General features: G+C 31.5%; 8 protein-coding genes, 2 long non-coding RNA genes and 1 pseudogene across 22 annotated transcripts; 4 read left to right on the forward strand and 7 right to left on the reverse strand.

The window, feature by feature from the left end:
- Window positions 1-29813: 29813 nt before the first annotated feature.
- On the reverse strand, window positions 29814-35460 carry LOC129305324 (uncharacterized protein At1g10890). Of its 8 annotated transcripts, none has more exons than XM_054945375.1 (6): window positions 35092-35460; window positions 34802-34921; window positions 34293-34503; window positions 32854-33072; window positions 30682-30901; window positions 29814-30444 (listed from the first exon to the last, which is right to left on the reverse strand). In XM_054945375.1, the coding sequence occupies exons 3-6, from the start codon at window positions 34427-34429 to the stop codon at window positions 30178-30180; spliced, it is 843 nt and encodes a 280-aa protein (XP_054801350.1). In that variant the 5' UTR covers window positions 34430-34503; window positions 34802-34921; window positions 35092-35460; the 3' UTR covers window positions 29814-30177. The 8 variants fall into 8 exon arrangements, with proteins under 8 accessions (XP_054801350.1, XP_054801351.1, XP_054801356.1 ...); XM_054945376.1 differs by having other exon boundaries at window positions 34293-34526; XM_054945381.1 differs by lacking the exon at window positions 34802-34921 and having other exon boundaries at window positions 35256-35460.
- A 5152-nt stretch (window positions 35461-40612) lies between these two features.
- Window positions 40613-42962, forward strand: LOC129306845 (transmembrane emp24 domain-containing protein p24delta4-like). The gene is made up of 4 exons (XM_054947607.1): window positions 40613-40953; window positions 41934-42146; window positions 42434-42510; window positions 42662-42962. The coding sequence occupies exons 1-4, from the start codon at window positions 40753-40755 to the stop codon at window positions 42804-42806; spliced, it is 636 nt and encodes a 211-aa protein (XP_054803582.1). The 5' UTR covers window positions 40613-40752; the 3' UTR covers window positions 42807-42962.
- Window positions 42963-46002: 3040 nt separating this feature from the next.
- On the forward strand, window positions 46003-46587 carry LOC129305709 (uncharacterized). The gene is made up of 3 exons (XR_008592015.1): window positions 46003-46075; window positions 46204-46262; window positions 46523-46587. It is a non-coding gene; the product is annotated as an uncharacterized LOC129305709 (long non-coding RNA).
- Window positions 46588-47862: 1275 nt separating this feature from the next.
- LOC129305049 (B3 domain-containing protein At2g32645-like) lies at window positions 47863-48548 on the forward strand. Its single transcript, XM_054944954.1, has one exon. The coding sequence runs from the start codon at window positions 47929-47931 to the stop codon at window positions 48439-48441; it is 513 nt and encodes a 170-aa protein (XP_054800929.1). The 5' UTR covers window positions 47863-47928; the 3' UTR covers window positions 48442-48548.
- Window positions 48549-49279: 731 nt separating this feature from the next.
- LOC129306850 (F-box protein At1g10780) lies at window positions 49280-52518 on the reverse strand. Its single transcript, XM_054947613.1, is given in 5 exon segments — window positions 49280-49708; window positions 49938-50218; window positions 50354-50428; window positions 50431-51096; window positions 52283-52518. Coding segments are annotated over 4 exon segments (1257 nt in total). The 5' UTR covers window positions 51095-51096; window positions 52283-52518; the 3' UTR covers window positions 49280-49471.
- On the reverse strand, window positions 52093-74563 carry LOC129305326 (uncharacterized). The gene is made up of 6 exons (XM_054945387.1): window positions 74547-74563; window positions 70580-70841; window positions 70423-70497; window positions 69242-69355; window positions 67941-68314; window positions 52093-52282 (listed from the first exon to the last, which is right to left on the reverse strand). The coding sequence occupies exons 1-6, from the start codon at window positions 74561-74563 to the stop codon at window positions 52093-52095; spliced, it is 1032 nt and encodes a 343-aa protein (XP_054801362.1).
- Window positions 74564-76237: 1674 nt separating this feature from the next.
- Window positions 76238-102481, reverse strand: LOC129305329 (RHOMBOID-like protein 10, chloroplastic; annotated as a pseudogene).
- A 2121-nt stretch (window positions 102482-104602) lies between these two features.
- Window positions 104603-109459, reverse strand: LOC129304658 (RHOMBOID-like protein 10, chloroplastic). 2 transcript variants are annotated; one of them, XM_054944387.1, is made up of 9 exons: window positions 109189-109458; window positions 108019-108275; window positions 107734-107788; window positions 107556-107636; window positions 107371-107467; window positions 107208-107275; window positions 106126-106224; window positions 105687-105728; window positions 104603-104950 (listed from the first exon to the last, which is right to left on the reverse strand). In XM_054944387.1, the coding sequence occupies exons 1-9, from the start codon at window positions 109354-109356 to the stop codon at window positions 104795-104797; spliced, it is 1023 nt and encodes a 340-aa protein (XP_054800362.1). In that variant the 5' UTR covers window positions 109357-109458; the 3' UTR covers window positions 104603-104794. The 2 variants fall into 2 exon arrangements, with proteins under 2 accessions (XP_054800362.1, XP_054800363.1); XM_054944388.1 differs by having other exon boundaries at window positions 104697-104946; window positions 109189-109459.
- A 1244-nt stretch (window positions 109460-110703) lies between these two features.
- Window positions 110704-111830, forward strand: LOC129307335 (elongation of fatty acids protein 3-like). Its single transcript, XM_054948267.1, has one exon. It carries the CDS (start codon window positions 110906-110908, stop codon window positions 111722-111724), a length of 819 nt encoding a protein of 272 aa, XP_054804242.1. The 5' UTR covers window positions 110704-110905; the 3' UTR covers window positions 111725-111830.
- Window positions 111831-112072: 242 nt separating this feature from the next.
- LOC129307336 (uncharacterized) lies at window positions 112073-116765 on the reverse strand. Of its 2 annotated transcripts, none has more exons than XR_008592339.1 (3): window positions 116627-116765; window positions 115966-116026; window positions 112073-112473 (listed from the first exon to the last, which is right to left on the reverse strand). It is a non-coding gene; the product is annotated as an uncharacterized LOC129307336 (long non-coding RNA). The 2 variants fall into 2 exon arrangements; XR_008592340.1 differs by having other exon boundaries at window positions 116594-116742.
- Window positions 116766-123004: 6239 nt separating this feature from the next.
- Window positions 123005-129830, reverse strand: LOC129307442 (uncharacterized). 4 transcript variants are annotated; one of them, XM_054948405.1, is made up of 10 exons: window positions 129677-129830; window positions 128185-128255; window positions 127927-128081; window positions 126708-126995; window positions 126348-126474; window positions 125643-125750; window positions 125424-125526; window positions 125216-125341; window positions 123573-123760; window positions 123005-123455 (listed from the first exon to the last, which is right to left on the reverse strand). In XM_054948405.1, exons 2-10 carry the CDS (start codon window positions 128235-128237, stop codon window positions 123359-123361), a joined length of 1245 nt encoding a protein of 414 aa, XP_054804380.1. In that variant the 5' UTR covers window positions 128238-128255; window positions 129677-129830; the 3' UTR covers window positions 123005-123358. The 4 variants fall into 4 exon arrangements, with proteins under 4 accessions (XP_054804380.1, XP_054804377.1, XP_054804378.1 ...); XM_054948402.1 differs by having other exon boundaries at window positions 126348-126477; XM_054948403.1 differs by having other exon boundaries at window positions 126348-126477; window positions 129598-129817.
- Window positions 129831-136700: the final 6870 nt, after the last annotated feature.

The raw sequence follows: 136700 nt of genomic DNA on the forward strand, positions 1-136700 counted from the left end.
TCGTTCACAATTAAAATTTCATAAATTTATTATTAACCTTCCTAAAATTTACAAGTGACTATTCTTAAATTCATAAATGATGATACATAAACTCATAAAACTATATATTCATTCATAATTGACATTTCATTAATTCACAAGTAACATTGCTTAAATTCACAACTAATTTTACTTAAATTCATGAGTCACAAATAGAGGCTCTAGTCTTCCCCTGACATTTCAATAATTTGAGGTCTTTTATTGTCATTAATGGCCCCCTGTATGTAGTAGACTATTTACTCCTTTCTACTTAATTTATAAGATACTTTTAGATAAAATCATACATACCAATAAAACTCATTAATACACTTTACAACCTTACAAAAGTATAAACTTATAAAAATGAACTTCATTTAATACTCAATTTGTAAAAGAATATTAAAGAGAGAGAATATAACATGAAGGGTAATATTGAAAAAATATTATTAATAAAAGGAGAAACATATTAAGGGCCCTAAAAGCAAGAAATTTGCATATAAGACCCAATATAATATGAAATTATTTTGAGAGTCCAAAGGTTTCATTTGTAAATATATTTTTCAGTGAAATGACCCATTTGCCCCTTCCATAATGAGCTCTTCTTTGATAACTCTCTTCTTCCTCCTCACTTTTCCCTCTCTCTCTTCCCTTTTAGACACATTAACTAAACTTTTTTTTCCTTCCCATCATGTTTCTCTCTTCATTGGCTTCTTCTTCCTCCCTCTTACTTCATATTTGAGGGTCACAAATGTTAAAATATGTGTCATTAATTGTCAATATTAGTTTTATCAATGCTTATGTGACAATTAACAAGTGTTGAATAAAATATTGTTGAAAATAGTATTATCGACAATAAGTGGCCATGAATAAAAGTTTTATGTTTTTTTTTTACAATCATTAGCTGTCAAAAATTCTCATACCAAATCAACAAACAATTTTCGACAGCCTTAAATGACTATTATAAAATATTTTTGACTTCTATAAATGAATACTTTTAACAACTATGACCATCAAAATACGTAAATAGTAAATTTAATCTTTTCTGCCAATTGTAATATTTAATCCGAATATATTTAATATTATTATGTATATCAATAGTTTCTTGATTAATGAAATTATATTATGAGTTAGCAAGTATTCATTTGAAGAAAGAATATATCTAATTTAGTTCATTGTTTATATTTGTATAAACTTGAATCAATAGATAATAAATATATAAATAATAATTGTTCCAAGTATCACAATATTGTAATGTATCATTAAAAACATAAAACATTAAACTATAACATAGTCAAACGTCTGCAAAATATTATCTAAAGTTAAGAGATTCTCCATGCATAGGATCTCAATCTCTTCATGTATTTTCATAAAGCTCAACCACTTGCTATCTGCAAAATAATATACATAAAAATTTTTAAAACGCAATGAAAATTGAACCCGATGTCACAAAAACAAGAAGGAAAATAATTGAACATTACATCATATTTTTTCAAATCATAACAATATACTAAGATCTATAAGTCTTTTAAATGAGGCATATTTAAAATAAACATGTTAATTTTGAAAAGTAATGCAATAATTATAGAAATCTTACCATATTTACTAAAGCCATTGTATTACTATGATCAGCTTTGAGCTCTATTTGCAATACTCTTTGCAAGAAAGTGTGTTAGTATATCCTCCATTTGATTAATTTTGTCCTCTAACAAGCTAATTTTGACATCAGATGCTTCATGACATTTTTCAAATTCATGAAGTTGTTTTTAAAGTTTTGAAACTTGAAAAGATAGAGGTGCAAACATTTGAGTTAGGCTAATACCAGCTCCTTGGCCAACTTTTCCATGATGCTCTAGCCCAAAAACTTTTACAAATATTTCATTTTCATTGATGTCCTCAGATCTTATTTGTTTCTCAAATACAATGCTTTTAAGTTGTTTCTATAATATCATAATAAGATATTAATGTACAAGACTTAAGAATTAATGTCATCACATATCATATGCACAAACATATTTTAATTGGTATAGTTTACTAGTTTATCTTGTGATTCAAAGTTAACAGTATTGCCATTAGCATTAATATGTATAATTTTCCACAAGCGAATGTGACCAATTTCTTCCCCCATCTTCTCCTTTTATAATTGAATATACAACAACATATTAAATAAATTAAATTTGAATAAGATATATCATTAAAATTACTACCTCTTCTTCAGCATATTATTGGGCATTTTTTTAATCCAATTGTGTGCACAATTTTGTTAGTTGCTCAGATTCATTTTATTTTTCTCACTCATTTGCTAGAAATAAGATAAAAGACAAGAATTTAATTATCATTATTCACAATATAAAAATAAATTAATATTCAATTTGCTTACCTTCCAAGTAGGGGAATTCCATAAGCTTACAAGGTATGTCCAATCTTCCTCTCTAACATTTGGTGGCATATTAACAAGAGCCTCTTCAAGATCTTCAAAACAACCATAATACTTCTTCTTTAATGCATGATGATGGTTCTTGTATAATGTAGTCATTTAAGCCCATATAAGTTGTTGACAGTCCTCCACTTTAAAATGAATCTTAATTTTCACAAATCACTGGTAAGTCAAAATAAAGTATAAATATTTAACAAAAATAATAAAAAATTTTGTAGTGTTAAAGTAACAATCAAAATTTGATCCAACATTTTGTTCTTTTTTTTCATAGAAATTTTAGCCCATTCACTGACATTTAATGGTGCATTTTGCACATCCCTAACCAATATTGTGCACCTCGACTTAAATAACCTTGCATTTGGACCAATAGAACGATTGTTTCTTCATTTGATGTTAAGTCTTTGCCCATAGAGTAATTTAGATAGTTCAAGGTTATGTGTGGCTTCTCGACCTTTTCTTTTATAATTGCTTTGACCTATTCAACGATATCAATTCCACAAAGTAATATATAAAAACTTAAAAAAAATTATAAAAAATTAGTAGCGTTAATTTAAAGCATACCTCCGTTGTCTCTTATTATAGTATTGATGTCAACCATAGTGATAATTCTCTGTAAATCAAAATTATAAATTATATAAAAAGAAATAGAGGGAACAACTAAGAAAACCACGTGAAACAAAATAAAAGAGCCATTAGTACAATTCACCAAAAAGACAAAAGATAATCCACATAAATTGTTCATTATATACAACTCAATAAAAAGCATCAAACATTTTATTAAGAAAAAATCAAAATTCTAAGACCTATTACATTTATATTTACATTAAGAGCATCATTTGGAACCTTCCTACCCCACAAATCTTTCATTATTAGATAGAGTAAGGGTCAACAACATGATGAGACATATGTTGTTAATAAGGTTTTGAAATAGCCCCATCCAATTCTTCATCATCTTCAAGAATAGGCATATTAGAAAAGTCCCTAGGTGCAACCTTCACTACACATAGCCAATTAGCATTAGTAATATTCTCCAAATATGACAGCTCAATAATATCCTCAATGACACCATAGTATTCTTTATTAGAGTCCCTATTCACCATAACTCTGCTACTTTGTGTTTTCCTAGTGTTGTCACATTCTTTTGAGTGACATATGAAGCCATTCACAATAAAACCTTTGTAAGATATGGCTTCTCTTGATGGAGCACGAGCCAAATGGAAGAGCTGTTGTGTTACTAGATCACTTCCTTCATTATAAAGTTGTGTAACCTATATAAAAGTATGGAATAAATTATACTTATATACAAATAAGTGAAATTAAAAAAAATATAAACTGCACGAATGACTTTCAAACCATTGTGAAAATTTTTTATTGTGCCTTTTTTCAACACCTATAAGATTTTCTCTTTCGATCTCCAACTTATGCTTCCTAAAACATGTATAATCATTATACTTAGAGTTATGAATATAGAATAAATAATGTCATAGGTTGAAAGTAAATATACTTACTTAATAAATGGAATAATTTCATCACAGTTTTTCAAAAGATATATATGAGCTTGATTCACTTCTTATGTGCTTAATTTTCTTGTTATTTTAGTGACTTTAGTAGGGCGATTATATTGCATAAAAATAGATATTCCAGACAATTCATAAGGAACACCATCTCAATTTCTCCCAACATGATTGAATTTAGTTTCAATTCTATGAAAGTATCTTGAGCAAAACATCAAGCATTCATTTGCGATATATCCCTCAACAATGGAACCTTTTGGATATGCTCGATTAAGCACATATTCCCTCAAAGTTCGTAAGTACCTATATAAGATGAACATGTGCATTATTATTAGTCACATGGATAGACACATTTAGAATTTTATATACTTGTTTGGTGGAGTGAATTTTAACTACCTTTTAATAGATACATTCAGCGATATTGAACAGGCCCTGCAATCTTAGCTTCTTCTGCTAAATGTATTGGTAAGTGGACCATGACATCAAAAAATAAAGGAGGAAATCCAGCTTGCAAAGTGTATAAGCAAGTTGATCTTCAATTTGATCTAACTTTTTTGTAGTAAGAACCTTACAACATAACTCTTTTAAGAACGAGCAAAACTCAATCAATGGATTTCAAATATCTTCATCTACTAACAACCCTCAAAGTGCAAGGGGAAGAAAGCACTCCATTAGAACATGGCAATCATAACTTTTTAATCCAAAAATCTTTCGCTCATTTGTTTTCACACATCTAGCAATATTAGAAGAATACCCATATGGAATTTTGACATGTTTTAAAAAATCACACAAAATACTTTTTTAATCATTAGTCTAAATGTAAGGACAAGGAATATCTAGCATTGAAACCTTGTCACCATGTTGTATAGGATGTAAATTGCCTCTAACACCTAAAGCTTGCAAATCTAGTTAAGCATTTAAATTATCTTTTGTTTTTTCCAAAACATTCATCAATGTCCCCATTATATTGTCATAAATATTCTTTTCACTATGCATAACATCTAAATTATGTCGTAGCAATAAAATACTCCAATTTGAAAGAAAATACTTTTCTTAAGCTAGCCAATTTGACACCCTATTTTATTTTTCTACCTCTTCTTGGTATATTTCCCTAAGACTAGACCTTCTAGATCATGAACTTGATGAAGTACATCTTCCCCAAATAGTTGCTTAGGAGGATGCCCAATTCCTTACTTCTATCAAACAAATCTTTCTTACGTCTCCATCTATGTTTAATTGGTAAAAAGTGACGATGACCCAAAAAACAATACTTTTTTCCATATTTTAAATACATAGAATTAGTCTTCACATTACAAGATGGGCAAAATAACTTTCCTTTAGTATTCCATCTTGATAAATTTTCATATGCTAGAAAGTCATTAATTGTTCATAAAATAGTTGCATGCATGCTAAAATTTTGTCTTCATGATGGATCATAAGTTTCAACCCCTACCTCCTATAATTTTTTTAACTCTTGAATTAAAAGGCTGCAAATAAACATCAATATTATTCCCTGGACCTTTTAGCCAGGAATCAATAATGAGAGCATCATATAAGGATCCTTCATACACTTCTATGAGGTAAATTGAGAGGAATTATTACCACAGGCCAAATACTATATTATGTACTCATGTTGCTAAAAGGATTAAAACCATCACTAGCTAAACCAAGTCTAATGTGGCATGGTTTAGAAGCAAAGGACATATGCAACTCATCAAACTTTTTCCATGCTTCTAAATCAACAGGATGACTTAGAACACCATCACCCACACGCTTGTCATAATGCCATGTCATATCCACAGCTGTCTTTTTTGACATGTATAATTTTTTTTTAATCTTGGAGTTATAGGAAAATAATGGAGAATCTTTCTAAGAATTTTTTTACTCTTTAAATTATTGTTTTTCAATTTTCATCTAGAAGTGCCACAAACTACACATTACTCTAGATTTAAATGCTCATTCCAAAATAGCATACAATCTTTTTTACAAGCATCAATCTTTATATAATCTAATCCCAGGTCTTAGATGATCTTCCTTACTTCATAATAAGATTTTGGCAATTGTACTCCTTCAGAAAATGTATCATTCAACAATTGAAATAACATAAAAAATGATTTATTACTCCAACCACAAGGACATTTTATATGGAATAGTTTCATTAGAAATGACAATTTGAAAAACTTCTTACAATTTGGATATAAGATTTGTTCATAATCATTCAACAAACTAAAGAACTTGCTAGCATCTTCATTAGGTTCCTCTTCATCCCAAACCCAAAAATGATCCATTAACATGTTCTGTATTGATTTCCTATAAGATTCATCAGTGTCACTTGATTTAGTAGATGCCACGCATAGATCCTGTCCATGCTTATACTATATTATATAATTTGAAACTATTCCATATTGTAGTAAATCTCCTTCAACTTCTTCATGATTTTTTTCTTGCAATTATTGCACTTAACACTAGGACAATAAATTACATCTTTGTTTTAGTGCTCAAATGCAAAATTTTAAAAATTTATAACCCCTTTTCTATATGTAGGATGTGCTCTATTTTTAATCTACATCCAGTCCTTCTCCATGTTTAACTAGAAGCACATAATACATATCACTTAATTAACTAACAGGGGGGAAAAAAGAAAAACAAACAGTACAAAGGCATTCAATGTTATGATTGTTCTATTGTAAAACTTTGCAAGTCAAATCAATAATTCAAGGGCCTTAACAAATAACAAGTAAGCTTTACATAAAAGACCAGAAGTTGGGAAAGAAGTCAATTACAAGACCATGAGCAAAAATTATTGCCATTATTTTCCATGCTTTAAAGAAACAATATCTAATAGAACACAATACAAACTCTTGACATGACACGAAACTATTGCCATAGTTATTCTTTTATTGTATTTTTTTAATACCTTCCTCAGTTTATCAACGTTAAATGCTTTAATCAAAATTCTATTTCCAACAGCAAATATATCAAAGACACAATCCAAAAATTGTCATATGAAACAAATATTGAGTCCAAGTTCCTTCAATACAGCTTTAAATAGGCTTATGACCAGATAGCTGAGGAATAAAGGTTTAGAGAAAAAGCGTTGAATTAATATATTAGAGAAAATTTTCAGAGCAACAGCATTTACATTTATTTCTTATCTTTACAATGATTAAAGACAAGGAAACAAGAAGAACTCTAGACCAAAGAAAAACTCTATCTCTAATTCTTTGAGCCCCTAGCCATTTCCAATCAGTTTCCATTTAACTCTTAGCCCTACATTGAAATATTGACTACACTATAGTGTACTAATATACCATGGATCCTAATATCAAATTTGGATTGGTATAGGTGGAGCCTTTGACAAACATTGACAGATACCAAGGGTTGTTTCGGAAGTTGAATTATCTAACACTCACTAATCTCTCCTTGATTGTAAGAGTAGTGAGTCAATTCTTACAAAGCACTGCATTAGTCATTGGGAAGTAGTGCTCTGTATCCTCAAATAAATTAAAGGGATACCTAGCAAAGTTTAACCATATGAGGATCACATACAAATCCAAGTAGTAGGATATGCCGACACAAATTGGGATGATTATTGGAGGAAATTACGCTGTTTTTCTTTTTGGAAAAGCAACATATAAAATGTTTGAGGACATTCTTGTAAAGAATTTAGATTTTCAACTAGTCAAAATTACAACATCAAATATATGGAATAATTAATTACAGACTAAGGGATGGATATAGCCAAGAAACAAATCATTACAGTACCTTTGCTTCCCTGCTTGTTATTTAAAAACTAATTGACCTGTTGAATAAACGGAATCACAAAATCTTATCAAAATGCATAAAGCCACCGTCACTTAAAACAGGCACATTCAGAAACCAATGAAATAGATGAGAGAAGGATACCTCTGTGCTTCAAGTCAAGCAACATGAAAAAACTACTAATGTGTTTGCAGCTTTTAGGAGCAGTAAACTACACTATTAAGGAATGGTGGGAAATAAAATAGTGTATTTGGTGGCAACTTCTAATTTTTATAAAATAAACATAAAATGAAAAAAACTTTATATCATTTTATAAATGAAAGGAAAATAAAACCGAGTTACCTCATCGTTAGGAAAAAAAAAAGCACTGCTCCAGATTATTTCCTTCCGTGCAACACATAGTTTTGTTCGAAAATTAGCTAATCAATGGAACAAGGCATTTTTCCTCTTAGCTAAAAGAGCATGGAGACCTGGAAGGCATTGCGATTGGCTGATGAGAAATTACCCTAGCTTGAACAACGGTTGATCTGAAGGGATACTTAAGAGGCAAACAACAGAAACTTGTGAATCAGTGCGTGAAGTTGTGCGGAAAAAATCAGTGCGTGAAGAATGAAAAAGAAGAAGCAGCCCTCCAGCCCTTTTTTTAATGGCTTTTTCACATATTAATTCCAAATATAATAATAATGTTTAATGTTTAATATTTTTTCAAAAGAGTTGTCACTCTTTTATTAAAAAAATACTCACTTTTAAAATATTATAGATTATAGATATAGATTTTGGATATACATATAGATATAGATAATGAAGATTAGTATAGATTATAAGTAGATATTTAGATATATATTTATTTTTTATTAATATGTTAAAAAGCATTTATTAATTAGGAGTATCAACAACCGAAGAGATATCATGCGGATAAAGGAGTATCAATGAATATCTTTTTTTCAACATATTAATACTAAATAACTATATACCAAACATCTATCAATAATCTATACTAAAATCTCTATGATCTATATCTATAACATTTTAAAAGTAAGTATTTTCCTTTAATTAAAAAAGTGAGAAATCTTCCAAAAAATGTTAATTGGAAAAAAATTAAAATATTTCTCTCTCCAGTTTTTTTATAAGACATTTTTATCAATTTTATTAATATCAAGAAGATTTATTAAAAATAAAAGTTAACAAAAATTTATTAAATATTAATATTTTTGACACTAAATAAACAGGGTCAAAATACTTGTTGAAAAAGCTCTCTTCCAGTGGTGTTAAAAATATTATTTTAATCTTGACATGATATTTTGACTGTCATAATTTTTTGTGAAAAATTCTATTATTTTTGACTTTAAGTTGTGCCTGTCAATATTCTTAAGTTGAAAATACTGCATTTTGCTGACAAAATATGTAGTCTTTCAAATTTTCCACGTTCACTTGAAAGCAGAAAATAATCCTTGAAACCAAACAACATTACGCGCGCGCTCGCATCTTGCTCTTGTAACACCCAAACCAGAAATAGCATCGTCATTTATCGAACATCACCACCAAGAAGTCGAAGATGGTCAATTTCACACACACACACACACACACACACACACACACACACACCCACCACACACACACAGGCTTTTAAATTAAGAAATTAACAATAACACACATACATCGTTAGCAACAAACACACACAGTTTAAAGGCAAGCATTTCGAAGTGTGCGTGTGATCACTTTAATTAATTAACAACACAGAGTTTAGGCAAATATACATACATGCATATATATATATATATATATCGATCATCATCGATCAGCTTACAGGATGATGACGAAAGGATTGATGAGATGAGATGAAATAATTAAGAGATCAGCTGTTGAAAGGGATGAAGCCTGGTCCGAGATTAATTCAAAAGGAATCGATTTAATTTCCAGATGAAACCCAGAAATCAATTCTCGAGCCAGGCCACATCCCTATCAACCCCAACCTCCCAGAACAAGAGACATGTTTATGAGCGAATTAAGAAACAATGAAGAGGTGTCACCTATATATACACACTCACACACACACACACACACACACACACACCACACACACAACGTATATTGAGCATTTGGGGGAAACCCTTGCAGGCTGAGCTGGCAATGCAACGAAACGCATGTAGTTTATTGTTTGATGTTTGGTGTGATTACAGCTCTCACGCGTGCATTTCACCACTCACAGACCCAGTGATTGGCGCGTGCAATCACGGTCTTCTTCTTCTTCTTCTTCTTCATCTTCAACTTTATTCATATCTTTCATGCTTTGCTTGCAGAAGAAAACCATGGCCAGTAATTGCCTACCTGGAACCTAATCTGTGGGCTTACAAGTCACACATATGTCAAACAGTTACGCATGTGTATTCATGTTGAGGATCACACTGTGGGTCCGTTATGATTAACAAAAACTAAATTGAGGAAAAAGAAAGAGCAAAGGAATCGAAGTGCTTTTGGGTAGGTAATAGGGAAAAAAGGTGCTCTCTGTATTAAAAAATATAAAATATTTTTGAGAGTTATATTTTAAAAATATAAGGTATTTTTAATTTTTTAATGTGTAATTATTATTTTTTTTCAAAAGTACCCCTATTGATGAATGACTTTATATTTATTGTAGAGTGTTTAATAGAAGTAAATATGAAAATGTAAGGTTAGTTTGAAAGTAAATAATTGCTTATTAGAAGATGAGATTTAGTTAAAAATACCTTAAATTTTTTAAAAGAGGGAGTGCATAGTTTGAAGGGTAAATTTGTATTTAATTTGATGGAATAAATGATGATGTGATGAGGAAAAATAAAATAGAGTAAATGATTATAATATCTTAAATATAGAATATTACAAAATTTGAAGTCTTTTTGCTTTATATTTTGTTCTTAATATCATGAAATTTTTTTATCGAATTTTAATTAATACGAACGATTCATTTTAAAATAGGCGTGAAATCAAATTTTTTTAAAAAAAATTGTGATAATTTAAAAAAATGTTAATTACGTATTACATAAATTTTGTAAATCGTCTTAGAAATAGAAACACCAAAACTTTAAAAAAGTTAATTATCTTGTGAAAAGAAACGAAGGGATTTTGTTTTAGTGAAACCTAGCGTAATACTCCTTCTATCCTTTATTATAGAAGAAAACTCTAAAATTAAGTTGTTATATCACTTTATAAAAAGTTGATTTGAATTGTTGAATTCTACTTTTGTTAATATCATTAGAAGAGCTTCATGTTATGGTTAACATGTTAAACTAATTCCTTTATTTAATTAACAAGTAAGTAGTATTCAAATGACAAGTTCATTCAAACTTGGTTTGGAAACTTGATTTATTTTATATATAAGATTGCGTATTATATAACTAGGATAGAACTTGGAACTCGATAGCATCAGTACCCTAAAGTCGAATAGCAAAACTGAGTTGGAGACAAAGTTGAATCATGTTGGAGTCTGGATTTCGCGATTTAGAGAAGAGCTATTTAAGGATTTTGTTTCCTCACTTTCTGAATTGGAGTGAAAGTGAGAATAAAGGGGAAAAAAAAAAAAAAGAGTGAAGCGAGAAGAAAGAGAAAAGTTAGTTTCAATTAAAAACAAAAGCCACAAATAAAATAAGAAGTATAAAATTAAATATGTGACATGGTATAAGAGAATAATATTATTAATCATCGAAGGTAATTAATATCTATGAGATGGGGCATATGATACACATGCTACCTCTACCCAAAATGCAGGTTTGTCCCTAGGATACTTCAATGGCTTGGTGGCTGTATTGCTTTTAATAAACCAAGGGACGATAGGTACAAAGCCCCTAGTTAATCCAAGCATCAATCAAGAGCTGTGCAATTTCAAAGGTGATATGTTGTTTAACAGTTGTAGCCGATATACCACACTAGTTCAAATTAGAGGTTTGAACATTTTGGTTTTGGTCATTTCTCTTTAAAACATAGTTCCCTTAATTCTACATTATATTTTTAGAATCTTTTGGTCTTGATTTAATTTGAAATAAACCTTTTATGATTGTCCTTAACTAAAATTATCCCTATTTCTCTTCCAAGGACAATTTGTTCTTTTCATATTACACACACAAATGTTGGCTACGATCTTTTAATCATATGGGGACAATGCAATATCACCTTCTCAAACAAAATAATTTATCATAATTACTAAATCGTACCATGGTAATTAGAAGGTAATTGTTCAAAGATTACCTTTCTATCATAAAATGACTCAAATGTAGTTAAAAAATGACTAATTATAATAGAAAAAGGAAATGCATAACTCGAAGGAGTGCTATGGCTAAAATGATTTATACATATTTCAAAAATCATTCAACAATTCCCTACCATACAAATACCACTTTATACATCCATTAGAAGCCCCAAATGGTGGGTAAAAAAAAGTAACTAGCGGTCAAATATCACCACTAGAGTGTAAAGTTATCATTGTGTAGTCAGAGTATCCAGCAAACACAACGAAAGCACATTTAGAAACATAATTCACTATCAAGAATTTAAAGGGCTAACAACACTAAGTCCATAACAGTCTTTCCATTGGAACGAGTTTTATAACAAGAGAGCATGCTCAACACATACAAATACAAGCACAAGAGTCATTACACAGTATTAATTTACGTAATCCTGTAACACCTGGCATTTTTCCACATTCATAATACATACAATTCAAACATCCCAGGATTTCCCCAAACACAACCCCATGCCAACTCATCAACATCTGTAAAACCATTCCAATGGCATTTACAACGTAACCTATTTTATATCATACCATCATATCATCATATAAAGGGTAAATGTACAAACTTGGCTCTCAACTATATTTTCAGAAACATTTGGTAACCTATACTATATAAGGAGGTATAAAATAAATTATCAACTTTTAAAAACAGAGCATCTAGCAACTTCCTTTAATTTTTATTTAATGGATGTTAATTTCCCATGTGGAGCTTACAAATTTTTTACTAAAATGACATGTGGCACTCCATCTCAACAAATAAATGTGTAAATCTATTCATGAACTATTTTTTGACGAGCATTAGATAGCATCTATTATAAAAGAGGGACTATCTAGCATCTTCTCATCAATTTTGACTAAACACTGTTTATTTTCAAATTTAAGGGACACATTAATTTTGATCAAATGTTGTTTATTTTCAAACTTAAGGGACCCACAATATATCAATCTCTCTAATCTTTTTGCCTTCATTCTCAATTCAACTTGAAAAGAAGATGCTCAAAGAATTCTTACCTAAAGACATTCATAAAAAAAAAAAAAAAGATGCCAACAAAGTAGAACAAGAACAGAAAGAAGATAAGGTTTTATTTAAATCTCTATGACAATTCAAGTGAAATACTAGTTTGAATTGCAATGCTACAAGGCATAGGAGAAGTTTGATTCAAGCTTAATTTAGCCACAAATGGAGTAGTAGTTTAAATTGCAATGCTACTACACAAGGAAGAAGCTTGATTCAAGCTTAATTTAGTCATGAATGAAGTAACAATTTGAATTGTGATACTACTACATGTGGGAGAAGCTTGATTCAAGCTTAATTTAGCCACGAATGAAGTAGAAGTTTGAATTGCAATGTTATTACGCTTGGGAGAAGCTTAATTCAACCATGAATTATTTTTATTGCTAGATTTGCACCTTTATTTATTGAGGTAGAATGCCACGTATCATTTAAGTCAAATTTATGGGCCCCACATAGAAAGTTAATGTTCGTTAAATAAAAAATTAACATGGGCTGCTAGATGATCCATTTTTAAAGTTAAAAATTTATTTTGTATCACCTTATAGTTAATGCTAACCAGTGCTCCTGAAAAAAATAATTAAGGGCCAAATTTACATATTTACCCTCATACAAATATTGTAGTCACAATCAACCCTAACAGACAAACAATAGGGTGACAAAAATTTCATCAATTCTCAAAGTCATAATTCATCAAAATACTAGCAGCCACTTGTACAAGTATTTTAGCCTATCACGGCTATTCAATTCAGCATAACCATATGGCCAAAATGCAACCAATATATAATCCAAAAACTAGATAATGCAAGTGAGCCAAAAATTTGAAGTGCTAGTTGCCCAATATATATATATATATATATATAAACAATAATAGAGGCAATACAGGCAATGCCTTGGATCCTTTGCCTTAGAAGCCTCCCCCTTCCTTTTGTCGGACCTCTCACCTATAAAATGTTAATAACAAGTTGAGACAATGTCTCAATAACCAAATAAATCAACTCAATCATATTCAAATCTAAAAAAGTTATAGTGAGCATGTAAAGTGGGAAAAATAGAAATTAATTCAATCATATAAATGATATTGCAATAATGCATGATTATCACACCACATTTATATCCTCTTGTTATCTCTAATTGAATATATGGGCTATTAATAATAACAAGGCTAACTTCATGTAATTGGACGAACCCAAGCTTTTCAATTGTGAGGAGTGACCCAGTCAAAGACTTCATATTCACTTTCAAACCATGAATTCTTCCATTTTGAATAATATTGGGAGGTCATGATACCTTACCCTACACCCCTTTTAAGGTGATATTTAGGGAAAGCTCTACCACACACCCAAATTGGTTGATATTAAGAGCTAGTAAATAATTACCAAACACTAGTGCCAAACTAGTGTTGGTAGAGTGCCACGGGGACTTATTAAAATTAACTCCCCCAGAGTGAACTCCCACCTATACTCAATATGATCATGCCATTACAATATACGCACATGCAGTACAACCAAGCCCCAAGAGATATGCATTTATTCCAAGATAATAATACCAAATATTATTTCACATAACATATCATTTTCTCAATTGAAATTTCCCACTTTACACTAAATTTCAAAAATACAAGAATGATTTCATAAATCAAGATGATCTAATTCATGATTCAAAATCCCACAAAAAATTCCAAACAAAAATAGAGATATAGAATTGAGAAATCTTGATTACCTCAACCCTTTAATTACTTAAGGTTTACCCATATAATTTAATTCCTTAAGCCGCCTCCTTGCTCAACAGAGTCTCTACAATTAAATCTACAATTTCAAACATCAACAACATCAACTTTATGTCATCCATATAGGGTCTAACTACCCTTATTCAACCTAAAAATATCTAAAATTCGTTTCTTCCCAAAATCCAACATTTCAATGATTCAAATAGCTTATATAAGTTCCAATAAACCTAAATAAACCATCCACTCTCTTACATATTTTATATTTTAGCATTTCAAGCTTAGGTTTTTGCCTAAATCACTAAAAATTGGTCCTAATTAATGCTCAAATATTCGGCACCCACTATTCCAAAAACAAGACGAACAAACTCCTAACCACTTCATTTCACCCATTAATTCGGCCATAACCTCCCAAAGATCAGAAACACCAAGATTTAAACAAAATCTCAAGGGAAAACAAAAGCCTTAACTTCAGATTAATGGAGCAAGAATGAAGGAGGGAGGGAATATGAATTTATCTCGTGTGATTTCTAGCTCCAAAACTCCTTCAATGGAAGGAAACTTTTTGCCTTGGCAGACCCCCAATAGTCCCTCTTCGATTCTTTCTTCCTCTCATCTAATTTCTATGTTTTTTCGTCTATTTAAAGTGCAAATCTAATACTTTGTCTGCGACTGGTCATACAAATTGAAAATTCATACACTTGAGGCTGACTCCACTTATCTGGACCCCTTCTCCTCTCTCCACATCTACCAACGAACTTCTTTGCAAGTGGGGGTGGACAGAGGGCACAGCCCATTCTAGTGAGGTTCGTCTATGGGCGGTGACAACACGTTGTCACATTCGCGGGCAAATTTGAACAGAACGTTCAATTTTTCCTTCAATTCAATTTCAAACTCCAAATCTTATCTCATATTACTCCTAATAAATCCCTCCTTTATTCCTTATCTCTAAATAAAATTCTGGGATGCTACTGACAATGCATGTTTTTGACATGTTTAAAGAAACATCACACCCCTTAATAATTTAGGATAATAGTATCTTGAGCAAACAATTTAAAGACAAAGATGCACTTTAATCTATTAATTAATGGTAATCCCAATTAAAAGTGAGGTGAAGAGTACACGATGTTTAAAAACCAGTTTAGACCAAACTAGCCGGTTCAATTGGTTCAACCAAAAACTCCTACTATCTGATTTGGTATTCGAGGTCAACTCAAGAACTAGTGAATTTTTGGTAATGTGATGAATTGGGACCTAACTTGAATTGGTATATATTGGTCAAAATATTTTTTTAAAAAAATTAAATCATATTTTTAAGCTAGATTTATGTTTTATATAAACATCGTGTACTCTTGCATATTTTTAAGCTAGATTTATGTTTTACATAAACACATTATAAATATTGAAAAGAAAAGTTAGTGAAGAAAATGTGGAAGAAATATATATTTATTATAAAACTATAAATTTTAAAATTTTATATATTTATTATAAATTTTATTGTTATGAAATAGTCATTTGCTATATTGTTTTATTTACTTGTGTAATAAAAATAGTCCCTTGCATATTTTGAAAGTGTCATTTACCTTTGGGGTAATTATTTTCATTTTATAAAAAAATTTAAAAAAAACATATCTTTAAATTCATATACTTTACTTAAATTTTGTTATAGATTTTTTTTTTAATATTTCAAATTCCTACACTTTTTTTATGTTTTATATCTCTATAATACTGTCTATGGTGAGATTTAAAATATTAAAAAAAATAAAGGAGCTTAGAATATTGAAAATTTTAACATCTGATAAGTTTTTAAAAATTTTAAAATAATTATATGAATTTGGGGTTACCTTTTGTCGTTGTCCTATTTGTGTCGGACTCGCTTTGCATTCTCCCATGTTATATTTAAGATATAAAATTTAAAATATATTTAATTAATTAATCATCCACGGTTCAATCATGGTTGAATTATTAGCCTGACTGTCTTTAAAACCTAAAAACTATGGACGTACAATGATTTATCATAATTAATTTGATAATTTCATAATAGTGATTCCCAAAGCGGAAACAAGTTAGATAACTGTGACTACTGAATTATCACGTGGTCGGGCCCACCCCACGTCTCCCAACTTATTATAAACAGTACTCTTCCTTATTTTGCTCACCGATACTCGTACGTCAAATTAATATACCACAGCATACAAGCAGCACTTGTCTATGTAGTCAAATATAGTTAATATAGTATTTTTATCTAATAATATTTAATAATATCTATTTAGTATTATTATTTATTTTAATAATTTTTTATAGAATAAATAATCTACAAAAAATTTGTATGTCTTAATTTAATTATAAACAAATATAAAGTTAAATATATCCTACTCCTTCCATTAAAATATGTAAGGTATTTTTAATCTTTTGAGATATAATCATTAATTTTTTTTAAAAGTGCCCCTATTGATGAAGGATTTTATATTCATTGTAAGGTATTTAATAAGGATAAATATAAAAAAATAAGGTTAGTTTAAAAGTAAATATTTACGTTATTGAAAGTGAGATTTAATTGAAAATACTTTATATTTTTTAATGAAGGGAATAAATTTTTTTTCTAAACATGTGTGTGTATATTCATCATTATTCGATGGCTTTCAATATTTGATTTTGTGTTTTGTACATCAATAAAATCAATGCCAAAATTTGAAAGGTCCATGAATTAAACATATGCTCTAAAATTTTTTTCTAATTAACTTTAGAAGTAGTGTTTTTTTATTACTTAAAAGAAACCACATTACTTGTAGATAATCTGGAAAAAAAAAAAGCAATCAGCAATTAATTGTGAAATCTTCATCTGAATAAAGATAAGAATTAATCTCACATGAAGGAACTCATATCATATATATGGTAAATGTAATTGGTTCAAGCACAATATATTGTCATTTATTCTTTTATTGAAGCAAGATTATATTTTTGAGTCTTGAGTCTTAGAATGGGGCAAATTATTAAGAGCATAAAACCAATGTAAACAAATACAACATGACTGAATATAAGTCAGGACTCAATTACTTTGAGAAACTGACTAGTGTATAGAAAGTGGAAAAAAACACGCAAATTAAAATGAGGTGCCTCTTTTTTTTTTTTTACAAAAAGTTTAGGTGATTAGAGTTTCGAAAACTACCTAGAACTGAAAGATGCCTTCAAGTTTCAAAGTGCACTTATAAAAGTATCTATAGATCATCTAATTTCTATTTGAAAAATAAGAATCAAAGTTGGAAAAAGGGAAGGAGTCCTTGACCCGTTACAAATATAAGAGGATTTATTCAATCACAATCTCATAGAATAAGGTGCACTTGGGCCTTCTATTTGATTGTATCGAAAGGCCCAATAAATTGGGATTTCTCTATTGATCCCGATCATTTAATTTTAGGACCAGCATATCATTTATGACAAAGGTCTTGCAAAGTGAAACTATGCAATACCAGAGATGAGATAAACATATAACATATCAATAACAGGATTTGAACTCACAATCTTTTAAATTATGAGTCAAATTTTTATCAACCAATAAACAAACTTTTGTTAGTATAAAAGACTTGTGAATCTCATGAAGTTTAAGATAAAGAAAGAAAATTTTATATTTTATATAAAAAAGGAAAATACAATCATCAATCCATATAGTTTCATCGATTTTGCTTTTATTTCTTATAGTTTTTCTTGAGTTTTTAGTCTTTATAATTTCAGCAAAATTGGGTGATGTTTATTTCTTAGATCCCTATAGTTTTAGTGTATTTTCAATCTCTATAATGACTAAAAATAATGGAAAAAAAATTATGAAAACCAAAAGCAAAATTCGATAAAACTATATGGACCAATGATTATATTTTCTTTATAAAAAAAGTCAAAATACTAAAAATAAAAAACTTCATAGAAATTTCAGAAGATTCAAGTAATTTATAAATGCAACTTTTAATCCGAGTCTTGACTGATTCAACATTGTTTCATCCACACTCATACAAAAATCCAACCCAGCTATATACATTAATTAAAAACATTATTGCACAACATGCAATAATAGATCATGTTTCACTGCTGAGTACAACACACCTGACTAGGTAGCCATAACCAAAACCAAACTCTTCAATAATTCTCAATTTTTTTCTTCCCTTTAAAATTCTTGCAAAAACCTTGTACTCAGTACTCATTATTCCCCTTCATAACTAAATCCTAGCTCCGCTCCTAATAGCGTCATTATCACCTCCACGTGGAAATTGATTGAAAGATAGATTGTTTAAGAGATCAAGAGAGACAAACTCACCTGCACAGACCAAGAACAACAAACACACCTTGTAGGAAAAAAGAATCAGTCAAAGCACTGGTTGAAGGGTTAGTATTCAAAACTGCATTCATCGAACCGTGATTAGAGAAGTCATCATGAATAAAGTGTTCCATTGAATCTATCAAAACACTGGTTCAACCATTCAAATTGACCCATGGAATTTAAGTAACATTGCATTGCATATGATATGATATGATGTGGCGCAAATATGAGATGTCTATAACATATATATGACTCTTTTTGTAGATTAATTAGTTAACACAAAGTTTAGGTGTGTGGATGACCTTACCGGAGGATGATGATATGGAAGACGAGATCAGAGAGATCAATTGTTGAATGGAATGAAGCCTGGTCCGAGATCATTCATAAGGTACGTCGTACTTACGTACGAGAGATCAAATCATCAAAACCAGAAAATAAATCTCGTGCCAGACGACATTCCCATCAACCCCAACCTCTGGTAAATGATAACTGATGAAGAAGAAGGAAGAGAGAGAGAGAGAGAGAGAATGGTTTTAGGAGCGAGGAAGCCAACCTCTATATATGTGGAGGAAATTAAAACCTAACAAGAAGCTGATGATGAGTTGGCAATGCCATGAAAAGCGCACTGAGTCTATGTTTGATCTTTGGCTTGGAGCGTGTGAACTCTTAAAAGGCTTAGCTTACACAAGCCTCTCACCGCTCACGCTCCCAGCGCTGGAGGGTGCAATCCACGCTCCTCCCAATTTTATTACTATTTTCCATTCAAAAATATAAGACATTTCTTTAAATGTTGGGTGTTAAAAAATATAAAATATTTTTAATTTTTTAAGATATAATCATTGCCTTTTTTAAAAGTGTTTCAATTGAATATACCATTTTATATTTATTTTAGGCCGGAATACTTTCTTAAGTAGAGGTAAATATAAAATAAATATAATTAGTTTAGAAGATAAGTAACTACTTTATTAGAAGATAAAATTTAATTAAAAATATTTTATATTTTTTAATAGAGAGAGTATTCATCTTCCATAGCTGAGTCACTTGTACTCGGCTCACTTTGCCAGGTTATAAGTATAACTAACTTTCTAATGTTTTCTTTTTAAATTTTTGCTAGTATAATAATGTAATTTGATTCAAGTGTTACTTAAACAAGTGGTGAGGAGTTGAATTTGATCTAATCATTATTATATATGGAACAAACTTAACCATTTTTTCTTAATGCAATAATTTAAGAGAGATTAATCTTTATTGTTAGTAGAAGATAACCCAAGTCCATGATTGGAAGAAAAACAAGGAGAAGGAGTTATGCCAAGATATGTATACTATTTGATTATTATTGGCCTTGAGTTAATTTTCAAGATTTTGTTTTAGAAAAATTAATTTATTTATGATGACATTTTGTTAACTAATTAACTAAAGTTAGGTTTAGCAAAAGAGAATAATTTTTTATTCATTCCGTTAAAAAATATAAAGCACTTTTTTAGGGTGAGATGCTTAAAAATATAATGTATTTTTGTCTTTCAATATGCAATTAATGAGCTTTTTTTTTTCAAAAATAACCTTAATTAAGGGGTGTAATTAATAATTTTATTAATCGAGGCACCATATTAAAAATAATTAATTAACACATTAGGGATATGATTCAATTAAAAATATATTATAATATTAAATTACTAGTTCTTTAGACTTTATCGTATATCAATAATAAAAGAAAATAAGAAAGAAATAAAAATAAAGATGAAAAGCCTACTCCCTCCATTTAAAAATATAAGACATTTTTTTGAAGAGTTTGTTAAAAAAATGTAAGACATTTATAATTTTTCAAAGTGTAATCATTACCTTTTTTTAAAGTGCCCCTATTGATAATAACTTTATATTCATTATAGGGTATTTAATAAGAATAAATATGAAAAAATAGGATTAGTTTAAAAATAGGTAACTATTTTATTGAAAGTAAAATTTGATTAAAAATACCTTATATTTTTTAATGGAAGGAGTATATGTTAATTCCCCTATCAGTCTTTTAAAAAATGGAGATATTTTAAGAAAAACACACTTTCCAAAATTACCTTGAAAAATGTACGTGTTCCTAAATGATATAAAATATTTTGTATTCGAAATGAAATGAATAAACAATGTGTAGTTTTGTCATACGAAGAATCACCCCCATAGTATGTAAGTTATAAATAATGTTTAATGTACTATTTTATTTTTTTTAGATTATTTGAAATATATTGAAAACCAACATGATTAAAGAAATTAAATATAAATCACTTCTATTGCATAAAAAAATGGAATTGAGTAATGTGAAAGAATGGCGTTATACTATGATTGATATCCCTCCTCTCTTATTATAGGTCATTTCTAACCATTTTACTGAAACTAATGAATAATAGTCAAATAATTGATATTATCTGAAAAAGAAAGAAATTTTTTAACCTACCTTTATTAGGTGGCATTGTTTACAAAAACATATTATCTATGACATGCAACCTTTTCCCCTATTAATGGCAAATTGCAAAAGGATAAAATTGGAAAACAAAGCAACTAATTGTTTATTTTTTATGCAAAATAACTTATAAAAAAGAATCATTAGCTATGTTTTTTTCCTTAAAAAGTACTCCTTTCAGTCTTATTCATAAGGCAGCTTTTAAAAAATTTATTTAATTTCATTTATAAGTCACGATATGACTCTTTAGGTAATATTTAAAATATATTTTTAAAATTATCCTTCACGTATGAGAAAAAAAAGTAATATGATATCACTTTTTGAATACATTATATAAGGAGATATTTAAAATTTTACATATTTTTATTTTTTAATTTTTTTATATTAATATTAATAAAATTAATAAAAATAATATATAAAAATGATGGAAGTAACTTATCTATAAAAAAAGAGGACATGTTCGAAATGAGTTGCAAGATTGTGGGCCCTATGGATGTGGGGTAGCACATCTGAGCAGAGTCGAGTAGGGTGTTAATGTTGTGACAGTCCACTTGATAATGGCGCAATTTGTTTTTTTTTTTTTTGAATAAGCGGCGCACTCAATCTTTTGTCATATTACTACTTTTTGGTTTGTCAATATAGTAAAAATTTTCATAAATATTGTACACATTTTGAAGTCATTATAAAACAATAATTATAGTAGTTTGTAAGAATTTTCAAATTAATTATGTTATAAAATTAATCTATGAAGGATTTTTTGGTCCTTTTATTCAAATTCAGATCCCCTCTCAAAATTAATGTGTAATGGTGGGAAAGTGATTTCATATTTGGCATTGATCTCATGGTTGAGAGAGGGGATAGCATAGAATTTATTTACCACAACAAATTGCCTATTCAAAATGGTGAGAAGCATTTGCTTCTTGCTAGGGAAAAAACCTATTCAGTGAAGGATTAATCCCTCATTAAATGGCATAAATGGAAATTAACAAGAGATTTCATTAAAAAAATAAGGGGCTTGCTATAGAAATCATCTTCATTCTCAAGACACACTCAACACTTCCATCAACTAATTGACCCATCATGGAGACATTTTCAAATTCTGAATAATATAATGGAGCACATTTTTTTTCACGTCAAACTAACACAATCTACAAAGTGCTAGTAAAACTAACACAACCAATCAAGCATAAAAGACTAAAAAAATAATTGAAGCATACACAATATTTATTAAAATACATAATTGTTTAAGTTCAAAACAAAATACAAGTAAACAACTAAAAGTCACAAGCATGCAACTTAAATTTAATTATTGAGTTACAGCAATCTAGCCACAAACTCAAAGTGAAGAACAAAACTTTTTTAATAATAATAATAATAATGTACGCATCCATTCAAGACAAAATAGGAAGTCTTAATATTGAACTCATGTCCGATCCTATCCCAAATACTTTTCCCGTTTCTATTTGTAAAAAAAAAATTATCACTTTTTCCTTATTTTTTTATATAAACAAAATCACCAATTTCAATAAGTATTTATCACACAATTTTTAAATTACCCCTAATAATTTTTATTAATAAAAAATAATTAATATATACTTATGTTGATTAATATAGGGTATTTCAATTAAATTTTTTATTTTTAGACATTATTATTATAGTTAATCAACTTTTTTAAATTGTATAGTATAGTTTTTTTTATTTTATATATAGAAATGGAGGGAGTATAATTTTTTCCTATCCTAATTTTTTTTTAAACTAAAATAGTCCCATTTGATATGAATTGAAACGAAGACAATATGATCAAGACATGATTGTGATGAATCTTGAAAGGCCAAATAAAGGAGTACTCCCTCCGTCAAAAAATGTAAAGTATTTTTAATTAAATTTTATCCTTCAATAAAGTAGTTACCTATTTTCTAACTAACTTTATCTTTCTATATTACCCCTATTAAACATCCTGAAATAAATATAAAGTCATTATAAATAGAAATATTTTTAAAAAAGATAATGGTTTCCTCTTAAAAAATTAAAAATATTTTATAATTTTTAATATTAAATTTTTTAAAATATTTTATATTTTTAAATGGGGAAAGTATTTGATTTTGTGCTTTTATATTTTTAAAATAAAATTTACGCCACTCTCCTAACCATGAGACAAATCTGACGATCATTGTAAGAGCACTTCACATTTACAGCTGACTGTGGACCTGTCAAACCCTTGCCAAGTCATCAGACCGACTCCGTTACTAGCGCGTGTAATACAACATTCACATATATTCTCTCCGTTGACTGCACAAGAGTCTCTCGCGTTTGGGGAACATCACGACTCATGATACTTAAATTTGTGGGTCACGTCTCAGAACAGCCTCCTCCACCATAAACACTGAGCAACCCCTAGTCAAAAGAACTTTAGATTCGCAGGGATCGGGATCCACGCAGTCTGAATCTGACGGAAGATGTTGTGACACGTGTCAGGATAGCGTGGAGAGGGATGAGGAGAAAGGTAGTGTCAGAAATAATGTGATAATGATAGTGTGGGGATACGAAAAGTATGGTGTACTGCTGTACCCTATTATGAGTTCTGACAAGGTCATTGTCACACGCAATCTTGCATGAAAAAAAAACGTATCTTTATCACTCTTGTTTTTGACTTAGAATTTTACCCCAATTGACTAAAGATTCCAACTCTGACAAAGACCTGAATATGGGAAAGTGACACCGTTTTACATGAGCGTTTGTATTTTTTAAAAAAATAATAATAAAATTTCTTCAAATTATATAATAATAATTTGATGATTTAAAATATCATAATTTTACTAAAAATTTTAAATATTTTTATTAATAAATTTGAAATTAAAAAATATTTTTATATTTATTGACAAGATGCGATTTATTGTTCAATTCTTAAGATTCTTTAAATAAAAATTATAAATGGAGTTTGTTATTTTAAATTTTTTTAATAATAAAAATTACACTTGAAAGATTATAATTTTTTATTTAATTCTTATGATTCATAGAATAAAAATTGTTATTTTTTAAACAAAAGTTGTGATTGAGCTTATTTTTTAATAAAAAAAATTATACCCAGCAATTTATATTTTTTTTGTTCAACTCTTGTCATGTACAAAAAAAAATTTAGTTTCTTAAACAAAAGCTGTGATTAGAGCATGTTATTTTCAGTAAGGGTAAAATAATTTTTTCACTTTAAAATTTATTAACATAGAGATCTCCAAAGATTTCATTAGAATTATATCATTTTGAGAGACCAGATTATCATTTATATAATTTCAAATAATTTTATTTTCATTTTTCCTTTTCTTACTACTTTCAAAGTATTTTTTATTAGAGATAATTAAAAAAAAACACAGTAGGGCACTAAATATAGATATCTTTTCGCAAGTATTTAAACATTGATTCATCATGCTATGAGTCATGAGATAGAAGCTATTTTCCCTAGACCCAATTTTCATTGGCTTGTGCAATATATTTCTAAATAATTATCAAGATGAAAGAAATAAAGTTAGTTAATAATCAGTTTTTCTAATGGCAATACCATCTCCCTCTCGTGAAAGAGGTTTTGGGTTTGAACCTATTGTTAACTTGCTTGTGTGCATATGTGGATGTGTGTGTCTTTTATGAGAAAGGGTTAGGTTAAGGGTAAAAAAATTTTTACCAAAAAAGAAATTAAGTTAAATTATTTATGTTATATTGTTTTAAAAAACTCTAGTTTATTTTCATGAAATATATCATTAAAAAATTAACAACTAATCACTTGATAATAAGTTTCCTAAAATTATTTACTAATTTCTTATGCTAAAGTTTTGAATTTCTTTAACTAAAGTTGTTAATCTCCTATTGACAATTGTTCTACTAGAAGTCACAACCTCAACACAGAAAATTGACAATTAATTTTAAAAAACTGAGCGTATGATTACTCATCAATTTCCTACATCCAAGTTGTTAAATTTGATAACAGTTGCTAACGAGAGATTAACAACTTTAGCACAGAAAATTGACAACTAATCTTAGGAAACTTACCAGCAAGTGATTAGTTTTAGTTGTCAATTTCCTATGTTAAAGTTGATAATTTCTTATACCAGCGTTGTGAGTCTTTCATTGATAATTGACATATTAGAATTAACAATTCCAATATATAGGGTTAAAGGATAATTTTATCCTTTAATTATTTGTGCAGGAGCGTCTGGTATTCTAAATATTTTTATGGTCCAAAATATTGGACAACATTTGAAAATTAAACAATTTTACCTTAACCATTAAATATGTTAAGCTTGATGGCTAGTTAATAAAAAATTATAGAAAATAACCTAAAAATTACATTAAAAGATCTTATGAGAAAATTAATATCATTTGAGTCTCTTAAATTATAAATGAATTACAAGGAATCAATGCTATTTCTTACCCATATAAAAGGTCAAAAATACCATTTTGACTAGTCACTTTGACCAACTACTGGATAATTATTAGATTATTATTATTCGCAATAACACCAATAACAGTATTAAATATTAAAGTAAATATATATTATTTTTTTAATTAATTACTCCCTTTGGTCCTATTTATAGGGCAAAAAGAGAAGAATTTTTTTAAATCCTATTTATAAGTCACGTCATTAAATTTTTATTACAAATTTTTTCTTTTACCCTCCACTGAATATTGAAGAGAAAAAATATGTTATCAAAGTATGTATATTTAATAGGAACAAAGTTAAAAACTTATTAAATTTTAAGACTGAGTTAATGAGTTTTAAAATTTTTCTTAACACTGGTAAAATATATTAAAAGTGACTTATAAATAGAACTAAAAGAGTATGGATGTTGTTGACAACAATAATGATATAATCGTTAGAAAAAAAACAATAATGATATAATAATTATCTAATAGCTTATCAAAATGGTTGGTCAAAATAATTAATACTTTGGTCTATTTTTTAGGTTTCTCATAAGTATTCTTCTATTAGAGGTAATCATATTCAAAACAGCACTAAATATTGGCAGCTCTCCTAGTGGAGATTTGAACCTTACTTTGCCACCTTATGAGAAATTAACCCCCTTTTTTTAGACTTAATTAGTAAGAAATAACATTTATCTGTTAATATTTATTTGTTATTGAGAAGATTTAATAAGTATTAATTTTTTTATATGGTATTTATTTATAATTTTGGAGTCCTTTTGTAATTTTTATATCATTTTTTACAATATTTTTGATTAACTAACTATTAAAGATAAACTTTATTAATAGTAGCGGCAAGATCATATCACAAAAAAATTAGAATGTCATGTACTCTTAGATTAAAAATACCCTGTAACACACCAAATATTTTTCATGTTTTTATCAAATGGGCTCAATGGTCTAGTGGTGATATCAACTTGTATCCTCAAATCCTACCATGACTCTACTCACCAATAATTCGCTTGTCGAGCTTTGATGGCTAGCCGATGATGATGGCTCCGACACCGGCGACCATGGGGAGATACTTTTTAACTAATTACTATTAAATCATAAAACTTTTGGGTTGTTTGTGCATTTTGTGTGACATTTTGGGAATTAGAAACCATATCTGGGATCTCTATATGATTATCCCAATATTTTAGCCATTTTGTCCCTTTTTAAATTTTTAATATAAAATATTTTAATTTTTAAATTATTAAATTATTAAATAACTATGATTTTATATAATCTTTAAATGTTCAAGGCAATTATATCCTTACAAATATCAACCTTTTATTTTATATTAAAATAATAAAATTTAAAGGGCAATTTTATCTTTAAACTATAGATACAGGAGCATTTATGAGTTGAGATTTTGAACTCATTTTTGAGTAATATTTCTTTTTAATTTTTAAAAATGATATAATATTACTTTTTTATTAATAAAAGTTAATTTTGATAGAAAAATTATAGAAAATAACCTAAAAAATTACACATAAGTATCATATAAAAAATTATACTGATTAAAAATAATATTTTTTAATAATACTTTTATTAAAATATTATTCTAATATTAAATAGTTTAAATATCAGAATTATTATTTATAAATATTTCTACAAAATTTAGTAATCCTCCTTTAAAAATTAGTGGCTCAATTAGTGCATTAGAAATTTATAGATGAATTATTTTCAAAAATTCAACTAAATTATTTATAAAAAAAATACATTTTCTTTTAAATCACACATATAATAGTTGAGTTATATTTTTTCGGAAAAAAGGAAAATCTCAAAAGTTAACTTTTAAATTGAGTTTGAAAATTTGTAAATAATAATAATATTTAAATTATTATATATTAAATTATTATTATCAAAACATATATAATATTTTTGTTAAAATGGTAGCCTGTGGAAGTAGCAGGTTAAAATAATATTTTGGTCTTTTATGTGAAAATAAAATAACATTTATCTCTTGATATTTATTCTTGTTTTAAGAAACCTAATGGTTGTTAATTTTTATAGGATACTTATTTATAATTTTTTGGTCTTTTTTTTATAATTTTTTTAAATTTTTTCTGTAATTTTTTGAAAAACTAATGGTTAAAATTAATATTTATTAACGATAAGGCTAACATTGTACGTTTTCAAAAATTGAAAGAAAATATTATGTAAAATATAAGTTTAGGATTTTAAATATTTCTAAACTTATAATTAAAGGGTGAAATTATCTTGTGACCCTTAAAATAGTACCTAAAATTGTAAGGTTAAAATGCAAAAAATCTCTTTAAATTTTAGACAGTTGCAAATAACCCTCTCTCACCCTTAAAAGTTTAAAATTAACCTCCTAACTTTTAATTTTTTTTTTTTTCAAAACCCTCTATTATTAATTATGTTATTTTAGCCATGTGCATTACATTAATCTAACATGAAAAATAAATAAAATTTATCTTTTAAAACAAAAAAATCATGCATCATTGATAACAAAAAAATATGGATAAAACTAATACAAACATAAATATTTAAAATTTTATACAATAATAATAACAGTTTTTTTTTGTTATTAATGCTTCAACTATCCAAAAAATATAAAAAATTTATTATAAATGTTTATACAATATAATATTTTTGTTTAACAATATTTGTTAGTTGAATGACATTTTAACCCTCATAAAAAAATAACATAATTAATAATAGGGGGTTTTGAATAGCAAAACTAAAGGTTAGGGGGTTGATTTTAAAATTTTAAAGGTGAGAGAGGTTATATATAACTGTCTCAAAATTCAGAAAATTTTATGTATATTAGCCAAATTGTAAATACTTGCCTTTAAGTGTTTCAATGAGGGTATTCATTGCTTGATACCAAACCTTTAGTGAAAACAAAATACATTATTTTTGGGAAAAAAAGACAACCAAGGACCCCAGAAGATCATTAATGACAATTAGAAGCTCTAAGTTATTGAAATCCCAGTAATTGATCATGGTGCTTATTTGGAATTAAAATAATATATGAATTTACAAAATTTTCCTTAAGTAAAATGTAGAAAATAGTTGGTTGAGTCTCACTTGGAAAATCAACAAAATTAAAGACACTAATAAAATTAATATTATGGGTTAGGAATTTTGTTAATCTTAGTTGACAAAAACAAGATCCACACTTGAGAATAAAGTTAACAATAATTCCAACTCATATTAATAATTTTAATAGTCTCAATCCATAACACTCAGAATTCTAGTTTTCGCAGTTGAGTTAACAATAATTTCAATCCATAATATTAATTTTAATAGTGTCTTTTTCTTTTTATTTTCCAAGTTGTTTACCTACATATTGACAATCATAAAAATTTACAACCAATTAACTTCATATTCATAAGTGACTTTGAATAAAATTTTTAAGTAATTATTATATATTCATAGGTGCCTTTTGAAAGTTTCACAAATACATTTTAGTTTTAACCTATTCCAAATGGGGATTTTAATTTTTTCAACTAAGATTAATAAAAGTTTCAACTTATAATAATAATAATTTTAATAATGTTTTTTTTCTTGATTTTCTAAATAAAACTCGATCAGTTATTTTATAGGTTTACTCGAGAACAATTTTCCAAACTCATATTTTTAATTTCAAGTGAAGGCTATGATTTATTATTTAAATTTCAAAAATTTAAAATCTCTAATTATAATTAATAATTTTTTGGGATCCTTAATAGTCATTTTATTTTCTTCCTCCCCTTTGGAACACATTTTTAGCCCGCAAATTCATTTCCAAAGGCAGTCATCTCTCCCTGCTATTCATTTCTCTCAAACAAATACTCTCAACCTCATCATTAGAAATTGATAAAAACGCACTATTAAAATGAAGCGATTAGTGCTCTACAAAACTCTTACAAGGTAACTTACATTTAAACCACAAAATTCTGCTACAAGATAACTTACATTAAAGACTGAAGGAGCACCTTCTGAGGACGAAGTCCAGCATCTGGATATAATGTAATTCTTAAGTGTAAGTCTCACGTTCAGCTCACTCTCTCCCTATACCTATGAATGTAACTCTTGATACAATTCTTGAGTGATGATAAGCAATTACATTTACCACAAACTGGAAAAAGTAGAGTATCAGATACAAAACATTGCCCATAAAAATTGCGGGAAAGCATAATTCCCTCGATTATAGACGCACTTATGGAACTCAGGCAAACAATCAAAAGTTCAACAGCAAAACAGGCACACCCATGGTAATCTACAATCATTTTGATCCAAACGCAAATGACAATTTTGGTCGCGATTTGTTTTTGCCCAGCAACTTCGTTTGGTTTAGACGTTCTTGATCCTCCTCTTGCTTCTTCCTTCGCATGGCTTCTTCTTTTTGTCTCTGGAGCTCTTCTAGCTCTCTATATCGCTCCTCCTCTCGTCGCTGCTGCTCTAGAGCTTCTCGTCTCTGAGCTTCTTCAACCTTCCTCCGGTTCTGCTCAAGCACCCTTTCAAGCTCCTCTTTCTCTTTCCGAGCTTGCTCCTGCAGGTCAGGGCAAGCTATCAGACTTGCAAGTTGCAAGTGGCGAAAGTAACAACATTTTCCAATGGACAAATTATTTAAAATTGCAGGATTACAGGAATCATAATAGTAAAAGTTCCAAATAAAACCAAGGGAAAAAAGATACCAGCAGCCCTGAACTTCTATCACATCAAAAAGAGAATGAAATATTAATAGTCATCACAAAGTATTAAGGAAGAATAATTTTGAAGTTTATACCTCCTTCCGCCTAGCCTCAACAAGAGCAGCTTCCTTTTCTTTCTCAAGTTGAGCTGCAACTTCATCAATTAGTCTTTTTCTTCCCTCTTCCAACCGTCTTTGAATCTCCACCTGAATTTCTTCAGATTTCAAGCTCTCTTCAACTCTCTTACGAATTGCATCTTGTACTCTCTTTGCAGTCTCTTCTTCTATTAACTTCAACTCTGCTTCCTGTTGCCGCCTGTGGATACATGACAACATGTTAAGCAGGAAAGTGGCCATTAAAGCAGGGAGAATGCCACATAAGCAAAACCAATATCTCTGGTCATGAACAATGGGCAACATAACTTGGACAACTAAACTTGAACAAGAAGATGGACCAAGGGAAGAAAAAAAAAAAAAAAAACACTTGGACAACAGACGTGCTTCATTTCAACCCCTTTTTATCCTTTTCTACCTTACTTAAAGAGAACCATAATCATTGTCAAACAAACCTTCATGATGACAATGGCACTAGAAAAATGCTTATGCTTTTAAGTCATACCTCTATTGAATCCTGATCCAAACAAATGAGTATCAAAACTGGTGAACAGTAGATAAATGAGGCAGCCAATTTGATCATCAAATATAACAAGTTGAACTATAGCAGTACCTTCCTTCAGATTAGCCTGTGGAGAAGACATTCAAGTAACCTGCTGCAGTTTTAAACTAACCATGGCAAATATTTCAATTCTTTTACTAACATCTTTGAGATGAAAGAAACTTGCTGAAATACAGGTTAACTTTTATATTTAGTAGGTCCTAAAACATCTAAGCAATTAAAAAACCCATGTTTATTGTGGACAAAGGGAAAAGAAAAAGGAGGGAAAACTTCTCTAGATCAAGAGCTTTGCACTAAGTCATGCCTAAAGAACAAGTGACAAGGTAGCCAACGCATGCTATGAAAGCTTTCAAACAAAAATCAACCTGATATGAACACTGAATTTCAGGGACTATCAACCCTGTAACCATGATGAACAGACTTTCTGAATGGGTCAGGTTAAGATTTCTAACAAGATGTTACAGTACAAAACAAGTCACAAGTACAGAAGGATACACTTATTGCCCCCTCCCCCTTGCCACTGCCTCTGTTTCTACTAATTAATTTACATATCTTCATTATCTTTCATGAGATCTATCTTAATTGTTAAGATCAATAACTGAATACGTTTGGAATTTCCTAGGACTCAAAGAAGATGCATGAGGTTAGGGGACAGAGAATGTGCTTCAAAAAGTTCAAAGACTGCAGGTAACCTCAAAGGTTATCAAAAAACCAGTAACAAACTGAAGAGTTGCTTGAATATTATGTGAAACAAGGTCTAGATCATATATAAACCAGGGGGAAAAAAAGATACTAGCAAAATGCCAAAGCCTAAAAGAAATTTTCTGCTCCCGTGAATTAAATGCAACCTGCACAAAGTGAAATAAAGCAAAACTCATTGAGTGTGTTATTTGTCCAAATGGGTTCTTTCTAAGTTCTCTCCTTTCTGAAATCTTCTTGTGCTATCTCTTTCACAATATCACTAGATTAATATTAGTATGCTCTACACTTGCCTCTTTTGAGGATCCTGTGTATCAAAGTATTAGTCTCTTTAGATATCTTATGATTTTAAATAGTACTAAGAATGTTTGGCCAAAATGTCTTCAGATTCATACTTTGGTAGGCTGTGTCTGAGGTTGCGAAAGTTCCTGGATCCTTAGGAGCCTGGAGATTGAGTGCCTAAGGGAGAGGCTTATTGATGTATTGGCTAAATCGGAAGAGGAACAATCTATCATATCCAATGAACAATTAGATTAGACCACAGGAAAGCATGAGTATATTTATACCCAAAATAGTGAGTAGTAGCTGGTAATTTTACACTACCTAAATCATCAAAGAACAGGGGAACATATGCCCAAGGTTTTACCGTGATAAACTTCCTCTCCAAACTTCCCAGGTAGTTATTGGCCATCATGAAATTGAAAGTTCAAGCAATAACATACCAGTTAGCCTGAGAAACTAAGATTTCTAATTAAAGAAAATGTAAACTCAGGACAAAATGGTAAAGAGTTAAACCAGAAGATCATGGTATCGATCTTAAAGGAAAAAATGGTAAAATTAAAAAAAAAAAAAAGAAGAAGAAGAATCAGCACATAACAATAAGCAATTAATACCTTTTCTTCTCTTCTTCTTCTTTCCTCTGTTTTTCAATGGCGGTTTTGCGCTCTACCAAACCTAGGCTTGAACTGGAAGATCTATGAGTAGGAGATAACGAGGAACTCCTACTTCTCTGTCTTCTGTATCGTTTTGGAGTCGTAGATCGACTTTTATGACGTCTTGGAGTTGTAGATCGACTTCTGTGACGTCTTGGGGAACTAGAACGACTTTTCCGCCTGTATGATGATACAGTGATCTTAAGCAACAAGCCACAGTCTATAGGGACTAGTAAACATTATGTAGGGGTATGTATAAAGCCTGCCCACCATCTAGCGCACTAAATACAGAGTTACCTCATTAATTGCTAAGAAAAACCAGTGTGCTCCATCTTTTATCACATGAAGAAGCATATGTCACATTTGGGCAATGAAAGGACACTCATCAGCACCCATCACCTGCTCACTTCCCGAGTTATGGGAAGAAACTGAGCTTAAATTTTATTATGAACAAGATACATCCTATCATGTTATCTATGTTATGTTCCATATATTATTGAAAAATTTCCACTTCCACGTACAAATACAAAATACCCCAGAGGAAACAAACCCAAAAGCCATGCAACATAAACAACACCGTCACCAGACTGTGACAAGATCACCAATACTTGAATAATGGTAATATCAATCATCCAGCATTAGCATCCCATTGAGTCTCTCAAGGAGCTAAACAGAAGATGAGAATCCGAACAGCAGAATGTCACACATGCAGAACTAAAGAGGAAATATGACTGCCCATAACCGTCTACTCCATCACGTGCAACAAAGAAGCCAAATCATGAGTAATAACTATCATTAGATATTAAATTCAAATTAAATTTCATAAATAATTAGTATAGTCAACTGCAAAGCTCATCTTTCACCTACAGTTGCTCATCATATAAATATACTACCAGCTTACTCTGCATTTCTGAAAGTATCATTCATTTTTCTGCAGAAAATGGTCAATTTCAACAAACATTCCAAAATAGAATCAAATTTTCCAACTCCGTCTGACCTAAATTCTAAATAAAGGAATCAACTTATTGGAATGTGTCAAATGCCTTCAAAAGTCAAAACCCACTGTTTTATATATCAAGCTGCCTTAATGCTTGATCATGACTGCATTTGAGCTAATGGAACACTAACAACTCAAGTCCAAAAGTATTTAACAATTCCAAATTTTGTATAATTCCCTTGGTATGCACAAAGAACCCAAACCTGAAAGAAAATCTAAAATATTTGTACAACATGAAAAAAAGAATGAAAAAAGAACAAAACGATAGACAAAAAGGTTAAGATGCGTACAGATCAACTCCAACATTTTGTAAATCCAAATGACATCAAAACGAGTCCCCATTCTTTCCGACTTGAAACAAGGTATATTAGCATAAGGAAAGCAAAAATACAAACGGGATCACCTGCTATAAGAGTAGGAAGAATATGGAGATCGGCTTCTATCTCTTCTGCTCCTCCTGCTATGCCTGTGTCCCACAGGAGATGGTGAATGCCTTCGCCTATAAGAAGGTGATCGGGATCGGGACAAGTCTCGAGGCATTTTCTAACAACTGAGCTTCAATATGCAAGATATTTCTAAATTTTGAGCTTTAAGACAATGATAGCAAGGCTTCCCTGTAATAAGAAATTTATACCAACTGCATCGAGTTACCAAAGCAATCAAAACATCGCCCAAAAAATATATAAATAAACTAAGAACAAAAAGTTCCAATGGCAAGGTCATCAAACAGTACAAATATAAAACTGATCATCAATACCCCAAGCATATCAAACGTCAATCGTTAAATTGTGGCAGAAAGAAGAAATCCAATTAATGCAAACCAATAAAAAGATAGCGATTTGCTGTATTATTCACATATGCGATTTCCAATAAGCAGTATTTTTTTTCCAAAAAAAAAAAAAAAGTTTTCACCTGAAAATCCCAGAGATATCTCTAATACAGCAATAAATATCTGTCCGTTCAGATGTTAAGGAAGACATCCAGTTACATCCAAGTTCCCCCCAATCAAGCATACGATGAGATACTTGCAACCTAAAAATCAAATTTAATCGACAAAAGATTGTGATTAACTCATGTTTTAACTAATTTCAGCTAATTCATCAATCTGACTTACTTCCAGTTCCACAATATTTTCAGAAAACAAACAGATGAACACAGTTGAAGTTTCAAAATCCAACAAAGAAAGAATTTAGCATATTTACCAGCCGAAACAAATTGAAAGATACAACTTTGCCGATCTTCGCATAGATGGTAATTGAAGACTCGGGGAACAAACTCGCGAGTCACGGAATAAAGAGACAAGGAATCGCTATATTTTAGCGTATGCTTCGAGAGATTAAGAAATTAAATCGGAAAGTGGTATTACGTTGGCCTCCAAAGCCGCTAGGTTGAATATTGAACTGTGAAAGCTGAAGATGTGGGAAAGGGATGCTGAAACTCAACCGAGTCCAAACCCTAACGACACAATGGAGCTATGAAGATGACACAGGAGGAAGACGATGGTGCTGCCAGCTCTTGTCCACCCTAAACGATTCGTTGCACGTCCAAGGCGGACAAAAATGTGTCTTTTTTTTTTTTGGCCAAAGACAAAAATGTGTCAAAGCGAGATGATGTTCATTTTAAATGAGATCTAGAGGGCTGGTAAAAAAAAAAAAAAAAAAAGAGGTTTAATTTTAGCTTTACATAATTTTTGTTATTTTTTATTTAAAATTTTGTCATTGAAGGGTTTAACAAGCAATTCTTACTTAGATTCAGCACATCACGTTCTTCGTGTTTCATCTAGTAAAATTTTACTGATTCAATTAATTAAAATCTTATATATCATTATTTTTAATGACTTTACTTTTAAAATAAAATGTCTAATTAATTTTTTACATTTTTTTATTAGGAATGACATAATCAATTAATATTTATAGTTATCTAAATAGCATTTTTTATTGAATAAAATATAGATGATAAAAATATTGAATCTATACAGGAATTTCTCAAGCTTAATACTATGTGTATTAGCTCTCTTAACTGCTGTTAGCTAGTTACTTTAATAACAATACTACTTCCACCCACTGTCTCGCATGCGAGGTATAAAATTGAAACTCCGCATTTTAGCATACATGCCTCAATGTAAATATGAAATTGATTTTTTTAAAAAAAATAAAATTCTTAACATAGAAGATATTATCAGAATCAAATTATTAAAATTCTTCCACTCTCTGGTATCTTGCCCCAAAATAAATCTACAATATGTTACTTTAGTCTTACAAGTATATTTAATCTATATCAACACTAAAATATATTATATTTTTATTGTCACCGAAATCTGGTTAGAGAAATTATTGTCACCGAAAATATATTATTATTATGATAAATTTAAAAAAAAAGGGGGGGTCGCTGAGGGTTTTTTTGGCCCAGAAATATAAAGTTTGCTAAAGTAGGAATCGTTTGAGCTAAATGCTTGGAACCAATAAGCCTTGTATGGATAATAACTTAATGTCTTATTTTTTTTTAAAAAAAAAAGGATTTTGAAGCTCAACTTTTTATAGCACCACTCTTTTTCTTTTTTTTTTTTAGTAAAACTCTAATTAAGATAATCTATCTTGTTAAGGCTTCTTTTTTAATATGTGGCATAGTTTCACTTTTAATGATGGTTGTAAGAGAGAACATCAATTAAGAGTATGTTTGGTTATCAAAGGTGAAAGTTGAGAAGTATTTTGTGAAAATCCATCTCACGAAAGTAATTTAATTTAGATTTACTTTTGTTAATATTATTTTCCTCTATATTAGCCTTTTCAAATGGATTTTTTTTTTTTTTACACAAAAACAAAGCCTAAAACCTGGTTACCATACACCAACAATAGTTGGGGTAAAGTCCTAAGCTAATACACGGGTAAGATCCTCTGGCACCTGAGTCATATGGTAAAATCTAGGCATTGCACGCATTCCATACTGTGCAACTAAATCCACAGCACTATTGGTAAAATGATAGACATGATTTAGGTTCACCTCCCAGTTTTGTTGAATTAGCAACTTTGCTTTGGAGATGACTCCAACATCTGCATGTAGAGAATTGCATCCATCTCATAAACACTCAATAGCTTCAACCAAATCTTCCAAAACCCTATGTCCTATGCAAGATTCAACCCATAAAGACATGCCCAGCCGAGAGAGCGTCGCCATTGTCAAGTCTACAATAGAAGCCTCGTATAAATGCCCCATCAGAATTCTTGATCAGACCACTGCATGCATTCCTATTTGTAGCCTGAGAGTAGGCCTTATCCACGTTAACCTTCACCCACCCATGCTTAGGAAGGGTCCATGACGCCTTGGACTCAAGCTAGTCCCCAATGAGGTGCTTGTGTGAGTGAGTTCTACATGTTGCTTAAGATAGCTTTTGAGCTAACCACCACTGATGCATTGATCATTCTTTGTTGTTCAAAGATATACTCGTTGTGTCTACACCAAATCCTCCAGTAGACAATGGCAAATAAGAGCTCCAGTCATAATCATCCATAATCCACCCTTTTTGAGAAATATTCCAGTTAAATCAACCATGCAAATTCAATTCAATGAACTCACGTTGTTTATCTAGTGGAACAAGAGAGCGCCATAGTCACTGTGTTTTCGAGAAATCACGAAGCAGTTTGAAGCACATGTGATGAGTCTTCTACATCACATCTGCATATAGAACATGCCGCATCTGACGTCCTTCCCCGCTTTCTGCAACCAACATTTGTCAGAAGACTCCCACGAGAGGCAGTCCAAAGCAACGGGCAACAACGTTGAGGAATCTTCATTCGCCATATTTGCTCTCGTGTTCTGTCACGATGAATGTTAGCATGGGTAAGTTGTTTATAAGCTGATGACTTCACAGAGAATAGTCCACTTTTCTCCCACTTTTGTCTAACATTTTCCCCATTATTAATTACTTTAGTACTTGCCTTCACCTTATCCTAGGTAGCCTTGATTTCGGCCCACACATTCGAACCTTGAATCTTTGGATTAATTTTGGGTGTTATATCGTTCCCACATTTATACTTGTTGCCGATCACACAAGCCCATGGATTATCCTTTTTCAGTCATCAAGTTCCATCCTAGTTTCATAAGGAAAAAAAAAATCATAATATTAACCAGTAATATTTGACAAATGTGGTTCTCTCAAGGATTTTTATGATGTTATATAAGCTCAAAACAAGCATATGAAAAATCTTTTGAAAAACCTATCAAAAGTCCATTGCCTAGACGCTAGAGATACCTAGGTTTCCATTTGAAATGAGGGGTTGGCATTGAATGAGGAACTTAAAACATCTAACTACTTTTTTCTAAATTTTATTAACAATTCAAATGTATTGGATTTGAATAACAACAATTACATTTTATAAAATTCAAGTCATTTTTGCTAATTCTACATTTAAAAGCATTTTCCATCAAATATTATGCTGACAATTTTTAGTTTTCAAACTAACTTTTTAAAAATGTGCTCAAATATAAATTTTGTTATTATAACTAATTTTTTAATAAATGGAGATTTTTGACATACTAAACTTCATGGTTGTGTGAGTTTCTTTGCAACTTGACTTTTATCTTGGTTTTTAACGTCGTCTCCATGGAGCCTTATTTTCAACTCCAATAAAGATGAAAAGAAGGATCACTTGGATGAAAAATGTGATTGAGATGACATTAGAGGGCTTTCACCAATTAAATGAGCTAAGGTTTTGCATACCTCAAACTTTGATCCATCCCAGTTAGATTGGTGACAATCAAGAGAGAAGGAACGGTAGTGAATGAAATCAAAGCCAACACTATGCACTTCTTTATCCTTCTCCTCAAGTAGGGATATTTTGTTTGTTTGTTTGTTTTTTTTAATTCTTTTTATGCAAAAGTGGATGGTATGAAATGCGACCAAGACTGTAAGCAATTTTAGATAGAGAAGATTTCTTTTTTTTTCCCCGCACAAGTTTGTCGGTGGATTTGAAAGACCCGAGTCGATCACAATTAGCTACAATTTCAAAGACATGATATTCTTGTGTTTTCCAAACATCATTGAAAAATGTTCTTTAGAACATCAGAGAAAAATAGGAATGGAAATTTAATAATAAAGGATATTTAATCTCCACCTAAAATACATCAAGTACACCTTAATGTTGATGACTTGGTTAGCTAGTTGGAAGAAGATCCTTATTAAGTTAAAAAATTCTTGAAAAACCAATGCATGTTAGTTCAAATGATAAGGGGTTTGAATTCCCTTAACCATTAACTCTTGGGTTTGATCCCTAGAGCGATGAGAATGTTAAAAAAAATGCTCAAAAGAGCCATCCTTTTGGAGCCCCACAATGGTCGAATTAAGATTAGTTAGGATTGTTGACTTTAGATGCCGAATGGTTATACAAAAGAAAAAGTTTCTTGAAAAAACTTGAAGCAGCTTACATTGTGTTAAGCTCTCAAAATAAGATGAGGAGAATAATCCCACAACATATGGTAATTGCTAGTAAATTTGTTGAGCCTAATCAAAATTATTAGTAAAATAATAATCATGAGTGATTATTTATAAAATTTACTAGTTCACTGGTTTGATTCACAAACCTAACTTAAATTTTAATACTCTTCCCATCCTAAATTATGAAATATTTTTAGAGAATATTCAGCATCCTAAAATATAAAACATTTTGATAAAAATAATATTTTATTAATGATACTTTTTTAATATTATCCTTTTTATATATTCATTCTTTTAATATTCTTTTATCAATGAAATATTAAATGAAAAAAATTTTTAAACGTTTGCATTTTTCTATTGAAAAAGTAAGGTTATAAAGTGTTTTTAATGAGTTTTATTAATATATGAAATTTTGTCTAAAAATATATTATAATTTGAGATAGAGGGAGTACCGTGCTCTCCCTCATCTTCCTTTCTATTAAAATGTTTTCCTAATGTAGAACCCACTTAATATATCTTACTTTTATATAATAAAGCAAAGAAAAAATATATCTGCAAGTGTTTACAATTTCACTTAACATTGAATTAGGTCCTTATAGTTTATTTTATTTTAATCAAACTCTTATAATTTAATCTATTATATACTAATCCCAAAAGTTAACATTAACAATGAATAATTGAATTTTATAAAACAAAAGTGCTCTTGAAATTTGCAAAAAAAATTAATTTAATACTTTTATCCAAATAAAAAAATTGATTTAAGACATTTTTTACATTTTATTAATTTTTTATGAAAATTTTATATGTATAAAAAAATTATAAGACAACTTAATTATCTAAATTTTGAATTTCAAAATTATGTAATTAATTCTAAAGTCATATAATCATCTAATAAAAATATAAATTTATTAATTTTTAAAAAATTTAAGAATTTTAATTTTTAAGGATTAAAGAATTCCATTAATCAAACTGATTTAATTAAAATAAAATAAAATGTAAAAAATTCATTTAAAATTAAATAAAACTGTAAGATCAGCAGAAATATTTTTCCTAAATAAAAAATGTTCTTTTACTATGTTCCAGGGGATGGTGTTAGTTTCATTCCATATAGTTGGCCCAAAAGAAAAAGCCACTTCATATGCGGTTCTCGGCCTAGTCACATGATGCCTCCATTTCTTGCCACATCATCACCTTCGCTGAGATGTCAACCTATCATTGGTGGAAAAAAAGAGCACAAATCAAAGGCATGAATCATTATAATTAAATTTTAAAAAAAAAAACAAATCGGGAGGGGAAAAGGAAAACTGAAACCAGAGGACACAGGAAGGACAGGCACAGGGAGATCCGAATTACGAAGCGTTGTGTGCTTTGTCATTTCCAAAGACCTTCCCCACAAAATTCTTCGTTGCAGAGAGACCGAAAGAGAAGGGCTATGGACAACAGAGCTATCTTGTTGCCCTTCTTTCTTCTTCTTCTTTGCTTATTCTCATCCTTTTCTCACGCTATTTGGCTTACCTTACCCCCCACTGGAACCAAATGCGTCTCCGAAGAAATCCAGAACAACGTTGTTGTTTTGGCTGATTATGTCGTCGTTCCCGATGATCACTCCCACAATCCCACCCTTGGCGCCAAGGTATCCTGTTTTCGTTCTGTGATTTTTTTTAAAAAAATTCTTTTAATGTTTGGTCTCCGTGAACTTCGAGAGAGAAGTATTTTGGGTTTTTGGACTGGTGAGGTAGTTCTTTAGCCAATTTGTTGTTTTGTTTTGGCATGTTGATTTTAGACGTCGTTTGTCTAGGATAGATTTGATGATTTGTTTATGTTACCCTAGAATTGACCCTTTCTTCACACATATTGAGTATTACAGATTTGGAAATGTCAAATATGATTCTGGAGATCATAATTGTTTTGATGAATTTTCTCTCAATGTAAAGTTGTGGTACTCATTCGATTCTCAAGGGTAAAAATGAAGGGGTTTCTATTGTCTAAGCAATAGTTACCTGAAATTGGTCTCTGATCAGTGTAGAAGATAAGCGTTCAATAATTGAGAAATCTGAAATGCATGCTTTCAGTGTCTTCCTTGAGTTTTTTTATCCTTATCTAGATGTGGGAAGGTGTTTCTGTGGGGCAATATGTTACCAACTGGCTACCCGAATTCTAAGTGTTTTCTCTTTTGCCTTGTGCATTAATCTCACTTCATGTTTATCTCTTGTTGAAACGATTAATTATAGTAATTTAGTTTATTGATACTTCATTTCAAAATTCAATGAATTGTATAGTAAATGAATTAATGATGGATTTCTTCTCAGAAATCCTCTGCAGTGAGACATTTTAGAAACATGATGAGGGGAGGATTTTGAAGGGTCATCGAATAATCCTTAATTCTTTACCCTTACAAAAACTCCCAAACAAGTATATATTGAGCAAATTTCTTCATTCTCTTATCATTAATCCAAACATACAATTAGGCTAACTTGTTAAAATCGAAATGAGTATACCGTTAATTCAGGGGGAAGATATGAAATTTGGAGTATCAACTTGTTCAGAAGGCTTATCTCTGCTGTAGTCATAAATTACTCTGCTGGTTTGTTTACAGTAGTCTGATTTGTTCAGGTGACATCACCATATGGAAACATTCTTCACCATAAGGAGAATGCAACAGATGGTCAATTTGCATTCACAACTCATGAGACTGGGAACTACTTGGCATGCTTCTGGGTGGATGGTCACAATGAAGCAGGTAAAGAAGTTAGTGTCAACCTTGATTGGAGAACGGGAATTGCAGCTAAGGATTGGGATTCAGTTGCAAGAAAAGAGAAGATTGAGGTAAGCATCATAGTCTAGTGACATCTAAATTTCTCATTCATCTACAAATTTCCTGTATATATAACTTGCCGGTTAGTCCTCTCGAAGGGCTCAAAGTTTAGACAAACCCATGTTAAATTTTATGAGTGATACTTTGAAAACTTTCTCAAGGACCCTTCTTGCCCTGTGGTTTCCTCGCTGCCCACCCCCTGGCGGCCGGTGCCAGAACATAAAAATTACTTGTCCTCTTTCATTTTGTTTAAGCCCCTATGTTCTGACTCGTGCCTGCATGCATCATTAATGCCTAGGGAGTTGAGCTTGAGTTGAAAAAGCTTGAAGGAGCCGTTGAGGCCATCCATGAGAATTTGATCTACCTTAAGAGCAGGTAATTTATCACCATGGCACACCTCTCCATCCACCCCCCCCCCCCAAAAAAAATAAATAAATAAAGAGAAAAGAAAAAAGAGGAAAAATTTTCCCTAGCATTTTGAATAATTTCTCTGATGCAGTGTTGCAACTTCTGTTTTCTTTTTCAGAGAAGCTGAGATGAGGATAGTGAGTGAGAAAACAAATGCTAGAGTGGCATGGTTCAGTATTATGTCCTTGGGTATCTGCATTATAGTCTCAGCTTTGCAGTTGTGGCATTTGAAGCGATACTTCCAGAAGAAGAAGCTGATTTAGATCATATTAGGGTTGAATTAATAGCAAAGAACGATTTTAATATCTGAAGCATTGTTGTGAAATTTATTCTTACGTGTAGCTGGAAAATTTTGATGCCTATTGTAGAGTTATAAACTTTTTCAAAAAAAAAAAAAACATGCCACTTTCATTGGTAGATGCAAATTCCACATGAATTGTTTACATTCGCCATAGAAGGTTTAGTATCTCTCTCTCGCACACGCACACGCACGCGAAAGCATATTTCTGTTTTCAACAATTTTTGTAAAAGAAAAAAAGAATATTTCTATTTTCCCCCTACTTTTCATGTTTTGATTTACAACTTTATAAAATTTGCTAAAGCATAGTTTAGTGTTTTGGGGAAAAAATAGGTCCTTCTTGTTCCTTAATTCGTCAATCAAAATCATTAGGTGTAGATATTTCTTATATAAAGAACGAGTTGTAAATATGATGTTAACATTTTCAAAAGTCAAAATGTAATGTATATATTTCCTCGAAGTTTTGCTGCTATGGGAGTAGACTTGTCATGATGGGTTGAATTAATTTTTAAATTTTTATTGCGATAAGTGTTTACATTTAATGTTCTATTTTTAATTGAAAGATATTTATAAGCAATTGAAAAAAAAAAAAACGATGCTATCAAAGTAAGCTGAGCTGAATGAGTTGGATAATTTAAGCCGCCAATCTGTTGAGTTAATGCTTCTATGGAAGATATATATATATATATATATATATTTTAATAGCATCAAATGAAGTTAACTTGTGAGTTAAACAAGTTAATCTACAAATTAAATGAGGCGGTTTATTTAACTTAAGGATAATGGAATTTTTATTTCTTTAAATTTATCTCAATTATTAATTTTTTTAAGTGTTTTTTTTCAATTTTATCTTAAGTTTATCTCAATTAACAGTTTGCTTCTTATTGTTTATAAAAGAGATAATAATTAAAATTTACTAACATGAATAAAGAAATATTAATGGTAGCCATATAAGTTAATAAAAAAAGTGTAATTATTTAAGTAAGAAAAAAAACTAACTAAAAGATTTTAAAGAACAAAGGAACAAAATGCAATATAAGAAATTTAATTGATAAAAAGGTTAATATATAATTTGAATTTTGAATTGTAAGTTTAGAAGTTATTTAAACTTTAAGCTTTTAGAAGGTACATTTTAAATATTAAACAATTAAAATTGAGGTAATTTTATTTTTACCATTAAATTTGAACAAATGTTCATAAGTTTTTTAAAAATTTTGGCTTTAATGTGCGATTTTTCTCAAATGAAGGTAGGAAAAAAGGGACAATGTAATTTAATAAAAATTACATATTAAACTCCAATATTTAAAAAACTCACAAATGTTTGTTCAAATTTAATAAGAGGGGTAAAATTACCTCAATTTTAATTATTTAAGATTTAAAATATATTTTTTAAAATTTTATGGTTCAAATTATCTTTAAATTTATAATTTAAAGTTTAAATTACATATTAATCCTTAATAAAAATTAAACTAATTTAAGGATTAATTTATTCTCGTTTACATATATTAATATATATACGTGTCAAGTTATTAATATATTTTATATATAGTTAATTTATATTTTAAAACTTAAAAGACTAACATAATAATTTAAGAAAGTATAAAGAATTAAATCGATCAAAATTAAACTTGAAGGAACAAATTGATAATTAAAGCAAACTTAAATAATTGAAAGTTTTATTATCTTTTTAATATTAAAACAAAAAATTAAATAGGTTTTCTCTCAATGCTTCACCTAATGCTCTCCCAATATGCTAGACTGCATTCTTATTTTGTTTAATAAATGCAAATTGGTGAGAAGCCATCGATGAAATGAAGCTCCCCTTTCTCAAACTTGTGGTGACCTAATAAATGCAATAACTATTTAGTAATTATTGTTATTTAAAAAAAATAGCTTGAAGAATTCGCAATTATTACATCATCATTTTCTTCCCTTAATTTAATTAGTAAGTTTAAACAATTTAGCACCAAAATTTTCGGAAATTGAAGGCTTCGTGTTTTTTTCCCCCCAAATAATTGATTTCATTAAACCGTGAACTGTCGGAATCTAAACAGAAAGGATTTAAGCCATTTAATGATAAGCCCAGAACATAAGGAACATGCTTCAACATAACAATGAAGCGAAAAAAAAGGAAACTAAAAAAGAAGAAGAAGAAATGATCTTGCCAAAAAAAGAAGAGAAAACTAGACAATATTAAAATATAAGCAGTTGCTACCGAGAAGATCTTACCATGTCTCTTCATTTAAAATCATAAAGGATATTTTAGAGATATCAAATTTAAAAATATAAAGTGTTTTAGTATTTTTTTTTAACTAATTAAAAAATGCCTTTAATGAATATTTGAAATTAATATTTTTTTAATTTATTTGTTATTAAATTAACCCATTAAATAAAATTAGACATGAAAAGTGTATGTCATTTTAATAATGTTAACTGTTTTCTTTAGAAATAGAAGTTAGTTAAAAATATTTTATAATCTGTATATAATTTATATATATATATATATATATAGAGAGAGAGAGAGAGAGAGAGAGAGTTGAAAATAATGGGAGGATAGTGAGTATTGTTATGATATTATTATTATTATTGGAAATGATATTAATTTTAATAATATGCTTGTGGATGTGTGAGGCGATATTGCAATTGTATTGTTTTTAATATTTTATTTTAAAAATTACCGGTTAAAGTTTTTGAGAGCTTCAAGCTCTCCTTTTTCAGTCTCTATAAATTTTATAATTTTCACGAAAGAAAGTTGAAGAGATTATTAAAAATTTAAATAGGTAATTTTATCTTAATACTTCACCTAATGCTCTCCCAATTTGTTAAACTGCGACTTTTTTTTTTTTTTTTGGTTTAAAGAATGCAAACTGGTGATGGTGAGAGAGAAACCTTCATTCAAACTTGTGGTGACTTAATAATAAATGTAATTAATAAATATTTTTTAAAAAATATCTTGAAGAATCCGTAATTAAGCAATTTAAAAAAAAACTATCTAAAATTAGGAAACTAAAATTGTTTCATAATGCGTACTAATTAGTAATTCCGCATTGCAAGTTTCTGTCTCTTCTTCCATAAAATTAGGAAACTAAATATGTTTCCTAATTTGGATGGATTAGTAATATCACATAGCAAGTCTCTTCAAGCCGCTTCCCCATTTCACAGTCACGATTACTCTGTTTCTCTCATTCATCTTTGTGAAGCCACAAACAGAGAAACACTTCAACTTCGATACTGGTAAATTCTTCTTGTTCCTGTTCTTGTTATTGTTCTTGTACTATCATTAGTATCTATGAAATTGAAATTTCCAAATTCAAGTGTTATGACCTGAATAATATTGTGTTTCTTTTTTATCGCGGAAACAGAGCATCCAACCAGCTTAGGAAACCAGAACAGAACACACTTGCATACGTTTGGGATATTTGTGAGTACTTCTATTGACCTTTTCCATGCATTCTTGTTACATTACATGAATTGATTCGGCGGAATGAAAAAAGAAATGAAATGAAATGAAATTATATATATATATATATAAAAAGAAACAGAGAAACACTTCAACTTCCTACTTTCTTGTGGATAAGTTCTACTTCTTTTTCTTCTCCTTTGATCATTAATATCTATGAAATTGGGATTGCCAAATCCAAGTGTTATAACCAGAATGATATTGTTTTTTTTTTATCGCAGAAACAGAGCACCCAACCAGCTTGGGAAACCAGAACGGAACACAATTGCGTGCGTTTGAGATATTTGTGAGAATTTCTATTCGCCTTTTCCCGTGAATTGTTGTCACACGAATAGATTCTGTAAAATGACAAAAATAAATGGCATTTATATATAAAAGAAAAAGTTACCCTGTTTCTCAGTTATATGTTGTACTGGGGATGTGAATTGGGTTATTTTGATAATCAAGCCAAGTTTTCATGCTGTCAAATTTTTTAACTCCTTTGGGTGTGAAATTGTCTTGATTCATTTTTTAGCATCAAATTTGGTTGTATAATTGTGAACATACCCATTTTGCCGGAATCACCTTCTGGACAGTATATATGTTCTTTATAGAAATGTTGGGTTTTGTTGTGTCAGCACTTATTTTCTTGGGTTGGATTGAAATTCAAGTCGTGCATTTCATAGATACGAAATTTTCAATATTCTAATGACCATTTGTGCCTTGTACTAGGAATTCAATCTGTATATTGAATTTCATTTAAGCCTAGATATTGCACTGAAACACTGTATTTTTGGTTATGTGCTATTGTTCATATGGTGTTGTGTCTTGAATCTTTGTAATAGTATTCATGCTTCTTAAGTTGTATATGAATTTGGATTTGATAAAAGTTATTTACGATGTGAAACAACAAAAGAAGATAATACAGTTCTACTTCTTTACTCTGTTTTAAATTGGTGATTTTTGCTTTTTCACTTTTATGTGATTTGAAAAAGGAATATACATCACATTGCTTATACATTCTCGTAACATATGTAGCTTTATCTCAGGTTGTAATTGGACATTTTTGTCTGAAATGCAGAAAAGGCAATAATGGTGAGAAAGTCTGATTTGTTGACCATGAAAGATTTTGAAGGCGTGGAAATGAATCATCATAATTTGAGTTCATTTGAGATTCTGTTACAAGTTGCCTCTGTTGCTACTAAGAAGTTTGATTCTACCAAAATGGATAATGAAAATGTTGAGCCTAACTTGGGCAAAAATGGCATGTCTGGTAAAAGAAGCAAAACACTGGTGAAAGAGAATATGATGATGAAGATGAAGCCTTTAAAATTTGTGATCAAGAAACAACATAATGAGGAGCAAAAGCTCACAACCTATGTCATTAAGGCTTCCTCAAAGATTCATGATGAAAGCAATGATGTGAAAACAAAGACTGGTGAGGTCTTAACTCATGAAAATTTGGTTAATGGTAAGCTCTTGAGTCATATGGTTCATAGTTAGTCTTACAATGTTGTTATAGTTCATTTGATTGATTGATTGCTTTTCTTGTGTTACATGACTAGGGAGCCAAAGAGTTCATTCAAGAAAAACTAATACACTGAAGAGAAAACGGGAAGAAATTAGCAATGAAGAGTGGATTAAGGCTATGGAGATGAAGAGAAAGAAGAAGAACAGCGAGCAGGGTAGCCTGAATCCGCCGCGGCCACCAAATTTGCCAGAAGAATTTGAGACAAAGATCATGGGTGAATATGGTGGAACAAGAATCATAAGAGTCATACAAAAGTCTTTGTCCAGCACAGATGTAAGCAGAGGACATAGTAGAGTCTCTATTCCTTGCAGCCAAGTTGAGAGTTTTGAGTTCTTGGAGGATGATGAGATGACACTTTTAAGGAAAGGGCAATCCATTACTGTGCCTTTGATTCACAAACCAAGAAGGAATGGGATCCCTCTTCCTCTCATGGAGACATCATTGGAATTTGGACAATGGGATTTGCATAAAGACAAAAATGATATTCATAAAGTAAGTTATCAGTACTTGTTGAGAACCAATTGGAATACAATAGTATCAAGAGATGAACTCAAACAAAGAGACACTGTTCAAGTCTGGGCGTTTCGAAGTGCACAGAGAAAGCTTTGCATGGCACTTGTTGAGGTTTGAGGATGAGGAGGAGGAGGAGGATGAAGAGAAGCAACAGCTCAATAGAAGAACAAAAGAATTCAAATTTGGGCGTTTCAAATTGTTTTTCCATTATTATTTTCATTGTTTTATCGTGGATGGTAGTATAAGTTTAGAATTTGGATTCCCATTATTTTTAGTGTACTGGAGCTTGGTTGCCACAAAAGCAGAAATCAATTCCTTTTTCTTTAACTCGGTGAGTCTCTGTGTGTGTGTTATTTGCATCAATTAATTTAGTGTTTGGTTTAAATTCTGTTTGTTTTTTTAATCAATCATTTAAATATGAAGCAGGCTCAGCTAAATTAAACAAACAAACCATTTTCGCTGTTATCTGTTGTCCTAAATTTTACTTAATGATGTAACACATTTGCATGTATTCTCAAATCAACATTATATCATTAACTTCTGAAAATTTTCTTACTAGTTGGGTATTGATCAATGATATTAATTAAAATTAATATTGAAATTTTGAATTGAATTAACATTGATTTATACTAATTAATTCGTGCTTCTATTTTCCACATAAATCAATAAAGTATTTGCAATTTTAGTGATTGATAAATAAAGCCTGGACTCATAGCTGCGCAATCTTGGTGGCATTACCCAATCTCAGATTACGCATTTTTTTTTCACCAATTTGTCTCTACTTTACTTTAATCTAGCAAAAACTAGACAGAACCTTTGTCTTCATTTTTGTTATCATATATAAAGTTGTCAATTAAAATCAGAAAATACAAACAGAAGGGGAAAAAAAAAGGCCAAGAAAATGGCGGAAAAGGAAGACTAGGAGTGTAGGAGCACTAAACCTAAATCACAGATGAAAAGATCCCTCTCCCTCAAATTTGCTGACAGAAACTATGAATTCTCAAGTTAAGTGTCCAACCAAGTACAACAAAGTTTAATAAATCTCTTCAGCATTCAAGTTGAAGAATAAAAATCAACACGAAATCTCTTAAGAATGATGGTACAGGAAGAGTCTTTTTTTTTTTTTTTGGGGGGGGGGGGGTTAGCCTTATTCTATTCGAACAATCTTGCGGTTCTGGTATCTGAATTTGCAAACTTCATCAAAAAAATCATCTGCACTGCTATGGCTGCTTTTCATCTGAAGAATCTTTATAACCATAGTCCTCATATTCTTCCCATACTTCAACAGAGATTCAAGAGTGCTCATTTTCTGTTCAGCATTAAGTGGTGATCTCACCGTGAGGACAACCTCCTCCAAACATGGAATCATGAATCCAGAATCCACCTGCAGAATGAATGATATCTTCATTAGTCAAAATGTAATAGAATGAAGGAAAACTTTGACAAAGTTCTTTGAGATCATTTCTCTAACAAAAATATGACTTGTGGAAATATATTTTAAGAATCAATGTGAGGTTGAGCTGTAAAAGACATCCACAAGTCATTTTCTCGTAAGAGAACCTTGCAGCAGAGGTCTAAATGAAACCTGACATCAAAATGTTTTCAGAAATTACATGTTTCAGACTGTTTTTCTGACAAAGTGCTGCAAACATGGCTCCATGAATATCAAATTTGCGTAGTTTGGGATGGCTATTGAAGAAGTCGACAAAATCAATCTCTGGGAATGGTTGAAGAGCCTCAAAGTCGCCGGTAAATTCAACCTTCATATAGAGATGCTTCACTTCACTTGACAGTTTCAGCATTTTGCATATGGCATCCCAGCACCACTGGACGCCCCTCATAGTCAAGGATTCTAGAGCTGCGAGTTTTCCAAAATCAACCATGTACACTCTACCTGGAAACAGTTACCACATAAGGAAACATAAGATAAGTGACAATTTGGGGGAAAAAATGGAAAATTAAATCAGTGAAAACTTTGGAAAATGCAAGGAGAATTCAAAATATTCGCTTTTTTAAAAGAATTCACTACCTGCATTGTTAGAAATTGAAAGATTCCTCAAATAAGTGGTTTCAGGGACCCGGATCCAACTACAGCCTTGTACCTCAAGGATTTGATCTTTGGAGATTTTAGGCTAAGTGAAATGTTCCCCAAACCATAAAAATCCATTTTACATTCCTCTAAATATGGCAAATCAATTGAGACTGATCTAACTCCTTCACATCCAAGCAGTAACAACCTAGTCAGATAGGGACATGACCGAAGCACCACACACAGCACGGGATCCTCCAACCTAGCACCAATTATTTCAAGGTTCTTGAGGTTTTGGAAGACATCCCATTTTGGGGAATTAACCATTAAGACACCCCATAGTTTTAGAGATTCCAAATTCCTTGCTGCGCCCACACAGTCCAGCTTTGATGGGTTCTCATTCAAAGCCTGAGTGTCAAGAATGTTGTCCATTCGGAGCTCAAGCTGGCGAAGAGATAGACCTACAAGTGATAGCCATGATGCAAGACCAGCACTAGAGAAAGGGCTATATACAACTAGCTCTTCCAATTGCACAATTTGTGATATCATTCTCCTTATGATGTCGTCTGGTGTTTCCCCACTAGAATTGTTGTCAAATGCGTTACGAGGAAAGTAAAGGGTTTTGATATAAGGCAGTGAGTCCTTCCATCTCATAGAGACAGAATTGCAGGCTGCTACATCTCGGGCATTATTGATATGGGACAGGATGAATTGAAGGATGGCATCCGGAAGAGACTCCATTGCTGAAGACAGTAATGGAATTGAAAATTGTCAGTATCTAGATAGATGCAAGCTCATCTTTCCTGTCGGATAATACACATCATTCCCAACTAGTGTATGAGCAATACATAAATTGAAATGAAGACTACTGCTAGACAAAATTGCATGAATCTAGCAAAGCAGATATAGAAAATTAATAGACCGAAAAATTACCTTACTCTACACAATCTAGTTGAATGTCATTCCCCAAAAGTGTCTTACGTCACATCTAATAGTTTATTCCCAATGAAATTATTGAGAATAATGCTCTTGCAAATTACTCGTGAGTTGAGAAAATTGAACGTTATATTATTATAGCACCTCACTTTGATACCTCTAAATGAACTAAGACGTACAAATTCTTGCTGTTCCGTCGTCTTTTCTTTTCCAATTCTTTCTTTCTTATAGCTTGCAAATTTTTGGGTCGTGAACCTCCATGTCAGAGAATATATGCATTTATATATCTATATACAATGTAAAATCTGTAGGAAGTCACATTATTCATAAGGTATAGAAAGTAACTCATCTCAAATTCCATAATGCACAGCCCATAGTCCAGTTCTTATTTAAAATTAAATTAGAACATGTGAAATTTATCAGAGTCATTGATCACATGAAATGAATCAAACTCCTCCGAGGCATCACTGAAGCAAATGCCACATATCCTGTTTAAACAGGTTAAGACTATGGCCAGTAATAATACTCCAGTAAACATGTGAATTATCAATGAAGAAGGCATTCAAAGCAGTTAAGTTGAACATAACTAAATGCAATGTCACACACAATAAAACCTTTCAAAATCCAAATGTGGCTGCGCTCCATAAGCAGTGCAGTAGTATATAAAACGGGGAAGAAAAGTTAGATAGAAAATGATGAGATGAGATACACTCCGATAAAAATAAATCTGAGATTGGAAATGTGGAAATCTTTTGCATTCAATCCTTAATTTTTAAGCACAATTACACAAACCCATACAAGATCTAAACGGTTTCATCATAAACCCAGAAGATAACCGGATCTCCCCACCCGCCCCAATGCATAAGAGTGAATCCAATCCAAGCAAGCATGCTACTATCAAAGAAACAGACCAAATCCAGCTTAAGTAACAAGAAAAAGAACCGACGAGGCAGCATACAAGTGAGAAATTTCAAAATCGGAATCGGGAAAAACCTGCAATGAAGAACCCAGAGGCTCAGATTTGAGCTCGGATCTTCGATGCCCAAGCCCCCCCGTCCCGCCGTCGAAGGCAGTGTGTCAGACTATAAGTAGTGGAGCTAGATAGCAAGATTTAAGCTCAGTTTTCGGGGTTTTGTATTGGCTCCTATTTCGAAATTTAAAAACCGAGCGAAGACCAAACTCTGAAACTTAAATTTTTTCGTCGCCGTAGAGGCAAGCTTTGAGGAAAATTTTTTTTAAAAAAAAAAAGGAAGGAAAGAAGGAAGCCCGCTTTCTTTTTGAAGCATTTTGAAATTTTGTGACCGTTCAAACAGATACATCCCTCCCCCTGGCCCTCACGGCCTCACGCACATGGCGCTTTTAACGTGTAGGGTCTATCTGTGTGCTTGCTCGCATCTGATCACTAACACCATTGGCTCCGAATCCGAATGAACAGCTGCGATCCGTTTGGTACGAAACGCTTTTCCGATCACCTGAACTGCTTTATTTTTTTCCCCAGTTGCTGATTCATCATCTAATTTGGCACATACAAAGATAATGATTCATAACTTAATTACCATGTAGGATGCTGATTAAATTGAGTTATGGAGGAAAAGAACAAAATTATAATGGCAAAAAGATTTTGGATCGAGTTTGAAGTAAATCAAAAGTTCAAAAATAATTTTTATCAAATTATATTTAAAAGATTGAGTTTTAAACAAATTAAAATTTAAAAGACTAATAAATTAACTTTTCTTAAAAAATTTTATTTTGATTTATTTTGTTGTAAAATGTGGATCTAAATATTCTTTTAGTGGAATGTTGATTGTGGTTGTGATTTAAAAATTTTGATAAATGTTAACTGTAATTGTAGATCTAAAATTTTTTATATGTAATGTCTTTAACGGTAAAGAGGGATGAAGATGAGGGAGCAAAGGAGATAGGTTGAACAAACATTTGACATGTCAAAGGAAAGAAGTTAATGTGGATGACAACATGGCAGCCTAATAAAAAGATAACTGTCAAATAACAGTAAATGTAGTCAAATTTTAATGATAGAGTAAAACTATATCAAGTTAAAAAATGTTAGGAAAAAAGTATGCCAAGAATAACTTGAGAATGCTAGGTGTGCTTGTATAGAAACTTTAAGGTATAATATAGTTTCGAGATCTCATTTATATATTGCCCCCTTTTTCCAAAATATAGCTTCAACGTACTCCTTGTAATGGGAGAATTTTATTAAAAGATAACCGATGTGATGTATTTACAAATCAAGTCTAATAAATCTTGAAAATTGCAAGATTTTGGAACTAAAGTGAAATTAATATTAATAATGAAAAGAATATTTTACTTTCTATATTACTTGTTACATCTATTAACTTTACAAGATTATTTATTTCATGACTTGTCAAATTGCTTGTTATATTAACTTAATTACTTGTTAGATGAGTAATATTGCTTGAAATTCATAGTTCTTTCTTGTTAAAGTTCATTATGCTATTTATTCAACATCTAGAATGTAATAAATACATTACTTGAGTTGCTTGTTAAGCAATGTTTAAGTTGTTAAACCCATAATATTATTTGTTAATTTCCTGTCATTGCTTATTAAGCCTCTTATGTTAACTATTAAATATCTAAACCATAATAAATTATTACTTGTCAAATTACTTTCTAAGGTAATGTAATTGACTTATTGATGTGCAATATTACTTATTAATCCCCTATTGTTACTTATTAAATCCATCATATGTCTTGTTCGATTTAACTAAAGAAAGATATTTTGGTCATTTTACTTTATGATTTTATTTCAATCAAGACCCAAAATCATGCAAGGGGATTTCAGATTATTTTGGGCATGATTTGTAAATAAATCACATTAGTAGTTTGCTGAAATTATCCTTGTTATGCAATCATAACTACCAACCAATAGTAACCAAACATAGATACACAATTTATATTTAATACTCCTTACAAAAATCTTAGTCATGGTTGGTTAGGATAAGACAAACTCACTAGCAAAAAATGATCTAGTTGATAAAGATTTAGCTTATAACTTATAAAATTATGGATTCAAATTCCAATGCTGATATGACTTATGTGAAGACCTTATTGGTGAGAATTTGCAAATACATTTGTAAGTGCTCTTCAAGCTTAGAGACATGCTCTCACCTTAAAGTCTAACTTGCCTAAGCTTTTATGCATATATATACACACACACACACACATATATATATATAAAGGATGAGACAAACCTAACAAATACGAAAAAATTGCCAAAAGTCGAGATGGGATGAGACACAAGCAACTCATTGGGACGAGTCATCTCATATATATATATATATATATATATCCTATTTTTTAACCTAACTTCTTTTGTTATTTAAATTTTATGCATGAAAATCATTTCTACTTTTATGTTTTACTTTCTATAGGACTTATAACACTATTTTTCTTAATGCCAATTTTTCACAAATCTATAGTTCATTATCTTAAAACTAAAGTTATTATACACATATAATGTCTATCATGGTAATAAAAGATACAACAAAATTCTTTCCAAAACCCTATTATGATAAATAAAAGTTTACCATGATAGCAAAGAACTTCAGATAATAATTTCAAACCCTACCAAGATAGAAAAGAGGTTATCATAGTAGAAAGGAAATAGAATCATTTATTACAAGCATACCATGATAGAAAAAGGTTTTTCTACATTAAAATATTTTATAATTTGACTACCATGATAGAAAAGAATATACCATAGTAAAAAGAATCAAACATAGTCAAATAACTATACCATAATAATTTAGGAAATATCTAAATCAAAGTATACCAAATGGGATCCTATTGAAAAAGAAAAAAAAAAAAAGGAAAGGAAGGAAAGAAGGAAGCCCGCTTTCTTTTCGAAGCATTTTGAAATTTTGTGACCATTCAAACAAATACATCCCTCTCTCTGGCTCTCACGGCCTCATGCACATGGAGCTTTTAATGTGTAGGGTTTATATGTATGCTTGCTCACATCTGATCACTAACACCATTGGCTCCGAATTCGAATGAACCGTTGTGATCCATCTAGTATGAAACGCTTTTTCGATCATCTAAATTGCTTTATTTTTTTCCCCAGTTGCTGATTCATCATCTAATTTGGCACTTACAAAGATGATGATTCATAACTTAATCACCATGTAGGATGCTGATTAAATTGAGTTATAGAGGAGAAGGACAAAAATATAAATGAAAAAAAAATTCAGGACTAAGTTTGAATCGAATCAAAAGTTTAAAGATTGAGTCATGTCAAGTTATATTAAGAAATTGTGTTTAAAATAAATTAAAACTAAAAGGATTAAAAAATTAATTTTTCTTAAAAAGAATTATTTTGATTTATTTTATTGTAAAATGCGGGTCTAAATATTCTTTTGGTGGAATGTTGTTGTGATTGTGATTTGAAAATTTTGATCTGTAAATGCTGGAATGTTAACTATAATTGTGGATCTAGAATTTTTTATATATAATGTCTTTACTAATAATGAGGGATGAAGATGAGGGAGGGAAGGAAGAAATATTTGACATGTCAAAGGAGAGAAGCCCATATGGATGACAACATGGCACCCTAACAAGAAAATAACTGTCAGACAATGATAAAGATAATCAACTCTTAATGGTAGGGTAAAATTGTACTAAGTTGAAACAAGTTTGGGAAAAATTGTGCCAAAAGTAACTTGAGGATGCTAGGTGTGCTTACATAGAAACTTTAAGGATAGATTTATTCATTAATTCAAAAATAATAATAATAGTAATAATAATAATAATAATAAGGTATAATACAGCTTCAAGACCTCCTTTATATACTGCCACCTTTTTGCAAAATATGGCTTCAACATACTCACTGTAGTGGGAGAATTTTATTAAAAGATAACCGATGTGATGTATTTACAAATCAAGTCTAAACAATCTTAAAAATTGCCACATTTTGGTAATAAAGTGAAATTAATATTAATAATAAAAGGACTATTTTACTCGTTGTGTCACTTGTTACATCTATTAACTTTACAAGACTTATTTGTTTCATGACTTGTCAAATTACTTGTTACATTAACTAAATTACTTGTTAGATGAGTAATATTACATAAAATTCCTTGTTCTTTCTAGTTAAAGTTCATTATGCTACTTATTCAACATCTAGAATGTAATAAATACATTACTTGAGTTACTTGTTAAGGAATGTTTAAGTTGTTAAACCCATTATATTATTTATTAATTTCTTGTCATTGCTTATTAAGTCCCTCATGTTAACTATTAAATATCTAAATCGTAATAAATTATTACTTGTCAAATTACTTTTTAAGTAATGTAATTGACTTGTTAGACATGTAATATTACTTATTAATCCCCTGTTGTTACGTGTTAAGTCCATCAGATGTCTTGTTCGATTTAACTAAAGAAGGATATTTTGATCATTTTATTTTACAATTTATTTCAATCAAGACCCAAAATCATGCAAGGAGATTTCAGATTATTTTGGGCATGATTTGTAAATAAATCACATTGGTAGTTTGTTGAAGTTATCCTTGTTATGTAATCATAACTACTAACCAATAGTAACTAAACATAGATACACAACTCATATTTAATACTCCTCATTGAGATCTCAATTATGTTTGGTTAGGATAAGACAAATCCACCAAATAAAATATGGTCTAGTTGATAAAGATATGGCCTATAACTTATAAAGTTATGGGTTCAAATTCCAATTTTGATGTGACTCATGTGAAGACTTTATTGGTGGGAATTTGTAATTACATTTGTAAGCTCTCTTTAAATTTAGAGACATGCTCTCACTTTGAAGCCTAACTCGTCTAAGCTTTTATGTATATATAAAAAAGGGATGAGATAGACCTAACAAATACAAAAAATGTGCCAAAAAATTGAGATGGGATGAGACACGAGCAACTCATTAGGATGGATCATCCCATATATATATATATATATATATATGTATATCCCATTCTTAATACCAATGTTTCACAAATCTATAGTTTATTATCTTAAAACTAAAGTTATTATGCATATATTGTGGTAGAATAGTGTCTATTATGGTGTCGCTCTCGAAAATGTGACGCGGATGATGTGAGAGTGGAGGTTCTGGCCTTTGGAAAGAAGATCGAAGAAATGGAAGTCACCACCAAGATTTTGAGAAAAACCTTAAAAAACCGTTTAATGATGGATAAGGATGGTTTGCGAAAAATAAAAAATAAGTTTGGGAGTCGGTTGAGTATGGGGCAGGTGTTAGGCACCTTAAAACACCTGTTCGTCAGAACGGTTATCTGAAGTTTATTGTGCTATATTAATGGTTTTAAAATTATTTTAACTATTCCTTTTATATTCATGTGTTTGATGTAAAAATAATAAAAATTAAGTGAGAAATATTTATTTATTTATGAGGGAGGACTTGACTCAGAATTCGACTCTGAGGCCTACGTACCCTATAATGGGGATCAAAGTCCATATAATTCGGGCTTGAAAATTATTGGTAAAAATATTTTTTTAAAGAGAAATTAATTAGAAATAATTCATCATTTTGCAAATAAAATAATTTTTGAAATTTTAATGTGTGTGTTTTAAATTTCAAAAAGTGATTTAATTTTGACTATTTTCTCAATTTTTAAAATTTTTGGAATAAAGAAAAGAAAAGAGTTTAATTTTTTTTTATATTCTATGATTGAAAATTTAACTGCTATACCTGCAGAGCCTTATTAGCTCATACAGTAATGCAATTATTCTATATATATGCGGAGAATTCAAACTCTCACATGATAAAAGAGTTTAACAACTTAGTTTATTTACTTAAATTTTAGTACGTTCATACATATATAATTTTTTTAAAAGACTCTTAATTATCATACCCGCAAAGCCTTATTGACTTTTACGGTAATACGATTATTCTAAATATCTGCAGAGATTCAAAAATCCTCACACAATAAAAGATTAAATAATATATATATATTTTAAATATATTTTAAATGCATAATTATACAATTTATATTTTTAAACATGAAAATCTTAATCGCTATACCTGCGAAGTCTTATTAACTTTTATGATAAGATGATTATTCTAGAGGTCTATAGACATTCAAAAATTTCAAATGACTAAAAAATTTAATACATTAATTTAATTAATTAATTTTATTATTAAAAAAATTTATAATTTTATTTAAAAAATTTATTTATTTATTTACCATATAAATTGAGAATCACAAAATTTATGAGAATTTATTATCATGCATGATAATGTACTTAATTTAATTCTCTATGAAGATTCTTGAAATCTCTCATGAGACTTAAATATTTTATTAATTATAAAAAGAGAATTAATTTTGATGATGAGTCTTTAGAATCCATATTATTATATGAAATTAATTCTCATATCTGTGAAATCTTATTGATCTTCATGATATAAAATCATTTTAATTGGACAATGACCCATGAAAACTTGAAATAAAAAAAATGTGATTCAAACCCATAACTTTTAACTGATGCTTTAGAACTTGAGAGCATACTCTTATATCTACTAATATATCATCAAACACTTAAATTTTGGATAGTTCTCATAATACAAGCAGTAAGATCATGAAATCAGAATTTTGAAGAATTAGATTACTAATCTATCTTTAAGCATTTAAATGAATGTAAACATGCATTGATCACCAAGTCAAAACTAACATTCATTCAATATATGTCCATGTAAAATTAAACCAAATTTCACCCAACCCTTCTATAACTTATATGCACATAAAATTTGTCACAACCATAATTACATTAGCAAATTTTTAAGAAAAATGTTTTATCCAAACCTGTGTTAATGCAAATTCGATACATTTTCTGAGAGTGAAGTTCTATGAAGCCTTTTCACTATTGCGTTAATATTCTTTTTCTGATCATAGCCAATTGTGAAGGTCACCAAGTGTTGTGGCTTGAATGTCTAATCTCCCTCAAGTCTTCAATCTCTTTCTTTTCTTTCTCCAGAGCTTTTCAGTCTCCTCTCAGAGATCCGAAGCAAATGCCAGGCCTTCAACTAGAGACTTCACTGTCTCCTCTCTCGTCCTTATCTTCTCAGTTCTCTCTCTCCCTCTCTTGTACTCTGTTTTTTCCACCTTCTCTTCTCTCTCTCGTTCTCTGTTTTGACATGCCCTTTTGCATGGCTGTGTTTCCTCTGTCTCATTCTCTCTTCTGCGTCTCTAGCTCTCTCTTTTTAGTTTCATATAATTCTCTCTCCTTCCTCAGTGCTCTATTTTTCTCTTCCTCAGTTTCTCCCTTCTCTTCCTCGGTCTCTGTTTTTTTTCCTTCCTTCTTCTTCATCTGGTTCTCGTGCGCTTTTTTACTGAAGCTCTCATCTTCTTTGTTCAGGCTTCTTATATGCTTTATCGCTCTCTCCTTCCTCAGTTTTCTGCTCTCATTCTCGTGCTCTAGTTTTTTTTTTGCATTTTTTGGCTCGCATGCTCTGTTTTTCTTCCGTTTTCACATCCATCTCCTCTCCAGTTTTCTGTCATTCTCCTGTGTATCTCTCACTCCGTCCCCCTCTTCTTCATCTCCGGTCTTTCTTTTTAAAGCAGATGAAGCTTGCTTGTGAGAGCTATTTGCGTGCTTCCTTTCTGCTCTGTTCTTCTCTCTTTTTCTCTTCTTTTTGTGCTGCACTGTGCATGCGTGCGTCTTTGGTTGAATGTTCAAGTCTGCTGTCTACTTTGCTCTTGGTTTCCTTTCTCTGTGCTTTCATGTATGTGTGTGCGTGTTCTGCTCTGTGAAGCTTTTGCATTGCCTCTCTTCTGCTCTTTCATCTGGTCTGGCTGAGAGTCTGCTCTGCTTTATGCTTCTGCACTTTTTCCTGTGTTTTTTTGCTCGTATGCTCTGTGCTTCCTTCACTCATCTGATGTTTTTGTAATGAAGGACTATAACTGATGGTTAAACACTGGAAACCAACGTTTAACCTTCAGTTTACATATATGTATATATATACGTGTGTGTGTATTTAACCATAAATTTTTTTTAGTTGTTTATTTATTTTTATTATTTTTTTTGAAAAATAATCCTTAAAGGATTGAATTTTTATTTTTTTATATTTATTATGTTTTTAGTTGTTTTAATGAACTAAAGAAATAAAATCTTAATCAGCAGATTATAATATTAAACCCTATTAATTAAAATATTTTTTTATTTGAAAATATAATCCTAAAAAGGATTAAATTTTATTTTTATATTTTTTTGGTTGAATTCATTATTAATTTTATTAAATTTAAAAAAATACTCGGATAAAATACAATGTTCACATATGATAATAAAAGATACAACATAATTCTTTCCAAAACCCTATTATGGTAAATAGAAGTTTGCCATGTTAGCAAAGAACTTTAGATAATAATTTTAAACCCTATCAAGATAGAAAAGAGGCTATTATAGTAAAAAGGAAATATAATGATTTATTACAAACAAACCATAGTAGAAAAGGGTTTTCTTATATTAAAACATTTCACAATTTGACTAGCATGATAGAAAAGGATCTACCATAGTAAAAACAATCAAACATAGTCAAATAACTCTACCATAGTAATTTAGGAAATATCTAAATCAAATTATACTAAATGGGATCCTATCAAAAACAAGTGACAAATTATTGATAAAACATTTCGCAAGTACTATAAAGCATGAAGCATCGTTCCTTAGGGGTAGTTTGTCTAAAAATGAGTTATCAAGTAGTAAAAGGGTCAAAATGGACCATTTGAGAAATAAATTTTCAAAATAGGGCATTTCTAAAAAACTAAGCCATGTACCATAGCATATGTCACACGCCATAGCATCTGGCACAAAGAGGGTGCTCTATAATTATAATGTTTGCCCAAACATTACCAAATTGTAATCATACTTAACACACAAAGATAATTAGGAGTCCTTAAACCCTTATGCTACCATAAATCACAAATATTAAAAATATAAAATAATTCTTTTAAAATGGTTGGGATCCCAAAAATCTTCAGAAAACATAATAAAATGCCAAAACACATGTATCTATGCACAACGAAAGCGTTTAAGAATGCATAAATACTGTACAAGAAAAATAATCTTTTTGCCTAAAAAGAACCATATGTTGTGGCATGTGCCACATGTGTCGTGGCATGTGGTACAGATGTTGTGCACCATGGTGCATGTGACAGTTTGTTTGACACAAACTTCTAGCATGCGCTATTTTCATATATGTTTGATTGGAACAATTTAAACACCCACATTAAGTTTATTTCATAATTTAATTATGATATAATTTTCACTTCAATTCGATATTTATTTCAAAAGTTGGACATTTAGATGTGAAATGATTGTTTTATGTCATTTCTCTCACCTATATGTCTCCATTCGAATCCTTATGTTATTAGCTATCATTAAAGCTTTGATCATATTCAATAGGACCTTTTCTACTTGATTAAACAAATATATTCACAAAAAACACAATCATCACCACATTCGGCCATTAAAATGCCCTATTTCACAACACATTAAGGCTCCTTTTCCATATATACACACAATTCACACCCTTGGGCAATTTTTTACATAATTATCAATTCAAAACACATAATCCTGCACTTATACTAATATCTTACTCCTCCTATGCATATTTCACACAATTTTACACTTTAGAGCTAAGATACTCACACCTAATCACATAAGTGTACCCAAAATATGCTAATACATTCCGACAATAACTTATAAACATTATATTTACAACTAAACAAACTCATTACATAAACTTAAGAGGCTATGTAGCGAATCCACTACTCCTGGTGTCGATCTTTCCCTCAGCTCTTATCTGTATCTAAACATGTAAAATAGTATCTATAGGATGAGACAGACTCCTAATAACCAAAATAATCCAAAACTATTTATTAACAAGTACAACTATAAATAAGTAAATAAAATATTAGTATTATTATTACTAATTCCATATTAGGTATGTATCTATATATATATATATATCTAGTTTCATAAATAATTATAATCGCATGCATGATCATCCTATCCAACTGAACCTCCTATCCACTCCAATTAAACCCATAGGTTCCACTAGACCAATTTTATACAACTTATCTAAGCACACCTTCAGTGATAGAATCATTTGACTAAAGATGTTTTGTCCTACTTTCAAACTATGAATTCTCCCTATTACACATGTAATCAGGGCATTGTTAATCCAATACCATATCTAACAGATACCAAGGAGAGTAATCTCCAACGTCATACCAATATAGGCACTAAGGAGAGATATTCTCCAACACCTCACCTCGTCAGGTACTAAAGAGAATATATCATTGCCACATGAACTTTCACACTACTCCACCTAGGGTAAATCTTTAACCTTTTATCATGATCATGCCTTTACATAATATACAATCATATATCCATATTTGTATAAAATAGTTCACTTATTATTTACCTTTTAAAACAACTTCATTTGTAAATTCACTTTATAAGTTAAACCCCTTTCCTTTCAAAATCATGCAAGTTTCATAACATATTGATAAAGAATATCAAATTACACAAATTTACTTATAAATAGTTTAACTAGCTACTAGACAAAATGGATTATCCAGTTACTTCAACCTTTCTATTTTTAGAAAGGGTTACCTATAGTGCTCTTTACGCTTTTAGCTATCAACCACTTAAAATAGCTTGTAAGCCATGCTAATTTACACAATTTAGCACTATAAGTCAATTTTCAAATTGACCACAAGCACTAAGTAATACGTTTAAACTAAATTAACCACCTAATCACTTTCACTTGTCAACCTTAAGTCCTAACCACCCTCTATAGTCCTTTTACAACTTCTGTTAGCCTCTATACAATCCATACAAGAATTTTACCCTTTTAAGCTTTCCAATTTGTGCTACATTGAGTCTATAACTTCAAAGCTCAATTATTAACCCCTAACCCAATCACAACATTTTAATTTAACTCCCAATAGCTTTTTTATAACTATTGAGTGAGAAAACAACTCTTTAAAACTTCCTAATTTAATTTTTCTATATATCAAACTAAGAGAAATTAAGATAAAACAAGAGAGTAGGGAGATACGAAACTTACCGACAAGTAACAAGTTGAAAATATCTCCTAGTAGCCTAAAATCACATGCCCTAGCATAGCTAATTCCCTTCTCCCTCTCTTTCACTGTCTCTCCCCTTTTTTCCTTTCAAAATCACAAATTGACCCCCTTTTTAAAAAGTCAAATTTGGATTCATGTATTGCAGCGCATAATGCGCATGCTACAGCATGTTGCACAATAAGGGAACTTCTATTGTGGCACACATGTTTTGCCCTAAAACACAATTCTTTCATTTGATCCTGATCATTCAATTATCCAATAAATCAAAAAGTCAATTCACTATTCAAAATCTTGATTATTCAATTAATCAACTAATTTACTAATTTACCCCTAATTAGAAATTAGTTTTCAGACAAGAATTCAAGATGTTACATGCTTTTCATTCTCTATGATGTGCGGCACAGTGCAAGTGCTATATTAGCACAGTGCAGAACTATAAAAAATTAGCAACTTTCAATGCTTATAATTTTGTCTACTGAAACATAATTTAGGATAAAATACTATTTTTCCAAACATAAAACACTTTTAAATAAAAAATTAAAGCCTCAACAATGGGTGGAACACTTGACCAAATCAAATTCACTCCAAACAACAATCTAGCCATCACAACTTGACACATGCATGTAAAATCTTCATAATTAGGTTACATCTACCAAACATAGTTTTGTGGATGAAATGCAATAATATTAACCAATCAAAACATGCTTCATTATAATGATTTAAAAATCACAATTCATACTTAAAAAGCCATGAACGTCACAAAAATAAACTTCATGGCCATTAATTACAAGTTATATCAAATACGAGTCACATGCTCACAATTCTCAAAACAATACCCTATAATTAGCAAATATACATATACTAAACCAAAAAGGGCCAACATGGCCAAGTGGTATCTACCTACACCAACTATGCCTCTGGTGCTTTCTCGACTAAATTATTTCTAGAATATTAACCATAGGGGGTGAGATTTAAAGCCTCAATAACCAAAATTAATATGTGACTATGCATATAATGCAACATATCATGCGATTGCTACGTGAAGTATGCAAGATTTTTTCCAAACAATAAATATCTAGACAAAAACCAAACAAATTATATTTTAACATGACAACACCTTATATGCCTTCTAACTTCGTGCTTTGAACCAAATCACCCTATCAAAGGTAGGTTGATCCAAACTAATAGTCACTTATTAGGTCCAAATCCAATGAGGGCTTACCATTTGGTAGATTATCAACACTAGACAAAATACCTAAACAAGAGATATTTTCCAAACAAATCTCAACAAGTCATGCCTATAAACAATCAGACAAAAACAATCGAACAATTTCTCATATATATATATATATTTTTGATAAAGACAATTTCTCATACATAAACCCAAACATTAGCATATTATTACATATACATATAAATCATCCCACTTGGAAATTATTTCCAAACAACAAAACATGCTTTTCTTACATATTAATTTCTAAACAACCAAACAAAACACATGACAAGTTATAAAACGCACAAAATCATATATTAATAGTAGTTACATTTACCCCTTTCCATAAAAGCTCCCTGCACTAGTCTGTTATCACCTCCAACAGTGTCAATATTACAATCTAGACACATTGTAGTAATAATTATAGTTAATACAATGCTAATTAACACTAATCAAATTGTTAGCACATTAATCAAGCCCTAATCCTAGGGTTAGGATAATTAATCAAACTAACTCAAATATGTCATAATCATCCACAACCTCAAACTCACTTGAAATCATCATCATTATACTTCTTAAATACTTACTTTACCTTTACATAACTCAAATCATCATTGAATTCACCTAATAAGGTCCAAGGTTTCGAATTCAACCTAACCACCACAGTTATTAGTCTCCCAACAACTTAAATAATAGTTATTAAACCTCAAAACACCCATATAATCGGAACTTAAGGGTAGGAGTTGTAGAACTTCGAAACCCTAAACCCAAACATCATTAAAATGCATTAAAAGAGGAGAGTGGAAGCTAAGGAAGAGGTTAGAGTGGTTACCTTAAGTGAATTTAGCCCCAAAATCATGCCTCAGGGCTAGAAGTTCTAAAACCCTAATAGAACCATTGAAAATTACCTCAAACTCTCAAAAATTGTTCTCCCTCGTGTCTGTCTGTCGAACATATATATATATATATATATAATTTTGTATCATGTGCTGAGGAGGATGCACCATGCATCATGGCACATGATATAGAAGTAAAGCACTCCATTTAGCCCTACAATTTAGGCCCAATTTAGAACCATACTTATTTGGTTTTTATTCAACCCTAACATATCCTTCTAGGCCCAAATTAAATCATAATTACACCCTTAATCATATAATTTAACCTCAATAACCTCAATTGCAATTTAATTTCCTAATATCACCTTAAGATATCATCAGTCCTCAAAGAAACTCCTCGATAACACCTTAATTTTCATAATTAAATGATTATTAAAAATCTAGGATGTTATACAACTTCCATCATGTTAATATATCATTTATAGTAAAAGTATTGAGAATTTTTTTTATGAAGTTGCATTGATTTTTACAAGGTTATTTACTTGAAACATGTATTGTCAACCTTCTTGTCCCTTGAAATATTATAAATGATATCTCAAGTAATAACAGTACGCATCCCATTACAGGATTGACACAAATAGATTAGTTCATCTTGTTTCCTTTTCTTTTGGGCACTTTATATTATATTTTATATATATATATATATATATATTGAGAGAATACAATATTAGGTTCCTATATATACTTTAATTACACTTTGTTTTTGGTCCTTATATTTTTATTTTGTTATTCCCAGTCCCTTTAATTTGATCTGTATGTAAAGTTAGTCCCTATAATTTTAAAAATACATATAAGGACAGCACTAGTTGATGTTGTTAGAGTTAATTTTCCTGATGTATCCTTAATTCTATTAACCTCATTGTTGATGTATGTTAATCTTGCTTTCTTCTCCCATATTTTTTTTAATCCAAACGTACCAGAAAACCTTTTTTGGTTCCCTTGCCTTTTATTTTTAATCATACCTAATCAATTTACTTCCACGTCAACATATTTTTACCATGTTGAAAAGCACTAGTCCCCTATGCCTCAATTAATTAAATTTCACAAGAGTAACTAATGTCAACTTAGGTCGAATTTCCAATGAGTTCGACTTGAAAGAAATTAAATTGAACTTTAAAATGTGAAAAACAACTACAAAAGTGTTTGGGAATTATTTACCTAATTGCAAGAATTTTTAAATCCTAAACTAGTATTTCTTTCTTCTTCTTCTTGTTTTTTTTTTTTTTTCCAAATTGAGAGAAAGTGAGTGTGCTCATTGGTCTTTTGTAGTTCAAGACTTCCTAAACTTAGTAAACTTAATCACAACCAAACAACTATTAGTTAGGCCTCCTCCATTAAGCTTCCACTGTGTACCTTGCTATTCTAATGCCAAGAACGGCCACCAAAGTTCCCTAAGTAATCAATAAATCCAAGTTTAAAGAGTAATTAGGCGTGCCAATTCTTAAGACAAAGTGACTTCACGATGTAAAGCAATATGACCGCAAGCTTTTCTTTCTTTCTTTGTTTTTTTTTTTTTTGGACCTGAATATGACCAAAAGCTCACGACAGGGGAAAATCGAAGAACAACTTCTTGAAATCCATCCAAAAATCCAAGCATCAAAATAACAAAGTCTAATCCGCCACAAACGAACAATCATTCAAATGTAAATCCTTACAACAATTCCAATCCAACAATTGAACTAGCTAGATAAAATTGCGAAAAGAAAGGTAGAAAAGCTAAAACTAGAACGAGCTTAGCGACCTTGTTGCTTTGGACTCAAGCCGCTCTCAATTACAATAATAGGGAAGGGAGAATGATATGGAAAATTTGGTAAGGTTTTGTCGAGGAGGGTGAGAGGATGAATTTGTATGGATTGGATTTATGATCTGGTGAATTGAGCTGTGAGTACGCAGCTAGCTGGAAAATTAGAGAGAGAAAGAAGCAAACCAGAGAGAAAAGGCGGAAACGAAGTGATGCGAATCGGAGCGAATGAATCTGAAATTGGAACTCTTGCGTGAATGCATTAGTGGATGCCAAGTAGGAGAAGGGGCGGGTGGGTTAGAATGAACGACAGAGCAGCAGGACTTTTTTTATTCTCGATGTATCCAGCTACATATATACAAAATAATAAAGTCAATAAAAAAATATTTTTAAAAAAATTAAAAATAATATTTAATAAAATATAAAAATATTTATTTTCCATTTAAGTTTAAATAGTTTCAAATAAGTGTTAAAAAACAAGAAACGTGAAATGAAAGTATGTAAAATATGTGAATAAAAAAACTAGCAGAATTCTACCAATTAATTTAAGTTAGTGTCAGTTCACAGGCGTCATATATTTATACATTTTTACAACTATAAAAACTAACATTGTAAGGAAATCAAACTAAATTAATTTCTTTATTATTATTATTATTATTATTTTATTTTTTTTTTTTACCGTTCTGCCAAGATTTCTTGTTCCCTTGCTCGTTCTCTGTCCCGTCTTATTTCCAATAAGAAATCACTGGCCTCCTGGAAGGAAGCTCTCACTCTCGTGGTGCATTCCTCTAGCTTGGAAAGGAGTTTCTTCTTTGATTCCTTAGCTGTTATCAATTCAGCTTCCAATTCTTGGTTCTTTCTCTCTAGATCCTCAATTTTCCTCTCAGCCTTCTCCATTTGTGAAGAAAGTAATTTCATCGCCAGATTCTGCATTTCATCCTTGTCTTTTTCACCATTTTTACATCTTTCCTCAAGTTTCCTATTAACATCTTGTAACCTCAACCTCAACGCCCATATTTCTGACTCATCACTTCTTTTATCTGACTCAACTGCCTACAAAAAATAGCTAGAGATATAATAATATAATCTTAAAATGTGTAAGCTTGATCCTCATCAATCATATTACAAATCTCCGTCTGAAAGAGAATATTAGTTTAAGTCCCAAAAGAACACATTACCCTAGAGTTTAAAATTCTTGTAGTTGGTTGAAGAGAAAAGAGAATACTTCATTCAATTCTTATTACAAAAGACTTTTAATTATCTCACCAAAATCAAGTAAAGGTTGTTGAGTTATTAATTTTATTTGAAAATAATATAAACTTTCAATATTACAATGTAAGCTTGGTCCTCATAAATCATATTACAAATCTCCATCTGAAAGAGAATACTAGTTTAAGTCCCAAAAGAACACATTACCCCAAAGTTTAAAATTCTTGTAGTTGGCTGAAGAGAAAAGAGAATACTTTTTTTAATTCTTATTACAAGACATTTTTAATTATCTCACCGAAATCAAGTAAAGGTTGTTGAGTTATTAACTTTATCTGAAAATAGTATAAACTTTCAATATTACAATATTTAAGTGAAAAAATTTTCAAGTTTTCATTATATTCTCTCTCATAGTTAATGAATTTATATAGGATATTATTTAAAAAACATCATTAATATTCCATTAAGTTTTTTATATTAAGGGTCAAATAATCTTTTTTAAAATATGCCTTATAATAGGGATTAGAGAAATACTTTGACTCAAGGTAAAAACTTCCAAAAAGTCAAGAGAGACATGTTAATTTGTTTTGGCCTCACTCAACATTGTGATCACAATCCATGAGCAAAGAATAGATAACAAAAAATTTAGGGTAGATAATTATATTAAATAACATAAAACACAATTCACTATCAAAACCATCTTCTTTAAAAAGAAAAAAAAAATCACACGTTTGGGCAAATAATCATTCTAGTATACACAGCTAAAATACCAACCAGCATAGGATCTGTCGTCATGGTTGCTCCAACTTGCTTTGGCTTTACTCTCTCAACAACAAATTCCATCAATGCTTCAAGACAAAATCGAAATTCAAGTCTTAATTTGTCCAACTGCATATTGAAGATGAACCTTCATGACATAATTGTGCGCTAGATTATAAAGCTAATGACAAAATAAGTTTGAAAAACAATATATTGCTGCAAGTAGCTTTCGTTATGATAAGGATGGTGAGTTACTAACCGATTTTTTATCAAATTCCTGAAAATAGCTTTCATTATCTAAGGTGGAGCATTCCTCATCTGAGAATAAAGCTTGAACAGAATCTTGAATCTAGAGATTGATATTGTCAGATGATTGGCAACCACAGAGCAGTGACAGGAAATTTTGTTAAAAGAGGCAAGACTTATATAAAATAAATATTAATATTTTTCAAATATAATTATAAATATGTATTAAATTAATAAAAATAATTTCATTACACATAAGAAACAATAAAAAAATATAAAATTATAATAACTTAAAAAAATAAAATTATCTTAATGTAAGAAAAATTTGTGTTGAAAATGATGGAATATGTAGTAGCTATTAATAGTCTATTTTTATGAAAAGAATCCTACTCTTTTAGAATAAATATTTTTAATATAAAAAATTAAAAAATATTTTTTTTTATTAAAAAGTGTGTTACGTTTGAGCATGAATGAATAGAAATTAAAAATTTAAGAATCTGACTTTATTATTTTTTAAAAAATAGATACTAATATTTTATTTGAGAAGTTAAAACTTCTAAAAAATATTTAATAATATTTTATTATATTCTTATATTTATATAATATGAACCATCATTTTTTTTAGTTCTCATATTGATTGAATGAGAAAATTTATTAGAAATTGACATGAATTAACTATCTGTATCAAAGATCAATTCAGCGGCATAAGGTCAATTAAGTCTTGTTATTTTTTTCCTTGCCATAAACTAGTTGAATCATGAGTCTATAGGCTAAATAACATAGATTTAGTTCTTGATAATCGACTCTTTTAGTTAGTGAAAACTAGATTAGCTTGTGAATAGTTTGGCCTAACTTGTATAATTGAAAAGTCTCATATTATCCAGAAATATTCATGACATGATTTCATGCAGGCTCAGAGGAATGGGATATAAACTGGGGGGAAAAAAAACCTGATTGTCACCAACTTCCAAGTTGCAGCGAGGAGTTATTTTTTTGTTATCTTCTGTTACGTCCAGAAAAAATTCCTGCAAGCAAGCAAAAAGGAACTAAATAGTCAAAATATCATCAAACTTCAAATTCATATATTATTTTAAACATCGATCAAACCTTGAGAAGGAAGAGAAAAACAGGAGAAAATTGCCCAAGTTGTGAAGGAGAAGTGTTTTCTGGAGATGCTCTGACACAAATGTGCTTTATCATTTGGATGACAAGAGAGGGACGATCAGGATCCATCCCAAATCGCTTTTTTGTGTCTTTTCGTTCTCTAATTCGGCGCCTCCCTTTGTATATAGTATATGCTCCAACATCACGCAAGGATCCGCGTCTACTGTTGGTATTATTAGCTCCATGAAGTTTGCCTCCTTTTCCGCTGGAGAAACAGGCACAGTCGTCCAAATAAATTTAAACAACACTATTATAGAATTGAGAAAATGACAAATAAGTATGTGAGAATTATTAGGGAAAATCATTATAAAGTTCCAAACAAACTGTCAAAATATCCAAAAGTCCCGTAAAAAATCATCAAATATCTAACCGGTTCCAAAGGAGTTAGAGGTGAATAACTTTTAAAAAACAATGAGCAATTTACTCCTCTTAAGTTAAAGGAAATTTCATGCGTATGTCTTATATAATCCATGATCCGTGACTGTTGATCAATTTCGATGATCTTATGTTTCATAATAAAATGGAAGGCGTGTTAAGCTTTGAAAAATGGGGCTCGCGGAGGGACAAAAGCCCGAAGGGCAGAAGATTACAAACAACTTCGACTAAATATTGGGTCCACAACCCAACATCCAAGCCTGTTTCTGTTAACCCATTCCAAGCCTATTTGCTTTGCTATCTCAGTTTATTCGGACGCAAAAGGTGCAATTGATAAGTGGAAGAAGGTAACTTGATTAATGGTATAAAGTTACCTAAAATTACATAATTAAAAGAAAATTGAAATTCTGAGTACAAAAAGATAAAGCAAAAATTGAACAACGAAGTGTCTGTGTGAGTTGTGTTGTTGTTCATTGGTGCCTTTCTTTTCTCTCTTGAACCATATTTATGCTGTACATCTGAGGTTGTTATGTCTGCAAATCTGGCAGCCCAGATGCTTTGTGCCAAAATATCTGCTCTTACTATGCACAATCTTGCAAGATTCGGGACATATCCAAGTAATGGTCTCACATCCAAATTATAGTCCTCTTGGCTTAGTTGTTTCAAGTCTTAAGAGTCACATTTTTTTTCGTGACTCAGCGTTTACTTAATTCAAAAGGTCCCTGTTTAAAAAGATTAGGCCTTTCTTATTTGATAGCTTATTGGGGTTGTCATTTCCTCATTTATACTTTTGAGCTACAATCAATCATTGCTTTATTTTAGGCCCAAGCAAAATAAAAATATTCTTAAAAGATTACAATAATTGAAAACAAAATCTTAAAACATAACAATAACCTTATATAAAGGTAAGAGTACAATAATTAAAACACGATGTGCCATGAAAAATTGAATTTATTTTCAATATCTCATTAAAGAATTTCTAATATAAAAAATAATTAATAGTATTTTATAGGAGAAAATATATGCCATAACTCATTAGATAATTGCTAAAGTCAGGGGATGCTAAACTGTGAACATCGTATTTTTTCTAGATATTTTTTACATTTAATAAAAATAATAATAAATTCAACTAAAAAATATAAAAATACAAAAATAAAATTTAATCATTTTTAGGATTATATTTTAAAAATAAAAAAAACTTTAATTAATAGGGTTTAATTTTATTTTAATCTAGATAATCTTTTGTTGATGAAGATTTTATTTCTTTTAGTTTATTAAAATAACCAAGAAATATAAAAATACAAAAAAGCAAAATTTAATCCTTTTTAGGAATTATATTTTAAAAAATAATAATAATAAATAAAGAAGATAAATAAATTTAATTGGTCTTTTGAATCAATTTTAAAAAATAAAAAAATATATCTTGCTTAAATCTTAAAAAATCTCTCTCATTATCTCAACAATTCAGAGACAATAGCAATCAAATTAGTGAGAGTTAAAAAAAAGAGAGAGAATATTCTTAGTCAATTCAAAATCACATTTTTCTTCCTAATTAATTTCTAAAAATTACCTTTTAAAAAAATCTTTAAACAAAAAAATAAAAAAATAAAAAATACATAGGGTGAGTGAAACGCTGATCTCTGCAGTGTTTCACCCAGCCCTAGTCTCTCCTCCTCGTATGAGTACACACACAGATAGAAAGAGAGCAGATGAGAGGGAGAGCAGACGAAACCTAGAAAACACAAAGCAGAAAAAAAAAAATGCTAGTCATGTTGATCAAGCCATAGGCGAAGAGCAGAGGAAGAAATTGAGGATGAAAAGTCAAACGAAGAAAGCAAGCAAAGGTGCACACGAAACATACGAAGACGTAGAGAACCATACCTTTCAGCCAAACACGTGAACAAAAAAAAAATGGAGAAGTAGAGACAGAATAGAGACACAGCACACTTTCGACTAGAGAGTAGCCAAAAATGTAGAAAAAAGAAGAAGAGGGAGAGAACTCACGCAAATGTGGAGAAAGAGCACCACACATTTCAACTAAAAACAAGGAAGCCAAAAAAGAAGAGAAACATAGAGAGCAGATACACATGCAGACGCAGAGAGTGTAACATCTTAAGTTTTCAAATTAGTAATTATCAATGTTTTCAAAGGTAATTTGGTCAATTTAGATAAATTATTAATTAACGAGGTTTATGAGAGACTAATATAATTTTTAAATCCTTAGATAGTCTTAAAAGAGGGCTAAGGCTACATTTGAGTGAGTTATAGCATGAAAGGGAGTTTAAAATTTTATGGGACTTTCTGTGCCATAAGTCACAGTAAGCGTGTTAATGCATTACGGCGCATGTGCAAAATCTGCACTTACTAAATCACGAATCAGACTTGAAAAACAGAAGAGAGAAAGAAGGAAAAATGAGAGAGTGACAGAGAAGAGCTCTTGGTCTATTAAGGCATGATCCCTAGACTATTTTAAAAGTATTTGGAGCTTGAATCACTATTGGATAAGTTTGTCATTCCCTCTTCTCCCTCATTATGCGAAAATCTAGATTGGTGGGGCAATATGGGCTTTAATTTTGGTTCCCTTAGGTTTAGACTGAACTCATTGGTTTATTTTTGAAAAGTTAAATCAAGCCTTTAATCTTAAGTTTATGAGTTTCGTGGTCATTGAAAACTTTTGGTAAGGGTTTAGATGAACCCTAGATGTAATTTGATGATTTTGAGACAATGTGGGATATTAGTTAGTGATTTTAGTGTGTTGGGATGTTTAAGAAGATGGTTAGAGTGTTTGAAAATGGTTGATGTTGTTAGAAAAGGAATTTAGGTATTTTAGACACTTAAAACCTAGTGAATTCGAAGTTATCCGGAGTGATAATTAATGATTGTCAGTTGATTGTGTAGATTGAGCATTGCTCTACATCATGCGTATAGAACGTGCAGAGTTAACATTGAGCCATGGTAACCCTTTTGTGTGATAAAGGGTTAAGGTAACCATATAATTTATTGTGTTTATTAACTATTATAACTGTGTAGAAGTAAATACAAAGTAATGAAATTATGGTTTAAGAATTTTGTGCATGATTTAATATTGAAAAATGATTTTTAGCATGAATATTGGTTTGTGAAATGGATTTTTGAAAAGTCATTAATTTCACAAGATATGTATGTATATATATATATATATATATATAATATGAAAGTATATGTTGTGAAAATGTGGATAATGTAGCATCTAAGAGACCAAACTGAAAGGTTTCCCTTACTAAATCACGTTTGACTCCAAAGATGGCAACCTAAGATTTAACCCTTAAGGATTACCAAATTATAGATTTATAAAGGAAATTTCTCAAATTCTTTCAAAGGAATCCCAATTTCAACAATTCAAATCTCAAACATTATTTAATAAGTTCGTATTAAAGTTTTAAAAGTAAAGCAGAAGCTTGAAAATTAATTAAGACCTAAAATAATGAATTTTAAAACTAAAAAACAAATTTTATGCAACATATGTCATGTGCGCCGTGGCTCATCTTCTCTGTACCATGCGTCGTGGCGCATTACACGAATTTTGACAGCATCAGTGCTGTCATTTGACAACACAAGGAGCGGACTTTCGATGCGTCCTAAATCTCCGTCTGATATCCAATTGAGGTGGTTTCGGTATCTACACGGAGCTTTCTCCTATCTCTAGCTAATGACACCAATTTCACACTCAACCTTATTTTCTATAAAAAGTTAGACATCAAAACTCATTTTGACCACTTTTTTACAAAATTTCACAAATAGGTATCCCAACTCAACCACACGTGCCAATAGCTCACACCAACCATTTGACTACACTCAATAGTCTCTAACGGACTCGTGTAATACACCACACACAATTAAAAACACTTATATCATAAAACCACCACTCAACCCCAAATTTCACAAGATATATAGGGGGAGGGAATGTTGCACAAAATTAATAATTTCATTTTAAATTTTTCAAAATATATATGTTTCTACTTGCGTAAGTATTTTGGCCCTATCAACAGGTTCACAACTGAAACTCACTAACCCAAGGCACAAAATACACTAGCTATATACAAAATTATGTAAGTAGTACATGAATCATGTCAAATAGTCCTAATTGGCAATTACATTAACAAATACACATGAAAGTAACAAAAGAGAGGCATATATAGGATTACTCCACAATCCTAGGCCTCTGTATGTTTTCCCTGACTCAGATTCGATGAGCTAGGTCTTAAAAATAGTAAAAATTGAGAGGCAAGTACAACCACTTAGTAGCCAAGTTTCATTTAACCTGTACAGTTGCATATTAATTATAAATAGATGCAATTAGACAAATAAGCACAAATAACATACAACACTCGACCATAGTTCACAAAACTAACAACTATGTGACTGGACTTGCCATAAAATGTTTTATCATGTTATTTTACAAAAACATAATACAGAGTCATAAAAATAACAACCATGCACCCTCAACACATGCCGAACTACAAAACTAACAACTATATGGCCAGACTTATATGTATGATCATATATCAATTTTATATCTCCGACACGAAACCGATGGCTATCACGTGGCTACATCCTTACGGACTAACCCCACCTTCCACCAGTAAGGAGCTACCAGGCCAGGGTTAACTTACTCACTTTTGTAATCTGGTTTCCCTCAATACTAATAAGCATGGGATGTCATATCCTTAATCTGGCCTTCTCATGAATCGGTGGAGACTAGTTAGGTTCGAGTCCTTCATAAAACAAGTGGGACAGTCCCAAATCAATTGTGGGATAAGGGCTACCTCCCGATTCCAACGGTCGGTGCCAAGGCTAGTTCTTAATTTTAATGATCACTGCCAATATCATGTGAATTTAAATCAATCTACTCTTCTCCCTAGACGACTTCCCGCCAATGATCATGCTGTGCACATTTATCACATATTATGCATTTTAATAATAAATTTATGGCAAACAATCTCATATACTCATTTTAAATTACCCCACACATTCAACATATTATAAATCACAAATCTTCACTTTTGTAACAACATGCCACAAGTAAACTTTTAAATCATAAGTAAGTGGCATAATCAACATTTTCTTTCCAAAATCATTTCACAAGTCAAACATTGCTAGCATGCATCATACATTTAAATCATTAATCATATTTTACAAACACAATTAATATTCAATCATAAAAGTTAAGTTTTTCCCTGTTACCTTAAACCTTTGAGAGGTCAAAAGTTTACCCCTCACTATACCAACTTTCCAAAGCTTCAACAAGCTCGAATGGTGCCAAAAACAAATCTCACTGCATTCATACTACAAGAATATCATTATTGTCTAACTCTTAAAGTTTTACCAACATATAACTTCACACACTCTATTTTTATCAACTCATAATCACTACCCATTCATACCCAATGGGCTCATTAAATTTTATTAATGCACATTATCACTACTAATACTTGAAAATATCATTAATGTATATAAACCTCTCCCAACTACCATATTTATGCAAATTTTTAGATATTAAATGCTCTTATAGACCATCTACTTCCAAAATCATCAATGTGGTATTCTAATACCTTAAACAACTCCCATTATACTCATTTTAACTAATGGAATCAAATCTATACTCCCATAGAACAAAAATCCATCTTTCAAGTCAAACTCTACCATAAATTATCATAAATGAGGGAGAGAAAGGAAGAAGAAGGCACCATAAACTTACCTTAAGTATTAAGGAGCTTCAATCTAGCCTCAATGTGATCCCACAATGTGCCCTAGCAGAGCAAAAGAAGAGCTCTTCGGTTTCTCCTTCCTCTTTTCTATTTTTCTCATACAAAAATGAATTTAATTTTGGCTGTGCGCCACAGTGCACGCTACCCTTTGCCACAACACATGGCACAAAGGAGCCCATTATTCAAATTTGTCTTTGTGCGCTGCGACATGTGACACAGAGGATAATTCTTTACTTTTTCTTCCTTTTTCCTTGCCGAGTAGCCTGCCATCGATTCGAAACCACTTTTAAGGCTGAAATCACCACAAATACACTAAGTTAAGCCCCTCTGGCCATACACATCATTAACTTAATAATTACCCTTATTAGGTTAATAAATGAAGATTAAATTTTCTTGAATGTTACAAATAAGCAATGATAAGTGTGAAAAAGCATGATCATAGGGGGTGAGAATTCACCCGAGATATATAAGGATGTATGTGTGTAAAGATATGTGAGTGAAAAATTCATATGGTCGGATTAATACCATGGGACATCCGATGTAGCATTATATGGGACTATTATTATGGAATATCCGGGCAGTCTGGTAACTCCCTAGTACCCGTTAAGGTGCGGTTGGGAGTCAACAATGCCTCTATCACAAGTGTGTGAAGAGGGAAAAAACCATAATCCGTAAGCGGATTAGATTACCTTTGGTCGAGTATTTCTACTATTGAAAGTGAGCTTGGGTCAACAAGTGGTTGATCTAAGAGAGCCTATGGTTTTATATCGGGGAGCATTGGAGGTTTGGTGGTTAGATGATCATGCTAGTGTGAAATAGTATGAAACTATATGAAATTGTGTGGAATTGTTGTGAAAAGATGCACTTATCTTATAAATATGGTATACTTGATATTATCTTAGTTTTGATACTTTATCATGGTTATTTATGGTAATAAGAATTTGATGAATTATATTGGTTACTGAAATATTTATCTCATCCTATGGTTATATTTTACAGGTGAAGGCTCCGATAGGGGTAAAGGGAAAGAAGAAGCGTTTGAAGAGTGAAGAGCATAGTTGTATAGCTCTTCCCTTTTCTTCTTTTTGGGTATTATAACGAGAATTGTCAATATATAATGCCAACTTAAGAACACAACATTATTTTAGATATCACTTGTATGGTTTATTATAAGTATGTGTATCTTAGTCCAAGGTTAATGTGGTGGATTATTTATGTATGTTGAACTAAGTTACAATTACAAATGGTGAATTTGAAGTGAATTATGTGCTTAAAATGACCAAGTTGATATGTGTGCTAAATACAATCCACCCCTTTGTGTTATTGTCAAATGGGGGTTTGGTGGTCATTTTGAGCGTGATTATTTATTTGTGTGATATGAATGAATTATCATGTTGTGTTTAGTCCATTTAAAGTGGTCAAAGTGTCTTTGGGGTTAATGGCATTTGGCATTGTAAGTTAGACTCCATTGTGTGTGTTTTAAAGTGAAAACAAACCATTTTAAGTTTGGATGTCTATCTTTTAAAAAGATAGGTATTTGAGTATAAGACTAGTGCCACTAGTTAGAGGGCTTAAAGAGCTTCGTGTGGACACTTAAACTACTCAAATTGGATGTCGAATGGTGAAACGACGTGCTTCAGAAGTTCGAAGGGCTGTCACGATAACACTCTGCTGTCATGACAGTAAGTACGCACCACGGCGTAAGGGACCTTCAAGGGACTCTTTCCTCTATGCCATCCACCACGGTGGATGGGTTAGAAATTTTTTTAGAAAAGTGGGTTATTTTAGCCTAATTTGATGTGATTTAATTTTCATGCTTCTATATTTATTTTAAATTGATTTTAACCATGATTTGAGCTCAAACACTATTTTAAAAAGAGTTTTCTTAGGATCCCATTAAATTAACTCATTATCTTTTAAACTCTTGAGTTGTGATAACTTTTTTTTAGAATTTAACTATTCCTAGTTATCACAACGACGTATAAGAGCGTTGTTCTAGTAATGTCAAGATGGATATTATAGAGAGCAAGTCTTTCAGCCACACAGCAGAGACGCAAGAGCAGAAGATAAACACAGAGAGTGAAGGACACAGAGGGAAATGTAGAAGAAAAGAGAGAGAGAGAAAGAGAGAGCAGAGAGTAGGTGCATACACAAAAGAGTTGGCCATACGAAAATGCAAGGAAAGATAGAGATAGCAGATTCACATACACACATGCAAATGGAAACTCAGAGAAAAGAAGAAGGAGACATGCACAGCAAGAGAAAGAGGGAGCTTCAGTGATAAAACAGAGCACTCATGCAAAGAGAAGGGGGAGGACGACGAGAGAGTAAAGAGGGGAGCTAGAGAAGTTTCTTTATGCAAAAACAAAGGCTGTATCTTGCATGTAGAAAAGATCAGCACTTCAGTTCAAAAGTAGGACTTAGGCGCCAACTGTGATAGCTAAACATTCAAATTTTGTTTTTGATTATTGGCTCTTCCTTCTCTTTCATTCCTTCTACGTGTTTTCTATGGGTATGCCAGAGTGGTTTCCATCACTGCAAGAAGTATGATTTATTGGTTCTTTCTCCCTTCTCTGCTCTGCTATTGGTATGCTCTACTCGTTTTTGTTTTGTCTCGTCCCTGCTCTAATTCTTGCAATAGATATGTGTGTAGATTTCTGTTATGGAACTGATCCTTGATGGTAATTCCTTATATTTGAAATAAGGAGATTTGGAAGTTTTGAAAGTCTAAGTATGGATAAAGAATATTTAAGAAGATATTTGAAGAGGAAGTAGCTTTGTATCATTGTGTTTTCTTCCTCTAAGTTATGTTGCACATCTTAAATATACTCTAACACGTGTTTATTTGCTTTCACAAATGAGGTTAATTTAGTTATAATACTTTCCCATGATGTTTTTGATTCTAATATTTGAAAAATTATTGTTGAGCTAAGTGAGAAGTTAGATTCAAGTTTGTCTTTTAGCATGAAGGAGTATTAATCAACCTAAGTTTGATTTCTATTTCTTTGTTTCCTAAAGTCATATACTATTTTGCATTTAATTTTCATTTGAGATTAATTGACTAATTGTTGAAGATAATTTTGATTTTAAATGACATCATTTTCATATGGAGATTTTAAATGTGTGCTTAAATGAACAAGTTTGTTCTTATTATTTTCCAAATATAATCAATTAAAACATTTGAATGGTATCATGATAGATTTAAAGAATCTCCGTAGATATTCAGCTTAATCGCCTTATTGTGAAGGATAATAAGTCTTCGCAGATGTCATGGTTATTAATTTCTATAATAAGTAAATAAATGGATATTGTAAATAATAATATAATAAATACTTGTTTTTCTTTAATTATTAATTAATTAAATTAAGGTATTTAAATTATAATCATACTCAGATGGTTAGATCCTCTTATCACATGAGATTAAAAAAAACTCCACAAACTTTTAAGATAATCATTTTATCATGTGAGTTAATAAGACTCTGCTGGTATAATACTTATGATTTTTATCATACTTTTTATTATGAGTGATAAAAGTCCTCGTTGGCACATTGAATAAATTTTCAATACATAAAAAAATATTAAAATAAAAATATTGTGTAAATAATCTAAGATTTCATATTGTAAGGAAAATATAGAATTTTAAAAGATATTAAGGTCATTTGAATGTCCACGAGTGACAATAAGTCTCCGTAGGCACATTAGAAACTTTTTCTTTTAAATTACTTTTCTATGTTGACAAAGTAAATCTTTAAAATAAGAGAAAGTATAAGAAAAAAACATTTTCAAAATATAAAATAGGAGTAAGAAAATAAAACTAAATTATCTTTATAAATTAAAACACAGCAACCCACATCTTAGAAAATTGTTTTTTTTTGCAATTGGTAAGTTATTTTCATTTAAACTTCTCTTTTTATGAAAATTATAAATAAAGAAAACCATTGACACTAGTCTTTATCCTAAATTATGTGGACTTTGATTCCCATCACAGGGTATGTAGGCCTTAGAGTCTAATTCTAAGTTATGTCCTCCCTTGTAAATAAATAAATATTTTTTACTTAATTATTATCATTTTTATATCAAATACATGAATAAGAAAGGGATAATTAAAATAACTTTAAAACTATATTAATTTAGCACAACAAACTTTAGGTAATTGTTCTCACGAATGGGTGTTGTATGGTGCCTAACACCTTTCCCCTACTTAATCGACTCTTGAACTTATTTTTTAATTTCACAGACCATCCTTATTATCCTTTAAATGGTTTCTCAAGATTTTCTTCAAAATTTTGGTGGCAACTTTCATTCCATTGGTTTTCACTTTGAAGGCCAAACCTTTACTCTCGCACACTGTCGACGTCGCATTTTTAGGTGCGACAATTGGCGACTCTATTAGGGATGTTAGAGAGTCAAGCTTATATAAGTTTGTTGTACTCAAAATATAATATGTTTTTTCTTATTATTATTATTATCCTTTTAATTTGTGTGTGCTTTTTTCACCCCTCTTTTTCTCTTCTCTCTCTCTCTTTTTGTTTTTTTATAACATGTCTTAAGATAGATAGCATGTGGAATAAATTCTAAGATAGAAGACTTTTATTTGTACATATATTTATTTCTTTGTTTGACCTGATTGATAGATAAGGGATAGGTAACATTAGGAATAAGATGACAAGCTTGCTTGCTCTCTTTACGCATTGAACACTTACACATTTACCTTCATATGCATAATGGGCCTTATACCTAGGTCTAAGGGTGCCTTAGGTTAGCAGAATTTGGTAATGGTTTTCTTGAGGAATGTTCATGTTCTTGGAAGTTACTATGAAAACTTTGCCCGAGTTGTTACTTATTTATTAAATTTAGTCCATGAAGGGTTGAAAAGCTCTCGAAGGAATAAATTTATTAAATGGGGTTTTCATCTTCATGGTGGAAGCAACTTGGTTGCCCATGCTAGGATCATTAAATCAACATAAAAACTTTACACATAATAAATCAAGCTTACTAATATCCCTATAGTATGTTAATGAATACTCCTAAGATATCCCAACTAAGGATAATACTTGGTGTAGGACAAAGGAGAACTTTATTTTTTTTTGACATCATTTCTCTAAATAAAGAATAGATAGCAAATTTATTAATTTTTCTTTTATGGGTATTTAATGTCATCAATATTAAAATACACTATTTGAATTATAAATATCTCATAAAAGCCATCAATGAGAAAAGAAATATATCTCTGTTAATTGATTGGCATTTTCTTTAAGGAGCAATAAGGTATCAGAAGAGTGAGTAAAATTGTTAATGAGTTGGTATTCATTAATATAGTATTAGACTTGAAAAAAAAAACTTTAACTACAATTATGAAAAGACTCTATCTCTTATGAAATAAACTCTATTTTTTACTCCCCTAAAATTCAATAAGGATTTGGAGGGATAAAAGCTATGATTAAATTCAACAAGCTTACTCCTCTAAAATTATATTTGTGACATCATTTCTTTTCCTTTCTTTTCTTTTTGTTTTTTTCTCTCTTATTTTAATAGAAAATAAAGTGGATTGTTAAGAAAAGTTAGCATACTTGAAAGGCACAATGAATGCCATAGATGCAATTCCAATGGGAGTAGTGTATAGAGGCAAAGGGATAAAGTTAGAGGCAATTATGGAAATATTAGACAACTTAAGGGAACTCACTCGACACATCAAAAGGAATTCATTATCTGATTTTAGGAAGAAATATGGGGATCTTTTGGACTTGCTTTACGTACCAGTTCAAACTGATGCAATGGTTGTTTTAGGATAGTATTGAGATGTTTCACATTCTTAAGCTTTCAACTCACTCCTACAATAGAGGAATATGGTGCTTTCTTGGGGATGCCTCTTGAGGAGGAGGATCAAGTCTATAAGTACCTAGGATATCTACCATCAAAAAATCAAATTACAAAGCTTCTTGGTCTAAATATTTAGGAAGTCAAATTGTTTTGCCCTAAAAATGAGGAAGGGATTTCAGGAATATTTATGGAGAAATACTTGGTCACATTGGTTTAGCCAAAAAGATGGATTATTTTCAATAGGTTCTTTGCTATGGTAATCTATAGAATAATTCTGTTACCATTTATTGTCGAGATAATTGATTTACACGTAATTAGTGTGTTTTATATGGTAGAATATCACCAAATTAACCTCATACCAGCAATCCTGGCAAAAACCTACATGCTTAAGCCATTGCCATATTAAGAAAAAGGGAAGATTAAGGTGTTGCCTTCACTTATTAAATATGTGGATTATGAATCACTTGTATGGAAAAGAATTTCAAGAGGGAAAATGGCATGATTCTTATAATCCACTTATTGCATTCAAAAATAAAGAAGGCAAGACCATATTAGATTAAAAAAGGTGGAGCAAAGTTTTTAATTAACTTCGAGAAGGAAGATTTTATTGAAAATTGATATGGTGGAACAAGGAGAAAATAATCTATCAATGTGGGGATTTCTTAAATGTTCCACTCATGAGTCCACGGGGAGGAATAAATTGCAACCTTATATTATTATTGAGACAATTGAGTTTCCAACAAAAAATCCCTTCAGAAGGTGCAGTTCGGAGAATCATCATGATGACACCACAACTAAGGATTTAAGTCAAAAGGTTGCAAGTACATGGGGTAAAATTTTATATAGAGGAAAGTTGGAGTTAGGGGTGCGTCTGATAAGGGCAGATAAAGGTTATCTAACATGGTTAACAAAAAAGATTAAGGGAACTAATCTAGCATTTGCTCACCCTGATCCCTTTCTCAGCAATGATGTAATAGAAGCGCAAAAGGAATTAACAAAGCAATTCAAAAGAAAGGGTGAAGAAAAAGAAAATAAAAGCATATCATGAAAATAAAGAAGCTTTAACCCACCTATAACATGAATATGCATCTTTACAAGAGCAAGTAGAAAGGATGAAGAGACAAGATGTGTGACAAGAGAGTACAAAAATAGATCAATTGAAGAAAGAGAATTTAAAGCTCAAAAGCACAATGTGTGACATGCATATACAACTTAAAGAGCATGATCAAAAGATGAATGATAACAGGATTAAGTTGATGAAAGTCACTAAATAGAGAGATGCTCTCAATGATAAAGTATAAGCCCTTCATCCTTTAAAGAGTTTATCACAAAAGGTAAAGATGGTTACTAAATAGTTGGAGGCAAAAATAAATGAATTAGCAATAGTCAGAAGAGATACATTCGGCACAATTCAAAATTTGTTAGAACAAATACACCAACAAATTGATATATTAGATGATTGAAGGACACTTTATTCCAGAAAAGCAGAAGAGGTAGAGAAATGGAGAGATTGTGTTGAAAGTTGGATTCAATTGGCAAATATAGCCATTCCAAAATTATTAGAGGTCTACACACAAGCAAAGCACATGACCTATCTTTTTAATACTTCAGCAAAAATATCAAATTTCATTATGCTATGTGATGACATCATAATGAAAATAAGGGCATTAGTTCAATCATGGTGATGCAAGGAAATTATATGTAAACATTCTTGTAAAACGTTTGGGTTTTTTGTATTTGCACTAAGAGGTTCTCTTTTGTAATGGACATCATTTATAAAGAAATTAGAATTCTTATAAATTGATTGCCAACCTTATATTCTTATGAATACAATATGTATCTTAAAGGAATAAGGAAACTATGATAATTCTTCAAATAAGTGGTGATTCACATTCAAGTGACCTAGTATTTTGCATGCTAACTCTACATGACAATCTACTAATTTCCATTTTTTTAACAATTTATAATTTATCCTTTTTTTAAAATAAGGAAGATAACATTGCTTGGGTAAATAATTCATTTAACCAAACTCATCACCTTACCTAAATTTATTTGACTCACGCTCGAGTTAAGGCTTTGGCAATGGAGGTTCGTGACCTTGAGCGTGAGGAAAAAATGAAAAAAAAAATATCATCTTTGAAAAACCAAATGACCCTTATACAAGTTCAAATAGGTGAAATGATGAAATTGTTGCAAAATATGAATACAAATAGGATAGTTAACATTAGTAACACTCAACCCCCTAGTGGTACTCAAGGCAATGAGTCTTTACAGCCACAGGGGGTGGTCATTAATAGTACGACAATTGGTGGAAGGATTGATCCTATAACGAAATCTCCTGAACAACCTACCTAAGAGTGGAATAAGGGAGATGTATACACATATAACATCTCAGTCATAGATCCAACTAAAGGATAATGCATCACTTAAGGGCATGGAAGACAATTCCAAAGATAGCTAGAAAGAAGAGATGTCAGAAATGAAAGATCAACTTCAAGCTTTACAAGGTCCAGTCACCTGGGGATTGCTTAAGATTGACAACTTTGCTTGCCACCTGAAGTACCTATTCCAAAAAAATTTAAAGTACCAGAGTTTATCAAGTATAATGGTAGTGGTGATCCTGAATATCATTCAGTTCTTTATTGCACAAAGATCTCAGTTTGGTCAAGGGAAGAAAAGTTCCTCATTAATTTCTTCTAGGAAAGTCTCACGGGGAGTACACTAAGGTAGTTTATGAAATATGATCACTCCAAATATAAGAAATGGGGTGATTTAGTAGGCACATTTATGAAACAATATAGGTTTAACTTAAGCATAGCCCCAATAAGGGAACAGTTAGAAAGGATAAAGAACAAGGTTAATGAGACTTTTAAGGAATATGCCTAAAGATGGAGATCAATTGCTTCTGAAGTTCAACCACCTTTAATTGAGTCTGAATTACAAACATATTTTATTAATGCTCTAGCTGATCCTTATCATAAGATTATGTTAGAAATGCAAGCTCGAGATTTTTTTAATCTTATTGAGGTAGGTGAACGAATTGATACAAGCACACGAAGAGGAAGATTAAAAAATACACCCTCAAAAGTCAAGAAAGGACAAGTTGGGAAGAAAAAGGAAGATGTCAATTATGTGCAAGGACCCTACCAACAATCCTTCAATCATAGCCCTTCATATTTCCAACCCAACAACTTTACATGATTTCTTTTATCATGGCTAAGGGCAAAATTTTATCATGCCCATCAAAATGCTCAATTTAATCATCAAATGAGTAATCAAAACCATAGTGGATTAAGACCAGTAAGGCCGCCTTGGGACAAGCGCCCATTACCGAACTTTAATGTTACATGGATGGAGTTGTATAAAGATTTGGTTGTGAAAAATCTCATAGGGCTTCAACCTATTAAACTTCTCCAACCACCTTTCCCAACTTGGTATGATCCAAACGCAACATGTGAATACCACATGGGGGTTGTTGGCCACTCTATTGACAAATGTGATGCTTTTAGAAGACATGTACTTCTTTTATTAGATAACAATCATATTAGGATTAAGACAGGTAACAATCTTAATATTACTACCAATTTTCTACTTGAGCATAAAAAAGGAAAGCCAGTTACCATGATAGATAATGACATTAACCTCTCAAAAGCAATAGAAGACATTCCTTGCATCATGAAGCAACTATATGAGCACTTAAGAGAATTGGGCTACATTCAAAAAAGCTTTAGGAGCAATAAAAGAACTACTCAAATTATGCTTGATTTTTGTGAATATCACCAAGAGGCTATGGGTCATGACATTGAAAAATGTATTCCATTTAAAGAGCTTGTTCAAAGAATGATAATATTAGGGGTTGTGGTCATTGACAAGAAAAATATGAGAAGTGTATGTGCATTAGATAGGAAAGTTACATATTTTGTAATCAATAAGGAGTCGCAAGCTATATAAGGAGAAAATTAATCCTTTAGGACAAACAAGCCAATTTATGAAGTAAAAGAATTAGCTAAAAATCTCTTTTACTTATCAAAAAAACATCTCATAATGTTAATGACAAAAAGTCCATAGCTCTCCTCCATGTACTAGTACCACTCCTATATCATAGCAATCATGCTGTGCCTTGGAATTATGGCTTAAGAATTAAAGGCCCTTTCGACCAAGGGACACTAAACAAAGTTAGTAATATTGATAATACTTTTGGTAGAATTACACAAAGTGGTTGAATTTATGCTAAGAAACCTATATGCGAGGGAATAAGGGTTTAAAGTTCGAGAAAGCTCAGGCACTAAAGAATTTACTATGAAAGGGAAAGAAGAAGGGACTAATGAATTTTTAAAGATCATGAAATAAAGTGAATATGATGTTGTGGAGCAATTGAATAAGACACTAGCACAAATTTCTATATTGTCTCTTATTTTAAATTTTGAAGTGTATCAAAAGGCTTTACAAAAGGTTTTAAATAAGTCTTATGTGTACCCAAACATAACTCCTGAGAAAGTGATTAATATGGTTAATGCTGTGAAAAACTTTACATTGATTGCATTCTCTAAAGATGAGATCTTCCTGACAGCTTCTCAATACCCTACGACACTCCACATTACTTTAAAGTGCCATAGTTATGTAATAGCCAAGGTTTTGATTGATAGAGATTCTGCCTTAAATGTCTTACCTCGGTTTACCATAAAACTTTTACCTGTTAATGCATCTTATATGAAATGTAGTGACGTGGTAGTTAGGGCATTTGATGGGACAAGATAAGAAGTCATAGGCAATGTCTACCTTCCATTACAAATTGGACCAAATACTTTCATGGTAGAGTTTCAAGTTATGGACATTGATGCTGCATATACCATGTTACTTGTAGGCCCTGGATTCATGATGCTGGAGCTGTAACCTTAACTCTACACTAAAGACTTAAGTATATTAATGACGGAAGACTTATTACCATAAAAGGAGAAGAGGAACTGATAATTAGTAAGTCAAGTGCGATGTCTTATATTGAGAATACTGAGCAATCTTTTGAAAGTACATACTAAAACTTTGAGTTTGTCAAGATTGACCAATCAAGTAAGGAGGTGAATCAAATCGTGACTAAGATCATGAAGAACTCTGGATTTGAGTTGGGAAAAGGATTAGGAACAAAGTTGCAAGGGATGAAAGAGCCAATAATACTCTCAGAAAACCCAAAACGTTAAGGTCTGGGGTATGAGCCTTTCTCGGAAGCATTAATGATAGAGAAAATGAAGTTGAAGAAAGGAAAGAATCAAGATAAGCTAGAAATCCCACATATTCGTGAAATGTTTCCATCACTTATAGAGATAATCGATCCAAATGATTTTGTAGCTATGATAAGTGAAGAAGACAAAGGGAGCTCAATGAGAGTATGGATGCATCTAGACATTTCAGGAAAAAAGTTGGACAATTGGAAATCTAAGGAGATTGTAGATGTCATGTTACTAAAGTAGTACTTGAAAGTATTGTTTCACTTTTTAAGTTAATTCGCGTACTCCTAAACCTCAATTTATTTAAGGAATGAATGCAATATTTTGTTTTCTTCTTTGTCTTCTCCGTTTGCCCTTTCTTTATTTTCCTCCTCATTATTTTTTTCTTTTTCTTTCTTCTTTCTTTTCTTGCTTTCTTTCTCCGCTCTTACTCTCTCCATCCATAATGCTTTGCTCATATTCCTATTTACATCTTATACGTATAAATACTCATTCATCTTGCATGATAATCTTTTAGGGAATTAGAATTCTCAAAACTCCTATCTAACCCATTGGTTCTTGAGCATAGTTTGAATGAACCATATTTCACTATGGATATATATAACTATAAAATTGATAGAGATGAAGAAACACCCCTAATGTTTGTAAAAATGATAGAATCTTCTGAACGAGGCATCATCCCACATGAAGAGTCAATTGAAATTATAAATTTAGGGATAAAGGAAGATAAAAAAGAGTTGAAAATTGTTGATAATCTAGAGAAGGAGGAGATGATTAGTTTGTTTCGAGATTATCTTGTTATGTTTGCATGGTCATACTTGGATATACTAGGGATTGATTTAGAGATTTTTGCTCATAAGTTACCTTTGCATCCTGATAGTAAACCTAAGAAGCAAAAATTATGAAGAATGGCCCCAATATGTCACTCAAAATTAGAGAAGAAGTAAAGAAACAATGGGAAGTCGGATTCTTAGAAGCCGTCAAATATTCACAATGGGTTGCGAACATTGTTCCAGTGCCAAAAAAGGATGGATCAGTTAGAATGTGTGTGGATTATAGGGACTTAAATTGTGCTAGCCTTAAGGATGACTTTCCTATACCACATATCGATGTGCTTGTAGATAATACGGCATGCAGTTATAGATATTCCTTTATAGATGGTTATTCAAGATATAACTAGATTCCTATGCATGTGAAGGACAAACATAAAACTAATTTCATTACACCTTAAGGTACCTTTTGCTATAAGGTGATGCCCTTTAGATTAAAAAATGCAAGTGTAACTTATCAACAAGCTATGGTGGCACTATTTCATGATATGATGCATAAAGAGATTGAGGTGTATATGGATGACATAGTAGCTAAGTCTGCTAAAGATGAAAGCCATGTAATAGGTCTCAAAAATTGTTTGAGCACTTGCGTAAATACAAGCTTAGGTTAAACCCTAATAAATGCATATTTGGAGCTTTATCAGGAAAATTGTTAGGTTTCATCGTCATTAAGAAGGCCATAGAGGTAGATCCTGACAAGGTCAAAGCAATTTGTGACATGAGGCCACCATAAACAAAGAAAGAGGTTCGCAGCTTCTTAGGGCATTTGAATTACATATCTAGATTCATAACCAATCTAACTGCTACTTGTAAGCCACTCTTTACATTATTATGGAAAAATTATACTGACCAGTAGGATGAACATTGTCAACAAGCTTTTGACAAGATAAAGGATTATTTATTGAACTCTCCACTATTAGTACCTCCAACACCTGGTTGGCCTTTGATCATTTACTTAACTATAAGATCTACATCTGTGGGTGTAATGCTGGGACAACTTGATAAAGCTAGCAAAAAGGAAAAAACAATTTATTATTTGAGCAAAAAGTTCAATGATTGTGAATCACGCTATTCACTAGTAGAAAAAACATGTTGTGGTTTAGTATGGGTTACTTAACAACTAAGACAATACATGTTGTATTATACCACATGGTTGATTTCACGAATGGATCCAATAAATTATATTTTTGAGAGTCCTCATGTGTCAGGTCGAGTTTCTAAGTGGCAGGTAATACTCTTAGAATATGATGTGAAATACATGACTCGTAAGTCAATCAAAGGAAGTATCGTTGCAGATTATTTGATAGCAAATCTTATAGAGGAGTGCAAACCTGTAAATTTTTAATTCCTAAGTGAAGATGTTCTTGTTATAGGGGTGGAAAAACAAGGGGAAGAAAATGGAAGATGTATTTAGATGGGGCAGAGAATATCTATGGAAATGGGTTAAAAGCAGTATTGGTATCTCCAAAAGGCAGACAATTCCCATTAGCTATCAAATTAAGCTTTGACTGTACCAACAATATGACTGAGTATGAAGCATGTTTAAATGGGTTACAAGTTGCTGTGACATTAGGCATTAAGGAACTTGATGTTTTTAGAGATTTTGCTCTTGTTATATATTAAGCAACTGGCGAGTGGCAAACCAAAGGTTCCAAGTTAATCCTATATCAAAAATATCTCACTCAGTTGATTAATAAATTTGACAAGGTAAGTTTCCATCACTTAACTTGTGATAAAAATCAATTCACTGATGCCTTAGCGACACTAGCTGTCATAGTTAAGTTGGATTATGGAATTCATGTTCAACCAATTAAAATTAAGGCCAAAGTTACCCCCACATATTACTTGAATGTTAAAATGAAATGAAAACACATCCATGGTACCATGATATAAAAAAGTTACATAAAAAGCAGAAAATAATCTTTGGAAGCAACGAAAAATGATAAGAAGACTATTCGACATATGGAAATAAATTTCTTCCTTAGTGGGGATATACTGTACAAAAGAACTTTTAATGGTACGCTGCTTTGATGTGTTGACTTAGGGGACGCATGAAAAATTTTAGAGGAGATTTATAAAGGAATATGTGGAACTTACGCTAATGGCCATACTATGGCCAAATAAGTTTAAAGACATGGTTATTTTTAGCTAACTATAGAAAGAGATTGCATTGAACATGTCAAAAAATGCCATAAATGCCAAATTTATGCTAATCGAATACATGCTCTACCTTAATTGCTTCACAACGTCGTGGCCTTCTAACCTTTTTGTTTATGGGAACTTGATGTTATTAGTCCAATCAATCCTAAGGCCTCAAATGGACACCATTTCATCGTTGTAGCTATTGATTATTTCACAAAGTGAATAAAGGCTACTTCTTTTGCTAGCATCACCCAGAAGGCCTTTCTTAGATTTCTAAAAATGAACATTATTTACAGATATGATCTACCAGAACAGATTATCACAGATAATACACCTAATTTGAATGAGATTGAAGTTTAGAAGTTGTGTGAACAATTCAAAATCAAACACCATAACTTAACACCTTATCGACCTTAAATGAATGGGGCAGTTGAAGTAGCTACTAAAAACATTAAGAAGATCATTGGAAAGATGACAATCACATATAAGGATTGGCATGAGATGCTTCCATATGCTCTTTATGGGTATCGCACGACTATGCGTGTGTCAACTGAGGCAACACCTTACTCATTGGTGTATGGCTAGAGGCTATGACTCCAATTGAAGTAGAGATACCCTCATTAAGAGTGGTCATAGAATCTATATTGGAAGAAGATGAATGGATTAAAACTCAATTTGAACAATTGAATATGATAGAAGAAAAGCAATTAGTAACCATATGTCACGGACAATTATACTAAAGGAGGATGACAAAGGCTTTTAATAATAAATTGCGTCCAAGAAAATTTAAGCCAGGAGACCTAGTCTTAAAAAAGATCCTCCCGAATCAGGAGGATTGCCAAGGTAAATGGGTTCCTTCATACGAAAGCCCTTATGTTATGAAGCAAGCCTTTTCAAGAGGCGCCCTTATCTTGGTAGATATAGAAAGCCAAGAATTGTCAAAACCTATAAACTCAGATGCTATGAAGAGATATTTTGTGTGAAGCTAAAATTCCTGCTAGGTTGAAAACTTGAAAAAGCAACTTAGGCAAAAGTTAAGGCAAAAAAAAGTCAAACAAAAATGCTTGTTAGGTTGAAAATATGAAAAGGCCACCTAAGCAAAAGTTAAGGCAAAATAAAATTAAAAAAAAAGAAAAAAAAGGAAAAGGTCAAGCAAAAATGCCTGCTACGTTAAAAATATGAAAAGACAACCTAGGCAAAAACTAGGGCAAAGGAGGGGAAGATTTGAGCAAAAGTTATGGCAAATTGAAATATTGTATCAAGGGGTTAGAAAGACTATTGTTTTACTAGAATAAGGTGGACAAATGCTTCATGTAATCAATGCTTACACCACATATGTCCATAGTGACATATGAATCCATTGCTAATGTTCTAAAGGATCCAATGAGGAGTCTTCTTTTATACCAACATTTTGTTCTGTTAAGATTCCTCCTGTTAAATTTCTCCCTTTCTTGTAACTCCAAGTGATTTATTAAGTCGATAAACTAGCTTTTCATGAAATATAATCCCTTATCTTTTATTCTCATAATCCTTATTACATTCTTTCTTGTTTATAAAATCAACCTTATTAGAGACATAACACTTTGTATTATACTTTTTACATATGATACAATACTCTCTCCCTTATTCCCACAAGTTTCAACAATAAAGGGTTCACTCTTGGGTGTTGGATGAAATCAGGGACACGTACTTCCTTTGAATTATACTAGATTCCTTTATTCACCTATCCTATATGTTGCCGCTAAATCTTAAGAACAGGTTGGTTAAACAAAATAATTACAATGTAATGATATTTTCTACCTAGCATAAGGGCATATATTAGTACTTTTTTTCTTTTTTCTTTTTTCTTTTTTTCTTTTTCTTTCTTTTTCTCTTTTTTTTCCTATTTACAAGAGATTTTTTAAAAACAAAAATGAATGAAAGAAGGAAGTAGGAGAAAGAGGAAACATAATAAAATGAAAGTTACCATTACAAATAGTATATCACACTTATAAGTCGAAACCCTGTAAAGACAGGTGCCCACCGAAAGCCCTACTTAGGTAGGTACTTCTTACTGCTAAAGCCCTGTAAAGACAAGTGCCCATCGAAAGCCCTACTTGGGTAGGCATTTCCTTACTACTCAAAGCCCTATAAAGACAGGCACCCACCAACAGTCCTATTTAGGCAGGCATTTCCTTACCATTTGAAGCCCTGTAAAGACAGGCACCTACCAAAAGCTCTACTTGGATAGGCATTTCCTTACCATTCAAAGCGCTGTAAAGGTAGGTACTCACCTAAAGCCCTACTTGGATAGGTACTTCATTACTATTCAAAGCTCTGTAAAGACAGGCACCTACCAAAAGCCCTACTTAGGTAAGCACTTCCTAACTGCTTAAAGCCCTGTAAAGACAGACACCTACCAAAAGCCTTACTTAGATAGGCACTTCCTTATTGCTCGAAGCCCTGTAAAGACAGGCACCCACCTAAAGCCCTACTTGAGTAGGCACTTCCTAACCGCTCGAAACCTTGTAAAGATAAGCACCTACCAAAAGCCTTACTTGGTAGACACTTCCTTCCCGCTCAAAGCTCTATAAAGATAGGCACCCACTAAAAGCTCTACTTAGGTAGATACCTCCTAGCTGCTTGCAACCTTGTCAAGATTGGTGCTCGTCAATTAAAAGATCTAGGTTTTTGTTTTATTATATAGTTGCTTAAGAGTCTTGCTCCTCCAAACAAACTATATGTTTCCTTCTTCATTTGTTTCTAAGAAGAGAATATCATCTCATGAAATCCTCACTTAGAAAGCAAATAGAGAGGGGCATTTAGTCAACATATATTTTGTTTGGATCATAGTCAATTGTTTACAACATCTTTCTATATTTTATTTGATTATTTTCATTTGCATCATATTGCTAAAATGAAAAAAAAATTTTATTGTGTTTGTTATCCAATAGTCTCGCATTTAATAATATCTTATTGTGTTAAGGGCAATTAGGTCATTTCATAGATATTACATGGCCGACCAAAATATATGTTCTATCTTTACTTGTCACTTATGTAAGAATTCAAAACCACACTATTTCATATTCTTACATAAGAAACAAGTAAAAGGGGCAACTGTGAATACAGTATTTTATCCGGATATTTTTCACATTTAATAAAAATAATAATAAATTCAACTAAAAAAAATTAAAATACAAAAATAAAATTTAATTCTTTTTAGGATTATATTTTTAAAAAATAATAATAAATAAAGAAGATAAATAAATTTAATTGGTCTTTTGAATCAATTTTAAAAAAAAAAAATATATCTTAAAAAATCTCTCTCATTATCTCAACAATTCAGAGACAATAGCAACTAAATTAGTGAGAGTTAGAGAGAGAGATAGAGAGAGAGAGAATATTCTTATCCATTCAAAATCAAATTTTCCTTCCTAACTAATTTCTAAAAATTACCTTTTAAAAAAATCTTTAAACAAAAATAATAAAAAATACATAGGGTAAGTTAAATGCTGATCTTTGCAGTGTTTCACCCAACCCTGGTCTCTCCTCCTCATACGAGTACACACATAAATAGAAAGAGAGCAAATGAGAGGGAGAGTAGGCGAAACCCAAAAAACATAGAGCAGCAGAGCAAAAAAAATGCTAGTCACACAGATCAAGTCACAAGCAAAGAGCAGAAGGAGAAATCGAGGATGAAAAGTCAAAAAAAGAAAGCAAGCAGAGGCATACATGAAACATATGAAGACACAGAGCACCATACCTTTTGGCCAGACGTGCAAACAAAAAGAAATGGAAAAGCCGAGATAGAATAGAGACGCAACACACTTTCGGCCAGAGAGTAGCTAAAAATTCAAAAAAAAGAAGAGGGAGAGAGCTCACGCAAACACAGAGAAAGAGCACCACACTTTTCGGCCAAAAATAAGGAAGGCAAAAAAGAAGAGAAACACAAGAGCAGAGGCACATGCAGACACAGAGAGCAAGTCTTTGAGCCACATAGTAGAGATGCACAAGCAGAAGAGAAACACAGAGAGCGAAGGACACAGAGGAAAATGCAGAGAGAGAGAGAGAGAGAGAGTAGGTGCATACACAAAAGAGTTGGCCACACGAAAACGCAGGGAAAGACAGACAGAGCAGATTCACGTGCGCACACACATATGAAAACTCAGAGAAAAGAAGAAGGAGACATGCACAATAAGAGAAAGATAGAGCTTCAGTGATAAAACAGAGCACTCATGCAAAGAGAAGGAGGAGGACAATGAGAGAGAAAAGAGGGGGGCTGGAGAATTTTCTCTGTGCAAAAATGAAGGCTGCATCTTGCATGTAGAAAAGATCATCACTTCGATTCAAAAGCGAGACTTGGGCGCCAACTGTGATAGTTGAACATTCAAATTTTGCTTTCAGTTATTGGCTCTCCCTTTTCTTTCATTCCTTCTACGTGTTTTCTTTAGGTACGCTAGAGTTATTTCCATCACTACAAAAAGTTTGATTTGCTGGTTCTTTCTCCCTTCTCTGCTCTGCTATTGGTACGCTCTACTCATTTTTGTTTTGTCTCGTCCCTGTTCTAATTCTTGCAATAGATATGTGTGTAAATTTTTGTTATGGAACTAATCCTTGATGGTAATTCCTTATATTTGAAATAAGGAGATTTGAAAGTTTTGAAAGTTTAAGTATGGATAAGGAATATTTAGGAAGATATTTGAAGAGGAAGTACCTTTGTATCATTGTGTTTTCTTCCTCTAAGTTATGTTGCACATCTTACATATGCTCTAACACATGTTTATTTGCTTTCACAAATGAGGTTGATTTAGTTATACTACTTTCTCATGATGTTTTCGATTCTCATATTTAAAAAATTATTGTTGAGTTTAGTGATAAGTTAGATTCAAGTTTGTCTTTTAGCATGAAGGAGTATTAATTAACCTAAGTTTGATTTCTATTTCTTTGTTTCTTAAAGTCATACACTATTTTGTGTTTAATTTTCATTTGAGATTAATTGAGTAATTGTTGAACATGATTTTGATTTTAAATGACATCATTTTCATATGGAGATTTTAAATGTGTGCTTAAATGAACAAGTTTATTCTTATTATTTTTCAAATATAATCAATTAAAACATTTGAATGGTATCATGATAGATTTAAAGAATCTCCGTAGATATTCAGCTTAATCGCCTTATTGTGAAGGATAATAAGTCTTCGCAGATGTCATGGTTATTAATTTCTATAATAAGTAAATAAATGGATATTGTAAATAATAACATAATAAATACTTGTTTTTCTTTAATTATTAATTAATTAAATTAAGGCATTTAAATTATAATCATACTCAGATGGTTAGATCCTCTTATCACATGAGATTAAAAACAAATCTCCACAAACATTTAGGAGAATTATTTTATCATGTGAGTTAATAATACTCTGCTAGTATAATGATTATGATTTTTATCATACTTTTTATCATGAGTGATAAAAGTCCTCATTAGCACATTGAATAAATTTTCAATACATAAAAAATATTAAAATAAAAATATTGTGTAAATAATCTAAGATTTAATATTGTAAGAAAAATATAGAATTTTAAAAGGCATTAAGATCATTTGAATGTCCACGAGTGACAATAAGTTTCCGCAGACACATTAGAAACTTTTTCTTTTAAATTACTTTTATATCTTGATAAAGTGAATCTTTAAAATAAGAGAAAGTAAAACAACAAAAACATTTTCAAAATATAAAATTGGAGTAAAAAAGTGAATCTAAATTATCTTTACAAATTAAAACACAGCAACTCACATCTTAGAAAATTGTTTTGTTTGTAATTGATAAGTTATTTTCATTTAAACTTCTCTATTTATGAAAATTATAAATAAATAAAACCATTGACACTAGTCTTTATCCCAAACTATGTGGACTTTGATCTCTATCACAGGGTACATAAGCCTCAGAGTCTGATTCTAAGTCAAGTCCTCCCTTGTAAATAAATAAATATTTTTTACTAAATTATTATCATTTCTATATCAAATACATGAATGAGAAAGGGATAATTAAAATAATTTTAAAACTATATTAATTTAGCACAAGAAACTTTAAGTAACTGTTCTCACGAACGGGTGTTATAGGGTGCCTAACACCTTTTTCCTACTCAATCGACTCCCGAACCTATTTTCTAATTTCGCAGACCATTCTTATTCTCCTTTAAATGATTTGTTAGCGACACCGATAGTATAGACGTGAGCGACGAACGATGAGCTACTTGAGTCATGCCCAGAAGGACACTGTCCTTAAGAACTATTCTGGCACACCGGGACGACGGACCAGCAGTTTTTCAGGATTAAACAAGTACTTCCTGCGTAGCAGGGAACCAGAATAGCAGAAACTAAAAACACACTCAGATGAACAAAACAGCAAAAGCTAGAGGGAGGAGAGAATTGCCCCGAAAACTCAAGAGGCTGGTGGTATGCTCTGTCCACACCCATGGCTATATATAACCTGAAGATGGAGACATGAACGTTGGTTCATAATCACCAAATTAAGGCTTCGGTTACACTCTCATAAATCATATTTAAACACCTGTCTGGAAACGTTAGGGGGTTATGCAAACATAAAACACATTTAAGCTCTTGTCTAGAAATGTTGGGGAGACAAAACGTTTAGACAATTAATCTGGCTAATGGAAAAATTGAGATTTTCTGGTAAGCAAAAAATAATTATTTATTTATTTTGTAAAAAATAATTCAGTAAAAAGAACCCATTGCCTCTTGAACTCGCGCACAGGAGGGTAAATCAGCTAATTTCAACTGCGATTACCCTGAGTTAGCCTGTTTTATGTGTGTGAGCCCACTTCTCCTCCAAGTTCATTTTACTAGTCCACTTTATTCCTTAGTATTTATACACTAGGAGAGTCTTTCATTTAGTCAATGTGGGACTTTTGACACACACACATATACACACGATTTCTCAAGATTTTTTTCAAAATTTTAATGGTGACTCCCATTCCATCGGTTTTCACTCAGTAGGTGGAACTTTTGCTCTCGCGCACCATCGACATCGCATTTTCGGGTTTATGTTTACATGTTTCTGTGAAGTTATATATGTCTAAAGCTTTCCTGCTTTTAGATAAATAAATATTGCTTGAGTGCTTTTACATTACAATTTTACTCATATGACATAATTTAAATGTTATCTTCTTCAACAATTTTTATTCATGTTTACATGTTCCAACCAAATTATACATACATGTGTGTGTGTGTGTAAATTTAAGAATTTCAACTTTTATTGTGCAACAGGCAAGGCATTTAATCTAGATTTAATGTATCTATTAAATGGTTAATAAAAGACAAATATAGAACAACTATTAAATGTTTATAGCACGACTTTTAGAAATTTGATTTTAAGTGTGCATTTGGCTCTCTAACTTTATATAAAGCTTTAGCATTATCCTCCAATTTTATAAAATCTCTTTTTAATCCTCTAATCCTAACACTGTTAGTTTTGAATGATTATTTTTTATAACAATCCTCATTTTTTTAAAAAAATTATGCTTAATATATTAGCATTTGAGATTTTTTTGTAATATTTAAAAGTTTATATGGAAATTTCTTGTTAATAAAACTAACCATCTTAGGGTTAAAGAACTTTAAAGGATACATTAGAAAATAAAATCTTGTATAAAATTAAAGGATTAGAAATGCATTTTAACCTAAAAATTTTATTTGTGATTATGAGTTTAAATTTGGATATCCCTGAACTTTAGTCTTTGGGGCATTTTTCTCACTTTTTTATTCCATCATGTGATACTTAAACTAGAGATTCCAACATGATGTAACTTTTTGATCAGTTGAACCAAATATCTCTCAATTTTTCTCCTCTTTTCTAATCACATTAAAAATCTAAACTTTTTTTTTATGGCAAAGATTCAAAGAGAAAACATTATAATAGAAGCATTAGAGCTATCAAAGAGCCATGACAAATGGTCACTAATAAAAAGCTATCAACAAGATTTGAACAGCAAATATTATAATAGATGCAGACTAAAACCAAATGAAATTATGGGCATTTATTGTTTATTGAGATAATATTAATATAAACAATTTTTTACTAATATTTAATATTTGTTTGGTGAAAAGATGCATTTTTAGGGCATTTTTTAAATTGAAAAGGACTCAATAAATGGAAGGAAAATTCAAGATTACACATTTTTCTAGATTTTTATTTTTTTGTCTTATATCACTAAGCACCTATATATCTGTGTGTATAATTAATTGATTTTTTTAACAGAAAGAATTTTTGTCATAATATGTTATCTTTGAGAGTGAAAAGGATTTGAAAAATCTGAATGATGCAGGGAAGAAGCAGCGATCATGGTCAAGAAGTAAATGAGTACTTGCTCTTATTGATCAATTAGCCTTTTAGAAAAATTTACACTTTTAATATGAAAAATCCTAAAACTGATTTCAAAACAGATAGAGACAAAGCATAATAGGAAAAAAAAAAAAACTCTGCAAGAAAAACATTTGAAATAAAAATTGTTAGTGCATGAATTTCTTTTGTCAAAAAACAGGGCTTTAAGGTTGTCATTAATATTATTCATGGGAACAGTCTATATCTAATATGAGGCGTGAAACACACAATTTATACTTTATCATGTGGTGTCTATTATAACAAATTCTCAAAATATTTAAACAAACTCCTATCAACTATAAAATCATTTAATAAGTTGGCATTTTTGTGTTTGGACAAAAAATATTCCATTGGGCTAATCTAGTCATTAAGAAGCCCAAAACGAGCTAGGGCGAACAACAAGGGCATCCTTGAACACTCGCAACCCAACCAATCAACTCAACATAATTGTCTTCCGGTCAAGTAAAATCTTCAGACTGTATGACTTTTTTTTTTATTTAGGACATCTAAATTTATTACTATGTTTCTCACTTTGTTCATCAGAACATCTACATTGCATATGTCCAAAAACAACACTTCGTTTTTTGGTTATTTGTTTTTTTTTTCCCTTTTGGGCCAGACACAGTTTTAACATTTCTTATTCACAAAATCCTATGTTCCTTCCTATTTTCTTTTCTTCCCATTTTATTTTGCAAATCAGATGGCTATGGGATGGGGTAATTTCTCTGAAATCACGCAACTAGCCAGCTGCTAATTCAAGCTTTACCGACCAAAAGGTATGCCCTCTTATTTTTCATTGAAATTTCAACATTTAGAAGCTGGTAATCAACTAGGAATAGGGCACTGGAGAGAAGGCGGCATGATGTTATCTTCAAAAGAGGTCAACACAATGCTGGAGCTTTAACAGAGAAATTTTCATTGTTTATACTCTAAGTAGGAATATATATTGAACTAAGAAGGGTGACGTTATAAGATAACCTTATTGTTGGTCTCCAATTTTTTTTTCTTTTTAAATAAAACAAAGATAAGGCAACATGATTCTTACATGACCCCAATTGTCAATGCCATTTGATAAAGCCCAATGACCTGCAAAAAATCATCACCGTCAAGTCAAAAGATGCAAGGAAGCTGGTTCTCAGATCATCAAGTATCAACTAACGTAAGAAATTTTCCCCAAATACTCAGAACAGAACAAAAAAATATCTTCCAAAAACATGCACAACAAGCATTTCCTGGTAAAGTGTATAATGCTATTAAAGATAAGATTCAAACACAGCATTCTAGCAAATGCTACATTTATTCAAGGGATAATCAGGCACATGAATTAATTTAAAGAAAAAGGTAGCCAACACAAAAGTGAGCTGAGCACCTTTAGAAAAAAATCCTAAGCTACTAACTGATAACTCAATATAATGGACCTTCAAGACATGACATCAAAAGCTTGGACAGTAAAAGATGTCAGATATTCCAACACAACGGGGAAAACACTTGACCATATTTAGGACAATTACATGCGCTCTACACTGTAAATCTTCTTTGCCTCCTCCTACCAGTTTTCTGTGCCTCAACACAAACACAGCAACTGATCCAACCTAAATCATGCATAGCAGATTAGAAATAAGGAAGAGAAAACAAACACATTTATTTTAGAGCTACTCATACAAATGGAGTCAAACCATCAAAGTCATCTGGGACAGATGCACTTCTGAACAACTTTTAAGAGAAAGGGGGAAGAAATGAGGCAAGTTTTTCCCAGCATCATCGATAACCATACCTTGACACCTCATTTGTCTACCTCACATTATTTTTTCCTCTCTTGAGGATCATAAAAAATTAGCAGATGCTAGTGAGCATGCCTGTCTTTAGGTGCTTACTGAATTATAATTATAATAACCCTAACCTAATCATCCTTTGTCTCAGCTTCTTTTCCTCCATTGCTTTTTATTTGTACAGGACAGATGAAAGTGAATTGTTCAATCCATGCTTTGCAAAGTCAAAAATGAGGATAGGGGTATGGTCAAGAATTGACATTATAAGACAACATTCCTTGATTCTATCCCCTCCTTCAGATTCTGCATCTTAAAGTTTAAAGCCTTCACAGGAACAAGCATTTTTGTTCTGCCATTCTTAATTTGTATGTCAACGCCATCATTATAGTCTAAACTTTTTCCAGTGGAAACATCCAGTGCCTTGACTGATGAACCCTTATTCAAAATTGATGGTTGTCGGAGATAAAGATACATATTATACTATACAAGGGAACTAACATCCTGACATAACCATGTAACTTCAGTGCCACTACTAAAGATAAAATAGTTGTTACCTAGTAAAATGCAAAATTACAAATGGAATCAGCTCCAATATTGAGCTAAGGAAAAATAAAAATAAAAATACAGATATCTTAAGTCCACTATCCACACAGTTAAAAGATAATATTTGATTCGGACCACAAAAAATAATATTTCAAACAACTTACTAGTCCAAAAGTTGCCCCTGATGCACTTACTGCAGGCATTCTGCAGAACCAATAACTCACTGCTGAACCTGAGTTTCTAAAAATTATGGAATCAGAATACTTGTAGGTAAGCACTTGCTGGTTTTTGACTTTTTGAAGAAAGAATATAAGCCATTACTTGCAATTGCTGAAACAGTAAACCGCAAGATATCTCCTAGGACCACTGAAACTTTCCACTGTGGGACCAACTGAATTTAATGAGTGACAATTAACCTGCAGGAAATATGTAATTTTTAAAGATACAGAAAAAGGAGGGATACTAACAAACAAAATCCAGGCAAGAAAATCCAAATCTAACCATAAGGTGCCCAATGTTTGCATGCAAAGAGGAAGAAGTGGCAAGCCCCCACAATTGTCCCTTGTCAATTAGACTGTTAATCTAGTGACACGCAGCCAACAAGTAAATATGCGACAATATTAAGGATGGATGTTCAATTTAATGGCAACTAATTTTGTTAGTGAAATTTTAATGGCAACTTTACCTTAGCTCCCCAGAATAAAAGCTTTCCTTGTGTTGCAAGTTGTGCAATATAAACTCCGAGATAATGGTTTATAAGCAATAAGCCACAAGACTAGCTTCTATGTAAATTTGGTAAAAAAGAAGTGTACAAGATAAGTAGCTAGGAAAATTTGAATAGTATGATAAAAAAAAAATCCACAGTGGACTTGCTGTTGCCAGCTACGTGCACAAAATGGACCAATAAATTTTGTCTAGAAAAAATAACCATTCAATCAAACATGCCGACACTCACAATATATTGGCAGCAAGAGAATATTAGTCCATTTCCTTCCATTGAAAGGACTCTGGCTGGACATCTTGGAGTTAGACCTTGAAACAGGACTGGAGAAGAAACCGAAGACGGGAATAGTAGCTGAGGCAACGGCGGAGAAGATGACCGAAGTGGAAGGAGGCGGCGGTGGCGATGAGATCAAGCGAACAAGGATCGGTTTTTTTTTTTTTTTTTTTTACTGAGATACTATACAATGTAAAATAAAATACCAAAATGCTGCACGTGGGAATTATTTCTCAAAATACTATGTTTAAAATTGCTGGGGGGAGAACGAATGTTAAAATTCATCAAACCAAAAATAATTTCTTTAATATATCACTTTTCTTACTCCAAAACTTATTCTTGGTAAGAATGATTTATGAACTTCACCTGTACTACACAATTTGTGTAATAATTTAGCAATCATCTGAATAAAAATTATTACTAATATAATTAAGAAATTATTATGAGGTGTATTAAATTAAAAATTAATAATAAATAAATAATTTTAAGGTTTTATGTAAATTAATAATAAATGATTGAGTTATATGACTGAAAAGTGAAAATTAATTTGCCTCATAAATAGTAATTTCTGGTGCCACATTTTGTTTTCCTTCTCATACGTTGTGGTCATTGTTGTTGTTGAATGTTTTTCTCTTTTTAAGAATCAAATGTTTCATTTATTTGTATAGTCGGTGTATTTAAATTAAATCAAGATGATTTAATTAAAAAAATCGACTATCAACGATGGCTTATGCTTTTTTGATGGTCCACCATATTCAAAAGTAAAAGTGTTGTATTCAACAAAAAATAATGTATGATCATCAAGTAAAGACATGATTGATCCAAATTGAATATGAGTAGATGAACTGAAAAGGAATGATGATGAGAGTGGCATATACTAAAACTCAAATTGGGTGAGATTAGAAAAGGTGAAGAGGGGTGATGATAATGATGAAGTTGGCATGTAATAAAATTGACTAAAATTTTGAGACTCTTGTTTGCTTACATGTTCATTTTCAATTGGTGAATAAGTAGATAAGTAGCCATCATATCACTTGTTCAGCCTATTTTGAAAATTTGTAAATGAGGCAACTCAACTCTTGATAAAACGGACTGAGAGTCTTTATTAAATTGTTGTTCTCTCATTATAAATAAAATATTGCATTGATCTTGAGTAATCTTATCTCTAAAACCAATGCAATAAGAATTTTTGAATGATAATTAATCATTAGCCTATATAGCTCATCTAAATCAACAGGATTAGAGGAGCCGCATGACGAGCCGACGAGGTACTTGCACCAGATGGGTATGCCAAAACCTCTAGATTGATCCCCTTTTAGGGTTGCTTTTCGTTTACCATATTGTGCCCAAAAAAAAAAAATGTTCATGTTATGTCGTTCCCTTCTCTATGCTGACTGGTTGAAATGGCTCTCTGAGCATGTTAGATGCATGGCAATATAATGATATGCGTTTTATGGCGTTCCAATGTTACACACGTCTTATACAATCTGAAATGGCTCTGAAAACTCGAGGACGCGACTTCTTGTCAAATATCAATTACAGGCTTACGGCTGCAATTTTAAGCGACTTATTTTTTTTTTTGTTTAAACTTAATATTTTTAATTTAGCTCAAACATACCTTCAAATAGTGTCTAACATTTTATCATTCTATTAATATTTTTCTTAATTTTTAAATAAAAAACTTCATTTATAATTAATATTAATCATGTATTCATCAATGATAAATTATATTACCAAGCATTTATAATTTTTTTTAAAAATACATATTTAAATATATTTTTTATTTAATTATGATACATAAATTAAAATAAAAAATATATTAATTTAATGCGAATCGATTCAATTACAATTCAATCAATAAACCATAAATTAACACCTAATCTAATTTAATAATTGGTTCAGTTTTTGAAACCTCGCTCAAAAGAACCAGGAGATGACTCAATTGGTGGTAATTTTGCTAAAGTGGACATAACACTATTCAACTCATTAGATGACTAAGAAAAAACACATTGACCTAAAAAAATTATAAAATTATCTAATTAAAAATTTGGTTTGAATAAAAAACAAGAACCCCATTTTCTTAAAACCATTATAAGCCAGTGAGATGGAGAAGGGCATCAAAGAAAAATAAGGACATTGGACCTACGTAAAATTAATATTGTTTGGATTAACTCATGGTCCTTCTAAATATTTTTAGAAATAAGGAGACCAACATTTCGGATAGAATAACAGAAGGATGAAAAATCATGAAAATAAATTATATGGACTAAAAACAAAACCTAATTAAAGTATAGTAACATGAAGTGATATTTTCCATACAAATAATGGTGTGTATCTATTTCCATTGCCTAGGAACTCTCTTAATTCGGACGATATTATACATTGGTGCCCTGTCGATAAATACTTTTCTTCCATCCCTAGTTATGGATTCAAGCCTCCACGCTGGTCCAATCAACCAAGATGCAGCAGCTCCACCTATCAAGCCTCCTAACTGACCAAAACAAAGAAGATCAAGGTTTTATATTTATGACCAAAACCTCCCACTAGTTCTTATTTCCAGGACCAGAGGGGGTATATGTTATAGGAAGTTAGCCAATCCCAATTTGTGCCTTCGACAGTAAGGGCTAGATTCAAGTCAAAAGAAACTGAATGTGTGAGAGGAGGGGGATGAGGGGCCATTTGTTTATATATATATATATATATATGGAAAAAAACATTCCTTCTCCTTCACACGTAAAGAAAATGTGATATCTGCTACACTCTTATTATCATTACTAAAGAAATAACCGCTTTTAATATTATTTTTAGTAGAAGACATAAAATACATTTCCTATTCACGAAATTCTCGGTTCTATCCTATTTTCTGTTCTTTCCATTTTATTTTGCAAATCAACTGGTTATGAGATGGGGTAATCTCACTGAAATTATGCAACTAGCCAACTGCTAATTCAAGCTTTACCCATCAAATAGCGTGCTCTCTTATTTTCCATTGAAATTTCAACATTTAAAAACTGGTAATCAACTATTAACACGGCATTGGTCATTGGAGAGAAGGTGACATGTTACCTTCAAAAGAGCTCAATACAATGCTGGAGTTTTAAGAGAGAAATTTTCATTGTTTATACTCTGAATGGGAATATATATTGATCTAAGAAGGGTGACGCTATAGGATAACCTTATTGTTGGCCTCTTTTCATTTAAAAAAAATAGGGCAATGTGATACTTACATGACCCCAATTGTCAATGCCATTTGATAATAGCCCAATGATCTGCAAAAGAACACTGTCAAGTCAAAAGATGCAACGATGCTGTGACTCAGATCATCAAGTATCAACAATGTAAGAAATTTTCTCCACAATCTCGGAACAAAATAAAAATATCTTCCAAAAACATGCACAACATGTTTTTTTCTAGTATAGCGTATTGTGCTAGTAAAGATTGTAATATTCAAAAATAGCATTCTAGCAAATGCTATATTTGTTGTCCTTGGGATAAAAGGAACGCGAATTAATTTAAAGAAAAAGGTAGTCAACACAAAAGTGAGCTGAGCACTTTAGAAAACAAATCCTAATTTACTAGCTGATAATGGACCTTGAAGATATGACATCAAAAGCTTGGAAAGTAAAAGATGTCAGATATTCCAACACAAGGGAAAAAAACACTTACCATATTAAGGACAATTATATGCGCTATATGTTGTAAATCTTCTTGGCCTCCTCCTACCAGTTCCCTGTGCCTCAACACAAACACAGCAACTGATCCAACCTAAATCATGTACAGCTGATTAGAACTAGAGGATAAAGAAGAGAAAACAAACATATCTATTTCATAGCTACTCATACAAGTGGAGTCAAACCATCGAAGTCATTTGGGACAGATGCAATTCTGAACAAATTTTAAGAAAAAGGGGGGGAGGAATGAGGCAAGTTTTTCTCAGCATCATTGATAGCCATACCTTGACACCTCATTTGTCTACCTCAAATTATTTTTTCCTCTTTTTGGGCCATAGTAAAGGATCATAAAAATTTAGCAGATGCCAGCTAGCATGACTGTCTTTAGGTACTTACTGAATTAAACCCTACCCTAATCATCCTTTCTCTAAGCTTCTTTTCCTCCACTTTTTTTGGGTATACATATCCCTCCATCACTTTTTATTTGTACAGGACAGATGACAGTGAATTGTTAAATCCATGCTTTGCAAAATCCAAAATGAGGATAGGTGTATGGTTAACAATTGATATTATAAGACAACGTTCATTCTATCTCCTCCTCCAGATTCTGTCTTAAAGTTTAAAGTCTTCACAAGAACCAGCATTGTTGTTCTCTGTCATCCTGTGGTGTTAATTTGTATGTCGACGCCATCATTATAGTCTAAACATTTTCCAGTGGAAACACTCAGTGCCTCAACTGATGAGCCTTTATTCAAAGTTGATGGTTGTTTTTTGTTTTATTCAATTCTTATTCACCATTAAACTTGGCCCAAAGTTGATGGTTGCTGGAGATAAAGATATATATTATACTATAAAAGGGCATTAACGTTCTTCCATAACCATGTAACTTCAGTGTCACTGTTAAAGATAAACTTCAAAATAGCTGTCATCTTATAGAATGCAAAATTACAAATGGAATCAGCTCCAACAATTAAGCCAAGGAAAAAAAAAAAAACAGATATATTAAGTCCACTATCCACACAGTTAAAAATTAATATTTGATTTGGACCACAAAAAATAATATTTCAAACAACTTACTAGTCCAAAAATTGCCCCTGATGCACCTACTGAAGGCATTCTGCAGAACCAATAACTCATTGCTGAACCTGAGTTTCTAGAAGTTATGGAATCAGAATACTTGTAGTTGTAGGTAAGCACTTATCGGTTTTTGACATTTTGAAGAAAGAAAATAAGCCATTACTTGCAATTGCTGAGACAAAGTAAACAGCAAGATATCTCCTAGGACCACTGAAAATTTCCACAGTGGGACCAACTGAATTTAATGAGTAACAATTAACCTGCAGGAAATATGCAATAATTTTTTAAGATACAGACAAACAAGGCATATTAACAAACAAAATTCAGGCAAGAAAATCCAAACCTAACCATAAGGTGCCAAATGTTTGCATGGAAAAACGAAGAAGTGATGAGCCTCCACAATTGTCCCTTGTCAATTAGACTGTTAATCTTGTGACACGCAGCCAACAAGTAAATATGTGACAGTATTAAGGATTTCAATTTAATGGCAACTGTTTTTTTGGTGAAATTTTAATGGAAGCTTTACCTTAGCTCCCCAGAACAAAAGCTTTCCTTGTGTTGCAAGTTGTGCAATATAAATTCTGAGATAATGGTTTATAAGCAATAAGCCACTAGACTAGCTTCTATGTAAATTTGGCTAAAAAATAAATAAATAAATAAGTGCACGAGATAAGTAGCTAAGAAAATTATAATAGTATAATTAAAAAAAATAATCCACAGTGGACTTGCTGTTGCAAGCTATGTGCACAAAATGGACATATAAATTTTGTCTAGAAAAAATAACCATTCAATCAAACATGCCGATACTCACAAGATATTGGCAGCAAGGAGAATATTAGTCCATTTCCTTCCATTGAATGGACTCTGGCTGGACATCTTGGAATTAGACATCCCATCATTTCCCACGCGTGCTCTATGTTCTCCCCCATTAAAGAAAGAGAAACTAATTGAACAAGTGGAAGTTAAAACATCATTTGATAATTGATGAAAATTGATTTCTTTAAACTGGAGGGCTCTTTCACAACATATATCCTTCCATCTGAATGCATGATTCAAAGGAGGGAGTTTCTGTGCAAAAAATGAGAGAACAGAATCAGAATGCAGCCAAACAACCATAAGAAAAGATACCATGGCTTAATTCTAAATGCCAAGACATGCAATAAGATTTTAAAAAGCTATAAAGAGGAAGCTTTAATAGCATGCTAGTTGATATGGACTTTCGGAGCCATACACTGAAAGATAGTTTGTGAAATTGGAGAACCCAATATTCATAAAAGACTGTACGCTAGAATCCCTTCCAACATGACACTCAAGGGTCATAACTAAGCATCCCATAACTTTTGGGAGAGGAAAAGAAAGAGAAGGACTGAAAGAGAGTGGAGGGCAGTTCAATGCTCTGATACCTTAGATATGAACCGTAGAAAGAGCCAAAGCCAAACCCAAAAAGATCGGACATGGGTTTAAGTAAACCAAGGTTCATATAAATTCAAAATTGGAATCCCACAATTTCCAATGGGCGACTTGAGTCCCAAACCTTGAAATTGGGCCGTAAAACTAGTTAAATAGTTCGCAACCGACCAAATGGCTATTTTTTAATCAAGGACCAGCGGAGCAGCCAAACAACAACGGCATTCCCTTTCTTATCAAAAATAATAATAATGGCATTCCCTTTCACAGCATTTCAAACAACATGAATCCAGTAACATGATGATCAATTAAAACCCCGTCTATCTAGAAACTCAACTACTATACTACCCAGGCAGGCTCGTGCAAACCTCAGCTATGCATATATTATAATCAAATTCTTTGATAAGATATCAAGCATAAAAGAACAAATCTTTTAAAGAAAGGGATAGTCATGACAAGTAACCACCAAAAGAGAAGGCCAACTTATCCCGAACATATTGCAATTGCGAACGCATTGTCAAAAAATGGACGCTGAACTGAAGGAGAAGAAAACAAATTTTGAAATTAAAGGGACCTTGAAACAGGACTGGAGAAGAAACCGCAGGCGGGAATTGTAGCTGAGGCGGCGGCGGAGAAAGTGGCCGAAGTGGAGGGAAGCGGCGGTGGCGATGAGATCAAGCGAACAAGGATCCGCCTTGCCTACCGGTAACCAGAAAGGGTGAGGAGCAGCCGAACCCAACATGATCGTTAGATTACAGGGTCAAGGATGAGGACAAAGACGATGCACAAGCCAGCCACCACTCAAACCAAGTTTTGTGAATTGTCCCCAGTTAAAATTAATATAAACAAAAGGTGCAAGAAAAGAACAAGTTCTGTGAATTTGTTTGCTCAATAATGAGTAATCATCAATCAATACAGGGAGAATCACGGATAGTCTCGGAACATTAAATTAACAATAGTTAGTTTTCAGCAAAAATTTTTGAAAACTAAATTAAAAATATCAATCAAAATAAATATAAATTCAAAAATTTTAATCACAAATAAATATTTAAGTATGTAACTCTTAATTGTAAGGGTAATTTTTATTTGTAACAATTTGAATCTATATTCACACAGTTTATGTTTTCAAAATTTTTTGTGATAAATTTAGAGTTTAATAATTTAATCTTTTAAAATATAACTATTATTTTTCCATCATCAATATAAGAATATATAATCACTCAATTAAAACAAAATGAAATTAAAAGAGGAAGGTGAAGCATTAGAGAAATTTAATTAAGATAAATAAACAAATTGAACTTTAAATTATAAATTTAAAAAGGTCTTGAATTTTATATTTATTTTTGATGTAATTTTTTTTAAAGTTTTAAAAACAATATAATCTAACTCTTATTATTAACTACAATAAACTTTTCCCATTAATTAACTAAAAACTTAAAAAAGCATCAAAAATTATAAAAGATGATTAATAAAATTTTCTTAATTAACTAAAAAAATTAAAAAAATATCAAAAATTATAAAAGATGACCAATAAAATTTTCTTAACTTTTTTTTTAATTTTTTGAATCATTATCTGTAATTTTTGAATTTTTTATTGAAATTTTTTTGATCTTTTTATGTAATCATTTTTTAATCAACAAATAATCAAAATTAATTTTTATTAATGGTAGGAAATAAATTACACAATTTTCAATAGTCTTTTCTTTTTTTACCTCACAAGTATCTTCCTATTAGATTCAATCCTACTCAAAGTAGTGTGGGGTACTAAATTAGAGCACATCTTTCAACAAAAATTAAAACATTGATTCATATTCATCACGTTATGAATGACTAACTTTTTTCATTAAATTCAACCTTAACTAATACCATTTTCTTAAATTGAAAATGAAGATTGCATCAAAAAAAATTTTAGATCCCAAATATACTTAAATTTATAATTGAGAAACTAATTTGCTCACTTACCCATTAATTATTAAAATTAAATAAAACTAAATTGACAGGTACTATGCAGGACTGATTCTTCTTATAAATATTCTCAAATTTCTTGCAAATAGAATTTGCAAAACAATGGCGTTGAGCGATGTGCAACTTGCCCAATCCGAGGCTTGCTGGGCCCACAAGCGAAGAAAACGTTTAGTAGATAACACATTCCGCAAACTATCCTTCAAGTCAATTCCTTCAGTTCCGCTGGCCCAAAAAAAAAAAAAAAACTCCTGCACTGCCAATTCCGCGACTCTCCTGCACAATAACTCAGAGTCTGCCGCCGGACACGGTGGCGCGTGAAGGCGAGGATGAATCCCACAGTGTCGAGCCTCCAGTACTGGTTAGTGAACCACCCATCGATTCTAAACTTCTCATGGATCCAAGGCCAAACCCTAGGCTCTTCCCCTCTCTTTCTCTCTCTAACTCTCCTCTCCTACCTCTCTCTCACCTTCCTCCTCCCTCTCCTCCGTCTCCCTCCCCTTAAACCTCATATTCTCAGATCAATCTCCATCGTCCACAACCTCATCCTTCTCCTCCTCTCCTTCACCATGGCTCTCGGATGTATCCTCACCATTGCCTTCCATACGCCTCACCTACATTGGATTATCTGCTTCCCGCCTAAAACCCCTCCCTCGGGGCCTCTCTTCTTCTGGGCCTACGTTTTCTACCTCTCGAAGATTCTGGAACTCGTCGACACCGTCCTCATCATCGTCGGCAACTCCATCCGACGGCTTACGTTCCTCCACGTGTACCACCACGCGACGGTCCTGATCATGTGCTACTTGTGGCTCCAGACTTCACAGTCGTTGTTCCCCTTGGCGCTCGTGACAAACACGTGCGTGCACGTGCTCATGTACGGGTACTACTTGATGAGCGCCTTGGGGGTCCGACCCAAGTGGAAGCGGGTCGTGACGGATTGCCAGATCGTGCAGTTCTTGTTCAGCTTCGCGGTGTCGGGTGTGATGCTGTATTACCATTTCGGGGGATCCGGATGTTCCGGGTTCTCGGGTTGGTGCTTCAATGCGGTTTTCAATGCTTCACTTTTGGCTCTCTTTGTTGATTTTCATGCCAAGAGTTATGCTAATCGCAACAAGACGCAACAATCTCACAAGCATAAAGAATTCTGATAGTGATTCAAAACACCATTGTTTTCCTGTGTTAGTTCTCACCTAAGTTCCTTATTGAATGCTGTTTTCAAATTTTCATTGAATCGAAAATTTATTTTGCTCTGGAGAGTTTGTTTTAAGTTTATTACAGCTAGAATTTTGTTTTTCATTTTTTACAACACCAAATGAAAGGCCATTTGAAACCAGGCACTAAAACTGGACATGTTATTAAACCGATCAAGGACTTGGTTTAATTATTGATAGTCAAAATCGTACTTGAATTATGATCTGATTAGTTATAGATAAAATATTTCATTAAACTGATCATGACATTAGTTTAATGGTTTATTGATTTAACCAAATGCTTACTTCTATGTCTAAAACGGGCGACGTCCAAGTGGATTATAGCTTCTGAATTCTTGAAAAAAAAAAATACATATATAAACTACGATCATTTACCAAGTTTTTTTTCATTTCACTCCCCTTGCATTCTCTATCCTGCCAAGTGCATTCTTTGTACAAACAACCCCTTCCAAAAGGACCCAGCGGGGTTTAATATATTTAAGAGCTTTAGATAGCATGGCGATGCTATATCGAGTTCATTGAATTCTTGTTCACACTGGTCATAAGAAAGGGGCATTTAAGAAAATAATAATCTTATATAAGACAATCTATTCTCACCCAAGGAATATGCTTGCCTGATGTAGGCCGTTGCTCTGCTTCCTCACAAAAGGCTTGAACGCATGCTGATTAACCAGCCTTTCTATGAACTGTCAGGAGATAAAAAATCAAAATTTTCAGAACTTAATATGTACGGTAGTCTCAACTTTCTTATGTGAGACAACATTGGCCAAAACAAATCTGAGAGAGAGGAGGGGGAAGGATAAAATACACACACGTGTCAGTTCATTTACTTGCAAGAAATAACGTGTGCCGATTGATCAACTCAAAAATAAGAAACTCAAGCAGATTCGTCATGATTGAGAAAGATGAATCATGCAACAAAACCAAGATGACACAAATGCATGTTAATGATGATAATAGTGAGGCTTGCGAAATGAGAGAGTAAACATGAGGTCATGTCTGCTTTTTTCCATTAACAGAAAAAAAAAAAAAAACAACAACAACAACAATAAAAGAGACTAGATAGGTAAGACCAAACCAAAAAACATAGGCTGAATGATAAAGGGAAACCACTTCTTCAAAATAAAGAGGGTTATTTGAACCAAATTTAGATTGCTTCATATAAGGCAGCTTTCTAAACTGTGAATTAGCATGTGGCGAAAGAAAAAATAGTTTGGAGATCTGGTGATGCTTCAAGTATTAACACTTAAAAAGCATCCATATTTTCTTCAAGTGTCCTCCAGCATTTGATCTAGTTGAGGTAATATGATAACAAGAAGTCATGTAGAATATTAGGTTTTGCTATACAAGTCTATTTGCAGTTTCTTGTCTCTTGCAGCCTTCAAGGAAGGTACGCCATATATTAGCATTTGGAGGAAAAGGCATGCTTGCAATGATTTTCTCAGCTTCCACAACAGATCCATTTTTAGCTAGAAGGTCAACTATATAGTGATAATGATCAATTTCAGGTTGAATCCCATAAATAATTGTCATATTCCTAAAAAATTCCATCCCTTCCTTCACCAATCCACCATATCTGCAAGTTGATAGCACTGCTCGGAGAGCTAATGCATCAGGCTTCAGTCCTGTCATCTCCATTTCTCGGAATCTCGTTAGCGCCTCATGAGGATAACCATTCAGCCCAAGGGCAGTGATCAAAGCTGTCCACGTAATTAGGTTTCTATCTTTTGTTTCTTCAAAAGTTTTCACTGAACTATCAATGCTTCCACACTTCCCATACATGTCAATAAGTAAATTGCTCAAAAATGTGTCTCCGTTATTGATATCAGTCTTTATAATAAGTCCATGAAGAGAACTGCCCAATGCCAAACTACAGAGTCTGGTGCACACACACAGCAGGCTTGTATATGAGTAATTATCGGGATGAATATGGGCAGAACGCATACTCTTGAACAGCTCAAAAACCTCATTATAATTATTGCTCCGAGCACATGCTGCAATGACAATATTCCAAGATACAACATCTGGTTTTTCTAGCAAAGAAAGAAATTTCAGTGTTTCACCATACTGACGAGTTCTGTTATAGATGCCAGCAACAATGTTTGATGGGACAACAGGAAGTGGATTGTTCAGATCTTTGACAAAGGTCAGGGCTTCATTTATGAGACCATTTCGAGTGTAAGACATCAGAAGTGAACTTAGGACATAATCAAAATTCTCATATCCCATTCTTATGATTAAACAATGAAGCTGATGTAGGTCTGACACCAATGATGACTTGAGAACGGCTGAAAAGGAAAACTCATTAGGTTGGTAATCCAATTGAAGCATTTGTTGTAATAAAATAACAGATGTAGAGGAGCCTTGATTTGAGTAACCCAAAATCAGAGCATTCCAAGAGACCAAATTCTTGTCTTCTATCTCATCAAAACATTTATGGGCATTCACCAATTCACCGCATTTAGCATAGAAGTCTACCAATGTCGTACCCACAACAACATCAGATTTAAAACCACTCCTTATAACCTTAGCATGGATGAACTCACCATGGACTGGAATTTTCAAATTAATGCAGGAGTTCATAACAGCTACAAATGTGGCCTGACTAGGCATCAATCCTGTTGGACATATTTGAAAAGAGCTTCAATGCCATTTGAGGCCTCTCACTTTTGGCCCATACATCAATGATTATATTCCAGGATACAACATTCAGAACTGGCATCTGCTCAAACAATTTTTGTGCCAAGACCATGCCTTTACATTTGACATACATTCTGACAAGAGAACTAACTACATTAACTTGATAATCGAATCCACATTTAGTTATTAAAACATGTAACTGTTCACCGTATTTCAAGTTTTGTTCCGAATCAAATGCAGACAAAATAGCCCCAAAAGTATATTCAGACAATGGAACCCCCATCCTTACAAGATCACGAAACATAAGCACACAATCTTCAACAATCCCATTATGCGCCATCACAGACAACATTGAGTTCCATGTCACCGAGCTCTTTTGGGGTATATCTTTGAACACTAGAAACACTTCATCCAAGAAACCATGTCTCCCAAACAAACCCAACAAATTAGTCCCCACAAAAGCATCCACATAAAAAAGCCCATTCTTTATGCTCAAGGCATGTAACTGAACACCCTGAGAAAGATGAAGTGATTCACACGACAACAGCCCACTCAGTGTGTACTGGGTTGGCTGTAATCCATAACACCTCATTTCAAAGAATAAATCCCAAGCCTCGACTACATCTCCGCATCGACCATGAGCAACAATAAGTGTATTATAAGAAACAATTGTCTTCTGAGGCAATGTGTCAAACAACTTGCGTGCAAGAAGCAGCTCGCCAAGTGATAGATAACAAGACATGATATTATTATAGATGAAGGTGGATTGATTTGGAGTTGGACCCATTGTGACGGTGAGGGCATGGAGAGATTTCGTTCCTCTGACGGAACGAATTGAAGAGCAGGCTTTGAGCAACCTGTGGAGATGTTGGCCATGTCGAAGAAGTTCTTGATAGCTACTCATGCACAGGGTAGCTGCTAATTTTCACGCTTGACTAAAGTTTGTTGGTATCTCTACGAAAGTCAGATAAATTTTTTACTAAATATAATTATAAATATCAAGAAAAAACCAAAATATCCCCCGGCCGGGGGGGGGGGGGGGATCCAACCCACGCTCAAATAGGAGTGCGAACAGGTCGGGTCTGTAACCACACAAGCCTAAGCTTGTGATTGTGATAGGCATGGCTTGGTCTGAACGCACAGAAACCTTTAAAAAGGCTTTTCGATTCGGGCCTTAAAAGCTTTATATGGGCTTTGCTAGGCTGAAAGCCTCCAATATGTAGGCTTTAAATAGGCTATCCATGATATCAAAATTAACGTAAAACAAGTAACAAATCCAAACAAAAATTATTCAATGCAGCACACCAATTCATGAGAAAGCATTCATGAACACAAAAGAACCAAGGTCAGATAAAATACAAAAAGGATCAATTGATAGGGCTGTACCAATTCTTCGATGACTCAAACTAAACTTAGGATCAATTGTTCAGGGCTTGAATCGAATAAAATAAGTTGATTGAGCATGGATAACATCTGATGTGACTAAGGTGAGATCAAGAACATTAAAATAGAAGCTGAAGTGTCGAGCGTATGACTACCTGCAATGGAGCATTCCCCTTGATCATCAGCCAACGTAGAAGTCAGGTCCTTAACATCTATCTGTTGGAAGAAACACAAATCAATAATCACTAAAACACACTAATTCAGTTAGCAAATATATCATCAATATATAAAATTGACATAAGCTTCTAACTCAGCTTCATGTGATTGTTTTTAAAAAATTCGGGAGGAAAAAAAAAAAAAGGTTCTGTGCTGCAAAGGACGGACGCAGGGGAAGGTCAAGAAAGTTTGAACTTTGAAGCATTAATCGCTTACAACTCTGTTATCTCCATGATCAATTAGCAAAGTTTGACAGAAAAAAGAACTGATAATGCTGTTACAATTAAAGGAAGGATAGGGAAATTGAGATGAAAACCAAATCTTCGAGAAGGAATTAAAATCGACGATGTTGTTGTGATAGTTGATTCCTATCACGTTTCCAGGCCCCAAAAAAAAAAAAAACTTCCAAGTTCACTTCACCAGATCTTCCTTTTATTCTCATTCATAAAAATTATAAGAAAAAATCTGCTTCTGAGTTCACAAAAGTTCAGAAGCAAATCCACATGCTCTTGTTTTCATCCACAGTACCGAAGTTTCAAGCTCAGAAGACCGAGTTTCAGGTCCAACCTTAAATCCACAGCATCCCAAAACTACGAATACCATGTCTCAGACTTCGATCCGGCAAACATCCACAATCTCTTGAACCCAGCCTATTGGCCGCCCGCTTCCTCGACGATCTCGCCGCTTTCTCGCTGTAATCATTCTTGCCGATTGCACTGAGAGAGCATTGTAATTTCTGACAAAAACAGTGTTAAAAAATTGAGTAAAAAAAATTATATTATTTTTTATCATTATATTGCAAAAAAAAAAAATCAATGATGAGAAGTGTGATAATATTGAAAGATATATTGTGAATGGTAAATTGTTGAAGTCATATTTGAGATTTTTGAAAAAATAGTTATAAAGTAATAAATTATTGTATTGTTTTTAGTTGATCCAGATTTATTTTTCACGTGACAGGTTTATTTATTATATGATTGTATGTCATTTAGGACGACCACACACTAAGCAAAGAGAGTCACAATTTTATAACAAAAAGGTGTATCATTATTCAAAATATAATCAAGATGGACATACTAAGAATAGAATTAGAAATCTTAATTTAGTGCAAGGATTAAAAGAAGAAGAAAACTATATGCATATTAATTGGTTTGAAATTAAAATATATTTGATTTTTATTTATTTAGTGTGTTTTGTTGTTAAATGGCTTTTTATATAGACATTCACACTATATTTTTGTATTTATGATGGTGACAAATTACGTAAATGGATTTGCAATCCAAGTAATTTTTCAGAAAGCAAACTGCACAACTACCATTAAGGTAGATGAGATAATATTTTTGTGTAAAAAAATATATAAATATGGTGCACATGTACTGAAATTAGTGTAATGTAATACTGTTGTTTGTTTTGTGTTTAAATATGCAAAAGTGTATATACTTTGATAACATAACATTGTTGAAATCACTAACATGATATGAGATTATTGTTAATGTACATTGAGAATACATAAAACCTCACTTAAGAATATATTATTTCTCAGTATTTTCAAAAATTTACTTTTAAAACTTTTCAAGGTCACATATGAATATACAAAAGTGACTTAAAAATTTGTTAATTTAACTCAAGAATATCAACCCATTGATTTTGTCAAATTTCATGTTTGTTAATGTATAGTTAGACCATTTAAAAAACAAAGTGTCTTCATTATTGAAATTATTAATATGACATGAGAATATTGTTAATGTCCCTCAGGAATATATGGAACCTCATTTGAAAGTAGATTATTTTCCACAATTTCAAAAACTCATTTTTAAAACATTTTAAGGTCGCATATGAATATATTAAGATGACTTGAAAATTTATTAACTTCACTTAAGAATATCAATTCGCTTATTTGTCAAATTTTATAATTGTTATAATTAGATAATTTAAAAAATAAAATATCTTTATTGTTGAAATCACTGTCATAACATGAAAATATTGTTAATGGTAGTTGGAATTTTATCTAAATCACTTGAAAAATCAAGACAAACCACTGTTAAATAAAAGGAGAGTCACCTGGACATTTAACAAAAAATGCTTTGGAGACAATGTGATGGAAGGAGCTATGGTAGAGAATGAAGTACATGGGAATGTTATTGTGGTTGAAGCTATGATCAAGAGTGCGATGAAACTATGGCACCAAATAAGGAGACTAAAATCAATGACAAATGAAGCAATTTGGTGAGCACAGTGATTATCGATGATTGATGCAACATTGGTGCAAAAAGTTACGGTGAAAGGAGAAAGAAATTATGATAGTGATGAGTGAAACATACAGACAACATGGTTGTAAATAATTCAGAGCAAAATTGGGGCATTTGTGGGAGTATTTTGATTTTTTTTTTTGTTCCGAGAGACATTTAAGATAATTTATATTTTTAAAAATTTTAAATAAAGATCATAATTTTTTATTAGAATTTAAATATTTTATAATTTTAAATTAAAATTAATAATTTTGAAGTTTTAATTGCCATTTTTCCTTTATTTTTTTTCCAAAGTCTGCATGGAGCTGAGTTGGAGAAATTTTAATTACATACTTGTGTCACATCAGATTATTCATGAAAGATTATAATTGATTCATTAATGACATGGATTAATTTGTCTCAAACTTTGGATTGAGTCTTATTAATTATAGTTAAAGAATTAAAAGATTAATTTTTTAAATTAAAAAAGAAAAAAAAACTAGTATCAAATTGACACCCTAAATCATATAAAACCAAAGAGAAATTAATTTTTTAAATTTTTAACTTTTAACTCACTTGTAATTCAATCCTCAATTATAACTCGCTGCGACTCAGTCCCTCAACTATGACTCGCTGTGATTTAGTCCCTCAACTTTTAATTCACCTATAACTCGATTCTTATTTTTAATTTTTTTTAAAATTTCTTATTAAATAAAAGGGATAAAAAATATTTATATATTATTTTAAAATATCCTCTTCTTGCTCATTGATGTAAGATATAAATTAACATGAAAAAAAATTAACAAAAGTTAAGGGATTAATTTATAAGTGATTTAAAAGTTAAGAGATTGAGTCATAAGTAAGTCGTAATTGAGAGACTGAGTCATAATAAGTCATAGTTGAGAGACTGAGTTATAAGTGATTTAAAAGTTGGAGGATTAAAAGATTAATTTTTTCAAACCAAAATCAGCAAAATTGAGAGCTAACTGCCTTCAATTCCAAAGACTAACAGAGAATTTGGATCCCCTTCCAATTGTTGAGGCAGCAACCACGAGAGGAAAGAAGTTGAGAAGCACAAGTGTGATGCGAGAACGGCAGAATGAGGGACTTGAACCGGTTCAGACTGGGTTCGAGTATGCGAGCGACGGCGACAACGGCGGCGAGGTTGGGAGGGAATGAGCCCTAAATAATTAAACAGGGGACAAGGACCGAAACGACGTAAGCTGCTTTTATTTCATCTCAAGATTGCAATTACGGCGATTATCCCTGGTTTGGTCGTTTGGTGGCAGATCACTGACGTCAGATCAGAGACGTCCTTTTGCTGTTTTCCGTAGCCCTATTCTTATAAAATAATGTAAATGTCAAAGTTCACTGCCTTCGATCCTTCATGGTTTTCCTTGCACCAGAGTTCGAGTAAATTTTCATGTTTTCAGGTCTAAAAACCACAGAGCAACAAGGTAACCTGGCAGTAGGTTGATCCATGGAATGCCCATGTAATAAAATATTTAAAAAAATTACAATTTTTTTTTTCAAATTATCTCTTATGTTTTTTAAAACAATATCTATCTAAGAAAACTTATGTATAAGGTCTCATGGAGTAGGCTTATTTACAAATAAATCTCACAAAATTCAAATACTACACCCAAATCTCTTAATACTTAAGTATAATTTAAAATTAAATTGTACAGATGATAATATCTCTATTAAACATATATTATATTAATTAAATAATTAATTTACAATCATTTTATCAGTAATTTATAATTATAATTTTTATTTTTTATAATTATAACTTCAGATATTCGATAGTTAATGAACACTTTACTACAAGGGACCTTTATGTAAGTTTTATATCTTTCTACTTATATTTATAATTTATAATCAATACTTTTTATATATAGTATTTTCAATCTAATTGCTACAAATCTATGATAAGAATTCTTAATTTTTTTATAATATTAATTTTATAAAAAATATAATATATAATATTTTTAAAATATAATTTAATAATTGAGAAGAAAAGATAATAGTAAAAGTCTTAGTGGTAAATGTGATATCTATAATTAAAAAAAACAGAAAATAGATCCTTTAACATTGACAATTGAGAATCATGAAATTTACTTTTTCTTAAAAAAAGAGATGATTATATTTTATAAGATAAATAATAAAATTTAAAATATAAAAAAATACTTCATAAAAATTAGTGGATCTCAATTTTAGAAAAATTGTCAAAGAAAAAATGAATGGTAAATATGAATCTGTAATAAAAAATATATATTTGAAACATACAACACAATTCAAATCAAAATTATACAAATTGAAAAATGGTAGGTATGTCACACCATGAAAAAAATTATTTCTAAGATCATGAAAAAATTATTTCTAAAATTTTAATTTATACATGATAATAAATTTTAAAAAATAATTCGATGCTTATATTTTTAACACTTAAAATGTAATTTTACTTACTTCTCTCTTTTAAACATGTAAATTTAACATGTAAAATCTTATCAGGATTAAAGAATTTTAAACTTCTATTTTTCAATTAGGTAAACTCATTAAAATTTTATCTCTTCTCAATTCTCTTACATTATAACTAAGTTAATACTCCATGCATGTATAAAATCTAGTTTTTGTGAAACCTATAAAAAATTACATTGTTCATATCTTGTACTCCCTTGTGGCCAGAAAAAAAAAAAACAAAGTATCTTGCAATTTGTCTAATTTTAGTTATAAGTTTACTTTCAACATATTTTATTGGAATTAAAAAAATTTAAATTTTATTAATTTTATCTTAAAATTTAATAAATTTCTACCTCTATCTCCTAATAAGAATAAAAATATTTATTTTTAATAATTTTTTAGCATTTAATAATGACATAAAAATAAAGATGAACACAGAAAATATCAAAATTAATCTCTCTCTACCTTATAAAAAATACCAAAAAAGTAAATCATTTGACTTGCTATGAATTTTATAATATTGATTGATGATTTATACAACTAAATTATGCGAATAAATCGAAGCTATAAATTATTACTCCCCACATTCATAAGGCACTTGGTCGGTATTATAATGTATTTTTTCTAAAATTACATTAAAAAATATAAGACATTTGAATTTTTTAAAGTATAATTAATAATCTTTTTCTAAAAATGTCTTTAATTAGGTGTAATTGATAAAGTTTTAATAATGAAAATTATGCACAATTTTAAATATTATTAATTAAATTAATTTAAAAGTGTTTCAGTTCAAAATGAAGGGAGTATATTTTATAGTAATATATTGCCGCATTGTGGGGGAAAAAATCCTCAAAGTCATAATAATCTATCAACTTAGACAATATTTTAAAAGTCAAACCAAATGTTAAATTGAATAAGTCAATGATTTATGATTTTTATAATATAATTGGTTAAACCAGTAGCTGAACAAATAATGTAATTATTAAATAAAAATAATATTAAATATATATATAATAAAAATATAAAAAATAAATCTACAGTATGCCAATTATTAATAAAATGAGATAACATAACAATAAATTTAATAATATTATAAATTATAATTTTATAACTTGTAAAATATAAGTGAATCTTGATTAAATTAAATATGAATGAATTTAAAAGTATTTGCATTTATATTTATATCTATTAACCTCTTTATAAAAAATAATCTCAACTCATATTTTATATATGTTAATTAACTAAATAAAGTTGAATTTCAGTAGATATTTAATTTCTTAATTTTTTAAACTTTTTTTAATATTATATTCAAAACGATCTAACTTTTTTAAAACCGCTTCAATTCCTGACTTAATTTTAATTTTTAGCCTAATAGTAATCCAAGCCCAGCCCAATCCAACTCAATTAAAAAAACTGTTTTTATCCAAATCGAGCCATCGGCTCCGGTCAAAGGTTCTATTAATCCAACCATTTAATTTAATCTGACTTTTAAAACAATCCTTTGCAAAGATAAACATGAAAATTTTCATGCTACAAGTATCATTTTTAGGGGCTCAAAAAGTGAGACAAAAATATATTGACTGAGGGAAAACACGGCCATTATCCATCATAGGATTAGGCCGACAGAGAAAAGAGTTACATTTCATCGACAGGGACTAATAGGACAGGCTCAAGTAGTGTCAGCACTATGGAATTCCATTGTCTCACTGGATATTGTCCATTATAATAGTCCTCGATAATCCAATCCTCACAGTATCACAAGCTTTATTCTCTTTTCACACAACTTATCTCTAACTTCTCTCAAGCCCATGACTAATCATTCGCTGGTAATCAAGCATGAAAAGGTAAATAATTCCCTGAGAGATGTCAATGGGATGTTCCAATTAAACCACATTTATCACATAAGTATTTAAGAGAATTAGTTTGAGGTCTCACATAATACATTTAAATATTACAATGTCTATTGACAACTTGGCAAAAGAAAATACCAATGGCTTTGCAGCCTAATAGCATGCAAGTTCCCCTATCAGTGACAGGCCATGGGTTCAATTATCACTTATAATCTCAGGCCAATAGTACCTACCTCCCTAAATTTCAAACAAAAAAAAAAAAAAACCGAGAGAGAGAGAGAGAGAGAACACACTAAGCAAAGGATTTGCCAAGTTGTCAATAGACCTTATGGTATTTAAATGTATTGTATAAGACTTATCTATAACTCTTTCCCAGAATTTTGGGGGTTCAAAAATTGGGAGCGGGGAGGCATATGAATAATGACTCGTAACAGAGATTACCAGAAAACATAATTTTATGGCTTGATTGTCAAAAGCCATGTGAATATTGACTCATAATAACAGAAGTTACATCCTTGGTTAAAATTCTATTGAGTAGAACTAGTTATCAACCACCACCGTCCAAGAGAAAGGCCAGTTCCTATACATTACTAATGAGTTAAATGTCTTGGCGCTTTCCAAAAAGCCCTATATAGGATTACATTCTTCTTCTGATCTTAGCAAAACAGCAACTCTAAAAAATTCCCAGTTTTAAAAAATGTGTGCTAATGCTTCTTCAGTACAATCACCCCTCAAGATTGATTAACAGCTGCAGACCTATATTAATTAGTTACCAAATTAAGGGTAAAAACTCAACTCCCAGCAATAGTTCCTCCTTTCACCACCAAATCATCAGCAGAGTAATAATCAGCTATGAGCCGGTACATGTATGATGGGTTGTGGCCACCTCTGAAAAAGTAATTTCCATACGAGAAAATGCACAAGGAAACTGAGTATAATAGTTTGCAAGAGCTAATGATAGGGGAAAGCCAAAAAGATTCTTTACTGAAACCCAGCTCAACTTACGTGTCAGTAATGAAGAGACTAACAAGCTTTGGATCCACATAATCAAATGTTGGATTAACAACATGAAGAGAACCCGCACCACTTGGCGAATCCATACAATCTGAAAATTCCCCAAAGTCAAGCAGCTCAGAAGGAGACCTCAGCTCATTCAGCGAGACCTCAGGATCATGAGGATACAAAGGGCACAACTGTCAAAAAGAGAGCAGTTTTTAATCACCATAATCATGAAGCAAATCACAACCCAGTTATATAACCAGACTATGGCATTATAGACTGCCTACTATTAATATACAGAAACCCAGGGATTCATCGAAGCAATTGTAATAGCATTGTATCAAGAAGCAACATCCTAACTGAATCAATGACTAGGAGGCAGCTTTACCATTCTCAACATACGAAACGTTATTACTTATTCAATTCCAAATATCAAGGTCAAAAGTTTTCTGATACAGACTCCCAAATCATCAGTTATTTACTGGTTGTCTTCCAGATCAGTCACATACTGTGCATTAAGCCATCTTGCAAGTCTAGATTATGACCAGAGTGTGATGGAACATGGCCAGAACCCCTAATAGCCAGAGACACCAAATGAGGAAATGCAGTACTCCATTAATTGAATGTAACCCACCCAGCAAAGACTATGTAAACCAAGTGGTGTCAGAATAGCAGCAAATATCAACTAATATTTTTCCATAACATTAATATCAAAACAAGAAGCTGTTATACTAGTCTATTTGTAAACGTGCTAGTGTCCAGCAATCATATTAACCAGTTGGGCCATATACTTTAGCATGAGCATTTTAAATTTAAGACAGTAACCCCACTTCTCCTGTCAACAGAATAAGCATGCCTGAAAGCTAGAAATTGAAATGTTTCCAACAGAAAACATGTTAGATATGGTTTAGCCAAATTGAAGTATCACCATTACAACCCACTTATATTAAACGTTTTACTTCAAACCATTTCAAGCTTCATAAGAGGAGGCAGATAAAAGAGCATTCTTAAAGTGATCATAAAGTTTCTTAGTATTAGATTTTATGATCAGTGCATGAAAAGTACACAATTCCATAACTCAGCATGAGGCTAGAGATGGAAGAAAGAAAATATGAAATACAACATTTGACAATATAATTATTTGGTGATCATCTAGTTTCTTTGCTTGTTTTGATATTCCCAATTTATCAGTATTGACAATTATTCAATCAAATAACTTGCAGAGACAGTGATCAAAGAGCTTTTTTCTACAGAAACATCAGTCAAAGAATTATGCAAACCTCTCATACTCTGGAAAGAACTAGGAGGCATTAGCAAAATTTAAATTAAGAAAGCATAAAAGTAAATCCAACTATTAAGGGCAAAAAAATAAAAATAAAAAATCCAACCATTGAATGGATCTTGGTTTTCAGCTAAAAATGGACAGGAATTAAAAATATAAAACTACTATCCCAGTTCAAGTCCTTGTACAAACAATTATTCACATACGTCCCTTATACTGGTATGGCAGTCAAGTGGTCTCCTATTTCAAATATTAAACAGAGAAAGACAAGAAATATGAAAAGACATCAAAAGTGAAAAGTCATTAGGACTTTATTTGCTTTAATGTAACAAGATGCAAAGATGGATATAATATTCTAACAATTCACCTTGTGACTCCCAGCAAGTACAACAAAAGGAACAGCATGCCTTTGAGCTGCAAGTGCAACCATATTCAACCCAACAGGGGCAATAACTCCTCCATTAGCCATGACAGCATGAGCTCCAACTATAACCTACATAATGTTAAATTCAAAATCAGTTTAAATTTAATGTAAAAGATTCTACTCCAGACATAGAACAAGAATTTACAAGTACCATGTTTACTCGGGATATCATGGCAAAAACTGCAGAATCAGTTATTACTGTGGTTTGTAAGCCTCTTGCTGCCAAATCTTTTGCAAGGAGATGCCCCTTGTATCTGATTGCCCATACATTCAGCACTATTTAATCTTATAAATACTACATATAAATCCCTATTGCTAAAAAAGCAGGTGGCATAATCCTAGCAAATGTTAGTTAGCAACTGCTACCAACCTTGGGGCACCCTCAGCAACAAAGACCCGAAATGATCTCTTCTTCTCCTTTGCAGCACAAAGAAACTCCAGCACTGTTCTTGAACTCCCTAGCGTTAGTATTACCTCACTGAAAAGCATGCAATCAGCTGTGTAAGAAATGAGGAAAAGTAACAGCTTGCCATGACATAACAGCAAGTCAATTTTTTTAATTCATTTTAAATAAATTACTTGAATGAATAAAAATAAAAATAAATAATTTTTTAATATTCATAATTAAGAGGTAAGGGAAGTTAAATAATTTCACTCTATCTGTATATCAATAACCACCTATGTTAATTTAAACTTTTGTTTACTAATTGATATGCTTTTGGATCTTAAGTATCATTTACAGATCGAAAACTTAAGATTGAATCAGTTGAAGTTGCCATTCGCTTCCCTTATTTAACATATATTAGTACAAGAAAAGAATTTTATAATAGAATGCATTAACTCAGAAATTTCCTTCATTTTAATTCTAATATATATGACACTAACACATTCAATCTATAACTTAAGACCCTAGATTATCTAGAAAACATTCAATGTATTTTTCACCAGCTAATTAAAGCTTGATGGAAGCAAATATTGCTCCTACTAACATGTTTTCAACCAACATGGACTTAGAGAATAGCAGGGAAATCTAAAAATATTAACATCCTCTTAGAGCATTTAGGGGAAGAAGTACTTGTGATGTATGTGTTCTACAGCCTGCTCCGCTATTTGTTCATGGCAAGTGGCAATATCTTGAATAAGATCATTGACAGCTTCAATGACATCGTGTTTCAGCTTCCGACCTCGGGAACCTTTGTCAGCTGCTGCAAGAGAATTAAAAAACAATTACTAAACTTAAATAGAAGACACAGGCAATTATCATAAAATGACACATGACAGCATGGACTCAATGTTTAATCACATCAGTGCCAGTGACTTTTACAGGCAAATAAATCATCTAGTAGCATGGATCCAAGTTATGGCATTCTTATATCATGATAGACTCAATAACTAAATGAGGATATAACATTCTCATAGTCTCATGTCATCTCACATCTACTTTTTCCTTCAGATTCACCCCCTGAAGAAGATGCGTGTGGAATGGCAGCTGAATTAGGCACATCCTCTAGAAGAGTTTGCAATGATGGTGGACGCAAAGTGCTTCTTGCAGCAGCGGCAACAGCAGCTGCAGATAGAACAGGATGATCATCTCGATCCACATCATCTTCATCATCGCTTTCTGCTGATATTCCCAAACCAGCAATAGCATCCGTTGCAAGGGAAAGATGTTCCTCCCTTATAATGTGCAAAACTCGCCTTACAATATTACCCACAGCTAGCTCTGCAATTACAAACATACCATCTAATGATAGGAAAACAAGATATAAATATGCAAAATTAATAATAAAAGCTTGCTGGTAGCAGTGGGCTTTGGGGAACACTGGCTTGGGAATCCATGGTGTTACAAGCATAAGTCTAAAGAGAGAATCCATCCCTAAAGACCTGCCTATTGGTGGGACAGCCCCTCATACTTATAAACCCCACTCAACTTGTGAGGCTTCCCAATGTGAGACTCATGACAATGCTAGCCCCTTTGAAAGCCGACGTCCTCAATAGCTCCACTCCACAGTACTTCACTTGGTTTTCTACCAGTGAGAACACTCCATGGGTAGCCTTTTCTGTGACACCGGTCTCTTAATAAAAGGAGTAGCATTATGAGTACGAGTCCAAAGAGAGAACCCATCCCAAAAAACTAGCCTATTGGTGGGAGAACTCCTCATACTTATAAATTCTACTCAACTTATGAGGTTTCCTGATGTAGGACTTATGATACATGATTTAGGCCAAGATGGCTCCACTACCAAAAAGTTTAGGGAATGCATAAGCCCAACTATCCTCAATCAATAGATAATGAGTAATATACTCTCTAGAACATACATGTAAATTAGTAAAAACCAAATAAGGACCAACCACATGTTCACTACGTAGCTGGAGTCAATTAACAGAAGATGCCAAGGATGGTGACCATCTATTACCACCCTTGAGGCAATCCAAAAAAAAAAACAAAGACAATTTATGCACATTACAAAAGATTCACATACACCGCACATACACAATATGATGATCTAAAAAAGCATCTAGAAGACATGATTCAACTTACACAAGCAATCAGGTGGAAAAAATACCCAATGCATGCTAATCTGGAATAAAAATTGTGGTCAAGACATGAACAAAGCATGCAAACTTTCGAAGGAAACTATTTTTTAGCATACCAACAGGATTTGCAGCAATGAGCTGCTCCCCCACAGCTCTTACTGCATCAATCAGAGCTCCAGCCTGATTTGTGTGAGGCACCCGCTGTTGAGAAATCACAGACCGAAGCACTTCTGCTGTCTGCTTTGCTGTGGCCTGAGAGCCTTCAATTTTACTACACCACATAATACAATACAGAAATGAGTTCTCAGTCCCACAAGATTGTATCTAAATCTTTTCTCATTCAACTCTATCAGTGATAGTGAAGAAAAATATACCGTTTCTTAAGTTGATTCAAGAAATCACTAGCAAGGGACTGAACATCAGGCATTGTGATACCTGATTATACCTGAAACAAAGAAAATGTCAGGGCCCTATATAGCTAGAGAGTGAGGGTATGCTTTAGTATCATAACAAATGAAGGGTCTTCATTTCTAGGATTGTAAGCCACTCTGGTTGTTTCACCAAGATTTCTCAACAACCAAACATCGAAGGAAAACATAATAGGCAAACTACTATTTCAGGCTTTCAGCTAAGTGTCGAAATCATACCTTACCTGAAATTACTGCATGACACTCTGTGAGCACTAGCACTACTTGTTTTGCCCAAAAAAAAAATGAAGAAAATTCAAAATCGACCAGAAAAATGGGGACAATGTCTTCATGCAGCTGTATAGTTGCAGGATTGCAGCTTTGATTTGGGATTAGAGTTCCAAATTTATGAGAAATGATTCAACATTTCAGACAGCAATTTTAATACAACCCTGATAAAAATCCTTCATTTTCTTGGGGCAAAATAGTCCTTTGGTAATATATTTCATAGAGAAAAACTTGGAGCAGTTTATATTTTTACTTTTATAAATGTATGAGGGTGAACACAAACTGGGCTGTGCTAGATTGACTATCAACCCAATGCCCAGCCCAAATGGAGCTTGGGTTCCTGGTCATGCCTGGAAAAACCAAGGATAAGACCAAATCAATCCAAACCAATCCAAACTGAGCTCGGGTTTAGGACTATTGTAACCTTTTCTTTTATTTTGTACAATTTGACCCAAAAGATGAACACAATTTTTGCACATAATAAGACCAAATGCTGAACCTAACCATAGTTCATTAATTCACCAATCTACAGCAAGGCGCAAGCATACCAAATATGTAATGATTTTGTACAATACCGTTATATGCTATTCTACTGCGTTTGAACACACACATACAGGTTAGGCTGTATATAAAGTGATGCCATCAATATAGGAGGACCTATATTACACTCAGTGGGGGCAGAAATCTTTGAGATAAGCATAGTTGATACAATACCCTTTTAATTTTTGTTACAGATACTTCTACACAACTCGAGCCAAATCATTTCCAAAATCATACATCACAAATACCTTGAGAATTTTCTGAATTGATGATAATATAAAAAGATTAATAAGCAGAATGCCAATACACAACAAATCCAACATTGCAAAAGAACACAATCAAAATCATACAAGTCGCTAGTAATCAAAATGAACAGGGGATAAGTATAATATCGAATTACACAGCATTCAAGCAAAAACTAGAATCCAAAAATACATAAATAAATAAACTCAATCTGTAAATATTCCCAAATTCAAAAGCGTCAACATTCAAATGATTACACAACAGATTCAAAGCCAACTTAAAATGAATTTAAAGCAAAGCAAGAACAACCACGCCGGGAACAGATGACGCCGGGGACAAATTCAAATCTAAATTCAAAGCCAGATTGAACAAATCGATGTCACCGGACCGAGAACAACCACGCAGGGCTGACGACAGTGGACGGCGTCCAACGCAGTGTAGAATGCTTGTTGCTCGTCGGGGGAAGTGAATCCGCTACTCACGAGATGGGGTTTGGTTGGGGTTATGGTTGGTGAGTTTGCTACTGAGAACCGAACAAGTGATTGAATCGGTTAAGCTAGTAGTTTAGAGGTGAGTTGTTTAATTAACTAGAATAATATCCACCACGATTAAAATAATATAGTTTAATTAAATATAAAAAACATATTCACATAAAAAACTATAATATTTAAATAAAAATTATTAATTCTTAAGTAAATGAAAAATTTATTTATAAAATTTTATGTATGCCTTATAAAAATAATAATTATAAATTTTTGACAATAATAAAATATAATAGCATTAAAATTATTGATCAAGAAATTTATATTTGATTGGGGTTCAATAGTTAAAAGAAGAAAGGAAAAAAAATAAAAAAAAAAGTAAAAATAACAAAATCTTACCTGAGTCAACTCATTAACTTATTGGGTTGGCCGACTTTGATTAGGTTAAAGCGAAATTATAGGTGATTGATTTTTTTAATTAACCAAACCAGCTAGGTAACCAATTCACTAGTTTACAAGTTGATCGAGGTTTACAAATAATGTTATTGAATAATTAATTTTAGACCTATGCTAAATTTCCCTTAAAATTAATAAATAATTATCCCATCTACGTATACGAAAATATAAGGGGAATGAAAGAAAATTATACCCGAAATATGTAAATAAAAATTAAGTAAAGCAAAATATGACAATTATTTTTTTATATGTCAATTAGTTTTAATATGAAAAAACCTTTTTACCCTTCTAAAAAAATAAAAGATCATTAGAACTTGTAATTTGTTATTTTATTTTAATCACTTTCACAAGAAAACTAGTCATTTTCTAAAATAAAGTAGTCACTAATATTTAGTTGTTGAATTTTAGTGATGAAAAAAATTGTATAGAGCAATTTGTAATTTGATATTATGTTCTAATCATTTCCTCAATAAAGCTATTTATTTAAAAAAAATAGTAATAATTGTTTTTGGCTAAAAGTGCATTTTTGCCTCAGATGCTTTCTCTGAGGAGCACCTAGTATCATAATGTTTTTCGCGTAGCATTTTTTCCCCTAATGTAATTAATTCATTGTACATGTTACACTGACGTCAAATCCACACTAACTTCATTAAAATTTTCTTGTGGGCCTTATTTTATGTGACTTGTTATCATCTCCCTTTGATGATGATTCTTCTACTACTGCCTCAGTCTTCAGTATTATCATCTCCCTCTAATATTGGAAGCTTGATTTGACACCCTTGTCACATACTTGCTCTTCTCCTTATCATTGCTCACCCACTTCCAATGAAGCTTAAAGCTTCACAACCTCTACCATCATCATTTATCTCAAAGCCATTGCCTTTGTTATGTTCACAATTGCCATCCTTGAAGCTCGACATCTTTATCTTCCTCTCTCTTCATAGCCGTCAATCTTGAAGCTCATCCTCTCCATTGCCAGCGATGATTTACTTCTTCCTTGGCCTCCCACAATGATTTTGCTAACCAAAACACCTATAGTGATTTTTTAAATTTCTAAGACCACCTATTCAAGCTCTTTTAACATTCTTCCCCAACCATAGAGTGATCATGATGACTTAGGATAGATGTGTTGTGGATGTTTAAAGTGAAGATAATGAGGAAGACGAGTTGTGTGCTAGCATTTGCAGTGACGATGGTGACACCCACTGATGTTTGAAGGTTATAACAACCCATTATGCTCTCCATTAGCAACAAAAGCCAATCCACACCATTCATGTTGATGCCTTTCCAGTGTCGATCATGATCTTGTTAATTATCCTATAGATGATGCCTTTCAAAGTAAACAATATGACCATTGATCAGCCTCTGTTTTTAAGAACAAAAACAAGGAAGAACAGAGACATCAGTGCTGTTAATCCTTAATCGTCTCCTTCATCTCCCTCTCTATTCATAGTTGTCACCTTCATGTAGTAGCTCTTCCTCTTTCACCGCTACTCTATCGACCACATAAGACTGAAAACCACCTTCAGTTATAAGATGCATAAGCGATGCATGCATGCATGACGTTGGAGAAAGTAGGTAGGGGGAAAGAGAGAGGAGAGAGAAGGTTGCAGATAGAGGGAAATTTAGTTCAACTTAGTATTTTCAGTCAAGATGTAGTCCAACTTAGCAATTATAACAGTCCACATGTGGTGAGTTAACGTTAAGGTAGTGGATGCTCTAAATTAATTACTTAAGGGGTGAAAATGCTACACGAAAAATGTAACATCCTAGAAAATTTAATTTAAGTTTAATGGGTCAATTAAGGACAAATTAGACAATTAAGAGTTAACTTAGATTAAAAGATAATGTCCGAAAGGCTAATGCGTTTATCGAATCCTAATTAGGGCTTAGAATTAGACCTTAAGTGGTATTGAGCCATATTTAGGCTCAATTAGATGGACAATATTTGAAATCTAAAATTTCAATCTTTGGCTGCAGCAAAAGATTTATTGGCCGCAGCCAAGAGTTGATTTTTAAGCTACTAAACTCGCTTTTCATGTCAAAAAAATTAAAGTTTTGAGTAGGAGTTCGAAGGTGAACGAAAAGAGCTCTGCTAAGGTTTGCTGTGGATATCTAATTGAGTCTACTTGGAACTTTTAATCACTTGGGTAAATACTTATAACCTCTCCTCTTCCTCTCTTGTGCATTTTCACCATGGTTTTTGGGTAGTTCTTTGGGAATCCAAAAATAAGTTATGAGTTTGCCTAAAATTCTAACTTCAATGGGATTAATGAGAGTTTATTTAAATGTCTAACTTTTGAGTTATGATGCTATTGATGTTTTAGGATTTCAAGGTAGGGTTTGGAGTAAACACTAGAGCTAATTTGTTGAGATAGGAAGATTATGAGTTATTAGTGGTGTTGATTAGACTAATGAGAGTCTAAGTGAACTAATGGAATCTAAAAAGGGATTTGGTTATGGTAGATGACTACAATATGATTTTTAGATGTAGGCTTTGATTAGAGTTAATTAAGATAATTAGTCATTAATGACTATTGGTGTATTTAATTGTAGATTGACTATTGTTGGTGCTATTGAGCTTATTAGAGATTTCATTTAATATTCATGAGTACTTTTGGTTGGTCAACCAAGAGTTGAGATAACCGAGAATTTTAATTATTATATATCATAGTGTCTGTAACTATAAGTTATGCTGTGTTATCATTGGTTTAAGGTGGATAATATGGACATGATTGTTAATATAATGACTTTGCGTTAATGTTATGTGATAAACAAGCCTAATAGTGATAAAAATGTTTTATGACTATGTGATAACTTGCATGTTTTGTTTATGAATGTGTTAAGCTATTAAGATATGCATGAATATATATTTGCATATGTTGAATGAGCTTGCATGATAATGATGGGTGGAAGTTCACCCTGAAATAGTAGAAGATTAGAATGGTAAATTCACGTGGTATGGCCTCCATTAAGTTTGATCATGATGGGTAAGGCCGATGCTCAATATCACTGATCCTGGATTGGATGGTATGGGTCGGGCACTTGTGACACCCTAAAATTTGAGTAAGGAACCCATAGTCCAAGAGTAAGTACAAGAGCCTTTGGTCGGGTGACCCTTCATAATTGAAGAGCGAGGCTAATCCAATTACACGAACTAAACCTATACGAGTTGTTAGCCCATAAGTTCAATTAGAAGATATAAGGAGGGATATAAGGTGGTTGCATTGATCATACGACATACTATCTTGTGTTATAATGTGATTAATATGTGATTGACATGTGTGATATAAATTTCCTATTTGTTTATATGTGCCCCACTTTAATATGCTTTAATTAAGTTTTTTGGTTATTGAGATGTTTATCTCACTCCCATAGTTTAATATTTATAAGCAAGAATCAAGCTAAGAATAAAGGGGAGGCCTATAAAGCTAGAGATTGAGTAATCAATTGTAATGTCTCTAGTTTATCTTTTATGTATAATTTGATACAATATTTACCAACTAGGCGCCTTTCATATTGACTTATATTTGTTTGAAGTTTACTTGCATTTATTGTCTTAAACATTGAATTTAGTCATTTTTGGACTTTCTTAGCCATAGAAGGGTCCAAACCCCTAATCTGATCATAGTAGTATGCTAAAATAGTTTGAACAAGTATATCTTGACAAGTTAGATGAGTTTAACATGTTTTGAGTGATTATTTAACTTGAATGCAAATAATTGCATTTTCACCCTCTTATTATGTGCTTTATGGTGGTTGGGTGGTCAACTCTTGTATTAAAAGTTGTTTGATGATTGTGACTATTTAAACAAGTACATTAAAACTTATTAAGTATGGTTCAAGCTCTTGTGTAGGCTAATGGCTTATAGTTTGAGATTTGAACATTTGGTTGATAGTTTAAAGGTAAAAATGTGAAATTATGGTTCTGGTTATTCAAATTCTTTATCTAATGTCAGATTGACATGAAACTAAAACCATTAGCTAGATTAGAAAATTTTTGACATGTGAGCACTTGAATCACCTCAATCAAAGATCTGAGTCAAAAGTTATGCATGTCGAAAGTTCATGATTGGGGAGTTGTTATGACAGTTGTTGCTATATTTTTAGCCGTGACCAATAAATTTTCAGCTGCAGCCAAAAGACTTTCCCAAACCATTTGGCTGTAGCTAAGAGAGAATTGGCCACAACCAAAAGCTTCACTGGAAGTGTTGGCCGCGGCTTAATGTTCTATGCCATAGCTAAGTACCCCTATTAAGCAAAAATGACCCTTTTTATCTCATTTTTACTTGTTTTCAACTTTAATTATTTTTCATACTTCCTGAACACTTTTTACTCCAATTTATAATGGCTAAATGACCTTTTAAACTCAATTTTAAAATTAATGATTTATGGGATCCCATCTCTACGGGATTTTTTTAGTTAGCCTTTTTGAGTTTTTATATATCTAAGGTTGATCTTTTTCTTTCCATAATATCTTTTATTATTGATTTAATTAGTTGAAATTATCATGGAATCTTTACCTTAAGGTTAATTTTTATGCTAGTTATGTGTTTAATTAATAGAGGTATTACAATTATGCTAGTTATCTCACTCCCATAGTTTAATTTATGTAATAGCACGACCCTCAACCCCTTATGCTAGCAAATGTGGTGCTGGTATGTGTCCCCTCACGGGCCCACATGCTACTTTTCCTATGATAGTACATGAATTATTCCTCATCCCACTAAAGAGGTCTTTTAAAACTTTTCCAGAAATCGAGCCCGCAACCTCTCCTACCTTAGTGAAGTTGTAGCCAACCCTGGTACCATTAGGTTAATTGTAGGTAGGCCATCAATGGAGGCTGTGGAGGAAGAAGGAGTAACGCAAGGTCATCATCATCGTTCTTGGTGATCACCTCCATTCTAGTATGGTTGTCCCTTCAAGCTAACTTCAACGTCATCACTAGAGTTGGGTGCTTCAAGGCTCCATTATTGACGTTCGACAATCAACGAGGAATGAAACAAGTATAAAAATAAAGCAAAGATATAATGAAAGGCATAGTAGTTTGAAGAAATTAATTCTCAAGAATTCAACTAATTCCATCTTCATTATAACGGAATCCAATTCAAGGAAATTTCCCTGAATTTGGATTCCTTAAAATCACAATTCAAATGCACCAAACTTGTTCCCATTAAAATCTCATTTCTATTTCTAATTCCATTTGCATGGTTATTGCATACTAAACATGGCCTAAAATCTTAGCCAATTTCGTGCCCATCAACAACTTTTTATGCCTTAATCGGTGTAATGTAATGGTAATATATAAGAGCTAGAAAGTAGTAGTGATGGGGTAGGTTAAAATTTTGATGAGAATTACACTTAATTCTTGTATCACAATATTACAAAGTCTATTAATAACTAAGTACAGTAAAATGACAAATATTTAGAGTTCAAGTGTACATACTTTTAGTCCTAACTTTATATGAGGTTTTATTTTGATTCCTTAATTTTATAAAGTATTTTGTTTAATCCCTTAATTATAATACTGTTAGTTTCATCAACAATAAAATTCTTACATTGAACTTTTAAATATTAACAAAATATTTTAAATGTTAACATATTAAATTTAATTTTTTTAAATAATGATTAATATTAAAAAAATTATTTAAAACTAATGTTGTTAGGATTATAAGAGTGAAAAGATACTTTACTAAATTATGAAAAAAAATATAATCATTGATCCTTATAGTTTTATCGAGTTTTGTTTTTAATCTCTGTAATTTGTTTTCACTCTTTATAGTCCTTATAATTTAATATCGTTAGTGACATGAGAAACAAATATCACCTAATCTTGATAAAACTATAGAGATTGAAAATACTAATAAAAAATATAAGAAAAAAATTCCTTTTTTTGGGTGTGCTAAGGGTATCTTTAAAAACACTTCTAAATACCAAACCATGCAAGTGTTAGAATTTAAAATTTTGAAAATTAATATAAAAATAGAGAAAAAATAATTTTCTTAGCCCAAGAAGTCTTTTAGCCCACCAAATATTTAAGTGTGCCAAAACTGGTTGCTGCGGTTGTCTAAGTGTGAAAGATGTGTTTGAGATTCAAAATAATTTTAGGTTACATTTGGATGTGTAGATTTATGTTGAAAATTTTAATTTGAAATCTCATATTTGAAATCTTATATTTAAAATTGTATATTTAAAATTCATAAATTTTAAATCCTTTATTTAGATGATATAAAAATTTTAAATTATAATTTTAAAATCATTTGTTTGAATCTTAAGTAAAATTTTAAATTTTAAATTCTACATTTGAATTTAACGACAACTTAAACATTGGTGGTCTTGTCTCAACTAGACCACTAATACTGACTGGGATCGGATTGTTAATGTCACCTAGAACAGGACCACTGACTACAACCAAGACCCGACTTCTAATGCTAATAAGGACCGAATTGCTAACTTTCACCAAAACCAAACTAC

The sequence above is a fragment of the Prosopis cineraria genome, unplaced genomic scaffold (genome assembly GCF_029017545.1).
Source record: "Prosopis cineraria cultivar Desert tree isolate PC_DT_omini unplaced genomic scaffold, ASM2901754v1 PC3, whole genome shotgun sequence".
Classification (NCBI taxonomy): Eukaryota; Viridiplantae; Streptophyta; class Magnoliopsida; order Fabales; family Fabaceae; genus Prosopis; species Prosopis cineraria.

Bases quoted from the DNA above. Each gene is read 5' to 3' on its own strand.
- LOC129305324 (XM_054945381.1), bottom strand. From the start codon at position 34,429: ATGCCTCGAGACTTGTCCCGATCCCGATCACCTTCTTATAGGCGAAGG. The intron at 33,073-34,292 runs GTGATCCCGTTT...ATCATCATACAG, and splicing joins TCTTCCTACTCTTATAGCAG to GCGGAAAAGTCGTTCTAGTT. The intron at 30,445-30,681 runs GTATAAACTTCA...CCTGACCTGCAG, and splicing joins TTGAGGCTAGGCGGAAGGAG to GAGCAAGCTCGGAAAGAGAA.
- LOC129306845 (XM_054947607.1), top strand. From the start codon at position 40,753: ATGGACAACAGAGCTATCTTGTTGCCCTTCTTTCTTCTTCTTCTTTGC. The intron at 40,954-41,933 runs GTATCCTGTTTT...TGATTTGTTCAG, and splicing joins ATCCCACCCTTGGCGCCAAG to GTGACATCACCATATGGAAA. The intron at 42,147-42,433 runs GTAAGCATCATA...ATTAATGCCTAG, and splicing joins CAAGAAAAGAGAAGATTGAG to GGAGTTGAGCTTGAGTTGAA.
- LOC129305049 (XM_054944954.1), top strand. From the start codon at position 47,929: ATGGAGATGAAGAGAAAGAAGAAGAACAGCGAGCAGGGTAGCCTGAAT.
- LOC129305326 (XM_054945387.1), bottom strand. The intron at 70,498-70,579 runs GTTTGATCGATG...GCTTGCTTGCAG, and splicing joins TTTTTCTCTTCCTTCTCAAG to GAATTTTTTCTGGACGTAAC. The intron at 52,283-67,940 runs GTAAAAAAAAAA...TCTTCATTGCAG, and splicing joins CAAGAAATCTTGGCAGAACG to GTTTTTCCCGATTCCGATTT.
- LOC129304658 (XM_054944387.1), bottom strand. From the start codon at position 109,356: ATGTTGGGTTCGGCTGCTCCTCACCCTTTCTGGTTACCGGTAGGCAAG. The intron at 108,276-109,188 runs GTCCCTTTAATT...TTTTTTGCACAG, and splicing joins TTCTCCAGTCCTGTTTCAAG to AAACTCCCTCCTTTGAATCA. The intron at 107,276-107,370 runs GTAATGGCTTAT...CTAGAAACTCAG, and splicing joins CTTTGTCTCAGCAATTGCAA to GTTCAGCAATGAGTTATTGG.
- LOC129307335 (XM_054948267.1), top strand. From the start codon at position 110,906: ATGAATCCCACAGTGTCGAGCCTCCAGTACTGGTTAGTGAACCACCCA.
- LOC129307442 (XM_054948402.1), bottom strand. From the start codon at position 128,237: ATGCCTGATGTTCAGTCCCTTGCTAGTGATTTCTTGAATCAACTTAAG. The intron at 128,082-128,184 runs GTATATTTTTCT...TATGTGGTGTAG, and splicing joins TTGAATCAACTTAAGAAACG to TAAAATTGAAGGCTCTCAGG. The intron at 126,478-126,707 runs GTGAGATGACAT...ATTCTCTTGCAG, and splicing joins ATCTGAAGGAAAAAGTAGAT to CAGCTGACAAAGGTTCCCGA.